Genomic DNA, 144,179 nt, shown 5'->3' with positions numbered 1-144,179 from the left:
GAGCCATTAGCTACATGCGGCTATGGGGCACTGGAAATTCAAATTGAACATGATCTAATTATAAAGTACATACAAGATCTTGAAGATTTAGTACAAAAGTACATAAAATACTCCAATACTTTTTAGTATTGATTACATATTGAAATGAAAATATTTTTAATATGTTAATGAACATTAAAATTGCTTTCATTTGTTTTTTTACTCTCTTAATGTGGCTACCAGAGAATTCAAAATTATAATTATGGTTCACATTATATTTCTAATGGACAGAATTGCTCTAGGGTATATGATGAAAAGAGTTCTTATCTTTAGCTTTACTAGATATTGCCAAATTGCCCTCCCAAGTGGTTGCACCAGTGTATTTCTGCCAAACAGTGTGTTACAAGAGCTTCTGTTTCTCATATCCTCTCCAGTCCTTGTTATCAGACATCGATCTCTGCCAGTTTTATAAGATATGAAATGGTATCTAATCATTGTTTTAATTAGGATTTCCCTGATTACTAGTGAAGTTAAGAATTTCTTATATGTTTATTGATGATTTTCTTAATGATGGTTTTGCCTTAAGATCCATTTTATAGTTTTTTAAAAAAATTTAGGTATAATTGACATAACATTATATTAGTTCCAGATTATTAAAAAGAAACAGTAGTCCCAAAATGGAGTCACTTTTGCTAAGCCCCACCAAGACTTAATACTTAACCTGAATGCAGTTTCACCCTCCCCCAGGAGTAGAATTTTTAAGCCAATCAGTCTAAAATTTCCTGACTAGCACTAGTGAGGTAATCTACGTGATAAGAACCCTGCCTACTTTTAAAGGACGATAACCTTATAAAAATAATTCACTCTTTTAATTTCCTTCTCCCATCCTCCCTCTGCCTATAAAATCTTTCAGTTTTATACAACTCCTTGGAATTTCCTTATACCTGCCAGATGGGATGGCCCCCAATTCTTGAATTGTTGATAAAGCCAGTTAGATCCTCAAATTTACTCAGTTGAATTCTAGTTTGTTGGTTTGGTTTTTTTTTTAAGATTTTATTTAATTATTCATGGAAGACACAGAGGGAGGCAGAGACATAGGCACATTTTCTTTGTCTATTCACTTATTGATGGACATTTAAGTTGTTTCCATGTCTTGGCTATTGTAAATAATGTTTTAATGAACTTGAACTTGATTCATTAAAATATATATATTTTACGCATATATCTTTTTAAATTAGTGTTTTTGTTTTTTTTTTCAGATAAATATCTAGAAGTAGAATTGCTGGATCATATAGTAGTTCTATTTTTAATTTTTGGGGGAACCTCCATACTGTTTTCCAGGGTGGCTACACTAACATTTCTGGACATTTCATTACATTTCTATCAACAGTGCACAAGGCTTCCCTTTTCTCTTCATCCTTGCTAACACTTGTTATTTCTTATGTTTTTTTATAATAGCCATTTTAGCAGGTGTGAGGTGATATCTCATTGTGGCTTTTATTTGCGCTTCCCTGGTGATTGATGATGCTGAGCACCTTTTCAAGTGCCTGTTGGCCAACTATATTCCTTCTCTGGAAAAATGTCTATTCAGATCCTCTGCCCATTCTTAAATTGGTGATTTTTGGTATTGAGTTGTATGAGTTCTTTACATATTTTGTATAGAAATCCCTTATCAGTCATTTGATTCGCAAATATCTTTCCACTTAATTGGTTGCCTTTTCATTTTGTTGATAGTTTCCTTTGCTGCACACAAGCTTTTTAGTTTCGTGTAGTCCCACTTGTTTATTTTTGCTTTTGTTGCCCTTGTTTTTTTTGTGTTAAATCCAAAAAATTATTGCTAAGATAAGTGTCAAGGAACTTATGCCTGTGTTTTATGGTTTCAAGTCTTATATTCGAGACTTTGATCTATTTTGAGTTTTTTTTGTGTGTATGTGTGGATGGTATAAGATAGTGGTCCTTTTAATTCTTATGTATGTAGCTGTCCAGTTTCCCAGCACCACTTATTGAGATTGTCCTTTCACCATATAATCTTTTTTTAAATTAATTAATTTATTTGGGAGAAAGAGAGAGTGAGAGTGCGCGTGCAAATTGGGGGACAGACAGAGGGAGATAATCTTCAAGCAGACTCCTCACTGAGCGTGGACCCAGACACGGGGCTTGATCCCACAACCCTCATGAGATCATGACCTGAGACAAAACCAGGAGTTGCACACCTAACCAACTGAGCCACCCCGGGGCCCCCTTTCCCCATATACTCTTATATATTCATTCTTGTCTTCATGTATGTTCTTGACTCCTTTGTTAGAAATTAATAGTCCATATATGCATGAGTTTATTCCTGGGTTTTCTAGTCTGTTCCATTGATCTATATTTGTTTTTATGCCAATACCATACTGTTTTGAAAATTGTTTTAAAAGATTTTATTTATTTATTCATGAGTGTCATAGAAAGAGGCAGAGACACAGGCAGAGGGAGGAGAAGCAGGCTGCATGCAAGGAGCCAAATGTGGGACTCAATCCCGGGAATCCGGGATCACGCCCTGAGCCAAAGGCTCAACCGCTGAGCCACCCAGGCATCCCAAAAATCTTTTTATCTAGTTTTAATATAGCAGTATCTTTTTTGGATTAGTTTGCCAGGTTTACTGTATGCCTTTCCATATCTTTATGTTTTGAGTGTGTATCTTACAAACATTGTGTAGCAAATATTTTTATAACACAATCTTATAATCTGTATTTTAACTCAAAAGTTTAGTCCATTTGTATTTATGTTGACTAGTGAAATGTAAGGATTTAATTTCTGCCACTTCATTTTCACTTACTGCTTATGATGCTTTTCTCTTTGCTTCCTCCCACCTTTTCTTCATTCTACTGAAACAAGCTTTTTATATCTGCCCCCTCTTTACCTTTTTTCTCCTTGATTTAGAAGCTATGCGTTCTGTGTCCAGTATTTACTCATCACTTGTAAAATTTTAGCATGCATAGCTGATTTACTGTCTGATTTAAGCAACATCTCTACTTTACTCCTTGAAGGATACAAGGACTCCCAATACCCCCTGTGGCTTTTAATACTTTATTATCATCATGTTTTAATATCCCTTAAATTAGTCATTCTTATTATGACTATTCTATAAAGTCCACATTTATTTGAGTTAGCTAGATGTTTAACAATTTACTTGCTTAGAATTGCTTCACATTTCACTCTATTCTTTTGGGTTTGACTCACTGCTCTCTAAAACATATATCCTTTAGTAGTTCATCAGAAAGACTCTACAGTGAACTCCTTTAGTTGAAGTTGTCTGAAAATGTCTGAGTTTCCCAATCAACCATGAAAGATACTTGAGTCATATAGAATTCAGAGTATACAGTTATTTTCCTCTCTTTTAAGATACTCTTGGGTCTTCTGGCTTTGAATTAGGGTGACCTAGCAGTCCTCATTATGGCGACTTTCCAATTTCAGAACTAGAAAGTCCTGAGTCCTGGGAGTCCCCTCAGTTCTGGACAGACTGGAATGTTTGATCATTCCACCTTGAATGTCACAGTTGGGAAATCTGATACATGCCTAATTTTTGTTCTGTATTTTTTTTTTTTTTTTTGGTTGTTCTTACTCTTAGGGTTTTCTCTTTGCTTTTGGTGTGTGTATAAACTTGGTTGCCAGCATTCTGGGAACTGGGGTGGGAGGAGGGTACTGAGGGAAGCAGCATCTCACTACTCCCTGTATAAACTTTAATTCTTTTGTTTTCAGTATGTGCCCTCAGCAGGTCTTGTGTCCTCCAGTCCAGAGCTTATTTGGTTTAATTTTCCCTCTTCTACCTGGTTAAAAAAGTGGCTTAAAAAAGTGGTTGCTTGACCACTTGGGTGTCAGAAGAGTGTTTGAAGCATGAAATCCTACCTTTTAAAGCCTTCCAACCAGTCCTCATCCTTTCAGGCCCTTTAGTACCCCTGGTGCCTCAATTCTGAGGCTTCCTGGGGTTCAGTGGCAAGAATTACCACTTTGTAATTTGTAGCTTCTCCTCCCCACATATCTCCCTCTTACCACCACCACCACAGATTTAGATTTATGTTGTCTCCAACCCAATAACCAACCCAGTTACCATTTGTAGATTTGTAGATCTGTGTTCCAGCCTATAAAATTTCTGTTGGCACTTGTTATCTTTTCTCCTATTGTCTTGTCCTTACATGTTTAAGCCTTTTTTATTTCTTCATTTTCATTTTGGTGGAGTTTCAGGATTAGACATAAAGGCTCAAAAGTTAAATGTGCCATGTCTTACCAGTTCTCAAGGACAATAATAGCTTTTTTTCTAAAATTTCTATTTAGTGCTTTATAAAATCTCAAATTTTACTTTTTAACTATCATTTTTTAAAGATTTTATTTGTTTATTCATGAGAGACACAGAGAAAGAGGCAGAGACACAGGCAGAGGGAGAACAGGCTACCTGTGGGGAGCCTGACAGGGACACGATCCCAGGACCCCAGGATCACAACCTGGGCCAAAGGCAGATGTTCAACCATGAGCCATCCAGGCATCCCTAAAATTTCAAATTTTATAGTATGATTTTATTTTCTCAGTATTTTGGTAATACATGATTCTGATCATTTTAAACTTTCTGGTTTCATTGTCTTGTCTTTTTCTGGCTGTTTTTTCATCTCAAGTCTTTGCGTGTGTCTTACTTTTTGTGTCATTTAGCATTCACTAGTGGCAGGTGGTTTCTTATGTTTGATTATTTTGTATTGTGGACTTCTTTGTTTTTTGATCATCACATGTGATGTGTGTTGAGGGAGTGCCCCTCTACAGTGACTGTGTGTACTACACAAACGGAAGCACTTGCATGGGACAGTTTTAATGGTGATTTCTGGACACGGAGGCTCCTTGACCATGATAGTTGAGCAATTTCAGTCCTGCACTTGCACAAGGCACAGAACCAGGGATTTGACTTCTCAGGAACATGTTTTTTTCACCCAGAGAGAATGGTTTCCTTGCCTGCTCCCTGCTTTTCTAGAGTACAGTTTCACTGAGGGGTAGCCCTTTGAGATTCCTGGGTTTTTTATGCAGAAATTTCAGTTCCAACCTCCTCTCACATGGGCCTGAAGAATTCATCTTCTATTGCTTCTTGAGATGTTAAAACAAAGAGGATTATGGAGAGTAGTAAACACTCCCCAGAGTATTGCAGCATCTGCTTATGTAACTACTACTCTAGTTTTCAGTTCCTGCTTCATCTCTGCTCCTGGAATTTATTCTTTTTTTGCAAGCTTAGATACACACTCACTTTTGTTTGTTTTTGTTTTTTTAAATTATAAATATTTTTTATTTTTGTATATTTTTTATTGGAGTTCGATTTGCCAACATATAACACCCAGTGCTCAGCTCATCAAGTGCCCCCCTCAGTGCCCATCCCTAAAAACTACAGAACACTTCTGAAAGAAATTGAAGAAGACACAAAGAGATGGAAAAATATTCCATGCTCATGGATTGGAAGAATTAATATTGTGAAAACGTCTATGCTACCCAGGGCAATTTACACATGCAGTGCAATCCCTATCAGAATACCATGGGCTTTCTTCATAGAGTTGGAACAAATAATCTTAAGATTTGTGTGGAATCAGAGAGGACCCCGAATAGCCAGGGGAATATTGAAGAAAGCCAGAGCCGGGGGCATCACAATGACGGGGTTCAAGTTATACTACAAAGCTGTGATAATCAAGACAGTGTGGCACTGGCACAAAAACAGACACATAGATCAATGGAACAGAATAGGGAACCCAGAAATGGGCCCTCAACTCTATGGTCAACTAATATTCAACAAAGCAAGAAAGACTTATCCACTGGAAAAAGCACAGTCTCTTCAAAAATGGTGCTGGGAACATTGGACAGCCACGTGCAGAAGAATGAAACTAGACCATTCTCTTATACCATACGCAAAGATAAACTTAAAATGCTTTTGTTTTCTAAATGTCTGTAGAGAGAATTCTCCATGTATTCTTGATCTACCCTCTTACCACAATCCTATTTCTTTGTTTCCCTCAAAAATACAAGGATTCTTAGTGTGGATAGATAGAAGTGAAAAAATGCAAACGTAGAGATGAAAAGAATGAGTAGCACTCAACATTGTAACCACCGAAACACAGAAGATGCCTTTTATGCAGGGAAACAAACCATTTTCTAAGAAAGATAGTTAATTTAAAGTGAAGGGTATACTGGAAAATGACAAGAAAGCAGTTAAGAACTAGATTTTTAGATAAGCAGCAGTTTAGGCAACATATTATTAAGTTTCAATTTCATCCAGCTTACTTCAAGACACAGGGAAAATCAATGTTTATACTCTGTGTTACAAATCTATTAGCTAACAAGAAGAATGCTACCATTCTCATAATTGTGTTAAATTAAGTAAAAACAAACAGGCTTGCATAAAATTTTATTAGAGACAGAAAATATGTGAAAGTGTTAGATTTTGAATGTTCTGAAGAAATACTGCCAAGTTTCTGTACTCCTCCTCTTTGAATTTAAGAATTATATGTTCATATTCCTATCTTGAATTTTTAACAATATAAAGATAGTTTATTTTGACATTCTACGAACTTATAGACCTAAAATCTTCTGAGAGAAAAAAATTAATATGATCAATCAAAAGGTTACTCTCCAAAACAAACAAAATACAGAAAGGCAGAGATTTGGGGTAGAGATGATATATTAATTCTCTATTGCTACTGTGACATATTACCATAGACTCAATAGTTTTAAACACAGGAATTTATTATTTTTACAGTTCTGTTGGTTAGAAATCTGACATGAGTCTTCAGATAAAATCAAGATGTCAGCAGGGCTGTATTCCCCTAAGAGAGGATCTAAGAGAGGATCCATTTCTTTGCCTTTTCCATTTTGTACAGGCTTGGCCCACAGTCCTTGGCCCGTGTCTGACTCCCCTTCCTACATCCTGAAAGCCAGTAACACTGCATGTCTCTGCTACTGATCTCCCTGTAACTCCCTTCTTCTACCCCTCTTTTCTACCTTATAAGCCTTTGTGGGGGCACCTGGCTGCCTCAATTGGTAGAGTATATGACTCTTGATCTCAAGGTTGTGAGTTCAAGCCCCATGTTGGGTGTAGGATTATTAAAAAAAGAAAACAATTACTGTGATTACATGGTGTCCACCTGAATAATTCAAGATAATGTCTCTAGTTTAAGTTCAGTTGATTAGCAACCTTAATCCCCTTTTACCATGTAACCTAACATATTCATAGTTTCTGGGGTTTAGGATGTGGACATCTTTGATGGGCCGTTATTCTGCTTTCCACAGATGGCAGATTACACGTTAGACAAGCCAAGTTTGAAGGTCTCCAGTGAAATTCCTTGTATGTAGCTATAAAAAAATACCTGGAGCTCAATAAAAAAAAAGTGGTGATGCAGATTTTATGAGGTATTGATGTATTCGTCGTTGGAGCTGAGGTTATAGAGGAGCTCATGATGTTAGGGTGAATAGACTAAGAAGAGAAGGAAGAAAGAGAAGGAAGAGAAGGGTCAGGGGGGAAAGATCAAGGATAGAAGGTATGGGGAGGGAAATAAATTAAAAAGATGAGCAACATATACACTTTGGGGGTCACGCTGAGACATGCTGAAGGAATTCACTGATGATTTTTATTCGATCACAAAGCGATGGTTCAAGTCATTTGCTACCAAACACAATGGCAAGGATCTTAAGGAGGCTGATGATGTTTGAAGTGGTTACTGAGCACTGAAGGAAGGCGACCTGACTAAAGACTGGTTATAAGACTTGTTGAGTTGTATCTGGGGCTTAGCTGAACTTATTCCAATATTATAAAAGGTTGACGAAAACAAATTCTCCATGCTTGATAATTATAGATCTATCTAATCTAGTCTTGTCATGAAGACAAGAAGGTATATATAGGGTTACTCATGAGTTAGATCACAATTTATGTCCTTATTCCTTATCTCATAGGGAAAAATATTCTGAATTATAAACAGACTAAAAGATAAACCTTGACTCTTGATCCACTGATGATTCATTCATCTGTCTTTTAGCAACCTGGTCCCATTTGTTGTCTAACTTTTTTTTGACTCTACTCCTTATCTCCAGGGTCTAGGTTGCCAATTTTCTCACTGACTCAATACCTTACCTTTTGACCTTTATTTATGACCTTCTTTTTTCATTTGAAATACAGGCTCTCTTTCTAATGCTTCTGTCAATAGCACTTAACCTGAAATGCTGTGTGCATGCTTTACCAAGAGGACTTCAGTCCATATTAATTTCTCTCTTCTTTGAATTCCTGTATGCCCACAGCTGCACCACCATCTAAGGGAGTCATTAGCTGCGCATTAACTTGCATTCTCTCTAGCTTCTCATGTGGTAGTTTTCTCAGAGCTCCTATTACTCATTCAATTTATATATATATATATATTTTTTTTTTATTTTATTTTATTTTATTTTATTTTATTTTATTTTATTTACCTCTTATGTGCCAAGGACCTTTTCAAGAGGCTGGATATAAAGTCATATTCAAAACAGAAGCAGGTATTATTTCTACTTCTGAATCTCCCAAATCATAGTGCAGAGCCTATGATAGGCACCTAATAACACATGCTGTTGATTATCATATGATGCAAGGTATGTGTCAAGGCTACACTTGATGCTGGTATTGAAGTCTGGAATGAGAATCCAGGGCTCCACTCTGCTAAATGTGTGCTTTTTCTTGAAAATCCATTGGCAGGACCCAGATGCTTTCCAGAGAACAAAGAGATGCTGAGGAGAAGACTGATTTTAGGCTTGGAATGTAAATGCTTCAGGTGATAACAGGCATTTGTCAGACTAATGAATGGGCAGGGAAACCAAAATACAGGCTGCAGAGTATTCTGAAATTATAGGTCACCATACTGAGGGAATATAGAAAGGAGCATTCTGGCTTTCCTGGAAACTGAAAGACACCCCAAGTCTGCAGCAATTTACAGTAAATTTGAAGGTGCTTTGTTGAGTTGTCTTTTAAGTAGAAATAATATAATTTATGGAGTTCCTGGGACCCACTCAAGATGAAATTAAGCAAATTCAAAAACTACATGGTTAAAATTTGTTGTATAAGATGAGGGAAGGGTAGAATGGACCAATGGACCAATCGACTCATATTGGCATCTTTGGATCTCCTCTTTCCATGGCCCAAGAGTAGAGAAGATTTGTTCTGAGAGCAATAGCTCTTTTTTTCTACAGACAAGATAACTTCGTTACATGCACATGTAAGTGTATGTGTGGTGCATTTAAGTGTGTGGAGAATGCTGACTTTGTACTGGGGTGAAGGTTAACTGACAACTCTAATTATGAGGTTGATAAGCTAAGATTAGATATAACTATGGGATGAGAATTTTAATAAGGAACGGAAAAAGGAAATGGAAAAGGAGAGAAAAAAACAAACAAAAAAAAAGGAGAGCATGAAGAAGTTAAAAAATAAAAAAATAAAAAGAAGTTAAAAATAATCTTTTGTAGTTTGATAGTTGGTAGAAGCATCTGCATTTGTGTGGTCGTGGAAGCAGTGAATCAGAGGAGGTCCACAGAGAGGGGTTTTGGGGTTGGTCAAGAGAGGTTGGTATAGCAGCCTGTAGAATTTGACCAAGCTTGGAAGTTTTGGAAGAGATGAGTTCAAGTGTTCACTGGTGAAGAAAAGAGAGAATGTGAGCATAGAGATATTTAGGAACAAGCTCAGGGCATTAGGGACCTTCAGGAAGAGAAATTTCATTTCATACTGGAGGATGATCATGTTGAATTTGATAGAAAAGACCAGGACCTTGTCATATTCAGAATTACTCTGTAGGGAAAGTATCAGCACTGTTTTTATTTTCCAGACGAGGAAGCTGATTTCTAGAGTGACATGTTGCTAATAGATGGAAAATTCAGGAGTTGAATCTCACTTTTAAATATACATAAGCCCCAGGGCACCCGGGTGGCTCAGTCAGTTAGGTGTTGACACTTGGTTTCAGTTCAGGCCATGATTTCACTGTTGTGAGATTGAACCCTGAGTCATGCTCCCCACTCAGTAGGGGGTCTGCTTGAGATATTTCTTGCTCTCCCTCTGCTCCTCTGCCTCCATTCTCTCTCACTCTTTCTCTCTAAAATAAATAAATATATCGTTTAAAAATAAATACATAAATAAAGTTGTGCCTGTCTATTGGGATCTCCACCTGGGTGACTTTCCTCTGAATCACTTTTTCCTCATATCTCTGTTTTCCTCACTAATGCTTTTTCAGTACCCAAGTTGAAAGGCTTAGAGTTGCCCTGCCTCCTCCCCATCCCTTATACTTCAGACTCAGTCCTACGAATTATTTCTCTAAAGGTTTTTCAAAACTATCCTTTCTCTTCTGATCCTCCTTCTATCTTCTTCCACCTTACCTATAATTTCTGATTCTTCTTCTCTGGACAATTGTAAAATTCTTCATCTGGTATCCTTAATTATAGCTTCTTCAACTCCCTTTAATTTTTTTTTTTAAGATTTTATTTGTTTATTCATGAAAGACAGAGAGAGAGGCAGAGACACAGGCAGAGGGAGAAGCAGGCTCCATGCAGGGAGCCCGACATGGGACTCAATCCTGGGTCTCCAGGATCAGGCCCTGGGCTGAAGGCGGCGCTAAACCGCTGGGCCACCCGGGCTGCCCCAACTCTCTTTAATTTATCTTAAGTCTCATTGATAGATTTTTTAAAAATTAAATTCAATTAATTAACATACAGCGTATCATTAGTTTTAGAGGTAGAGTTCAGCTATTCATCAGTTGCATATAGTACCCAGTGCTCATTACATCAAGTATCCTCCTTAATACCCATCACCCAGTTACATCTGACCCACCTCGCTCCAGCAACCCTCAGTTTGTTTCCTATAGATAAGAGTCTCTTTTGGTTTGTCTCCCTCTCTACTTCCATCTTATTTTATTTTTCCCTCCCTCCCCTTATGATTTTCTGTTTTGTTTCTTAAATTCCACATATTAAATCTTATTGATAAGTTAATCACTCTAAAGTTTTAGCTTCAGATATACAGCTCTTCTGCTCAGAAACCTTTGATAGTTTTCCACTGCTCAGTAAATCAAGTACAAACTCACTAAAAACAGTAAGTAATAGTTATTGAGCATTTACCATATTCTAGGCACTGATTGCAGCACAAAATTGAAAGAAAGCATTTCTACAAGGTAGGGGCTTCCTTTGCATCATTTTATAGAAAAGGTAGTTGAGGACCAAGTATGCTAAATAACTTGTCCTAAAGTCACACAGCAAACAAGTGATGGGGCCAGCACTTGATCCAGACACTTGATCCCAGAACCTCTACTTTATGCTACAAAAAGTTATGTCCTAACTTTTTGGCAGTGAAGACCAGGATCATAGTAGTCAAATTGAACTCATCTAGTTCATAGACATATTTGGTGTCTCCTAAATGTTGTTTGTGATTTTTTTTTCCCTACTCAAATCTCAAACCAGAAAATTCTACTTATTCTTAAAGATCTGTTCAAATTGCACTTCCTTCATGATGTCATTCAGAATCCCTCCAACCAGATATGATCAAATACCTTTTTTGAATCTTAAGAAGATTCAAATATTATAATCATTTGTTCATTCTATCTATTGTTTCTGGTTAAATCCCATTCTCTTCTGAGGCAAGAGCTTTTTTCTTATACATAATGAAACGCATTAAGTTGGATAGTTTGATACAAAGATCCCAGAAAAATTGCAATGGCTCCAGTGTTATACTCTGTGCCTCATGTCCTTATATATCTTCTTAGCCAATGCACACTCTAGAATTGAGAACCCCTGAATAGAATACATATCCAGACCATAATTTGTTGGGCTTCTGGCCAGTGTAAACATGTGATTATAGGCACATGAATTTAATGTAAAATTGCTTGGCCCCTTCCTAGCTTTGGCTATATGAGTCTAGTTTTAGTGGACTAAAAAGCAGAAAGTGCTTCCCCAAACTAAATAAGTTTCTTTAAACATGAAGGCTAAGCAAATTGTTCTTAAGACTCTTTCTAATCCTCCTAATTAGATATAGGTTCCTCTTCAACTTTCTTCCTAGATTTTGTCATCCCTGGGAGACACATTTAAAGTTTACCTTCAGCCCTGAGCCAAGTTTTACATTTCAGCTTACAATTTACTAAAAACTTAATTGATAAATGATGTTGACTGAAGTGGAAAATTGAGAAGTTATCTTAGTGATTCAGGTCCAAGCTAATTTTTTCACCGGAAATATCCAAATAACCAAAGCAAAATAGAAACAGGATCATTTGGATTCTGATGCACTCCTTGGAGCTCAAACATAAAATTTCAGAGAAATAGAAAGAGGCTCTACGTATTTGTTCATTCAACTAATATGTGGTTGGGACTGAACAAAGAGCCTGAAATATATTAGTGAATATAAAATTTCGGTGAATATATAAAATTCCTTGCTCTCCTCTGTTTACATTATTCATTGGGTATTGTTTGGGAAACTTTGCTCACCCAAAGAGTGAGCCAACTGGACACATGCTTAAAAAAGGATTTAGGTTCATTCCATAGATATGTAAAGGGTCATTAAAGGGGAAATAGAGTTGTTTAGGAACAGATCCATCTCCCTATGAGTACTAGCCTACCCTGTCCTCACCAATGACCACATCCCTCTTGCAAAAAATTCCTTAGTGACATAATGTGAGACTGACTGGACCACTAGTTTATGTTAGTATAGCAATGTTTATGTTCCTTCGTCCCTTTTTCTTGTTAACAGAATGATTCAACCGTTACTTCAATCCTTCACAGAAGTTTGCAACTAAGCTTTCTAACCTTTAAATTTGTGTGGTCATTCATACACTTCCATCAGTTTTCTTTTTCAGTTTAATCAATGCGCATGATAATTACCCCCCTAGAGTTAACAGTCTTGTATATGTTAATTACTGTATTTAAAATAAGATAATATAAACACCTATTCTGAAGTTTTGGGTTAAAGTTTTTTGAAAATTACTTTTTTGTCCTGAGCTACACTTTCATTCAGGTGTCAGTAGGTGGCAGCACATTATTTTTTGTTCACCGAGGTTAGAAAGGGGAAATTGATTTTTCAACAAGTCCTATTTTGTAAAGACAGCCTTGACTAGAACAAAGGCAAATAGTTTCCGTATATAATTTTCATTATCTCATAAAAGTATTCCTTTAATTCTATGCATTATTTTGTATCTGCTGTGTCTTCATTTCAAATTCTATCCACATTAGCTCAATTATATGTGCCAAATTAGTTTTAGTTAGGTTTTGAGAAATTTGCTTTTTGTAATTAAATAGCCAGTTAAGGAATGAATGCCCTGAGTAACGTAAATCTGTTTTGGAAAGCTATCTCTGAGCAGATGTTGGAAGTTAGGGACTAGAGGGCTAGAGAGAAGTGGTCTTCCCTAGGTCAGTTTTCAGGATTGTTGTTGTACTTCCTCAGGGCAAGACAGATGGAAATAAAAAATCACTAATCTATTATTTAGCTATTTTGGACCTTATCTCTTTCCAAGGATTTTGATCCATGCCAGTGTTTTTAGGGAAAGGGAGCATATTTGCTCTTTAGAAAAACTCAAAATAATTTTGAAGGAATATAAACCACTTGGTTTTTAAAGCTAAAGACTTTTAAGCTTCGAACAATGTATAAGGACAAAGTACTCATTTCAATTCAACAAATACTTACTGAGTGCTGTGCTAGGAAAGACTCCATTATCTCTCCTTTACTACTCATACAGAACGCTTCTTTCTGACTCTTCTGGTCACCAAAGGTGTGGGTTCTTCCCCACATACCACGCAATTCTCTGTGACACCAGCTGGAAGTCCTACAATTTAACTCAAATCCAACACTGTCTACCTGGAAAGAATGTCAGGTTCCAGAGGGTAAGGGCACAGTCCCACAAAACTTCTTCCATTCTACTGCAGATGCCAGTCACAAGTCATAGCTACTCATAACTTCTGTCTGAGATGGCCACAAATCAGGGGTTCCTACAACCTTCTCTTGGGTTCAATTGATTTGCTAGCATGGCACACAGAACTCAGGGAAACACTTAACTATTTACTACTTTGAGATGAAGAGATACATAGGTGAGGTCTGGGAGGGTCCCAAGCATAGGAGCTCTATCCTCATGAAGTGAGTTGTTTCACCTTCCAGATGTGGATATGTTTGCCAACCTGGAAGCTATCCAAACCTCCTACTGGGTTTTATGGAGGTTTCCTCATGTAGGCATGATCAATTATTAACTCAATTTCCAGCCCTCCTCCTCTCTCTGGAGGTTGGGAGCAGGGCCGAAAATGCTAAGCTTCTAATTATGGTTTAGTCTTTTTGTGACTAGCCCTCATCCAGGAGCCATCCAGGACCTACCAAAAGTCACCTGATTAGAAGAATAGACGCTCCTAGTGCTCTTTCACTTAGGAATTTATAAGGGTTTTAGGAGCTCTGGGCTAGGAACTGGGGGCAGAAATCAATATATGTATTTTTTCTCTTCTCTCACAGTGCTCCTTTATTTAATTATTCAAGAAACATTTTTTGACTTTTATTCTTTAAAGGGTATTACACTGACTGCTGTAGAAGTACCAAATGAGTGTGACATACTTCCTACCCTCTGATAAATATTCTAAGACAAAGGGTAAGACATATAATATAAGCAAATATAAGGCACATGGTTGTGTTCAGTAAACATTTGTTGAATGAATGGATTGTGATAAGTAGTTGTTAAAATGTGCTATGGGGCATCAATGGGGAAAATCGAGTAGACTGATTAGGAAGAGGTAAATGGAAGATGCAGTTTCTGGCCATGGCTTTGAAGGACAAATGCAATCGAAGGGTCACAGAGGCAGAGGCTCTTCCAGGTGCTCAGAATACCAGGAGCAAAAGCATCTTGGGAAACAACAGATAGTCTAGTTTGGCAGGAAGGTAGCTCAAGGCATCAAGTCTTCCACTTGAAGAATCAGCAAGGCACACAGTGGGACATAATAGCTCCTTGCCAACTCATTTAGTAAATTAAGAGTTAGGGCCTAGACTAAGGCCCTCCTGGCTGGCCTTTGGCATTCAGAACCCAGTCTCTTATGAGGTGCGGACAAACCCCTTGTTCTTCCTTGTCAACTAAGGTAACAATTGGTGACAGTTTTTCTTTATTTATTTAGAACAATGACATTTTTAAAAAATGATATATACTTAATTAAAAATTCAAGAAATTCTAAAAAATATGAGTAAGAAAAAGAATACCCCAAATTTCATCTCTCAAGAAATAATCATTGTTAACATTAGATATCATTCAGATCTTTTCCTTTGCTTATATGCAGATGAAGGGCTGTCTGGTGAGGAATAGTTTTGCAAAAATGGAACCATAGTACATCCTAATTTTACATAAATTATTAAATGTAATTCTACTTGAATTTAAAAAGAAAAACTGATAAAAATGAAGGTATTATGGAAACTTATGTAAATGTTTCATTAATATTAGTTGCTTTAAAAGAAATAGACAATATATTTGTGTGGTACACATTTGAAAAGCTACACATTAGTGAAAAGCCATGAAAATTCTCCCTCCCACCTGATCTCTCATCTATTCAGTGTTCCCCAGAGGTATCCATGTTACCAAATTGTCCACCTTTTCAGAGTTCAGTGTTTTTAAAATTCTTTACCACAGTGATATTATGGTTCCTAAAATTAAGGAAAAAATTATTGTAAAATATAATTAAAAGCCATACGATTTTGGAGATGTTATGTTGAAATAATTGTGTTTTGATTTTTTTTATAATGGTATCTAATACTGGGCACTAAACTAAGAAATTTACAGAGATTATTTCATTTGCTACCCACAACATTATCATCTTCATCTTACTGGCAAGGGAACTGAGATAATTAAATACTCTGTTTGAGGCCAAAGGTAAGAATTGACAGAGCCAATTTTTAAACTCAGGTGGGTCTAATTCCTGACATACCCACTGCATGTACATGTCCTTCTAACAGTGAATAGAATTCCAGTGCTTTCCCCCTGGCACCTCCATTCGTTTCTTGTATAGCTTGATTTCATCTCTGGTAGTTTTTCCCAAGAAGAGCTGTATCTGCTAAGGCCTCTCAGAATGTATACCTACTACCTTAATTCTCAAACGACAAAACCATCTGGTTATTCCTAAGTCACACTTTCTTTCCTTCAGAATTTTGTAGACAGAGCTCCATTATCCTCATTGATTGTTGTGGAGAAGTCTAGCCAGTCTAACTTTGCTCTCTTGTAGGTGACATGTTTTTTGTCTACCTGGACTTATAACTCTTCATTTGAATCCCCAAAGGTAATTAGCCTAACTAGGCTGTGTGTCTGTTTTAATAATTCTATATCAGTTCTCCCTGGAATATGGACTGCCTATTTCACATGCAAAACTACTTCTTCATTAATTTGAGAAAAATCCTCTTTTAAAAATACTGGTTTTCTGTTCCATTTTTCTGGTATCTATTCATAGACACCAATTATCCTTGTATAGGATCATCACTACTATCTCTCTTTCACATGTTACTTCCTCTCTGTCAAAATCCTTTGTCCTTTTTTTCTGAATGTGCAGTGACAGCACTAAGCCTTCCTCTCAGTCAGCATTGCAATTCTGTCTTCAGTCTATCTGATCTTTGTCTTTCACATGTATTAGTTCTCTCATGGTGTCATTTTGGTCCTCAAGTTGCAGTCTTAGCTCTGGTCCTTTACCATTTTTGTCTTTGAAGTTTTATTATGTTTTCATATAATACAAAAACACTGGCAGTGATGTTTTTTAAATTTTTGAGTCACATTTTCTTTCAGATTGGGTCCCTCACCTTTTGTTCTTATCTGTCTTTTCTCCTTTTTAATTGTTATTATTTTGTGCTATAGTATATTTACATCATCGTGACATCAGTTATTTTTCTCTTGCTCATGCTTAACAGAAAAAAACATTTTCCAAGATCTCTTACTTGTGTCAAGATATTATGGGTAAATTCATCTTGATTTCCTTCTCATACTACCTAGGGCATGTTGTTGTCTCCTCCATGCAGGTGAGGACCATTCTCCTGATGCCTGAGGTGTGCACAGGGGTGCAGGGGATAGGAATAGACATTAGCTGGGGCTGTGTGCAGCCTTTCATGGAAAATCAATGCATACATGTTGAATCACACACATGCACACACACACACACACACACACACACACACACATTGCAAGGATATACTTTAATTCCCAGAGAGGGTAAAATCTACATTTATATTTAATTTTCCTTTTAAATATAAAAGGAAAACATTGTCATAACTGCAGCATACCTGTACAGCTGCTGCTGGGAACATAATGATGTTTCTTTCGATATTATTCAGGAGACGGTATAATGTGATGGTTGAGAGCACATCCCCGTAGGTTCAAATCCTAGGTCTGCCACCTAACTAGCTGTGTAACTATGAACAAGATATTTCTGCTTCAAAGCCCAGGCTTCCAAATTGGGGATGATGATTGAACCTATCCACACAGCTATTGTGTCATAAGTGGATTTGTACATAGGAAGGCTTTAGCACAGTCAGGCATACAGGTAAGGACATAATAAATGCCAGCTATTATTATCATCCAAAAGAGTAGCAATTTCTTTTTATTTTTCCTCCTGCTTTTGGAATTTGATCCAGAACCTTCATGAGTGAGAGCCATTAACAAGCCATCCACTTTCTAATAGCACATCTTGGTTAAACAGGACTAAAGATCTGAAAGTAAGAACATGGTTTATACATACATTGATGGTGGAAATGTAAATGATACAATCACTCTGGAAAGCATTACCATTCAACCCAGCAATTGTACTCTTGGGCATTTGCCCCAGAAAAATGAAAATTTATGTTCATACCATAAGTTGATTACCATTCAACCCAGCAATTGTACTCTTGGGCATTTGCCCCAGAAAAATGAAAATTTATGTTCATACAAAAACCTATACACAAATGTTCATAGAAGTTTTATTTGTAATAGCTAAAAACTGGAACCAACCCAGATGTTTTTCAGCAGGTGATGGTTAAACAAACTGTGGTATATACATACCATGGAATATTACTAAGCAATAAAAAGGACTGAGCTATTGATATCTGCAATAATTTGGAGGAATCTCCAGGGAAATATTCTGAGAAAAAAAAAAGCCATTCCCCAAATTACATGTTGTATGATTTGTTTATGTAGCATTTATAAGAAGCAAAACCTTACAAATGTAGAACAGATGAACAATTGCTGGACCTTAGGGATAGGGGATGGGGGAAAGGGAGGTGGTTTTAGTTGTAAAAGGACAATAAGAGGGATCCTTGTGGTGTTGGAACTGTTCTTATCTTGACTGTGATGGTGGATATTTCAACCCACACAGGTGACAAAATTCTGTGGACCTCGATACATACACGCTCAAATGAGTACAAGTAAAACTGAGGAAATCTAATCTGAATAAGATAGGTAGATAGTATCAATGTCAATATACTGATTGGATATACATTTTTCTAGAGTTTTATACAATGTTACCATTGGTGGAAACTGTACAAGGGATTTCTCTCTCAACTATTACTTACAACTGCATGGGAATCTACAATTTTCTCAGCAAAAATTTCAATTCAAAAATGAAGGGGGAAAATTGCCTCAACTCCCCCCCTCTCTGAAGAAAAAGAAGGAAAAGGGAAAGAGGAGGAAGAGTGGGAGGAGGAGGAGAAGAAGAACGAGGGGGAAGAGACGGAGGGGAAAAAAGAAATCTTTCTCTACTTTTTGGAGCCTCAGTAGATTTTCAGGCAGAAAATTATTCTGTAATGTCTGAATAGGAAGGGAAGAAGTGTGAGAATATATTATATCCTTTGGTGCTGACAACTCCCCTCCACAGTGGTATAGATGGGGGCGGGGGGCACTGGCAGGGAATATTCTACCAGCTGAAGGAGGGTAGGATGGGAGAAGGAGAAGAACCTTTAAATGAATTTGAGCCAAGGGGTGATCCAGTGTGTCACAAAAAGAATAACCCTGGTGGAAATGTGATGTGAGATAAAGTAGGAGCTTAGGATACTACTTCATGGTGCAAATTTGAGTGCTAAACAGTTCTAGCGGTTTACTGACAGGCTCTTTCTGGCCTCAGTGTTCAAAATTTGCATGTGAGGCAACCCTCCTATTAGGGTTGGGAAATATCCCATTTGCAGTGCTCTTATGTTATCTGGGATGCTGATATATCTCATTTGATGCCTCAAATGAGACCTCAAATAGTTACCTAGTTTATGTCTGTTCACCTAGATTAAGATTGTGGAGGAAAGGGATTGAAGAAACTATAAAGTTTGGTAGTAGAGGAAAGGCTCAGGAAGTGCCAAAATATATTGAGTTGCCCATATGCCCATGCCATGTGCCCATATGCCATGTGGCCATGAAGGTCATATGGTGGGATGCACTAGTAGGGTTCTAAACTGTCTAGGAAACCACTTGAGGGCACTAGAGGACCATGGAGAATTTGGAAACGGATGCCCCAAGTCCTACATATGCTTTGCATGTATTATGTCATTAAATCTCACAATAACTTCCTGTGAGCTAAGTGTTGTTACCACTATTTTAAAGAGGAAAAAAAAAAAAAAAAGCTGAGACTCAGATAATTTAATTTGTCCAAGAGCACATCATTAGAAAGTCGTAAAGGCAGGATGTCATTGGAGAGCTTCTGAACACCAGTCTAGGGCTCTCTCACTTTCCCACACCACCTTCTGCTGGGAGTTTGACTTTGCCTGTCTTTTATTTAACTAAAAATTCATCTCATGTAGGCATCAGTGTGGATCCTACACATTTTATAAATGCTAAAGGTGAAAAACCAAACCCGCCTCTCGTTCTCATTCAGTATCTCTGGTCTCCTTCTTACCCAAGTTTCTGGAAAGAACGACCTGCATACTTGGTCACCCTTCCTCACTTTCATTCACTCCTCACTCCCTTCCATTAGACTTTATCCTCGCCACCCACTGAAGGTGCTGGTGTTTGGGCCACCAAGGGCCTTACACCTTACTTGAACTTTCAACAGCTTTCAACAAGGTAGGCCAATGCTTTTTAACAATGGCTGTATTTTAGAATCACCTAGAGAGCATTTTTTTAAAAAAAAACTATCCAGGCCACAGATATTTTCCCTAAGAAAAATATCCCCTGAGATGGTGACTTAATTGGTCTAGGGTGGAGCTTCGTTATTAACACAATGGGTAGTGCTCGGGGGCTTTAGGGAGGATAGTAACGTAATTTGATTATGATGACTGGAACTAGGGTTGCAGCCTTGGAGATGGAGAGAAATAGAAGCTTTTGGGAATGGGTTCAACAGGATTCAGTGATTGGATGGGGGAGAGGCAAGTGTCAAAAATGATTGGTAGATTTCTGTCATATGTGATTGGTGGTTGGTGGGACCATTTACAAGCACACAGAACTTTGGAGAGGGAGCATATAGGAGAGAGTGGCAGATGGGAACTGAGAGCTCAGTGTTGCCATGTTAAGTCAGGCATGTTTTTGCTAATGCTCAAGTAGAGATTGAAGTATGTAGTTGAATGTTTGGATCTGGAGGTTGGAAAGGAGTCTGAAGTTGTAACCATTGTTAAAAACAAGACAAAAGGCTCAAAATGGAGCTGTTGATGCTAAGCCCCACACCACCAAATGAAGATTTAACTTAATCATAGTTTCAGCTCTCCCAGAAATGGAATTTTAAGCCAGTCAATCAGGAATTGCCTGAACTGTGCTAATTAGCTAATCTGCCTCATGGACCCCTGCCACCCCAAAAGGAAAAGGAACAAACTGATTTTCATCTAGTATAACTTCCTTGTCTCTTCTCTCTAAAATAAAAAGTCTTTCATTTTATACAGCTCCTTATAGCTCCCCTCTGTCTTCTAGATTGGACGGTGATCAACTCATGAATCACTGAATAAAGCCAATAAGGTCTTTTCATTTTATTTGAATATTCTTAACAGCATATAGATTGTATATAAGGCCATGGATGGATGAAATCATACATGGAGAGACTAGAAAGAAGAGAGAACAGGGGCAAATCCTGTAGAGTTCTATCATGTATAGATCAGTAGAGAAGGTATAACCAGCGAAAGAAATCATGAAAAGAAGTGGCAGTGAAGTACAAGGAAAAGAGTGTAGCCGCCTAGAGTCCAAGAGAAGAAGAAGTCAAGGAGGAGGAAATTATCCCTGTAGCCGTTCTCAGCCTGCCTGAACATTAGAATTCACCAGGGAGGCTCTTCCTTCTGCCTCCCTACACCTCAGCTACCTCCTGATGAATGCTTTCAGTCCTTAGAGTCTTGGCTTAAAAGTCCTGCTCTCTGAGCCCTAATATAAAAATAGTCCTCCTGTCTATCCTCTCGTACTGTCTGTACCTCTTCTCAGCACTTAATAGGATTTGTAATAATAAATTTACTTCTGTGGTATTTGTTTAAAGATGGTTTCTCCACCAGACTGCAAACTCTGTATGAAGGAGCAGAGACTGTGTTATTTTGCTCACCTCTCTAGTGTTAGGGCTTTCATGTATCTGGCATGTAGGAGGTGCTTAAAAATTCTTGTTGAGTAAACGCTTAGGGAAAGAATTTTTTTTTTTTTTTTTACTTTTACCAGACCATCTATGTTATTATAAAATTTTCATGATGCTAGATAGAATTTTAGTCCAGAAATCTTCAACTTCAATAATTTAGAAGTTTTTAAACTGATGCTTCAGGATCTTCCTTCCTCTTTCCTTTGCTTTCCTTTGCTTTGCTTTGCTTTGCTTTCCTTTCCTTTCCTTTCCTTTCCTTTCCTTTCCTTACCTTTCCATTTCCTTTCCTTTCCTTTCTTTCCCCTCCCTCTCTCCCTATATTCCTTCCCTCCCTTGAAAAGCCAGCTGACTTCTTTATTCCTTTGGAGGTTGGAGCAATAGTCTCAGGGGCTCCTGGTGGGTGGGACTGCTTCCATTTCAACATCACTGCCTTCTGGTTGCACAGGTGATGCCCATTCTGCAGATGGCTGTGGTTCATTGATGAGGAGTAGTACTTATTCTGTGGATCATGTCCCAGATGCTGCGGAGGGTGGCCTGGGAGTGATACCCAAGTAGGAAGTGGCCAGCTTTCAATGGCCAGATCTTCACTTAATGACCACCAGGGACATCTTTGCCCTGGGCTGCTAGCTCCTTGCCCACAGTCTTGCGGTGAATCACACCCATTCATAGCAGGGGTTGAGAGACTTCAGATTGCTGTGTTTGATGCTCTATATCTGCTTGTTCCTCCTGACTGGAAAATGAGAGCAGTGCCCCATGAACAGCTATTGCAGATACCTGGCCATGGAAGCAGCTGCTCTTGCTGAGGCAGCAAGAACTGGAAAGAGCAGGGTTCCTTCTTTAGAGAAGAAAAGAAGTATGTTTACAGTTGACACTCCATTGAGTTTGTGCATAATTTGGGGGATAGGGAATATAAAGAGAAAAAATGACATATTCTATTTGCATAACTGACACACTTTTCTCTTTCATCAGATACTTTATTAAAAAGTTAATTATAAAGAAACATTCTATTGTTTTCATTTACATTGAACACAGTACTCCCTGAATACTTCTGATTCAAACACCCCAAACGTGTCTGGGGTTTCCTTTACACCAAGCATACTGCAACACCAGCTGGGTGTCCTGCGATTTAACTCAATCCTGACTCTACCTATCTGCAAATATCATCAGATTTCACAGAGTAAGGGCTGTCTCACAAGACTGCCTCCTCCACCCCTCACCCCCACTGCCCACACCCACCTTAGGTGTCAATTGTAAGTCCAAGTTGTCACCTGTGGTTCTGACCAACCAAGTATAATTTGACACCTTCGTCAGATCCAATTAATTTGCTAGCACAGCTCACAGAACTCAGGAAAACAGTTTATTTATTAGATTACTGGTTTATTACAAAGGATATCAAAGGACACCAATGAACACTCAGATGAAAAGACACACAAGACAAGTTCTGTAAGGATCCTGAACACAAGAACCTCTGTCTGCAGGGAGTTTGGGGTACATCACCCTCCCAGCACACGGATGCATTCTACTCCACCAACCCAGAATCTCTTCAAACTCCATTTAATTGTGCGTGTGTTTTTGCTTTTGTTTTTTTTCTGGGGGCTTCAAAATAGAAGCATGACTTATTAAATAAAATAATTGGCCATTGGTGATTGAACTAAATTTCAAGTCCCCGTAAGTCTCTGGAGGTCAGAAGTCAGAGCTGAAAGTTTCAACCCTCTAATCACATGGTTGGTTCCACTAGCAACCTTCTGTAAAGGTTGAAGTAGTTGGGTTTCATTTCTGTCCTCCCAACACATCTCATTTAATTTTATGGTCGCCTTAATTGGCACCACACCTGTTGTATGATAGTATACATTATCCTTTATCTACGTAAAATAAAATACCTTATATATTATTGAAGAGTAAGTGCAACAATATGAAATAGCCTGTACTTTTTAAAAATGTTGTCGCCAAGCTATGTTAATCCACATCTCTGTTAACAACCTTTTTTAAGTAATCCAAAAAAAAAATAAATAAACACTCTGATTACTAAAAAAAAGTGGGCAGCTTTCCAAAGGTTGTGGTTGAAAGGGGCTTGTAAAAAGGATAACAAAAACACCCATTTCACCTTTATCCCTGTGAAGCTATTTCAGGAACTGAAGACGGAAAGACTAATGTTATAACAAGAGATGTTCCCATCACTCTTATTGCTTAGGAAATTCCAAGGTTTTGGGAGCTGTGAGCCAGGAATCATGGATAAATACCAAAATATACAAGTCCCAAACTTATTTAAAATTTTGAACTTTGATCTTTTTCCAGGTTAACAATATGTGGTACGATTCCCTTTCATGACGCTGGGCAGTGACAGCAAGCATATAATCACAAGTAAACAACCGATACACTAAAGGCCACTCTGCACCCATAGACAACCATTCTGTTTTTCACTTTCAGTACAATATATAATAAATTACATTAAATATCCAATACTTTATTATAAGACAGGCATAGTGTTAGGTGACGTTGCCCAACTGTAGGCTAATGTAAGTGTTCTGAGCACATTTAGGATACTAAACTAGACTGTTTGGTACCTTAGGGGTATTAAATGCATTTTAGACTTAATGGTACTTTCAGCTTAACAATGGTTTTATTGGGACATGATCTCATCATAAGCCAAGGAAGAGCCATATTTATTTTTTATTCTATGTCACAATATCACAGAATGAGTTTTGGAGATTTAACACCTACACCCAAGAACATCATTTATTTCATTAGTGGAGAGTCCAGAGGATTTAAGGGACATTTATTGTACTTATTGTATTGACTTTAGATGTCAGATTTGATTTACTCTTTTCAATATTTATGGAATATAAATATCATTATCCCGTTTTACAGATCAGAAAACTGAGGATTAAAGGATTAACTAAGTTGCTAAGGTTGTGAAACAGCACAAAGGATCAGATAATCAAATCAGACTCACGGGACCACATATCTCACACAGCAGCAAACTTTACTAATAGTTTCAAGGATACAAATAACTTCAAGGCACTGATGAAGCAGGAAGAGTTCTAGGACCCACTGACACAGCTCCCCGGTCACTTCTTGTTGCCCAGGGACTAGTTTGGGTCCTAATTAACAAACAGGATCTCTATGTGATGTGCGCAATCACACCACTTACACAGAAGAGAGCTGTATCTTTCATGAAACATCTCCATTTTGTACTCTAATAGTTAAATAGGTTACATGACCTTTTTTAGGGAGGAAAATTACATAAACCCATAAATTGCAGATTTGATTACCTTAGTAATCAATCCTGGACAGATGAGGTTCATCTTGCCCAAAGCAGTCCATAAATAAGGGTGCTTATCTACTAATACTACAAACAGTATTAGTGTATTTGTCTGGATGTCTGTGGTCACATGCTTACAAGGAAATTTGACCAGATTATCTTCCTTCTTTCTTTCCCAGGGGCATTTCCTCAGTAATGGGAGAGCATGTCACAGGCCTGCTGCTAATCACCTTGCCAAGGTGGCAGCACCAGTAAACATCAGAGCTGGCATTCAGATCCAGCTCTGTCACTTGCAAGTGACATTCTTCCCAATACCCTATCCTCTCTTTAGACTTCAGGAGGACCTAGCTAGGGGACTTCACAAGTATTAATACTTCTTAATGTGTCTCAGCTTTTGATTTTCATGAATGTTACCATTTGCATCTCTCAAACTGCCATGAATAGTTTTTCATAGGGTTGTTTCTGCTGCTACTACTGACAGCCAAACAATCTGATTTGTGAAAGAAAGAAAGAAAGAAAGAAAGAAGATAGAAAGAGAGAAAGAAAGAAAGAAAGAAAGAAGAAAGAAAGAAAGAAAGAAAGAAAGGAAGGAAGGAAGAAAGAATTTTTAAAAATGTAGAGAAGAAGGGAAAGATGATTCAACTAATAACATTTTATTTGAAATGGATGTTGAAGTCGATCCTTCTCTAACGGCTAGCTGGATTATAAGTATTGTAGTCACCTTATTAGTTTCAATAGATGATAAAGTGGTTGTTTAAAAGTAGGCTGATAATCCTCGTTATTTACATTTCAGGATATAACAGAAACGCAGCATGCTTCATAGATCGTGGTAGATTATAGCCAGTTAGTACTGGTTTGTGAGAGCTCATTGTGAGCCGTGATGTCACTCACTTTGGTAGCTTGATATGGGCCATGGTAGAGATATTCACACCACAGAAATAATCAAGTACTATAGACCAGGACTTTTTTCCCCCAGAAAGTTGGTTGTTGAAGGTTTACCAGCACATCAATATTCATAGAAAGATATTCATACACTTTCCCATTCTTACATTCAGCATTAATCTGGTGTCAGAATTAGAAAGTCAAATGGAGAATCAAAATATTAACTATAAGAGGCAATTGGAGTTTAAATGTATTGGATTTTCTGGGAGGCGCAGTAAATAATGTCCATTTCTTTCTCTCCTGAGTTTGGAACCGACAGAAAGATAAAGATAAGATAAAAATCAGTATCTCAATCTCAACGGCATAGCTCTGTGCCCAAGTGGGCTTCCTCATTCCTTGCCCTGCAACTGAATTCACCCATTCTGTTAGTGGCAGGGCCAGATCATCACAGACTATGGGGCCCCTTCCACTTCCTGAATGTTTGAGCTGAAAATGTGTTTGTCCCGAGGTCAGGGGATTCAGAGGCACACAGAGACTGAGAGGAAGAGATAGATTCTGGGCCTGCACACTCGGGTCCTGCTTCCCAGGTGTTCCAGTCACACTCATTGGGTGAGTCACTTCTCTTCCTTTGGGCGGGGACAAGGAGAGGAATGGAAGAGAGGGAAGAAGCTCGTACTGTATAATCCAAAAGTTGTGGAAGAGAATGTTTGCCCTATATTATATTTTAATCCCCTTTCTTATCACTTAGTAAAATCAGATGTTGATCATACATCAAACATTTTGCTCTGTAATGCTGTTGAATTGAACAATTGAGGTGAAAGGGTGATAAAGTTTTCACATCTTTTTGTGGGAAGTGGTGGTTATGGTGGTGTATTTTACCCACAGAGGCACATAAAATATATGCTAGGCAGTTTTGATTTCTCTTTCTCCTTTTAAAAAAACTGTGAACAAAAGAGTTCCTGGCTGGTTCAGTTGGTGAAGGATATGACTCTTGATCTTGCGGTTAGGAGTTCCAACCCCACATTGGGTGTAATTAATTAAAAACAATTTTTTTAAAGATTTTATTTATTTATTCATGCAGAGACACAGGCAGAGGGAAAAGCAGGCTCCATGCAGAGACCCCGATGTGGACATCAACCCTGGGGCTCCAGGATCACGCCCTGAGCCAAAGGCAGACTCTCAACCCCTGAGCCACCCAGCCATCCCTTAAAAATAAAATCTTAAAAAAAAAAGTTGTTAACAAAGATTCTCACGTTTGTCTACCGATACTAAAATATCAGATCCCTTTGAGCATTTTCATCAAGCAACCAGTTAATTCATTGAAAAAGAGATAATCAGGCGAAGCATTTATTTAAATGACTTATTGTTTAGCTGAATTGCCTAGCTGCTTAAAAGAATTGACCTCAGTTCTTTTGGGGTTGTTAATCCAGTGGCCCTGTGGATACAGACAGCCTCTTTTTCTCTGTCAAATCACAACATAGTAAAGTTTTGTCTACATTTCCAGTTTTGTGTGGAAATGTTTAAAAGAATGCACAATCCAATTTTTTTTTAATTTTAAGTATGATACATTATCCTTTGTGCTGAGCATTGTATTTTCTTTTGGGGGGCCAAAGATAATTTCAGACTTTTGTGTGGCTCTTGTCTTTTCCTTATGGTCCAATGAGGTCAAATTACCCAACGAGGATCTTTATGTTAGACTTGTCTAATAAACATGTCCTTCGAAGGATGGCTGTGAGTCTAAGGAGCATATGCTGATTAAAAGGCTGAAATGGGGAATCTCTAGATTATGTTAAAATCCAACCTAGGTTGATGATGACTTGACTGCAGACATCTGCAGACTATTTTCTCATCCACGGGAAATGAGGTGGTCCTGTCTCAGTGCCACAGGGCCTCAGAGCTGGTACTAAGTGGCACCATTGTTGACAGGCCCAGCAAGAGGCCAGGGACAGGGTAGTCATCACTGGGCTCCATCTCTATGCCCGGGTGAGGAAACACTGGTGCACCATTGTAAGGAGGCTTGTTGTCCTGCGCATGTGGCCCCCAAGTGAACAGTACCAGGGCACCTCAGCTCTGGTGTGAACTGCCTGCCCTGTTCACAAACTCACGCCCACACATCACTTAAGAGAATCAATGCGTTTTGTCTTTCATTTGTTTGATGGGCTTCGTTTTAGGGAATCTTGTTTCCCAAGTACCCACTGAAAAATCAGTATCCACATATTGATTATAATTTTGGCAGAGATTATTATTAGTAATGTTATTTTCTACAATAGTCCTATTACCTTTCTAGGATATTTATTGGAAATAATAGACTCTGGTTTGCATATAACTTGCATTAAATTTATATGTCATCCATTTATAGTCAAAAATCATAGATGCCTCTTTATATCCTAATGCTCCTTCCCATCCAGAGACCTTGAGTACCATTTTTCTTAAACCCAATCCTCTTCAGACTCTGTCTTCTTCACTTCGAAGGAAAACAAAATCATTTGTAGGAAGGGCTCTGACTCTATGTATGAAACAATGACATTTCACAGATGATAAGAGATGAATAGACTATTAAACCCCACATTTTGGTGAGGCTGTGCTTAAAATTCCAGCTGATATTGTTGTCATCTTTTATTACGTGCTTATGAAATAAGACATTGTCATTGTATGAAGAAATTCTTAAATGGTTATTATTGAAGATAGAATTTAACAGTTATTTAAATGCTTGTAATTTTGAGGACCTATGCGCATCATTTTGAATTCTCCTTTGTCCCTTATTCAACAAATATTTTATAGACACCTGCCATATGCCAGGATCACACAAAGTATCAGGAATATAAGAGGGTACTTGTGGCCCAAGAGACCTGGCTTTGTCTCCTCCCTTATGGTAGCTCACAGTCTAGATATGAAGATAAACAAGTAAAGGAGTTACATTAAATTGTAAGGGTAATAACAGGAGCAAAGTAGCCATCCTAGTTGGTTGAAATTGAGGCTTGGCTATATTTAAAGTATGAAATAAACAAACATTTCTTTCCTTAAGAATCTACTCTATCCACACGAATGAGTGGAGAACAACTTGGAAATGTGTTTAAAATTGAAGGTAAGTATATTCAAACATATTTGGTACAGGTGTGTATTTGTGAGCTGCATTTGAAGTGTGTGAGATGACATGATCATATTGCGGGAACGTTGACTTTGGTATGATGACCCAAATTTAGCAACAGGACTGACTGAGGAATGGAGGGAAATTTTTATTTCATATATGGTGTGGCAATGGGCTTTGTACTCATTCAACCTTTTCCAGCATTCCTAAATCTCTGTATTTGAATTAAAATTCCTCTTGTTTTGAAGTTCAAGCAACTCTCCACAGTGGTACCCTCCAAATAATCTACAACAGGGAATAAAGTGCATCTCCTTCACTTTGTGAGAGACGGCGGAGATATTGGAGCGCGGTGAAGATGTCTAGCGTCAGTAGTCAAGGCAATGAGCAGTAATCTGAATCTCAGTAGGGACCATGCAGAGCACAGCATGGCTGAGGCCAGTGGCACTGAATATGGCTTGGATTGCCAGGGCTAGCAGAGGCATCGCAGGCCGTAACTTACCTTCTCCGTGGTATCTCTCTATCTAGTTTCACCTTTAGACACTGTCAAAGGTCTCTCACGAATATGCATGAAATGGTGTCATAGAGACCAATGCAAATGGTGGCCCAGATTGGTTCTTTTTTTTTTTCTTTTTAATTCATTTTTTTTCCAGATTGATTCTTAAGTGTATTGCAAGACCCTCCTTGGGAGCCTCCCAGAGGACCTCATGACATAGTTCCTTTACGAACTGGTGGGGGCTTAGCACAACCAAGATTCAGTATGAATAATAATGGATCCTCTATTCCCCAACTGGAAAGAACTCTTAATTTAAACCTAAATCAAATTCTTGTTTTTGTTACCTTTCCTTCCCAGGCTCATTCCAATTCTGCCTAGACGCCCATCACATTGGATCCACTAGTTGCTTAGTTATCTCAATTCTCTTTCAAACTGGAATCCTAAACAGATAAAGCCGGGACTCATTGTCTTGAAGTACACATATCATTGTCTGTAGAAAGCAGGGGAGGGATACTGTCGGTGGCATTGTTAAAGAGGGCCATCCTCAGCCCCACCTCTGGTACAAAGACATGTTTTCTTTTTGGTGGGTGAAATAAGACACTTCTCTCTTGTAGGTTGCCTAACTTGTACAACATCTGACATTGTCAACCATGAAAGCAATTCCCCAGTCCAGGAACAGTACTTTGGAATTCATTCCCGTGATAAACAGAAGACATAAATCACTTAACAGGGTGCAAAAGAGGAAAAGACTACGATTTCATGTTTTAAGATGTTTTCTGCACAATTATATGGTATGTATCTTCATTTTCAGGGTGATAAAAGGGCACCAGTGAGAAAGAAAATACCAATATGCACACATAAGAACCCAACTTGTGTTTGGCAAATATAAAGAAAATTTGGACTGCAAAATAGTAATTCAGTTGTATTCCCTAATCACTCCGTATTTGAAAAGTAGGTAAAATTATTTTCAAATTGTCAGAGGAACTGAAAGGAACATACCACTGTGTATTTAGATGTATACGTGATTTTAAAATAAAAAAGATCTGAGGCCAAGCTTTCCTTTAATGTGTTTTACCAACCATTGGCACATATGAACTAATAGATACTAGGAAAGTTTAGAAATCCTCTGCCTCGTTAGGGTAACTGCTCTTTCTCCTACAATCAGACAATCAGACATTTATAGAGGCCTCTTTCAGTTTAAGAGCTATAATACATAAAATGAAGCAAGCTTTTGCAATTTGGTGTAAGTGCCTCTATCCTCCAATGGATTCCATCCCTTTGGTAGTTTTAAGAAGAAGGCCTCTTGGGATGCCTGGGTGGCTCAGTCAGTTAAGCGTCTGCCTTCACCTTAGGTCATGACTGGGATCAAGCCCCACATCCAACCCCACATCGGGGTCCCTGCCCAGCAGGAGCCTGCTTCTCCCTCTCCCTCTGATGCTTCCCCTGCTCTTTCTCTGTCAAATGAATAAATAAAACCTGAAAAAAAAAAAAAAAACCCACAAGGCCTCAAAGTTTTTGATCCACCTTCCATTAAGAGGTAACATCTATGTTCCATTTCCTGAATCTGAGATTTGTGACTCCTCAATTAATAGATGGAAATGTGTGTAAATGGTGCTGTGACAGGAGCAGGAGACTGTAGCTTCTGCTTTGCCTCTGGGAGACCTGAGCTGCTAGGTAGGAAGTCTCACTACCCTGGAACGGTAACATGTAGGTGCTCTGGTGGACAGTCTCCGCTGAGTCCAGCCTTCCAGACATCCCTGCCAAGGCACCAGTCATGCAAATGAGCCATCTTGGTTGGATCCCCAAACCTTCAGTCTTCCGGCTGACTACCGAGTGGTCAACACCATGACAAACAGACAAATCACCCAAGATCACTTAAAAATGTTGCCTTTCCACCGCATCTCAGTTATTACGGTTCATATCATTTAAAAATCCCATTTCAATTAAAAGCTGTCAAGTAGGAACTATGTAAGTGGAGACATTTCTCCTTCAATTCTGTTCAAACCCATAAAATTGTGATATAACTAAATATTGTTTTGAGCCACCATGTTCTAGAGGGCCCCAGCGATAGATAAGTGGAACAATCTCCCTTGGGAGATTGGGCAAGCCTCTTCTGCCCTGAAATTATATGTCCTTATTTTGAAATTGCATTTTTTAAAATATTTTATTTATTTATTCATGAGAGACAGAGAGAGAGGCAGAGACATAGGCAGAGGGAGAAGCAGGCTGCTCACAGGGAGCCCGATGCAGGACTCCATCCCGGGCCCCAGGATCACACCCTGAGCTGAAGGCAGACGCTCAACCCCTGAGCCACCCAGGGGTCCCCTGAAATTGCATTTTGTATCATGACTGAATGGATGGAGTTAACTGATGTCAAAACAGCCTTGCCAGGATTCTCAGTTACTTTACGGTCTCAATTAATTGGCTTTTATTGGCTGGTTTGGGGACCTCATCACCATTAGGAATCACATGTGGCTTCTGAGTACCCAACACCTAACTAATCAATGAGTTTCTGGGTTTAACTATTGGCTGATTGGGAACTGTTTCCACTGAAAGCAGCTGTTGCTCTGGGAAGAAAGGCAGCTGCACAGGTTGCTGCTGTCTGCAAACTGAGTGGATAGAGCTGCAGCAGGGCTCCAGGGCAAGCTCCGGCACCTCTGCGGCTTTCACCTCCACGCTCTGCTACATGGTGGCTGGAGGCCTCGAGTGCTCAGTAACATTTTGGGCAGCCCTGATGGCTCAGCAGTTTAGTGCCGCCTGCAGCTGAGGGTGTGATCCTGGAGACCCAGGATCGAGTCCCACATTGGGCTCCCTGCATGGAGCCTGCTTCGCCCTCTGCCTGTGTTTCTGCCTTTCCCTGTGTGTCTCTCATAAATTAAAAAAAAAAAAAAAAAAAGACATTTTGTTTGTATCTCTTCCACGGTGCCTGCCATGCTCTGCCTTGATTTTCACTTATTCCTACATACTTATTTTCCTCTCCTCTGCTAAATTGTCAGCTCCCAAGAGGGGGGTGCGATGCTGCGTTAATTCTCTATCATTGGACAGTGCATGCTGCCTTATGAGACAGATAAACATTTGTTGACTAAATGGATGTTTCTCCACTGAAGTGACTGCAGTGGCCAATGGAGAAGGTTCTAGCTCTAAATTGCGAACGTGTGTAAATTCTCCTCTCCTTTTTCTTCATGATTTAGCATCACAGAATATCAGAGCTGGCTGGGAATTTAGAGAGACAGCTGGAGGAACTGAGAACAGGGCCTGCTGAGTGAGTGTAAGAGCTGGGCCTGGAGCCCAGGTCCTCTGACTCCGCGCCAGAGCTGCTTCCACCAGACTAAGCAGCCTCTTCATCTCATTGATTTACCTGGTAACTCCAGCCTGGCAGTGGTGACAATATGCCATCAATTAGGTGCTCAACAGAGTCTCTGGCCAGTTCTACATCTTTGATCGTTGTCCAAAGTCTTGTAGCTTTGCTTTTCCAGCTCATCTCAATTATTGGGGTTACATTTGAACAGCTCATTTTCAAGCAGGAACTTGATGCAGGAGGGTCTCCTTCAAATGAGTTGTTTTCTTAATGCTCAGACCCATGTTGTATGCATTCATCGATCCAGTGGGTATTCCTTGCATATTTATCATCAGTTTTGCAACAGATGGTTCTGTGAGGGTTTTTCTATTTATCATGTTATCATTCATTTTTAAAATGTACTCAACAGTATCATTTGCTTTCATTTCTTTCCCAAAATATTTACTGTTGTGTTAGATGTGCTTTTCATTCATTCATTCATTCATTCATTCATTCAGCAAATACTTGTGTAGGCCTCTGTATGCACCATCCTTGGAAATGGGGACAGAGTGCTGAATGAGACAGATGTGGCCCTTATCTTCACAGAGATTACAGTGAAGCTTTGTCCTGGCTATCTTAGTTCTGTCCTTCTTTAACTCATCCTGCAATTCCCTGGGGGAGGGGGAAAGGAAGTACATTTTCCATCCCATCACATTCTTTCTTGCATTTCAGGACTCAGCCCTGACTTCTGCTCAAAGCCAGTCTTTTCTCTCCTCCCCAACCCCCTCCTTCGCCCCTAGGGCTCTGCTGCTTGTATGCAGTGCTTATTCATATCTCTGTGTTTCCATGCAAGGCTATTCCCAAACTCTGGAATGTCCTCACCACTCTCCTCTGTCAGAAAGACACCTATTTATCCTTCAAAGTCTAGACCACATGTTCCCTTCTCACAAAACTTTCTAGTCCTCAGCCACGGCAACCTCTTTTCAAGTGTGCAGGCACCTAGATTCTTATGTAAAGGCACAAAACCCATCTAGAATATATATGAATGCAACTGAAATTAAAATACCAAAATCAGAATACTAATATAAAAAAGAACAACTCAGAAGAGATTTTTATTTTTTTAAATAATATATGTACATGTTAAAAATTCAGTTGTGTGAAGTCCCAACTTACTCCTTTCCACAGAGGAAACTATGGTTATAAGTCTGTTGTACTGTTTTCCAAGTGCATATTCTATGCATATATGAATAAGAATCCTAAAAATTTTGTGAGGGGACTGGACAATTATTTTAAGCTCATTTGGAAAAATAAAAATCAATGAAGACCCAAGAAAACTATGTATAAGGGTAGTGAAAAATGAGGTAGGGGAAGAAAAAAGTTTCCTCGACCCTCTTAGGGTCCCTGGCTGGGCCTGAAAATTAAATTGGCAAAGCCAGATTTACAGGAGAAGAGCAAGCAAATTTATTTAATATCCATTTCATGTGACACAAGAGCCTTCATAAGAAAATGAAGACCGGAAAAAAAAAAAAAAAAGAAAGAAAAGAAAAGAAAAGAAAATGAAGACTGGAAGAAACAGACCTGAGTATTTTTATGCTAGTAGATTTGCTGAAGATTGGACAGGTGTGAAGAAATATGCTAGGTCGAAGAGTATGAGATAAGTATGATAAACTGGGGGAAACAGCAACACCGGTTTGTCAGGATTCTTTTCAGGATCCCTTTGTCTTCAGAGATAAGGATGCTTCTTTCCTTCAAGTGTAGGGAGAGGACCTCTCACTTGAGAGTTTTATGACCTATTTCATGGGAAAAGGACACAGGAAACATCAAAGTGACCTTGTTTCTGCTGTTTTCTCAAACCTCTTCAACTCAAAATATTTAATATGCCAAGGTGCCAATTTGGGGGGTAATGTGTCCTGAACCCCATCCATGCCAATGACCAATTACAATTATCCCAGCAATACTCACCATTTATCCTGCATCAGGCACTGTTCTGAACACTCATTAATCGTCACAACAACTCCATGAGTTAGATACTATTATTATCCCCCTTTTACGGAGAGAGATATTGAAGTAACTTGCCAAAGATCACGAAGTTGTTAGAATCTGATCTAAATCTAGGCCTTTCATTTCAGGAGCCCACATCCTTAACCACGATGCCATCCTGTTCAAGATTATGAAGCTGGTCATAAAAAGTACAGCAATAAAAAGTACAATATTGACATAGGAATAGATAAATAGATCACTGGAATAGAACAGAGTCCAGAAATAGATTCATGGTAAAAACGATGTTCCAATTTAGTGGGAAAGGGTGGGATATTTAATAAATGGTGCCAGCATAGTGTGCTATTCCTTTAGATATATCTTTAATATCTATTGAGATTTAAGTCCATGTAGTCTTTGACTTGGTAAATACATATTCAGAAATCCATCCCTTACAAATATAAACCACAAAAATTAGGACACACAAAAGGGTGGTGTTCATAAAAGCGTTGTTTGTATTGCGAGGGGGGGAAAAAGAATGAAGTGGAAAGCTGAATGCTGAACAAACAGGGAAATGACTGAATACATTCCACACTATACAAAAGTATGCAGGTATCTAACACGTCAGATATATATTCATTGACCAGGAGACATATCCTTGGGTAGATTGTTAGATAATTTTTTTTTAGGTTGAACAATATGGGGCGCCTGACTGGCTCAGTCAGTAGAGCATATGACTTGGTGTCAGGGTTGTGAGCTCAAGCCCCACAGTGGGCATGAAGCCTCCTTAAAAAAAAAAAAAGTAAAGTTGAATAATAACGTGTGTAGCATGATTCCACATTTGCCAAAAGTAAGCATGTGGCTTGTGTTTGGTGGAGAAACTGTGGAAGGAATCATTCAAGCTGTTAACTCTATTACCTCAGGAAGTGAGAATGGAGGAATGGGAATAGGAAAGGTAATGAATGCTTTGAACTTTTTATTTAAATACTTTTGATTGTTTAATTTGTTATAAGAACATACTTCTTCTGTAAGCTAAAACAACCTGTTATTTGAGCACCCCAACCCCGGTGTATCTTTCATCTTTTTTTCATTACACCTTGGAATGCTGCTAATATGGTCATTATTTCCTCTTCCCCACTGAAGACAAATACTGTGATTGCTATAGCCCCAGCTCAAGAGTTACACCATCATGGAGCTTTTTTCACTGGTTTCCCAGGTAGACTTTCTTTGCATTCCTATACTTGTTACTGTTACTTTAGCATTTAGCAGAGTTAACTGTATTATTTATTTCCTTGTGGGCCTGCCCTTTGCTAGAAAGTAAACCTTTTAAGAGTAAAGACTGTTTACTTACTTAGTATCCTCTGTGCCTGGCACCGAGTCAGGGCTTAATAAGTGTTTGTTTAGTGAAGAGGCTAAACCTTTGAAGGAAAGATCTTGTCTGGTGTAGTTCAGGAGCCTATTTATGGTGCTGTTTAAAAATATCATTGTTCCAGTCAGCAACCTCTAAAAAATTTGATGATTAAGGAAATTATAAACCCTCTTCTGCTGAACCTTAGTGGAAAAAAATCCCTAGGATGTTTATATTTAAATTAGCCTTGAGAGGTTAAGCCCACATATCAAGTATTTACATTTGTAATAAAAATAGATTTTCCCCCTAGTTCTGCTTTCACTCTTCTGTCTACCAAATGCATGGAAACATCATGGAGAGAACTAAAAGGCAGTGATAAGAAGGGTGGTACGTTACACTCACCTTTCAAGGTTTGCTTCTGGCTTCCCCAATTAAAAATCTTATTTTAAAAATTGCCATGAAAGTAATGCCTCATCATCATTAAAAAGAATACATCCGGGGCACCTGGGTGGCTCAGTGGTTGAGTTCAGGTCGTGATCCTGAGTCAAAGGATCGAGTCCCACATTGGGCTCCCTGCAAGGAGCCTGCTTCTTCCTCTACCTACGTCTCTGCCTTTCTCTCTGTGTCTCTCATGAAAAAATAAATAAAATCTTAAAAAAAAAAAAAAAAAGGAAAAAGAATACACACTAAGGTGCCAGGGTAGCTCAGTTGGTTAAGCATCTGACTCTTGATCTCAGCTCAGGTCTTGATGTCTGGGTCATGAATTCAGGCTCTGCATTGGGCTCCTTGCTCAGCATGGAGCCTACTTAAATATATTTATATATATAAATATTTATGTGTATAATATATATAAATACTTTAATATTATGCATAGAATATATGTTATATTAAATAGAATACAGACATTTATGGGGCATCTGGGTGGCTCAGTAGTTGAGCATCTGCCTTTGGCTCAGGTCCTGATCCTGGGGTCCTGGAATCGAGTTCTGCATCAGGCTCCCCAGAGAGAACCTGCATCTCCCTCTGCCCATGTCTCTGCCTCTCTCTGTGTGTCTCTCATGAATAAATAAATAAATAAAATATTTTTTAAAAAAAGAATACAGACATATATAAAGAAGAAAGTGAAACAACTGGAATTTTATTATGTGGCAATTAATATAGAAAGCATTTTAAAAAAATAATAAAAAAAAATAAAAAAAATAAAAAATAATAATAAAAAAATTTAAAAAAATTAAAAAAAAATAAAAATAAATAAAAATAAATAAAAAAAAATAATAAAAAAAAAGAAAGCATTTTAACAACATGTACCATTTCATGCTGTATGTGTGTGCATGCATGTGTGCACCCATACCCACAAATATTTTTACAAAAAACGATTGTATTTTTAAAAGATTTTTTATTTTTATTTTTCCAAGTAATTTCTACATCCAATGTGGGGCTCTGAACTCACAACCCCAAGATCAAGAGTCACATGCTCTACTGATTGAGCCAGCCAGGTGCCCCAAAAAAGGATTGTATTAATCATACTATTTTGCAACCTGATTTTTTCACTTAAAATAAATCTGGTCATTTTCCATATTAATAAATATAGATCTGAGTTATCTTTTTTAGTATTATTTCTTATCTGGATATATCATAAATTATTGAACTGGGGATCCTTGGGTGGCTCAGCGGTTTAGTGTCTGCCTTTGGCCCAGGGCGCGATCCTGGAGTCCCGGGATCGAGTCCCACGTCGGGCTCCCTGCATGGAGCCTGCTTCTCCCTCCTCCTGTGTCTCTGCCTCTCCCTCTCTCTCTGTCTATCATAAATAATAAATATATAAATATTTTAAAAAATTATTGAACTGATTTCCTATTAATGGACATTTTAAGTTGCGTCTAATTTTTCACTGATATAAAAACATGTCTTGGGATTGCTATCTTGAATTTTGCACATACTTGATTATTTTCCTACAATAAATTACTAATCATGCAATTGCTAGGCCAAAAGCCACATGTATTTTAAAGTTTTGGAAACAATGACAAATTTTTCTCCAGAAAATTCTCCAGTTTCTACTACACTCAACATTATAGAGAAGTGAGACAAGTGCCTATTTTGCTGCATTTACCTGCAGCTTTGAGTTTTGTCATTCTTGTTAATTTGTATCTCTTTGATTACTAGAGGGGTCAAATATTTTCTCATTGCTTTTCTTTGAACTTCCATTATGGCATTTTGTATGTGTGTTTAAAAAGTTTTTCGTTTTTATGTATTATTATGTTCAATCTATCATCTTTTTCAAGGTATTGGCTTTTGAGATCACGTGTAGAAAGGTGTCTTTCATGACTATGATGCATTATGCACTTATGTTTTCTATTATACCTTTATTATTTGGCTTTTTAATATTTAAATCTTTGATCCACCTGCCAATTATTTTTGGGGAAGGTATAAAATAGAGTTCTAACTTAATTTCATTTTAGTTGGTTATCATACTCCCTTGAAAAAAAATAATTACCGGGGATCCCTGGATGGCTCAGCAGTTTGGTGCCTGCCTTTGGCCCAGGGCATGATCCTGGAGTCCTGGGATCGAGTCCCACATCGGGGTCCCTGCATGGAACCTGCTTCTCCCTCTGCCTGTGTCTGCCTCTCTCTCTGTGTATCTCTCATGAATAAATAAATAAAACCTTTAAAAAAATAAATAAAAAAATAATTACCCTTCCCCTGTTCAATTACAACCATTACAGCAAATACTTAAACAGTGATTTGTGTGCCACACACTGTTCTTCATGCTTTATGTTTACGAACTCATTTAAACCTTGCCACCACACGATGAAATAGGTACTATTATTACCCTCAGTTTATTAACAAGAAAACTGAGGATAGAGAATCTAAGTAACATGCCCAAGATCACATGGCAAATCACTGCTAAAGCCAGATTGGAATCCAGGGAGCTCAGGTCCGGAATCCACTCACCCAAACCCTATGCTGCCTCAGGAAAACACCTCAAGATCCAGTTCTAACACTGCTTCCCCCTACACCTTCTCTGCTCACCCTAGTGAAACATGCTTTCCCTCCTTTTACTTGAAATCTTCCTACTCACTGCACTTAAATTCCTGCTTGGCAGTAAAACTGCATGTGCACATGGCTCCTCTTCCATAACAAATGTCAATTTCCTTGGTGGCAGGGACAGGCATTAACTATCTTTGCTCCAAATGCAGTGCTCTGCTCATAGAAGCATAAATTATTCCTTTCTACAGAAAGTCATTAGTCTATTCCTACAACCTCCCTCCGAAGACATTTACTAGACATTTTCTATTTAAATATAGTTATATGTGTATTTTTTGTTTCATGTAAATAGGAATATTCTAAGTATCTCTTCTCTACCTTTTCTTCAATTCATATATCTTTAACCTAGTTCCATATGAATACATAAAACTTTGGCTCATTATTTTTAATGATATTATAGCATCCCATTACAAGGAAAGGTCATAATTTATTTAACCAATCCCCTATGGGTGGGCATTTAGATAACTTCTAATCTTTTGCTTTTACAGCGATAAAATGACCATTCTTGTACATTTGTCTTTAAGGACACATGGGAGGTTTTACATATATATGAAAATTATAGCAGTAGAACAGCTAATTCAAAGTATATGTGCATCATAATTTTTGATAGATAATGCCAAACTGAACCATAGATTTTTTTTAAAGTTAGGTAATATTTTAGGAATTATATAGTTGGCTTTCAATAGTTTTTGAATACTGAAAGACTTGAAAAAAGAGAAGTTTAAACCTGTGGACAAAAGCAAATATTATGTATGGAAAAAAGCCTTAAAAATTGATTTGATATTTACTGCAAAATAAGATAAGCCTGGATAAAAATTGATAAAATATAAAGAGGCAACCAAAATCAAAGGCAACCAATAACCCTGCCATCATATACCAGTTAAGAAGCAGCATTAGAATGGTTTAAATTAGGGCATTAGAAATGAGGCTTCCTTTGTTGAAATCCATGGTGTGCCTCTTCTCAGTTGTGTGACCTAGGGCAAATTTGCTTAACTTCACTGGGCCTCAGCTTCTTCATCTTTAAATGTGGGGGAGGAATAGATATAGAAGCATGTTTATCCATAGTGTTCATCTGACCCTGCTGGAGAATCTTCGCCTTTGTTTTTCAGGAAACAGTTGTTTCAGTTGTTCTTGGCTCCACTTTAGAGGATGCACATGGCTCAGTGCAGGATGAGACTGATTTTGGCAACTGAATGGAACACTGGAGTGTTCAGTTTCAAGGCTGATTTATGAAAAACAATGGCAATAAAGCCATTGATTAAAACATCCTAATCCAACAATACAAGAAAATAATTGTTTAGATTGTTGGATGTGATTTTTGACTCTTGAATGAATTGCTTTGTTCCATTCATGAGAATAGTAGGGATTTTAACAAACATTATATAGTGTTTTCCATTTTTGAAGAACTTATAGTTTGCGTAGTTTTATAAGCTGTTTAGTAAAACTATTAGAACTATATTTGATCCACATGTATATACTTAGATATACCACACCATTAATGGTCCCATTATATAATAATGATAATAATTCTGTGCATTTATATAGTGCTTAAAATTCTTTTACAGCCTTTTTAAATGTTTGAGAGCTGGTTCAATTGTTTTTCTTCATGTGCATAGATTAATCTCTACTTTTGAAAAAAAATTGGAACAACAAATTTATTTAACATGAGATTAAAGAAAAAAATATATTTTTCTAATGTGAAGAAAATGCAGTCGATAGGTGGTGGGGGGAGAGGGAGAAAATGCAGTCAGGAGGACATATGAACTTAATCCCTGTTGAAATGTTAATTTTGTAATAACATTAGCTATGAAAGAAACCATGTGAGAGTGTGATACCAATTAAATCTGTGGATTTCTGTAAGGACACAAACTACATGAATCCCTGGTGGTGTTGCGGGGAGGGAAGAACATAGTTATTTCTTACTTGATAACAAAATGCTATTTCTGCATCATTTCTATCTGTAAAATCTCTTAGGAAGAGACAAGTTACTTTTCTACCAGCTAACACAAAGTACAAGGAAACCTTGTAATTTATTGCACAAGCTGTAAAATTCCAGATGGTGGTGCTGTTTTCATGAAGGAAAATATTTTATAAATCTTTTATTTTTCTTAAGAGGTAAATTATTATAATTGCTCTTTTATTTGCAAATTAAGCTGTTAAAACAACAATACAATATAGATACAATTTCTTTTAACCTTTGAAAAATTACTGTTTTCAATATAGGATTATTTTAATCTGTAGTGATTTTTTTTTAATCTGTAGTGATTAATCAGTAATGTACTTAGCAAAAAGATAGTGGTATATTTATTTATAGTGAGTAGTAATGTAAAAATGTGCATCACCATTCTTTGTATTTGAAAAGTAAAATGTCCAGAAAATGCCCTTATCTTTGCAAAACACAGTGCTGCATTTATGAAGATATAAAAACCTGTAGAAAAGATGCAAAATTCAAGACAAAAGCATTACTTAGGTGGTTAAAATGGCAGCACTATTCAAATTCAAACAAGGAAGCAGACTGTTAAAGCCAAGCAATATATAACTGCCAATAGCACTGCTTTTAATTTGGATAACCTTTTATTGTTATTGTTTGTTGTTTTGTTTTGTTTTGTTTTCAGTTTGGCCTCCTTGGTGTGAAAGAAAGAGAAAAAAGTAAAGCTTGCATGTCTTTATTTTCACAAGTCCCTTCCTAAGAGGCGAGAATATCTTTCTATAAAATTTCCTATATGAAATAATGCCCAAATATCTGGATGTGGCTTTCTGAATACCTGTGGATGCTTAAGGGAAAAATATCACCATATATTTACTTAAATTAGATAAAACCCAAATGTTTCTTGGAAAGGATCTTCAGCAGTTCTGTGAATCTGGCAGGGCCTAGTCTCCTGTGTGGAAATTGTTACCCTGGCAGAGGCCCGTATAAAAATGATGGAACGAAACTCACTGTAGGAAAATCAGCCACTCCCTATCAGGACAGTAGACACCTGTGCCCCTTCCCTCAGCCAAAATGTCCTGAAAATTTTGGAACTATTTTCTGTTTTTGGTGGAGTAGACAACACACTGGATCAGAAAGGAATTCAAAGACTTGGATTCTAGAATCTCATCAACTATTAACTTTTGGCCTTGGGCAAGGTGCCTCACTCGTCTAAGCTGTACTTATAAATAAATGAAAGGATTGGACTAGAGTATAGATGACCTGTATGGCCACTTTCAAATCTGTATCTATAATTATAAGTCAAAAACATTAATAGAGATGTAACATTAAATATATTAATTAATATATGTACTTAGGCATATTAAAACGTATATACTTGGGAGTGCCTGGGTGGCTCGGCAATTGAGCATCTGCCTTTGGCTCAGGGCATGATCCTGGAGTTCGGGGATCGAGTCCCACATTGGGCTCCCCGCAGGGAGCTTGCTTCTCCCTCAGCCTATGTCTCTGCCTCTTTCTCTCTGTGTCTCTCATGAATAAATAAATAAAATCTTTAAAAATAAATAAATAAAACGCATATGCTTAAACAAGCAAAATCAATCATAGGCAAGGGGATAGGGTGGTTATAGGGTTACTTAATTTAGCAGTCAGTGATATTATCAAGAATGTAGATTTTTGGGATGCCTGGCTGGCTCAGTGATTTAGCGTCTGCCTTTGGCTCAGGTCATGATCCTGGAGTCCAGGGATGGAGTCTCACATCAGGCCCCTGGTGGGAAGCCCGCTTCTCTCTCTGCCTATATCTGTGCCTCTCTCTGTGTGTCTCTCATGAATAAATAAATAAAATCTTTAAAAAAAAGGAATATAGATTTTTTTCTATCTTTCTGCTCTATTATCTTCACTATTTTGTCTTTTCTCCTATGTTCCCCACATAGTTCCAAAGTGACTGTTATAGTTCTAGGTGTTATATGTAGCCATAACCCCATCAAACAGAAGAAGAGCTATCTCATTCTGTGACCTCTTATTATTAACAAGGAAAATCTTTCCTTAAGGCACCCCTACTACCACTCCAGCAGACTTGCTTTCATGTATCATATATCATTAACCCAAATTATATTTCACATGCCCATGCCTAAACTACGACTATCTTAGACCAAAAACAAATTCACTTTATGGGAGAAGAAAGGATCAGATGTCCTATCTCAATGAAATTAGGGTTCTATTAACGAGAGAGCACTAAAGGAAGGAATGACAAGTAGGCAACCAACAGGGCCAGCCACACTTCTAAATAGGGATTGTTGGATGTTACTATTCCCATAGGCTAAGATCAGAAATATATTGCATGAACAGAAACATTCTTTCCCATAATAGATTTCATTGATCAATAATCAATAATTGATCAACAACTCTTGAGTCACATATTCAACATAAGATATTAATTGGTGGGGGGGGGCAAGGACAATAACTCCTGCTCACCATTTGGTCTTAAACTGCCAACATCATGCCCCATTACTCACAAATACTTAATTGTTTAATTTTTTTTTATTTTTATTTACTTATGATAGTCACAGAGAGAGAGGCAGAGACACAGGCAGAGGGAGAAGCAGGCTCCATGCACCGGGAGCCCGATGTGGGATTCGATCCCTGGTCTCCAGGATCGCGCCCTGGGCCAAAGGCAGGCACCAAACCGCTATGCCACCCAGGGATCCCCACAAATACTTAAACGTATAATTCCTACAAACATAGACATTCTCCTATATAATTACAATACATCCAACAAAATCAGGAAATAAACACTGACACATTACTATTATCTAATTCTTAGAAACTGTCCAAGTCAAATAACATTGAAATTTAGGATAGAGCATGATGAAAAACATTTGGTGAGCATCAAATCAAAAGACACAGGAATAGAAAAGTTGCTATGACAGAGACCAAGGAATTACTGGCCAGATGGAAGGAATAGATGATGTTTTCCTACTGCAGATTATAAAACCAAAACTAAGGCATGATATTATAGATATGAGGAAGAGAATAGGATACACTTTTTTAGCTTCTCTTGCTAAAGACAAGTTTTGTCTCTTGGAATGCTCCAAAGACCACCTTGGCCTGAATTCTGACCAGCTTAAAGGAGCTTATGCACTAAGGGAATGAGACAGGAACCTTGTGACCATGTGAGAAAGCAAGTGCATCATCTCAAAGCTTTGATTATTAAATAAGGGGATGCTCAGCATGGTTGGAATGCACATGAGCTTGAGGAAAGCAGATTTCAAAGGTTTTGAAAAAAAATCACAGTATGAGACATGTCAAAAATAAACTAGAACTCTGACAAAGTGAAATCGTATGTTTTATAGAAGAATATCAAACTGGTTGTGTTTAGGAACATCAAGTCCAAGTGACTGGGGTGAGTTACTAGGGAGAGCATAAATGAAATTATGGAATCTAGTAGAAGAGCCCACAAAGGGCCAGGTTCCTGGTTAACAACACAATTCTCCAGGGAAAGAAGAGGAAAAATACCATACTTACCTATCAGAATTCAAATAAAGTTTTGTTTTGGAACAGAACGATTTATTCATAGAATGAATTGTATATACAGAAGGAAAAATAATTTTTGTTGAAGAGGAATACATTACAGAAGAAATTCTAATCAGTTAGAAAACCGACTGATCATCAGCAAAGAATCAGTAAAACTTGGATTATGGAGTTATAATGGAGCTTGTCCCCCAAATCCTAAGATACTCTGACTTTTGTAATTGAGACCCAACATTAAAAAATCATGACAACAAGGTTTATGCCATGGGCCACTACCTTTCTTTCATAGCTTTCTAATCTTTTCAACCAGAAGTGAGAGAAAGCAAAGGGATCGGCTGAACAGCATCACATTACCCACCCAAACCCAATAGGCTCCTTTCCCAACTCCTAGACTGTTGTGACAACACTTAGAACATAAATTTTAGTGGACCATATATCTAAATATAAAAGCTAAAGCTATAAAGCCATTAGAGGAAAACAAGAATAAATCTTCATGATTTTAGGTTAGGCGATGACTTTTCTGATACAACACGAAAAGCACAAGTCTTAGAAGATTGATAAGTTGATAAGTTGGGCTTCATAAACATTAAAAATGTTCATGCTTCAAAGGACACTATCAAAACGGAAGGACAACCCACAATGGGAGAAAATACTTGAAAGTCGTACATCTAAGAAGACCCTTGTATCTAGAATATATAAAGAACCCTTACAACTCAACAACAACAATAACAGCAAATTAAAGATGGGCAAAGGACTAGAATAGACATTTCCCCAAAGAATATACGTGAATGGCTAATAAGCACATGAAAAGCAGTCACTATCATTAGTCACAAGGGAAATACAAATCAAAACCACAATGAGATACCAATCCAGATGTACTAGAATGTCTATAAAAAAAAGACAGGCATAACAGATATTGGTGAGGATATGAAGAAATTAGAGTCCTCCTACACTGCTGATAGGAATGCAAAAATGATTTGGATGCCTGAGTGGCTCAGCGGTTGAGCATCTGCCTTTGGCTCAGGGTGTGATCCTGGAGTCCTGGGATCAAGTCCCACATCAGGCTCCCTGCATTGAGACTGCTTCTCCCTCTGCCTCTCTCTTTCTGTTTCTCATAAATAAATAAATAAAATCTAAAAATAAATATAATAAAATAATAAAAACTTAAAAAAAAAAAAGGAATGCAAAATGGTACAACCACTTTGGAGGATGAGGCAACAGAGGGTAGGAATTGATTTTTAATGGATGAAAGATTTCTTTTGGAGGTGATGAAATGTTTTAAAACTAGTTTATAGTGATGATTGCATAACTCTGAAAGTATACTAAAGCCATTGAACTGTACCCTCTAAATGAATGAACTTTGTAGTACATAAATTATAAAACTTAAAAACATATACATTTATTTATTTATTTATTTATTTATTTATTTATTTATTTATCTATTTATGTAAACTCTAAAGTAGCGTGGAGTTCCTGTGATAATTCCTTGGCACTACAGCAGGCAGCCAATCTTGGAGCTGTTACATGTGTAACATGTTATAGGAAGGTATGATTCCCATGAGAAGGAAATGTATAAATATATGAAACAGCAATCTGATCTGGCTTTTCAAGTGTCTGGTTTTGAGGCAGATGCTTTGGACAGGCCTGGGTTCCATATTATCCTTTCCTGGAACGAGAGTTACAAGATCAAGGAGTCCCTCCTTCTAGGATGCCTTATTCTAAAATGAGACCTCCCTCTAAGGCCTGTTTTCATTGTTCTTAATGCCTCAGGTAAATTTATAAAAAATATATAATGCTTGCTTCACAAACACAACTTCTTTTTATTTATCAGACCTGCTTTTTAACCATGGTTCAAATCCTATGCGATTTACTTTTGGCCTACCTGATTTATCCATCTCTAAGAGGGGCATGCTAGAGATTTCCACTATAATTGGGAGTTTTTGGTATCTCTTTGCATGCCCACCAGTCTTTCCCTTATTTACTAATTCTGTAATGTTAGAGACATAATGGATTTATAATTGCTCTACCCTCTTAGTGAATTGTTCTATCAATATGAAACATTCCTTGTTTTTCTTCTTGGTACATTGCGTCTTGAATTCTATTTTGCTTAATATGAATGTTGCTATACTTGCTTTCCATTTCTTAGCATTTGCCTAGAAAATGTCTTTTTTTCCCCTTTTTTGTTCCAGCTGTGTCTCTTACAAATAACATATAGTTGAGGTCTCTTTCTTTATTTTATTTTGCTTTGTTTTAGACCAGCCTGAGAATCTTTGCTTTTTAAATAAAGGAATTCAATCCATTCATCTTATCATAAATACTGATTATTATACTTATGTGTGCCATGTTAGTTTAATATTTTTTTTGTAATAGTCTCATACTTACAGAATTCTTGTAAAAATAATCCAAAGGACTTCAATATGCTTTTCACTCAGATTCACCATCTGTTAATATTTTGCCACATTCTTGAGTATTTTCTCTCTTGATATATATACACACACCTATGTCATGTATGTGTATTATATATTACAAAGTTATACATATAGTTATTTTTCATTTCTGAACCATTTGAGAGTACATTGCAAAGATCATATCCCTGCATTCCTGTATACTTCAGTGTGAATATTCTAAAAGAAAGAAAATTACGCTACAGGCCATTATTATTACAGACCATTACCATTATTAAAATAAGGACATTTAACATTGTTATGTTACATTATTCGACCGAGAGAATTCATCTTCAAATTTTTCCTAGTAATATGCCTTATGGCAATTCTTTTTCCATCCCTGCTTCCAGTCCAGGATTGTGCATTGCATTTAGTTGCCATGTTTCTCTAGTATCCTTTAATCTGGAACATTTCTGTAGTCTTTATTTTATTTTCATGATTTTGACATTTTAAAGAATATAGGTCAGTTCTTTCCTAGAATGTACCTCCATTTGGGTTTCCTATCATCTTGTTTTGTGGGTTTTGTATTTTTCATTGCTTATTTTTCTTCTTTCTAGTCTTTTATCCAGTTGCTGAAGTTCTTTGTTTATTTTTGTTTGATTTTAGTTACATTTATTTGCTCTAGTGCCTTGGAAGTTACACAATCTATTTCTACTTTTCAAATGGTTATTTTTATATGTTTAATATGCCTGTTCAACATATTTTTACCTAGAATTATGCAGCATTTGACTTCACCCAAGACAAAAATGAACTTTTGCTCACTTTCATTTACCAGCTCCCTCTACTCCGGCTGCCATTTCCTACACCAAGATCATCTGGGATTTTAATTTCTGATTGTTTTTTTTATCATCCCTCCAATAATCATTAAGGGTTAATTATAATTTATTCTGGTTTCTTAACACCCTTCTTTCTTGTTTTATCTGTCCTATGTCTTCTACTTGGGTTTATTTTTCATTATTTGCAAGTACATTCTTTACTATTTTTTTCAGAAATGATTTATGATTGAGACTTTACATTTACAAAAATGTTTTTTCTTTCATACTTTCATGCTTTGACTAGGTTAAAATTGGAGGGTCAGGTTTTTTTCCTCAGAATTTTGAAGATGTTCTAACTTCTTGATTTCAGTATTATTGATGAGGTCTGATGTTAATCTTTGTTCTCATGTAGATTATCTGTTTTTTTTTTTTTTTACTCTCTAGAGCTTTTATTTATTTTATTTTATTTTTTAAGTAAGCTCTATGCCCAGCATGAGGCTTGAACTCATGACCTTGAGATCAAGAGTTGCATGCTCTGCTGACTGAGTCAGCCAGGTGCCCCAACTCTACAGCCTTTAGAATGCCCTCTTTATTCTTTTTGTTCTGAAATTTCACAAGAATGGATCTAGATATAAATTATTTTTTCATTTATCCTGCTTATAACCTATTAGATATCATATGAAAATTTTTTTCCTCAGAGAAATTTTATTTTACTAATTTTTCAATTATTTCCTCTCATATTCTCTTTGTTCTCTCTTTCTGGAACTGCTATTAAATGGCCATGGAAATCTGTAAATCCTTATGTCCGTTAACTTTTCTTTCATATTCTTCTTGTCTTTTCCCACTATGTTTTGAGACTATTCCTCAACTTGGTATTTCAAAATGCTGCTTATATGTGTCTATTCTATTAACTCTCAAATTGATCTTTTTAATTATCAAATTTTTTTATTTCTACAATATTCAGTTAATGTTTCAGCTACAGTATCCTACACTTTTCCAGAGATATTTTTACACTTATTCTGAAACCTTACAAGCTTTTTAAAATCTTATTCTTCAAAATTGTTTATTGAATTTTGGCCTTTCTTCCAAGGTGTTAATTTTCCTCAAATGTTTGCATAGTCTTGGTTGTTTGTTCATTTTCTGAGAATCAGTAAATGTTTCTGTTCTGTTCAAACACTGTGCCAGACAGGCAAGATGTGCTGGGGGTTCAGGTTGGCTCTGGTAGTCTGTTTTCTCCTGGTGTCGTGTCCTCAACCCTTAGAGGGAACTCTTGGTTTCTTTGCCCCATTCCCCAGCTCCAGACACAGATTTCTGATTTAGCTTGTGAGTTAATACTACTACTTTTGTCCTGCCTTTGTATATTCCCCTGTGTCTTTCAGGGCCTTTCTTGGCTTACTACTGCCTCTTTCCTGCTATTGGCTAAAATTTCCTGAGAGAAGAGGAGAATTGGATGACGAGGTCCTGGCTACTCAGATTTGCTGTTGTTCTTTTACCTCGTCTTAGGAACTCAGAGAGTTACAAAGCCCTAGAGATTTAAGAAAAAAAGTAAGTATGTTTAACCAACAAAGTTGGGATCCCTACTCAGACCAGGTAATCCTGACTACTGTGGCCTCAAATGTTACTTAAAACTTGGCATAAAAAATTTAGAAAAGCTGATAGAAGTTCCACTTCTACCCCCTTTTCTAGGTGTTGTGACCCATCTCTGTATCTCAATTTCTTCATCTAGATGCTGAGGATAGTAAAATTATCTGCTGCATGTCTTCCATGATGATGAAATATGGCAGAAAAGTGAACATACTTGGTGAATGTCAAAGAGCTACTCAAAAACCATTATTTATTACACTAAATAATGCCTCCTCAGACCTTGTGATGGGGAGGAGTAGGAAGTACTACATGAAGGAAGGAGAAGAACATGAGAAAGTAGGAGAACATGAGAAAAGATTGAAATGACCAAGATGGGGCAGGAGGAGATGGTTACAAGCTCTCACCCCAGACTTCTGCTTTATAATCAATTCCTTAGACTTCTTAAAACCAAGGTTTTCAGTGTGTCAAATCCAGAAACTCTGCTTTCCTTACTGTATAAAATCTAGCCAAAAGAATCACTGTGAAGACTATCATTTAACCAGAGCAGATAATTGATTGTGGGGGAGAGGGAGGAAGGGATGGCTCTTGAAACTCAGTAGGTAGGATTATAAAATCATATTAACTTTTCCCTAGAACTTATCCAATTTTATATGTATCTTGTTCTCTGTGTAAAAGAACCTGGGGAGAAAATAAATGAAAATAAAAATAAAGAACCTGGGAGTTATCTAAAATCTGAATCTGAAAATATCTTCTGTGAAGTAAGGATTTTGTAATGGGTTTTTTTCCCCTCAGTGATGAAAAATTGGGTAGAAACAAAAACATTACAAACAATCCGAACTCTACATGGGCTGAACTCATAACCAGAGTCCCCACTAGGATCCTTACCTCAAAGGATTCTCATGTTCTTCCTTTCTTTAGGGAATGCAATTTCTCAGCCAATTCAGCCCAAGCTGTGCTGCTGTTACAGTATTCACTTCGGGGCTTAACATTAAGAGGGCCAATGAGCATCAGTAATACTACAATGTAATAGATAGAGAGATTTCCTTCCGATGTGCTTTCATGTGGGTTATAACAGATGGCCTTAGCTAAGATTGGAATTTTGTATTTTACTTCTTGGCTAAAATAGTTTTTTGCCAAAATGTTTTCTTCACTAGTGTGAAAATGTCTAGCTGAATCAAAATGGTGCTGCCTGCGTACAGATTTCTTGTGTTGGCTGATCATCATCACTTTTTTTTTTTTTTTTTTTTTTAGGGAGGAGAGAATATTTGAATATTTGTTTCCCTCCATTTTCATTCAGGGATTATTTTGTCATTTAGGATTCAGCGTGGTTTACCCGGCACTCATTCTTCTTGGAATCGAATGAAAGATGAGCTTGATCCAAGGTTTCCTATATTTCAAAATGAAGGTATCTACTGATGGTCAGGGTTCCAGGAGGGGGTGGATTTAATAAACCAAGAGAAGGGCAAAAGACTGGACACCATCTGGGGATATTTTCAGCTAGCTCAGCCAGATTGTTATTGACCTGAAGCTGGCAGCTTTTCTGTGGCCGGCACAATATGAATATAGTGAGCTCAGCCAATTCTTAACTGACAGGCTCTCATATTTCTAGACATTCCAGCAGTGGTTCCCAGAATGTAGATTTCATGGACAAGTACAATTAAAAATAAAAGAAGTATGGAGATAAACGAAGATCAAAGATCCTGCAATTAAGGTCAGCCCTTTAAATAGAATAATTTCAAATACATAAAAAAGTTTTGCTCTAATGTCCTTCATTTTCTCATTTTTTTCCAGATCAATGAAAATCAGATCTTGGGTCAGTCCTGGGGCACACAAATTGATGTTTGAAAACCACTATCCCTAGTCCATGGGGTAGCTTGTGACTTTTTAATCTGCAAATCCACTTCAGGCGCTTAAATAGCGCCTACTATGTGGGAATATAAAAGTGAAAAAAAAAAACCCTCTCTATTGTGAATACACTTGCACAACTGATTATTCAGAACACTTCACCAATAATGTCTTATTGGAGTTCGCTATTCTTCCAAAAATATTTGTGCAGTCACAATCACTCAAATAGGTGTTTTGGGCTATTATTTCAATCACAAATCGGAATGACCCTGAAGCAAGTAAAAGGCTAATGTTTAAAGATTAAGAATGTTTTTGTATTTGAGCAAATGATTTTAAATCTCTGCTTGCTGAAAAAGCAAGGAAAGTGAAGTATGAATAAGTATGAATATGAAGATGAGTACGTACATCCATGCAAGCTCATTTTTTTTTTGGTAGTAAATGTGTGTACCTAAGAAACGAGAATTAAGATAAATGAGTTGTGATCCTCATAGCATGCTCCTGGAAAATCAAAACTGCATTTCTCTTTTGTCAGGAGTGGAAATATGCATTGTTGCCCAATTAAGGAAAGGTTGACTGAAGGTGAGGAAGGTTCCACTTTCCTGCCCTTATTGCTCAACAGGCTTGTTTAACAGGCTAAATGGAAGGGAGGGTAGTGCTTCACTCCAAGTATTATTGGGCAGTTGCCAAAGACAGTTTAAAAAAATAAACTAAAATAAAACTGCTCAGGCATCTAATGCCATGGAGCACAAAACTGACATGTTGGGGCTCGCAGTTTTACTTACAGCAAACTAATTACCACACACGTAATTTCTAGTTATGGATAAGGGGCCATTTGCGCAGCATCTAGTGCTTTTCATATTATCTCACCCTGGAATCTTGCAAATTAATAGAGGTAATATATTATTATGGGAAAAGATTGAATCTGACAATGATCTCAGGCACTAAAGAAACTGGCTGTCCTGCAGCACATGTGAATTTTTCATGCTTCTTGGAGACTGGCGTTCTTAACCTTCCACTGGCATTCATTTTTACTAGTAAGCTTTTGCCCTTCTGGCCCTGCTTATATGGCTCAGCAGACCACAAATCTGATGTTACAACGTAATGCCCTCTGTCCTTTGCCAGGAGTCTCTGCTGTGGGCACACTTTCCTGAGGAGACTCTATTCTGCTTTCAGTCTCCATCAATTACCCTTGTGAAAAGAATTCCTCTAAAGCATGGGGTGTATTTGGCTTTTGTACAATGGTCTAGTCCCAAACTCTGTGACAGCTCTACCTTGAGTAGCCTATTTGCGAATTCAGAAGAGCTAGGGTTGCATTTGGGCTCTCTTTAACCACAGCATTCTTTTGGCTTTTACACTGGCCTCCAACGTGGTATAAACAGTGATTTCATTATTGCTGGGTAGAGTTTTCTCACTGGTTTCTGCTGAAACAAGGAACACAGGCCCGCAGATAAAAGCATCGTAATGATAAGAGGTAACCTTTGTTGCAGGCTTACTACGTGACTGGTACTGCGATTTACGACCCCCTGTCCCCTTTATTCCTCACAACCATTCTGTGGGGTATGATTCTTCCCATTTTATGATTGAGGAAATTGAGCCTGAGAAAAACTGAGGAAACTTGCCCAAAGTCACGTAGCTTGTATGTGGTAGAGGCCAGATTCCAGTGAAGGTCAGTCTGAGTTCAAAGCCATGTTCCTACTTTCTTACCTTTTTTCCTAGGCAAGCCATTTGTTCTTGGGCTGTGTGGGGACTTTTGGAATAGAAGATTGGGCATTAAACACACAAACACACTCACACGCACACACACACACACACACACAAGTCTAGGTTTGCTCCCAATCAAACATGGACTTAGTACTTGTAGGGTTGACTGAGAGGGAGTCACCACTCTGCTTAGGCACCAACTCCCTCCAAAAGACAATCCTTTCTTGAAGCATCAACAGGCGGTGGGTGGCCCTGATATACCATCTTGCTCAGGCCAGTTCTCTATCCCAAGGATAAAGCTTTTCCCCTACCCCAGGCCCCTAAGGATCACTTTCCAAATGGGAGGCCCAAGCCAGTTCCCTAAAAAGCAGAGTATGAAGGATGCCTCTTTGACAAGATGGAAACCATATCACCTATGTTATTCTCATTTTATGTGGAGGTTTGCTCTAAGGCTTCACTTGGAGGCAGTGCTGTAGGACTGGTGTATAGGTGACACTGCCTTATGAGGACAGCCTTCTCTGTCAGTTAACACTACCCTTTACCAACCTGCCATATAAGATGGACCTCCCTGCTTATCAATTCCTCTCTTTAGTAAATAGCATTATGCAATTCTAGCTTAGATTTAATAAATTTACAAGACATTCAACCACCTGCCCCAAAGATAGGAAAATTGGAAAAGGAGCCAATTTTATAGTACTATTTTGAGAACTGAAAACTAAAAGATAATACAGACTAGGGGTGTCTGGCTGTCTCAATCGGTAGAACATGTGACTCTTGATCTTGAAGTCATGAGTTGAAGCCCTATGTTGGACGTGGAGCCTACTTTACGAAATAGGTAAAAAAATAATACTGAATAAATAGGAATTCCAAAATGACAAACATTTCAGCATACCCCTCTAAAATGGTGATAAACAGAACTCTTCTTTCTCAAGGCAACTAGGTTCTAAAGAAACAGGGTATATTGAGAGTTTCCTATTCTCTGATTTTGGAATTCCGCTTGATTGCCAGAGGTAGTTGGGGTATTATTTGGAGAGAGCTAACTCAACATCAAAATGGATCTGTTTGGAATGATCCCAGTGTCCGCTAAATTCTCTTAAGCCTCAAAGATAAGAGATGAACTGGGCAAAAAGAACTTCCTCTGAAGCCCCATTTGATGAAAGCTGACTTGTTTTATTTTAGAGAAAAGCTGGAATGATAGGAATTTTATTACTGAAATCTCTTCTGTTGAACTTCTCTTTAAGAAATATTCTGGAAGATCTTAAGATTACCCGATTATTTGCTAAAATAAAATTGAATGATAACTTTTGGAGGAACTTTCTTAGCTATGATCTTATGTCTGTGTGCTGCTCAGTCAGTGGGTTGGTCTGTAAGGGAAACATAGCCAAGGACTGCAGTTCGTGAATGAATTGTTCTAAATAATGGATGACGTACAGATGATAGTCTGCCTAGAATAATTTGGTCTTGAATTAACTGATATTTGGAATCATATTTTAGCTTGTTTCTTCTGTGTTCTTATATTTGATGTGAAACTGTCCACTTTGGCCAAGAGGCAGTCCTTAAATTTGAAGGAATTAGTAGTCTGGAGTTGGGGGCAAGGTAATTTAAAAGTTCATCACAGGTGCAACCAGAAGAAAAGAGCAATTTGTATGCCTGGTTTGTATATGGGTTGGTGCCTCTTTTCCTCTATCTAACAATAAGTGGAGCAGAATAAAATGGGTCACAGGAATTATTGAATCAAGCCAATTTCATCTATAACTTCCTAACTAATCCCAAACATGGGTTATTTTCAGAATACAGTGTTCCTTTTATATTTTTAAAAGTGAAACAGAGAGGACGAGACACAGAATAAAAGATGAAACAGTATAGACACATTAATCTAGGGCAAAACAATTCTTTTCATTTATAGCACTGGTTCTCAGACTTTAGTATGAATCAAAATTGTCTAGGGAGCTTATTGAGTATGCACATTCTTGGCCCTACCACATGATTTAATAAGTTTGCGAGGGACTCAGGAATTTACATTTTTAAGAGACATCCAACTGTTCTTATTCAGGTAACCCACAGATCATACTCTGAAGGATATTGAAACCATCTGAGGGGAGATTAATGTCTGTAGATGCTAATACAGCATTTCCTCAGGGAGTGAAACTTGAGGTAGAGGATCCTGAACAGAGAATCTTGGGAATCCATCTTTGGTCTGGAGCTTACATATGGTTTCATTTCCTTTGGATTAGATAAATGACATCCAGGAAAATGTGGGAGCAACAACACACGTGTGTGCGCGCGCACACACACACACATCTATAATTTCTAGGCTTGTTAATATTTCTACAAATATATTCTGAGATGCTTATTTTATCATTAGCAAAAACTTTCTTCACTTTGCATAAACCTTTGACCTCTCTTACTTTCTTCACATCTGGACCATGTAGAACTCTCCAAACTCCAACCAGCAGTGACAAGGGACCTCTCAGCTAAGGCTTACACTGCTCCAAGATTTGGGGGAGCTTCTGGCCCTTTCTCCCCCTCCTTTCCCTACATCTACCTCTGCATTAACTAGACTCTCCTGTCCAGATCCATTGAGCTAGACTGCATCTATAAGCTCTGACCTGGCCTGGTGGCTGATCCCATTTTGTCTGAGATAAGCAGGATGTTAACAGATTTGAATTCCTACACTAAGCCAGCAAGATTTAGTATTTAATTTATCTCCTATTCATTCAACAACATGTGAGTGCCTACTCAATATTTGAGTGCCTACTATGTGACAGGTGCTGTTCTAAACATTTGGGATACGTTAGTGAATCCAACAGAAAGATTCCTGACCTTATAGAGCTTATATTCCAGTACTGGAGAGAGACAACAAACAACATGATTAAGGCGTAAGTGCTATGAGAAAATGAGAAAGTAGATCAGGGGGTGTGCACATGCATATGTGTGTGTGTATTTGTGTGTTGTGGTATTACATGAAACAGTCAGGGTAAGCCTTATTAAGAAAATGAGAATTGGGCAAAGTTAAAAGATGGGAGGAAGTTAGAGGATATTTGGAGGGAAAGCACGGTAGCCAGAGGATAAGCTAGGGCAATGACCCTATGGCAGGGATGTGCCTTCCATGCTCAAAGAATAATCAGGAAGCCAGTGTAGCTGGAACAGATTGAACAAGAGGCTTAGAGAAGGAGACAAAATAAGAGGTAATGGTAGGGAAAGTCAAGAAAAACTTCATCTTTTTTCTGCAAGCTGCTAGAATATTGGAGTGGATATCATCTGAGAAAGGAAGGACTATGGATGAGGGGGTGTTGACATGGAGCAAGTTTAGGGAATAGGGAGAAATAAAGAGATTTGTCTTGAAACTGGGCAGCCTGGTGGTTCATGGTTTAGCACCACCTTCATCCCAGGGCATGATCCTGGAGTCCTGGGATCGAGTCCCACATCAGGCTCCCTGCATGGAGCCTGCTTCTCCCTCTGCCTGTGTCTCTGCCTCTCTCTGTGTGTCTCTCATGAATAAATAAATAAAATCTTAAAAAAAAAAGAGAGAGAGAGAGATAGAGAGAGATTTGTCTTGAAACTATCAGACACCAAGTCAAAATTTTGAGTAGGCACTTGGGTTCTTGAGCTTGGAGTTCAAGAGCAGTGTAAATATGGGAATGATCAGCATATAGATTTTATTTAAAGACATGGAACTGATTTAAGTTATCAAGATGAGGATAGATAAGAGGTTTGATTCTGAGCTCTGAGGAACTTGAACAGTAAGAGGATGAACTAAGAGAAGTAAACAGCAACAGAACTTGGGAAGAAGCAACCAGAGAGGTAGGATGAAAAGCAAGAGAATGTGGTGTGCTGGGAGAATAGTAAGAAAGAGGGATAGCATCGTAAGCTGGTGGCAGGCCAAGGTCTGAGGTTTACCCATTGTAATGAGCCACATGAAGGTCATTGGTGACCCCGCCAAAAGCAATTTCAGGGGAGTCATTGGGAGTGAAACCTGATTGGAGAGGACTCAAGAAGAATAAAAGGAAAGTAAGTGGAGACAGTTAGTATATACAATTCTTTCTAGGAATCCTGCTACAAATGGAAAGGAAAAGAAATGGGCAGGAACTAATAAGAGAGGTGCTGTTGTCACTGTTATTTTTATTTTTTTATTTTTATTTTTTAGAGATTTTATTTATTCTTGTGAGAGAGAGAGAGAGAGAGAGAGAGAGAGAGAGAGAGCACAAGCAGGGGGAGGGAGAGAGGGAGAAGGAGAAACAGACTCCCTGCTGAGCTTGAGCCCAGGACCCTGGGATCATGACCTGAACCAAAGGCAGATGTTTAACTGACTGAGCCACCCAGGGGCCCCTCACTGTTGTTTTTAAATGGGAGAAATATGACTTATAAGGAGAGAATAGAGAGAAATAGAAATAGAAGTAGAGTGAAAAAATTGAAGTGCAAGAGAGACAAAGTAAAATTGCTAGAGCAATGTTCTTGATTAGATGAAAAGGGTCAGAGTCCACATGTACAGGATTGGCTTTGTACAGAGTTTGGGTAGTTCATTTATGGCCATAGACAGGAAAGCTGAGCATGTGGGAGACGATGCCATTTGGTAAGTACATGAGATGGTGTGAGTCTGGGGGAGTTCTCTTCTGATATTTCCATTTTCCCAGTGATTTAGGAAACAAAACCTATTAAAATGAAGATGAGGATGAGGTTTGGGGGTTTAAGAAAAGGGGAGAAGGTGTGAAAGACTATCTGAGAGAGTGGGAGAATAAGGGATCTTGAGATATACGGTATGATTGCCTGTAGACATTAGGGGCCCAGCTGTGGTTTCTGTTTATAAATTTAAAAGTTCAACTTGTCTAGAGTTTGTGGTTTTTCTCTGGTCATATTTAGCTACACAGGTGCAGACACAGAATGGGCTAAGAATTGGATTTAAACCAGGAAGAAAAGGGAAGGTACTCCCAAGAGGAATTACGTGAAGAAAATGTAAAGGAAGACCAATTTTCAAAGGTACAAGCAACGTCAAGGGGACCAGCAAGGATGGTGCAGCACCTGAGGGCTGGCAGCAGTAGGGAGCCATTATCACACCCAGGCTGAAAGGGCAGGAGATGGGCAGTTATCAGAACTCCTTGAGAGGTGCAGCTGCAGGAGGAGGACCCGTCAGTCCAGGCTCTGGCCTTAGGGAAACTCAGCCGCTGCTGAACTGCAGCCTGACATGGAGGGAGCAGGGGATTAATACCCCTACTCTTCTTTCCTCCCCTTTCCTGCCTGCACCTCTTGTTGGTTGAATGTAGCTGGCAGCTAAAGGGTAAAAGGGTCCTGTGCAACCATCTGTAAAGGGCAGCACCTACCAGACAGAGCAGAGTAGAGAAGGATGGAGAGTGGATGTGGAGGAGCAAACACAGAAGAATCTCCAGCTGGACCAGAGTTGTGCTTTTGCCCCACGAGTACACTGAAGTGAGTCAGGGGCAAGTGAGTCAAGCCAACACGCAAGGGAGTGATTATAATGGCTGCCTGTGGAATTCAAGTGGGTAAAGAGGGAAGAGAGAAGGACATCAAGGGTGTGAGGGACAGTGAGAGTGCAGAGGAAATGCCATCTGCTGAGGATGAAGGATAGTTGGCCTTCAGGTAGCAGAAGGAGTGAAGACAGGAGGTACAGGTAGGAGGTGGTCCAAAAGGTCAAAGCTGAGATTGTGGAGGAGTTTCAGGTATTGACATTGACAAGGGCTAGATATTAATTATGATGTGAGTGAGTGGGTGGGATGGGGTGGGTGGAATCTCCACAAAGTCGTTGAGAGTGGAGACGTCAAGGAACTAAGGGGTCAGACCTGGGATCTGGTGCTATACTGGCAGCCACTGGGTTCAAGAGCTACTCCCAAACCACTGCTTAGTGTTATCAGATATGACAGCTGGATCCTTCTCTTGCTCTCCTGCTTGCTTCCTTGACTGGTAGCCCTGATTTTTGGCCTAAGTCCTGGTTGCCAAGTTCCAACCAGTACTTTGTTTGGTACAAACCACAGTTGACTGTGGTTCTGTTGTCTTTGGTTAAGTTTCCTGGCCAATGTTTAGGATTATCCTGACCTGGGAATCACTTCTGATTTGCTGTTGCAGAGTTTCACCGCTAGGAGGAACCTGGACACTTTCTCCTTGGACCCTGTAGTTTTGACAGATGGCTGATCATGACTGATACTGTATGACAGTCCCTCTGGGCCTCCTTCACTTCGCTAAACCTTCAAAGTCAGTTTTGGCAGCTGGGTGGATTCCCATAAGAGCTTATCCTTATGCAAAATCTCTTAACGTCCCTACTTGTTCATATTGCTATGAGGCCATTTTACCTTGAGTCAGAGGACTAAGTTATAAAATACTACTCAAGGGAGGATCTATAAATGGACACAGAAGTGGCAGGTACTAGACACATAATCTTTTCCAGAGAAACTTAGGTTCAATTCAAATCCTCCATGCTTAGAGTTCCTTCTCATAAATATTCACGTAGCATACCTTTTGGTTCATAGCTAAAAACTAAGCACTATGTTAAACCTTTCTGGTAAAGGAAAATCTATGAGTTATATATAAAGCACATGATATAAAGCAGAAATAGCTTTCCAAATGCACTATAAATTTTTAGAGCTAGAACGATGATGAATGTTAAAAGAAAAAAGAATATCTGTGATAATTTGATAATGCTGGGAATGAGATGCTTCTTCTACCTGACATAATAAAACAAAGAATCTAGAGTCTGCTAATAATCAATTAGAAATGGAAGTGGAGGGACGCCTGGGTGGCTCAGCGGTTGAGCATCTGCCTGGGCTCAGGGCTCATGGAGCCTGCTTCTCCCTCTGCCTGTGTCTCTGCCTCTCTGTCTCTTATGAATAAATAAATAAAATAAAGAAAGAAAGAGAAAGAAAGAGAAAGAAAGAGAAAGACAGAAAGAAAAAAAGAAAGAAAGAAAGAAAGAAGAAAGAAAGAAAGAAGAAAGAAAGAAAGAAAGAAAGAAAGAAAGAAAGAAAGAAAGAAAGAAAGAAAGAAAGAAAGAAAAGTGGAGAGGTGAGCACCTGGGTGGCTCAGTTGGTTAAGTGCCTGCCCTCAGCTCAGGTCATGATTCCAGGGTCCTGGGATTGAGCCCAGAGTTGGGCTCCCTGCTCAGTGGGGAGTCTACTTCTCCCTCTCCCTCTGCCTTTCCCCCTCCCCTGCTTGTGTGTGCTCTCTCTCTCTCTCTCTTTCTTGCTTTGCTCACTGGCTTTCAAATAAATAAATAAATAAATAAAATCTTTGAATAAGGAACACCTGGATGGCTCAATGGTTGGGCATCTGCCCTCAGCTTAGGGCGTGATCACTGGATCCCAGATCAAGTCCCACATTGGGCTCCCTGCATGGAGCCTGCTTCTCCCTCTGCCTGTGTCTCTGCCTCTCTCTGTGTGTCTCTCATGAATAAATAAACATCTTTTTAAAAAAAATCTTTAAAGGTGGAGAAAAAGATTCAGTTTATAATAGTGACAAAAACTATACAATTCTTAGGAATAACTTTTAAAAGGAAGGTATAGGACCTATATGAAGCAGACTGGAAAATCTTTCTGAATAATATAAGATGCACGTAACTTGAGAGACATTTTTGTTTTGGATGAGAGGAAGACTCACTCCAAGAAAAATGTCTATTCTTTCCAGATAAATGAGATTCATGTATTGGCACTCTAACTTGTATCCCAATAAGCTTAAAAAAAAAAAAAAACCTGGGCAAAATACTTCAGAGTGAAGATAGAAGGTTAAATATCTAAATGTGACCAATAGTTTTTTAGAAGGACTGAGACGGACACATCTCACCAATTATTAAGACAATATATGAAACAACTGTGACTGTAGTTAATACCATCTTGTGTAATTACAATTTGCTGAGAGAGTGGAAGTAAAATGTTCTCACGCACACACACACAAAAGGTCCATATGTGAGGTGATGGATGTATTAATTAACTAGATGACAGAAATCCTTTCACAATGTACACACATATCAAATCATCATGCTGTACATTTTAAATATCTTCAATCTTGGGGTGCCTGGGTGGCTCAGTTGGTTAAGTGCCTGACTCTTGGTTTCAGCTCAGGTCATAAACTCCAGGCTATGGGTCTGAGCCCCACATTGAGCTGTGCTTCAGACTCTCTCTCTCCCCCTCTCTCTCCCCATTCTCCCCATGATGCTCTGTCTCTCTAAAATAAATAAATAAATCTTTTAATAAATAAATCTTTTAATAATATTTAAATAAATCTTTAAAATAAATAAATATTTTACAATTTTTTCAGTTGTAGCACAATAAAGCTGAAAAACAAGAAAAAAAGAATTAAGTAAATTTAAAATATTTTGAAAACCAAAAAATAAAAATGAAAAAAAAAAAGACTCCAATTCATACAGTTTTAGTGCAGGACTGCAAATATTGATAGAATAAAATTAAAAAAAGAAAGAATAGAATAGAAAGTCCAGAAACAGATCAACATATAGGAACTTAATAAAACAAGGACAAATGATGGTTTATATAATAAATGGTGCTGACCTAACTACCTACCTATCTATAAGAAAAGTTCTAGTCTCCTTTCACATACACAAATATCTTACAAGTGGATTGAATATTACTAAATAATAAATAATAAATGAAAAATAAATAAATGAATAAAATAATATATAAAATGAAAAAAATATAAATAAAAAGTATTTTATTTATATTGTAAATAATAAAATAAAATAAATATAATAATAAATTAGATTAAATGAAATAATATAATATTATTATAAATAATAAATATATTAAATGAAATTAGAGTGATATTTTTACTACTTGGCACTAAGAGAGAATTTCTTTATAAAAACTATAGACTCAGGAAAGCCAAAATCCACAAAGTAACAGTAGCTTTATTTGACCATATGAAAGCAGAAAATAAAAAAGATGCATCACAAAATCCAGAAACAAATAGAATAGAAAAAAATTAATATTTTACAATATATGTAGTAAACAAAGCATTCCTTTGTTCCTTTTACAAGTCAGTGAGTAAAAGATAAACAATCCTACTGAATAATGGATAAAGAATGTGAATAGGCATTTATAAGAAAGGAAATGAAAATGGCAATAACTATTTGAAAAAAATGATCAATTTCATTAATAGTTTGGAAATTTAAAATAAATAAAAACAAGATCCCATTTTTTGGTCATCACTTGACAAAAACTTTAAAAGTGTCACAGCTTCCATTTCTGGTGAGGATGCAGAAAAAGGGACAGATATATATTATTTGTGGGTGTGTGGATTATTACTAGTAGCTTAGAAAGTAATTAGGCAACTTCTGTTAAAATTAAATAAGACAGATCTTTTGGTCCAGTAGTCTCACTCTGGGGAATTTTATCCTAGAGAAATAATACACCAATGTATAGGTCTTGCAGTCATGAGTATTTAATTTAGCACATATACCACAAAAATCTGTATGTCTCTCATGGAAAAAGATTGAAAAAATATATATCCCTGGCTCATGCATACCAGGGAATGTTAATGCATCTAGTCACAGAATGAGTTTAATCTGTAGGTACTGTGATTGGCATGAACTCCAAGATCCATTGTTAAGTGGGAAAAAAATTAGATAATTTGCTTAGTGTTTACAGTATGATATATACTATTCTGAGTTTTTGTTCATGTTTTAATGAAGTCATTTAATCCTCACAGCGATTCTATGGGAAGGTTCTGCTATTACTTCCGTTGTACAAAAGCAAAATCAGGCATCAAGATATTGAAGTAACATGTCTGAGCTTGCAGATCCAATAAACTTGAATCCAGACAGTCTGATTTTAGAATCCATGTGTGTAGCCACTGTGTCAGAAGTTATATTTTGGATGTTTAGTATCAATCTAGTGTTCCAAAAACAGATTCTTAACCATTTTTTAATACATCTCTGTAATGTTTGATTTATTGCAAGGAGGGGCTTATAATTATTAAAACACCTATTAAGAAAAATATTTAAGAATTAAATTTCAAAATAAAAAAGAGTTTGGGGACACCTGGGCGGCCCATCGGTTGAGCATCTGGCTTCGGCTCAGGGCAAGATCCTGGAGTTCCAGCATCGAGTCCCACGTCGGGCTCCCTGCATGGAGCCTGCTTCTCCCTCTATGTCTTTGCCTTCTCTGTGTCTCTCATGAATAAATAAATAAAATCTTAAAAATAAAAAAATAACTAAAAATTAAAAAGTGCTTTAATTACTACATTGTGCACTTGAAACTAATACAACACTCTATGTTAACTAACTGGAATTAAAACAAAAACTTAAAAAGAAAATTAAAAGGGAGAAGAAAAACAAATCTGGGAGTAGGATGTTGAATCCTGCATCTAATTATCCCACTTACAGAGGGAGAGGAACATAGACTTAATGTAACCTCTTTAATTTATTCATTCACTCATTCAACAAGTATTTATTGAATACCTACCTACCCTGTTCTAGGTGCTAGGGATATGGCAGTGAAGAAAATAGACATAAACCCTGCTCTCGTAGCGTTACATTCCAGCTAGAAAGAGACAGGCAAACAAGCTAATTAAAGCATTTCAGATGGAAATAAGAGTTCTAGCAACAAAAATGAAACAAGATAAGGGATACAGGAACTAAGGTATGAGTGTTACAGGTAGGTGAGTTGCTATTTTTCATGGAATGGTCAGAGAAGGTCTTAGGGATAAGGTGACATTTGGGAAGAGAACTGAAGGCAGTGAGGTAACTGCCACATGGGTAACTGTACGAAGAGTGTGATGGCAGGAGGAAGAGCAAGTGCAAAGGCTCTGAGATCAGAGTATGCTTGGTAGGTTCAGGGAACAAGGTCAGAGTGGGGTCGGGGTGGTCAGGAGGAGAAGGTCATGGGCTGACTATGTAAATAAAGGATCTAATTTTTTCTACGAGTGATATGGGAAACCACTGGAGGATGTTGAACAGACCGTGACATGATTTGACTTACTAACCGATGATGAATATTAGTCGGTCATTTCAGATTTGAAAGTGTTTGCTGTTCACTCCACACAGTCCACATAAACACTCCACTGAGAGTCTCTTGAAAGCATTATCAGAAAAGAGAATTTTCAAATGGCCTGGGAATGTTGTCGGGAAAGTCTGAGAGGGCAACTGAGTGAGATTCCAGAGACTGATTGGGAATCCCATCCTCGTTTGAATGGACACGGCTGACAAAATGTGTCATCCATGTGGTTTGCTTTGTGGCTGTCCCATTCAGAGAAAGAACCTTAGAAAACTGAGAAAGACATTTTATTCCAGAAGGAATATTGTTTGTTTGTTTGTTTGATTGATTGATTGATTTTCAGCAAAGGGAAGGTGGTTCATAGGATTTACCTAAGGCCTGACTTCCTTCCCCCAACAAACAAAACTAAACAAATAAAACCCCCAGGATTTTGGTTTGTCAAGAGAGCTCAGAACAACGTGGAGGAAATTATTATTTCAAAAACATTTTATACGTTATGGGCCCAGGCAAACTTAGGGTATTAGGTTGGGTTTCCCAGAAGCAAATTTTAAGACTGATTTATTAGGGAGTGTTCCTAAGAAGAACCTACAGAGGTCAGAGAGTGGGGCTGGGAAGAGAAGGAACCAAGCAAGGAAGCATGTGGTATCAAGAAAGCCTGAAGGGAAACTGGCTCCATGGCACAGGGGAGTTCTGCAGACAGTAGGTACGCCTCCATGTTGGCCCCATGAGGACCATGAGGCTGCTGTGCTATTTATGCCACAACTTAACATCAATGACACCTTACATCACTTACTGATCAAGTGCTGTGGGAAGAGAAGAAATGCTAGATCCTCAGGCATACACATCCCCCAGTGGACTCCACTGAAAATCTCTAAGAGAAAAGATCCAGGATAAGGACATCATTTGACTACTATTAATAGAAAGTATATCTCACTCTTTCCTTCATGTTCTGAAAACCATCATGCTTCCACAGAAAAATAAACCTTTAGGTCAAACATCAGCTTGGATGTTTGAAAAGTGAAAACAAGATGCTTTCCCAGGCAGAAAAGACAGTTTCTTAACTACTTAGAAGAGCTGTCTTGTCTTTTTTTTTTTTTTTTTTTTTTTAAGATTTATTTATTTGAGACAGCACAAGCGAGGGTGGGGGGGCCAGAGGGAGAGGGAGAAGCAGAGTTCCCACTGAGCAGGGAGCCCGATGTGGGGCTTGATCCCAGGACTCTGGGATTGTGACCCTAGCTGTGGGCAATGAACCGACTGAGCCACCCAGGTGCCCCAGAAGAGCTATCTTTTCAAAAGGTATAGAGAGCAAGTACATAGTACTTTCTCTGATGCCCAACTCCCAAGTGCTGAGAGTTCATGCAGACTTGGTTGCCAGGTGCCCGATTGAGGAAAAAGGTGCTCACTAGTGGTCAGGCACCTCTCCTGCTCTTAGACACGCTTCCTTTAGCTACATATGTTTAAAAATTGGAATTGCAATATTTGTCTGCATATAAGATATATTTTGCCCACAAAGAATGTATTAAAATTTTATTCTATGTTTAGAATGTTTGTATTATGAATAAAAGGTTGAGAATCCAAGATATAAAATAACGTATGCTAGGAGGACAGTGAGTATGGCAACATAAAATATCACAACAGAGAGAGAAATTTCACATCCTATGGATAGTTTCCTTAATGCAAATAATAAGCCAAAGATAACACACATCCAACCTGAAGTAAAATGAAGTAAAAAACCAATTTAAAGGGATTTGGAGGGGTGGTACAATTGGTTAATCATCCGACTCTTGATCTCAGGGTGTGAGTTCAAGCCCCACATTGCTGGGTGTGGAGCCTACTTTAAAAAATGAATAAATAGGGCTGCCCAGGTGGCTCAGTCTATTAAACATCTGCTTTATCTCAAGTCATGATCCTGGGGTCCTGAGATCAAACCCCATGTTGGGATCCCTGCTGAGCAGTGATTCTGCTTCTGCTTCTGTTTCTCCTCTTCCCCCTTCCCTCCCCTAGTTCTCTCTCTCTCTTAAATAAATAAATAAAATCTGTAACAAAAATAAATAAAATAAAAATAAAGGGCATTTTGAGGAACTGGTTATTTATAGGCGTTTAAAAAGGAATGATAGAATAAGATTGCTAAATTAAATACAGATTTTTTTGAGGTTATATTTCACCTAGACAGAATCACATATGTAAATATGTAATTATCTATTACATTTAAATATTACAATATATAATTTTACAACATATTTAGGTTTATTGCAAAATCTAGCCCTTTAGTCAATAGTAAATAGCACATCAAACAAAAGCAGATTCCTCTAGATGATTAAATAATACATAAGTGAGATTGGTAAATGACATCCTGGCCCAATATTATGTCCTCTCTTTGTCTTATTTCTAAATTTTGGATAATTTCTTAAATATCTTGGATGTACCACTAGAGATTATAATTTAATGGGTCTGAAGAAGGTCCCTGGCATAACTATGTTTTAAAGTTGTCCTAAATTCATAAAATACGTAAAACTTACCCATCATCGTTTTGAAACCAGCTATGAAGAGTCAAACTATGGTGGACCAGGGATCTACCAATGGAGATTTTCTGATGCAAAAGACCAAGAGTTGTCTCTAGTTTCTATCTGTGATATGGATGGAGCTAGACTAACTGGGAGCCTGAAGATAGAAAACAAGGAGTGGGCCTGGGTTTAGTTGCAGGGAGTGTCAATTAACATGCAGACTGTTCAAGAGGTTATTGAGGAAAGAGAAGAGATGAAGAAATAGCGTAAAGGACAACAGAAAACAGTAGAAGAAGAGAGACCCGAGTATGAAATGAGTTAAAGACATAGGAAGAGAATCTGAGAGCATATTGTTCTTAGGAGTTACAAAACCTCATCATAGAATTGACGGGGCAAAAGTTAAGAGCATTTCCAATATTAATAGATATTGTTAAATTTCTCTCCAAAAAAAGTCATGACAGTTTACACTGTCATCAGCCACATATGAAAATGAATGTTTCGTACATCTTTACCTGAACTATAATAGCAATTGTTTTGATTTTGCCAGTATGAAAGGAGTCGTTTTAAAAGGTATACACAGATGTTCCAATTTTCATTTATTTACCTACGACTTAGTTAGATCGAACATCTTTTCAAGGCTTATTTCTTTTTCTGTTCGTTTTTTATATTTGTGTAGCCCATTTTTCTATTGGGCTTTATATATATTTGTTTTTCTTAGTGATTTTTTTAAAGATTTATTTATTTATTTATTTATTTATTTATTTATTTATTTATTCATGATATATATATATATAGAGAAATAGAGGCAGAGACCCAGGCAGAGGGAGAAGCAGGCTCCATGCCAGGAGCCCGACACGGGACTTGATCCCGGGACTCCAGGATCGCACACTGGGCCAAAGGCAGGCGCCAAACCGCTGAGCCACCCAGGGATCCCCTTCTTAGTGATTTTTAAAACTAGATTTGTTAAGGAGATTTGCTCTATGTCAAGGACTATGTAGGCAGAACTGTAGGAAGTTTCTAGGTGCTTCTTTTTGAAGATAGTTTAGTCACTGTTAAACAAGGAAAAGTCAATTGAATGGCGCCTCTTAAGTTCCAAATAGGAGCCAAACTGGCAGGCATCACCCCTAGGGAAAGATGTAACTGGAACATTTTTGTGGTTTATCTATGATTGTCCAAAGCCAAATATTCCTTGGTATGTTGAAACAGTAACTGTTGAAAGGGTCAAACAAATTTGCCGAGGCACCAGGAAGCCTCCCAGGAAGATAATATTATGTCTTCTACCCAATTCCTTTCCTTTTGAGTTTTGTTTTCGAACCTCTCTTGTAGATTGAGATGATCTCAGAGGGGACAGGAAACAGTCCTGAGAGTCCCAAAGGGAAACTCACCATGAGGGACACCTGGAGTTGAGACCTGAGATCAATATCAGGTTTAAATGCCCATGGATGGGGAAGGGGGCCAGGGTGGCTCTGATACAGTGTGCAAGTATAATTGGAGCCCCTTCTGAGCCCCTTCTGGAGGCCATGAGCTGGGAATGAACTTCTGGCAAACTGAGGCACTCTTCATTGCTTGGGCTCTCAAGGTGATGTCTATCATAGCACTGCATGGATTAAGGTCATCATTCCTCTATGACTTCAGCCCTCATAGAACTGTGAGCCGGTGACAGCATTATTGCCATAGTAGGCACACATAAGAAATTGTGCAGAGCTGGTGTTCAACAGTGACCACATGTGGCAGCAACAGAAGCTGCACTGCAGTGAGAAAGAGGCCAGATGTAAATGGGTTAAATTCTCCAGTTCTCTTTTACCTGGAATTTGGAAGCAGGCACCTCTGCTTGGACAATTTGAAGGCAGGAGTATCAAGAAAGACATGTTGGGCATCCTGATAATTCGACCAAGAGAATATTTTGAATAATTCTGACCTCAAATTTGAGAGTCAGATTATACCAGTTGAAACATGTGTTATGGCAAATGTGTTTCATCTTCCAATTGGAATTTTTGGATTTTTTTTCTGTTTGGCACTTTTATAAATCATAGAGAGTTTTAAAGATTTATTTATCTAATTTGGGAGAGAGCATGAGCAAGAGGGGCAGGGGGAGGGGGAGAATCCAAAGCAGACACTGTACTGAGCATAGAGACAGATGGATAGGGGGCTCGAGGTCATGACCTGAGCTGAAACCAGTGGTCGGACCCTTAGCTATGCTACCCAGGTGCACCATACATAGAGAGTTTTAAAATTATTATTAGTCAGTTATTTCCTGTGTGACTCCTGTGTTTTGTACCAAGAAAGGCCTTCCTTTCTCCCAAGATATTATATATATGAGATATAGATAGGTAGTGCCAGAAAAACTTTGAAAGACTCTAAAGTGGGGGAAAAAAAAAGATGGCCAGATGATCTTTCAGTGGCACACTATACAGCTTTTCAAGGTGATGTGGAAAAACACTGATGATAGGATGGATATCCATTCATGGCTACAGTCTGTTAGCAACAGTTTTCCAGTCTCATTATCAACTAGACTTCTGCTTCCTGAAACTTGCCTGAGGCTCTACAACAAACTTCAGGCCAAAAATCTGGTTCTTTAGCAAAGACAAACTGCCCGGATTCTCAGGGAGTTGGACTGTGCCAAGTACATTGAACTATTGACACTTCAAAGAATAGATGTTTGGGTACAAGCTTGAGCTGACATAGTTTGGATGGCTTTCAGGCTGTACCTGTGCAGTGTGGGTGGACGTCCAGGACTCGGTTCCAGAAGCAGACATCTTTATAAAAGCAGAATGCTACATCAAGATCCCACAGAATAGAATTTCACAGGATGAAACGAGCTGATAGAAATTTGACTGTGGTTGTTGAGGCTGTCTTAAATGCTCTATTTTCTGAATCCATAAGGAGGCCATTTTTCTTCTTAAGTGACCTTTAATCTACAACAATCCAGTAGACCCTGCTCTTGTAAAGTGAAGTTAAACTTTTTTTTTCCCCTGCTTCTCACTGACCTTTCAACCACCACCAAAGTAAAAAGCTGAGTTCCCATACTGTTTCACAGCAATATACTTATTTGCGTAGGTTCAACAAGAATCTTTTCCTTTCTACCAGTACATAATTGGAAAAAATTGATCGTGTAACGATGGCCTTTCCTGGAATGTCATATTCGAGAATGATGCTCAGTTATGTCAAACAACTCTAAGGAACAAAGGTTGATTTTACTTATGGAGCCAATGCCTACAAAACCATCCCAGCAAAACTGGCCGAGTACAATCTTTAAAGGTGGTGAAAATGGGGCCGGTCAGAGGGTAGGGAGGGGGACGGGACTCAAGTAGAGAGGAATTCACTCAAATTTATAGACAGTGCAAGCAAAATATGGTAGTTTCTTGGGGTTCCTTTCCCAGCCTTGAGCTAGTAAATAATAGAGACATTTAAACATACAATTCTGTGGCTCCAGTAGCTGTTCAGTACTACATGGCTATGAGATTTAAATGCAAATTCAAAGAACTCTATATGATTAATACTTGCCTCACTTAAGAAAATAATCAGGCTAAACCTAATGAGTCCAGCCCTTTTTTATTATCAAAAACAATCTTTGAGATTTTTATAGTCACAAAAAAAGGAAGCCGTTAGGGAAATAGGAAAGACTTTGGAAGCAGCAAAAAAGGCTACTGGGAATACTTTTGATATCTCTTCTGGGTTAGCTGAGTCTGTACATATTTTGCCTTTTTGGGGAGATGGGGGTTTTGAATTATGTTATAGCCTTATAAATTATGCCAAACTGATGTAGTAAAGATTACTGCCCAGAGAAGGAAAAGAATTCTGCTGGTGGAGATGCAACTGATTTCCCTGTGGGTTAGTCCAGTTTTGTGTCTATTAGCAAATTCATTTCAGCTCCTCCGATTGCTTATATATGTGCCTGTTCTTTGAGTTATCCTCTGAACCATTTTTAAAATATCTTACTTGTTCCTTCATTAATAGTGAGCTAAATAAAATTTTTGATGCATGACAGCCTTATGAGAGTCATGGGTTTACAATTGTGAAAAAAACATACTTGCCCACGTGTTGTGTATTCGAGCCGTCTTTAGATATAATGGGGCAATAGAGGATCTTAGCTTTATTTTCTTTAAAAAGCTAATCATTTTTTTCATAGTTATTGAATAACCCTTATTTCCCCTATTAATTTAAAGGCCACCGTTCTGGTGTTAGTTGGACCATTTATGTGTTCTCTATTATGATCTATTTATTTATTTTCACATCAGTAAAAATCTGTTGTAGGTGCTACAGCTTTATAATACACTGATAATCTGACAGGTTATTTTGATGTTACACTGAGCCCAGAGAGGAAGAACAGATTGTCCTGCCAATTTGGATTAGTCTAAAATTTAAACTAACTAATGATAAAACATTGGTATGCAAAAAAATTGCCCTGTTATTTGGGTCTCATCAACCTCTTCCAGATTATCCAACCAGACAAAATACAATTATGAGTCTAGAAGGTAAGTAAACAGGTCTTTTGAGTTGCAAAGTCAGTGAGCCCGAAGTTTATCCCATAGGGGAGGTAGAGAGAGGATAACCCTCACCCAGAATGTAATATGTAAAACAGGGCACAACAGAACAGTATTGGCAGACATTCACGGAGTAATAGTGGAAGAAGTCAGAACTGTCAAAAGCACTGGAGGATCGAATCTTTTGATTTAGAACAAAACCAGCTCATATATTCAATGGCCTTTTGGATGTTTGCATTTTAACAACTACTTGGGTTTGAAAGTAATGATTACTTATACTCTTTGCCTCGGGGGTTTTGATTGGCTAAGGAATAGACAAGGAATACATGTATAAAAATATCAGCTTTCTTGCCAATGAAGCTGATTTGGAATAACAGCTCCTGTGCCCCGAATTTCCACCTTGAGATCCACACATGCACCTGTGCTCTGCAGAATGGGCTGTCATCCAGGCAGCTCAGGGAGAGGCAAGAAGGGCTGCATACCCAGTCATACCATCAAGGTCCAGGTTGTTTTTGCACTAACCCCGTCTACAAAAGGAATCTGGATATCAGAATCTGGCCATCTTGCTGGTCTGATAAACCTTTCCTAAGATCATGGAGGAGGAGCCAGGAATAGACAAAGAAAAGGTCAAGGTGCAGAAGAAGCTTTCCCCGTAATAGTTCAGAGAAATGGAGGTGTTGATAGAATTTTCTGTTACGGATGGCTACAATATGAGGAGAGGAAGACTAGAGTCCCTATTACAATATAGCATAGAAATTGATCCATAAAGATGAACCTGAGTTTAAAAAGGAAATATTATGTTTAGTTTACCCTGATTGCAAAGAATGGAGAAATATGTAATATGTTTCAGATCATATTTCTATCAGAGGTTTTTTTTTCAAGTTTGGATATGTAAATATAAGTTTTCATGAACATACAACGTTCCAGAACACTGACAAATGTGTGCAAATCTGTCTCCAACAATCAAATGCCCCCCATTTTAGTACTGCATCCCAAAAGAATGAAGGCAAAACTCAAAAATGCTTTTAGTTCACATTTTTTAATGTTTAAAAACTATGTTAACAGAGCAATTATAGAACAGAACTTCTTAATATTTCTTTATTTACACCACATCCTGGGGGGAAAAGAAACTGTTTGATTAACCATGAATAGCAAGGTTTTGTGACTTGTGACTTACTTCTATCACCCATCTGAAAGTCATTTACAAGTTTTTATATTAATAAAACAGTGGTGTGCTACACATACTGGACTTATATGAAGTCTAAAATACAACTGGACCCTGGAGCGTGGACTACGTACCAACGATCAAGATTCAAGTGTTTTGGGAAAAAAATGACTTTAGACAATCTATGTTGGCGTCAACGCTGAAAATGAAAGGCAAACATGCAAGACTTTCAAAAGCTTGATAAAATAAAGGTCTTTTTTCCCCCCCGTCAAATTTGTGCTCATAGTTAATGTTCAGGTTTTTTTCCCCCTTTCAAAGATCCCAAGGTTTGGGAAATGCAGCAATTCAATTTAATTTTGAAAAGAAAAATTCTCCCCAACTTCTGTTTTCATAAATACTGTGTAGTGGTATCAGTGTTAACGGCGAAAGAGCATTATGAAGAAACAATTTGTCTTTTTGGGTATACCTATGTCTATATGACAGTAATTTGGGTCTAAATATTCCTTATTTGTAGCTCAGAGGATTATCTCTTAAATAATTGATCTTAATACAAGAAATCAATGCAACTATTTCTCAGACATTTTGCTTTCTAAACAATTAAGTAAGATTTTTAGAATCCAAGTTTACACTGAGAGGATGATGTTACCTGGGCAAGAATGTAAATTTTCCTAATTCCCAAACAAAACCACTAATATCTATGACAACATTTATTCTCGTTATGCAGATACTAGATTCTTGATATGCAGACTTCTATTTCAGTGTGAATCAACAACTGCAAAAATATACAGCCTCCTATTTATTTACAACGTATTTACATACAAATGAAATATTTCCTACAATAAACCTCAGCTGCATAGATTCTTCCTTTTAAAAACACAAAGTCAAGCCTGTAGACAGATGGGCCCAGTTCACAGCCCTTCCTCTGAGAAAACCCTAAAGAAGGAGAAGGACTGAGCCTTGTGAATTTTACAATTTTCAAGCACTTTCCCTTTGAGATTTAGGGAGGTTTTTCCGTTGTTAGCCACCCCATTCCCAATTTGTACCTAAAGCCCTATGTCATCATCAATAATTCACTGCGTGTATTTTAGAGGAAGTATGTTCTGTTGCTGAAGGATCCTCAGATCTGCCATCCGTAGGGAGAACCATTCATTGGCCCTGCTCAATGATGTAGTCTGGGTCTTCTTTGTTTTGAGAGTGGCTACAAGTTTACAGGGAAGTGGAATGGAGGCATTCTACTCTCAAAGCTTCCGCCCTTTCCAAGCCTCAAGCCATTTCCATTGATAAACTGAGGGAAGCCAGTGGCTTTGCTCTGAGGCATGAGATCAAATACCTGATGGTGTCCTCAACCTCCTCCCCACCCCATAAGTGGGCGGCCAACATTGTGACCTACTGAAACCCAGCCTTCTCCGAGCAGATGCTGGTCGATGCTTATGCGGTGCATACCTTTCTAGAGAATTCACTTTAAAAGGAGGGCAGGATGGATCATTACACAACGCACACGAACATTGTGGAGAACTTAACTCCTGGCACGAATTCAGGATCTCCTCTATGGAAGGCCGCATTTACCAAGGGGGTTTTCTTTGCGTTCTCCACAAAAACAGAGACACTTCACTTTCATGTCTTCACAGCTTCAAAAGAAAGGTAATCCCAGTGCACCTCAGCCCGGTAGACCCGAGTGCGGGGAGCCTTCCTTTACGACTGTGCGTCAGCACCAGCATTTCCTAGGCACCACACTCTGAGGTAGGACGACTGGGGAGAAGCAAAGAGAGACAAGTTGGCCTGTGGTGGTTCTCTGACTTGACGTGCATCAAGGTCACATGGGGGGCTTGTTCAAACCCAGACTGCCGAGGGTTTCCGCCCCACAGTTTCTGATTCCATTAGTTCTGGGGTGGGCCCCAAACCCTGCATTCCCACGAGTCCTCGGGTGCTGCTGCTGCTGTGGCCCATCCGGGGAGCACTCTGAGAACCACGGCCCTAGAGGCTGCGTCCAACTCCAGAAGGAAGTCAGTTGTGGGGGCCATTTCTGCGGTGTCCCCTCAAACACAGGGATCCCACCACAGTCCCCTGTCCACCCCCAGCCCCGTGGCCGTCACCCACGTGTGCCTTTCTCAACAGGGTCCGCAAACACAGAGAAGGAAAGTCAGTAGAGAGCCTCTTTGACACCGATCTGCTGACTAGGAGGCTAAACCGTGGTTCACTAGCCCGAAACCCATTCGAAGTGCTGTGGGCTGGCACTCGGGGGAAGCTCTGGCCAGCGTCCTGTTCTGTAACTGGGGTGGGGTGGGGGTGGGGGACAAACCACGGAGCAACAGGTCCTACAAAACAGAAAAGTCAGGCCAAGCCTGAGACCTCTAGGCAAAAGAAAGGACACCAGCCGAGGAATGAACGTCCCTGGCTGTTTACAACCCACAAGAGGCCCCATCCTCCTCCTCCTCTTCCTCCTCCTCCCACCAGGTTCTCTGGTGGCCCTGGACTCACTCTTCCCCTCCTTTGCCGGAGACCTTGCTTCAGGCCACACGGTCTCCACTAACTGGTGGTCACCCTCCCCCCACCGTCCAGCAGCTGGTGTGTGGCTAGCGTGGGCCGTCCAGATTCCATGAACAGGAGTGACGTCTTCTTGGCAACTCTGAACAAATACTCCTTAGAAACAGTATTCTCTCTGGTGGCTAGGCTTTTTAGCAATCACGCTTTATTATCCTTATTCTGCTAAATGATGGGTTTGATCATCCTTCCTAGCTGCTCTGGGGCCTAACCACCACGTATAACCTGGTTTTTAGAGGAAAATACATTCCAGGTTGCAAACGACCAACTAACAGGGTTTTGCAACATGATCTACTTATAAATCGGGGACAGCCTGTGTTTAATGAGATTCGATTTCTCTCCCGTACACACTTTACTACCCCACTCCCAACACTACGTTAAATTAGGGATTTACTAGTATATTGTGTGATAATAACTAGAGAACAGGTCTAAATCCAAAGTATGAAACTGGCACTGTTCACTAGTGTTAAGGTTCTAGCTACCAAAGGAAAACGTGCTGCTCCCAATGGCCAAGGTATAATATTCTTTAGTCTACTAATTTAGCAGAAAAACTTCTATAGCACTTGACTGTTGTTTAAATTCTACCTAACATCTGTGATACATGTATTTTTGGCTACCAGTTCACTATTCTGAACAAGAAGAATTATTGCAGTACACTTTACAGCTAATCCCACACAAATGATGTGATTAATCTGTGGTATTTGACAAATTACAGTAGGGTCTATTATATTCAGTCAAAAATCAACTTAGATAAACATACAAAGAAGATTTTAAAAACCTGCAGTATCACAGGCATCAACAACAATGTGCCTCCTCTAAATAAATATCTTAAATAATAATAAAAGTTCCCTGTACTGACACATAAAATCCAGAGATCCAAAAATATCACTACACATCCCAAGAGTTACAATTTTCTAAGTTGACTTTGTGTCAAATGAGCTGTTATAAATTAATGAGGAAAATAGAAAGTAGCATAATATTGCTTGCAAACTAAACTCAGTACTTTTTTTAACGGAGGGTCAGGCCACTACCTGGCTATTTAATTACTCGGTGCCCTAGACGAGCCTCTGAGGGCCAACTGACTTGTGTTGCTCAGTTTCTCTCCCTGTTCATCCAGTATGGAAGACACTGCTGAAAAGGCCAGAGGTGGCTGTGGATTTTACTAGGCTACGTATTCATGTATGAGTAGGTATTCCTCTCTAAATACCTGAACTCTGACCTAACGTGGATAGAACTCAGGAGCATTACATTAAAAGCTATGATGATCCTACCAAGAAATGCAGGAAATAACCTTTCCATCACAAGGTGCTTCGAGGCCTGCCCTTTCTATGGGACATCAGTCTGTAAATGGGGAGGGACAGTTCCTTGTTACTCCTGGGGAATGATGAGTGAAGATCTTTGGGGATTTGAGTAAAGGAGGAACAGAACGCAGAGCTAAGTGCTTGGAAATCCCGCCAAGGTTCTACGTTTTAGATCCTACTTATCTCTGGATAAGAAATCTGTGCTCAGTGAACGTACAAGTTTGAGAAATTCAACCAGAATATGAATAAAGCACAAGTCCTATTTCAAGAGCACAAACATTTCTTACTGTGTGATAAGGCCTGTCCAATCACAGGTGGTGGCCCAGCTTCGGGGGGATGCGATTCTGGGTTTCCTTGCTGTCCTCCAACTTTCCAAGCTATGCCTTGTCCCCAACTCTCTTCTTTTTCAGTCTCTGTGTAATTTCCTTCCACCCCCTTTAGGAGGCAGTGGGGCTGGGGTAAGGGTGTGAGGCAACGCTGTCCTTCTGTGTGAGTGACGCTGGGCAGGCGGTAATGGCCCACCCCTTGGTTAGGGACGAGAAGAGGAGACAGCACAGGCACCAAAGTCCCCGCCGGAGGGAAGGAAGGTACACTGATTTTGTCACAAGTTCTTCTCAAAAGCTATCTCTGAAGGTTCTTTTTCTTTTTTTTTTTTTCCCCAAGACTCTGAGTGGATTGTTGATGGAGAAGAAATAGGAATGAGGCTTATTTAAGGTACAAAAATCTTATATTTGTAATAACCTAAATTTATAGATATAAAACAAGTCTTTTAAAGACCCCCTAAAGTACCCAATATAAAACAGGAATTACTTATCCTAGATCATCCTTGGTTAGATACACATTATTCTCTGTGCAAAAAGCTGGTGGACATGAGTAAAAGCTGCTGGGTTTATAATTTAAGAAAATGTCTTCTCTCCCTTCAACAATACAGGCGTAGGGTTGAAGGCTATTTGCATCAGAGGAATATTTTCTTAGGCATTTTGGATGCTCTTTTTGCAATACTCTAGCTTCTCAATTTATTACAAAGGTGTCACGGGTCTCCCTCAGTGGAAGGTGACTTGGATTGGAATTTGACACAGTTGGCCAAGAGGGAAACAAAACTCCATTTGCTAGATAACCCAAATGTGTAATTTAAAATATTTACCAAGGTAAGAAATCATTCTCACCCCCTCCCCAGCTGAGAACACTCATTGGAGAATGTCTCTGCATGAAGCAGGATGTAGTACCAGTGAGGCCACTGGCCCGCCGGAACCTGGCTGCCAGCTGATCAGAGCCACCTCAAATATTGGGCAGGTTCTGATCCAGCAATGGCACACACCCTGTCACTCTCTTATGATTATCCCTGTGTGCTATGTTAACCAAAGTAGGCAAAATATTTATGAAACCATTTTTTTTTTCTGTAAAGCAAAATAACTATATACAATTCAAGATTCGTTTTCTCTTCTAAAAAGGTACAGATGGTGTGAGTGGAACATCGGCAGGAAAACTATTTTAGAATCCAGATGCATAATAAATAAACATGATTGATCATTATGTTTTCAAAGTTCTAAAGGACCATGAAGTCACAAAAAATAGAGTTAGGAGGGTGAAGAATAACTGATTGTGAAGAATACTAAGAAATACAATTGCATGAAACTTTAAAAAAAAAAACAAAAAACACCACAATCCTGAAATCGATCCCAAATCTTAGAGGAACAGGAACCATTATACAAACAGGTTTTTTGTTTTGCTACCGAAGTGTTATTCCATTTTAGGTGTCTTGTGAATTTCTGTTTGCTTCTGTAAACTTGCGAAAGAAGTGATGAGAGATTGCTGATGTGTGGTGACATGACGGGGCAGCGGGCTGGAACGATTCCTGTCCTCAGCTGGTCTCAGTGGCCTTCGTCACTACTTGATGAGCAGGCCCAGTCGTAGATGACCAAGGGAATGCTGACCAGGGAAAACAACACCCCCAAGCCCAAGAAAAGGGCAGCCTGGAGCAACACAAAGGCATGGGTTATTTTCAGTGAGGCCAACATTTCCCACATACACCTGGGGAAAAAAAATAGAAATACTTTCCCTCTTCTTTGTGTGTCCCCAGAATTTGGAGTTTGTTACAACCATTGCTGAACTGTAAGAATCATCCCAAGATTGTGTGGATCTGATTCTTCAAGGATGGGAAAACAAGAACTAGCTATGCAGGGCCATCCTCCACATTCTGATCTTTGACTTCATGTCACCTCAGAACAAATATCCATTCTATAACTCTCTGGGTATCCTTATAGTTTCTTTCAAACTAAGCTCCTAACTAAAAAAAAAAAAAAAAAAAAAAAAAAAAAAGCCTCTGAAAATATACAGGTCATTTTGTTATTTTTTAATGAACCAACCAAGGTTGGTTATCATTGGCAGGCTAACATTTCTGTTTGGAAAAGTGGGAAAAAAGTTATATAAAAGCAAAGTCAATCTGAGCAAGTGAAATAGGAAATGGGTGTCCACAACTAAGTTATTTTAAGAGTTCAGGAAGGCAGAAGAGGGGACCAAAATCTGGAGAACATGAGATTAGAAATTGCTTGGCCTTAAAAGTATCCAATGAGGGATGCCTGGGTGGCTCAGCGGTTGAGCGTCTGCCTTTGGCTCAGGGCGTGATCCGAGAGTCTCGGGATCGAGTCCCACATGGGGCTCCCCGCAGGGAGCCTGCTTCTTCCTCTGCCTATGTCTCTCTCTGTGTGTGTCTCTTATGAATAAATATATAAAATCTTAAAAAAAAAAAAAGTATCCAATGAGAGCTTTGCAGGAAGAAGGATGAAGTAACAGGAGAGCCAAGGGGGCTGGACTGGAACCTGGGGGATAGAGCTAAGGGAAGGAGAAGAGGCAAATGGTAGGCAGGGCTGTACACCGCTTACCATCACAGGTCTGGTCTAACTCCCAGTGGGGCCCCACATGGACAGGAGCCCTTGTCTAATGCTACCTGCTAGATCCTACTACCAGTTTTAACATGGGAGCGGGGTTAAGGAGGCCCAGAGAATTCACGAGCAACAGGCCTCTACCATGTTCAGATTTAATCTGAGTGTATTTGACGGGCTCCTTCTCTGTCCTTGTGAAGCCCCTACTGGTATGGTATAGTAAGATTTGGGACTTCTGGCTTCAGGGATAATCCTGTTGGGGAAGTAGATGTTGTACCAGCATCAGTGCTGCTTTTCCTAAATGCACAAGGATGATCCCTTCTGCCTACATCTCTCACCCGGGTCTGTTGACTCGGGTGATACGTGCAGTTGGAGCGCTTACACTATCTGGGAGGGCAGCTGAGAAGCCTTCTCCGAGGCCAAACAAAATGGTGCTCCAGAGGTACTCATGTAGCAGCCACTTCACCCCTGCTTCCCTTACTGTCTCCAAGTGCACCACCTTCAAGATGCCTTTGAACTTCATCAGACCTGGAAACAAGAATCCCAATGTAGAAAGGTAGTTTCTGAATCCAGGTCTGTTGTTCCAAAGTATTTCTGTCAAACCATAAAAAGGCTCTTTAAGCTAACTCAGCCATCTTAAGTTAAGGCGTACCACACTCCCTGGGCTGTTGGAAGGAGTTACATGACCACGAATTGTACAGAAGCAGTGGGCTGCCCTTAATCTTTGAGGCCCTCTCCCTTTCCTAGCTTGCTGAAGACAAGGCATCGCCTTACAGAGACGATGACAACATCCAGTTTCCCAGGTGGCCCAACCCTCGCTCAGGGAAAAGTTAAAACATGGTAAGAGTAACATTTTGAGAGAATAGATCAGATTCTGATAAGATATTTTAAATCCCCCAAAGGGGAAAACTATAGGACTGCTGCTCCCCTTTTGAGGTTGCTACCAGTAGGGTCAGGTAAGGGAGAGATGGGCTATTTATTTGGTAAATTTACATGAAAAACTAATCAGAAAAATTAGAGTGGCAGGCATGAGACATACCCAAATTCTCTGAGTTCCTTTATCTCCATCCTGGCTTGTGATTTTTAAATAAAGAGATGAAGGAAGAATGAAAATGAGCATATTAGCAGACGTAACTCCTGTAAAATAAGAAAAAAAAATTGATGTTGTTATGCTGAAATTTTAGCTTTCTAAACAGCTGTTGTAGAGTCCTGATAAGTGTAAAGTCATCAAGCCGTACCTACGACCCCAAAAATATCCTTCATGGAGGGTATGAAGATCACCAACAAGTTGATAATCACCAAGAGTATGAAGGTAACCAAGATATGGCGACACAAATTAAACTTCGTTTTCTTAGCCAGTTCAAATAAAGATGATCGAACCTACAGGAAAAGAAAACAAAGACTCCGTGACGGCCTCCGGCCTGCCAACCTCCACATTTTCAGCAGAAACTCATGTACTGGTGCACAGGAATCTGTGAAATGTTTTGCAAGGCCTTGCACAGTATTACAAGCAAAGGTCTTGATTTAAGGAAAGTATTTTTATTTACAAATAGGTAGTTTGCTTTGGTGAGGGGTAATTTCTGTTTCTATCTATGACTAAGTGTTCTCTTCCGGTCCCTTTCTGTTTTCTCATCGTGTACGAGGAAGATTCAAACACTCCGTCTTCGACGCCTGGGTGGCTTAGTCTGTTAAGCGTCTGCCTTCTGCTCAGGTCGTGATCCCAGGGTCCTGGGATCGAGCCCTGCATCGGGCTCCCAGCTCAGTGGGGGGTCTGCTTCTCCCTCTGCCCCTCCCCCTGCTCATGCTCACTCTCTCTCTCTCTCTCTCTCTCTCAAGTAAATAAATAAAATCTTTAAAAACAATCATTCTGTCTACATTTCTTTGTGAAGAAGGAAGAGATTATGAGAATTAAGATTTATTCCATCAGAGCCTGCCCTATCTCACTGACCCTACTTTCTCTCTGAAGGGCCCTAACCGAGTCTCAGGGTCCTTCCCTACTATATATGGTTCCAGTGACACTGGGAAGTCACCCTCAGCAGGCTTCCTCTGGAGCGGGCTCCTGAACACAGGAGAAGAGGGGAGGCCTCGGCTTTTTGTATGTCGACAGCTCGGAGGCCTCTTACTCACCGTGAAGAATAACACAGGCACTGTGAGGATGACAGCCACGATGACAGCCAGCCGCACTGTCAGGATGAGAATGTCATCTTTACTCTGGTACTTGTGGAGGAGGTCTGACTGTACGTTTTCTAAAGCAGGGAGAGTATTAGAAAGAAACAAACACATTGCTGAATGACAGTTTTTCCTAACAACACAGAATCTGGAAACAAAAGGGCAAGGAAAGCAACGTTCTAGGTGTTGAGGTAACTATTACAACAATTTATGAAGTTGAAAAGAAAAAAATGCCCTGTGTGAGACAGGCTCCACTTGTCCGTATGTAACTTTAAAAGGAATTTACAGTAATTTCTAGAAGCAGTTACACAGACAGTGTGGGGATGCTCAGCTTATACTAAATTCAACCTGGGAGTAAATCGGAATTAAAAATAACAGAGTTGGGATCCCTGGGTGGCGCAGCGGTTTGGCGCCTGCCTTTGGCCCAGGGCGCGATCCTGGAGACCCGGGATCGAATCCCACGTCGGGCTCCCGGTGCATGGAGCCTGCTTCTCCCTCTGCCTGTGTCTCTGCCTCTCTCTCTATCTCTCTGTGACTATCATAAATAAATAAAAATTAAAAAAAAAAAAAACAGAGTTGAAGCACAAAAACCTTCCTCATCTAGACTTTTCCCCACTTGGTGCCACTCATCAAACGACGCTACACCTCTGCAGTCTTGCCAGGTGGACTGCACGCCACGCAGAGCCTCATTCAGACCCTCCTCTTATCATTCCACTTCCAGGGGCCAAGAGAAGGAGGTGCTAACTTCACCACCAGCAGGAAAGAATTCTCTTCCATACATGTTTTTCTTATTAAAAAAGAAAAAGTATTTAGCTTATGTAGCATTTTGAACTTTTCTTAACTCCGAACTTCAGGACGTGATTTCAAAGACAACCAAAGCTAGAATGGCAGTCCCTGCAAATGCTCACTCCTTCGACCAGAGCACCTTCCCCTCCTGCATGTCTCCCGTAAGGTCTAGCACCTTCCCCTCCTGCATGTCTCCCGTAAGGTCTAGCACCTTCCCCTCCTGCATGTCTCGCATAAGGTCTAGCACCTTCCCCTCCTGCATGTCTCCCGTAAGGTCTTCTCACTATACCGGTCTCAAGGTTCTGGGGGTGGAATTCCAATTCTATTCTGTGCCATAGATTGGTCTCAGTTTTGGAAAAGGGACCCTAGGTTATAATGAGAGTCTCATTAGTTCTAATTTTCTTGATTCAGAATTTATAACCATCTAAAAATAGCTGAGCCTCTTTCTTTAACCAAAGAGTATAAAAGGGTTTGATATTCTATTTTTTGTGGGGGAAAAATGGATTTGCAAAGAAAATTCATGCATGAAAGGGTAACAGTGAGACTGTTCAATTAACAGGGAAGCTCTCCCTCCCTCCCTTTACCTACCCCCAGCCCTGCAACTCTGCAGGAAAGCTAGAAACACTATTTTTATGCAGAAATTCAACATGGTATTTATGGATTTATCAGACAGTGCTGTTTGCCATTGCTTACAAAAACAGTAACAATACAACTGTATATTCAGGGTAGCCAATCTTCTCCAGGCTGAATTAATCGTCTCCAAACCTATTTAAGTTTGGAGACATTAGGGTTTATGGAAAAAAAATGCCCCAAAGAAATATGATTTAATAAAGAACAATGTGAAATATATGTATTTAAATTTAAATTAAGTCCCAAATCATAATGGTAATGAAAGATGTTAAATACAGCTTGAGGATAATCTGAATAGGAGAGGATGAAGACCTAGTAAAAGAAGGAAAACTCTTCCCACAGGGCCAATAAGTTACAAATGAAACCTAGTTGTTCTCTTTTTCAGATCTCATGCCTTTGAACCTTCTCTGCCATTCCTTCACATCTTTGCAGGGCTCCCACTTCCAGTGAACAATTAGGCATTTTATTTTTAATTAACACAAGTGTCATGAGTGTAGCACTCTGCTCTTTCTCACTTTCAACATCTGTCTCTGTCTCTCTATTAATGGAATCTGACCCAATTCGCAACAGCAATTAGGAGAGCCTTCTCCGGTATAGTTCTAAACTTTCCTCAGTAAAGGTGGCATGCTTATAAAATGCAGTTTCTTTTAAGGACAGTATTAGGAGAAAAAAAATTACAGTATCTTGTTTCAGTAATTATTCTATTGTGCAGTCTGCACAAAATACAAAGGAATCATCACCACTTGCTTTATGCAGAAGAAAAGACCTGCACAATCAATGGGTAGATTTTTTTTTTTTTTTTGCTTTTTTGGGCTATCATGTTAAAAAGTTATTTAGATATTGGGGTGCCTGGGTGGCTCAGTTGATTAAGCGGCTGACTCTTGATTTCAGCTCAGGTCGTGATCTCAGGGTCCTGGGACTGAGCTGTGCTTTGGGCTCTGGGCTGAGCAAGGAGTCTACTTCAGGATTCTTTTCAGGATTCTTTCCCCCATCTTGCCCCTCCCACTGCACTCAGACTTTCTCTCTCTCTCTCTCTCAAATAAATAAATAAATCTTTTAAAAAATGTTAAAAGTTATTTGGATATTGCTTTTCACTAATTTATTTACAAATACCTGTATTTACATGCTAACAGAAGTCACTTACCATAGAACGTCAGGTAGCCAAAAATGGCAGTGAGGAAGTACATAACAAACATGGCGAAGAAGGAGATATTGGAAACCATCTGCATCTTTTTCTGTGATCGACTAAGAACAAAGATAAGGGAATTGTAAAACTTACAAACCATGTTACTGAGCTTAACTACCAGTGCTAACACAGAAGAATACTAACAACCTTCTATCAGGCTAGGGAAGATCTGACCAGCTGAGATCACCCCTCTTCTACACTCACTGCCCCCAGCAATTACTCCAGTTTAAAATAACTTCTTTTATACCAAACGGATATTGTGAGAGAGATCCATGGAACTACCGATCCCTTGAATGTCCTTCCCCATTCTTTCAAAAGAATATCAGGTTCTCATCAAAAGGCGGAGAATGTTTTTTAATATTTGTTTTTGATATTATCTCCACACTCAGCATGTAAGGGGAAAAGAGCAGAATAAATTCAAATGGGCGGCCCCAGAGATGAACGGCACAGCTAGAACTTGACCTCAGGTATTCTGCTGCTACAGCTGCTACTTAGGTTCCTTTTTCCCCTCACTGTGCGGCCCCAGGATACACCTGCCACTCCTTGGTCTGTGTTTCCAGACCAATAAGTACCCAAGTGATCACAGCTGTGATGGTGAAGGGCTCTTTCTCTCTCAGGTCAGGTTTACTCTGGGAGTTCTGGGTGAACTTTAAGTTTCTTTAATGGCCCAAACAATTAATCTATCAGGCCTGTAGTCAATAACAGATCATGACAGTCATAACATTTGTTTGCGTCATAATAGGAAAAACTGAGAGAAGTATACACATCAGAAAAAATACAAACTAAAAGCTGGACTATTAGGTTTAAAAGAGGTCAAAGACATATTTAAATATTTATGATCCTGAGTATAGGATCATAAAGTAGGACTGATGTACATATAGGTAGATGTAGGTATTTCCAAATATACCCACATATCAATTACATATGAAAGAGGAAGAGTCATGAGTGAATCAATGCTAACAGACATCTATTTCATTTTTCAAAATGGAAATAGATAGCTACATGGTATATCTTTTCTGAGCTTAAGACTATGCCATGATGACTATTTTAATCTATAAAGTCTGCTAAGAGTCGGCTAAAAAGAGAATCCAGGAGGAAATTTATAAGCAGGATTTTAGTTTTCTCTAAAACAGCAATCAAAAAACAAATCCACAGAATCATCTTCATGGTTTAAAATGAACAATAGGGGATCCCTGGGTGGCGCAGCGGTTTGGCGCCTGCCTTTGGCCCAGGGCGCGATCCTGGAGACCCGGGATCGAATCCCATGTCAGGCTCCGGTGCATGGAGCCTGCTTCTCCCTCTGCCTGTGTCTCTGCCTCTCTCTCTCTCTCTCTGTATGACTATCATAAATAAATTTAAAAAAAAAATAAAATAAAAAAATAAAATGAACAATAGTATTCTTTTATCCAGTTTGTGGCCCTTAACATTGATTTCTTTCTCCCTGATTTCACAGCCTTTTCCATCTAAACCAGTAAGAGGCAAATCAGACATGAAGCATTTTGTAGTTTATAGATGCTGATTATTATTATACACTTGTAAAATAAGCATAAGTAACATAAAGTAACACGAATACTTGAACTCTCCTAAGAAACATAGTATGTGAAAAACTAATTTAACAAAAGAGTCCACATAGTTGGCCACTTTATATGTTTTTTTTTTTTTAATTTTTTATTTATTTATGATAGTCACAGAGAGAGAGAGAGAGGCAGAGACACAGGCGGAGGGAGAAGCAGGCTCCATGCACCGGGAGCCTGATGTGGGATTCGATCCCGGGTCTCCAGGATCGCGCCCTGGGCCAAAGGCAGGCGCCAAACCGCTGCGCCACCCAGGGATCCCCGACTTTATATGTTTATGGCCAAAATATACTACAGTTTTCTGATTTTTTTTGGTTCTTTTTTTCTTTTCTCCTTTATTATAGTACTTGCTCAAGAATGGCAGAAAGTAAATGTCGAAGCTGGGTGATGAGTCCATGGAGGTTTATTATACAAGTCTATTTATTTTAATACAATATCTGCCTATTAATGAGGGGATGCAAAAAATGATTAAGATAAAAAAACAAATCTCTTACTCTTTAAGCTCACTGTAGATTGGCAGGACTGACGGGTGACATACAAAAGCAAATGCGATGGTTGGTAAAGCGTACACGGTCTAGTTGAAAGAGAAAAATAAACATTAAGAAGAAACATTTTTACTCGAAAAATTATTCTGCTCCAGTATCTCTGAGCTGATTTTTGTCTGACAGCTCTTCAGAATCCCCGGATTATTTGGTTATTAGGAGGGCTTTGATATCTAAAATAGAAGCAGCTTTTCTAAGAGAGCTTATCTAGCATGAGACGTGAGGCACTTGGCACAGAGGGGTTTTAGGTTCACCTCACCCACAGTGTATTGCACCTACTTCAGGCATAGCATCATCCCATATTTACATGGTGCTGGGCGGTCACACAGCGCTTTCCCTACGTCATTTCACTGAGTCTCTACAACAACCCTGAGCAGTAGACAGACCACCGATACTCTTCTGACTCCCTCCAAAAATTTAGGTGACACACCCAGGACTTCCACCTCTATTCCATGGCTCTTTGCTCCATAGGGTACCTCAAATCAGACTTAAAAGATGACATCTAAAAAGACAACAAGACAACTACTTCCACATTCGTTACTTTGGCTGTGTCCTTAGAGTTGCCGGAGAGAGAGAGATCTGTATCTATTTCGTTTTCTCAGATAAGGCTTTTTAAAGCTCTCAATCTCAATATAACTTCTGATACAAAAAGAAGGAAGAAAAACTGACATTCCTCGTGCTCTAATTCTGCAAAAGCTCTATACCAGGCCCATTCTATAAAACCCTAGAAGATACAGAATTCTAGTTTTTTACATGGAATTTGGTAACTTGCCAAAGGATTTGAATCCAAGCCTGACTGGTTCTGTAGTCTACTGTTCCCCATACTACTAACAACATCCCAACCGTATGAAAGTTTTCTAAGTGCCAATGTGTGGCGGTATCCGTATTTGACAACTGTGCGAGCTGGTGTGCTTTACCGTCACTACGAGGGAAGAGCAGTGGGCTAAGGATGTTATTAATCTGTTTTTTCAAAATCTACAAGGAAAAGAGGAGCTGAGCTAATGATCCAGAAAGAGATTTTCACAGAGAATGCTTAAGGTTGTCCTATACATAAACTGGATAAAAGGAAGCATGAAATACAATCTTTTTCTATTTCTCAAAGGTCTCTAAATTTATGGAATTTGGGAAGCAGTGGTATGGTGTCCTATCGAGAATGAATACTTTCAAAGCAGTTTAATTACAACAAATATGAGAACTACAATGCCCTTAATAAAATGCTCTTTTTTATATTTAAAAGATGAGGAAACTTACCTTTGAATTGAAGGTAACATATTTTGGTGTACACATGTCAGGATTTGTTAAATTAGCACTTATTGTTGAATTTAGCTCTGCAACATCGCAGCGAATTTGAAATTTCTTGTAGATAACCTGGTATTAAGAAATATAGGAGAGACAAAATGGACTTGATCAAATTAAAGCCAAACAATGAATAACTGGCACTGTACTATGGCAAAACTAAACCAACCCTTTTCATCAGCACTTACCACTATAAGGAAAAATACCATACAGCTCAAAGAAAATCCACTAGTATAGCCAAGATACCCTAAAAGAAAAGGTGAAAAAATTATTGTTATTATTTCACGTATCATCTTGTTTTTTTCAATGCATTATTTCAAGCATAGTTCCAATAATATGCAAATATGCCTGTGTGAACATAAGATTTATTATTTGAGAGTGCTACTTTATTTGGTAAAAAAAAAAAAATGGTGACTTTAAATAAAAACATTATATTACTGTTTTGATTAGTTTTCCCCGATACACTAGACAATGAAGATTCCCAGATCCAGGGAAAAAATTGGCCCCAAATTTGGCCATAGCTCTCGGTTGCTATACTCTCTGACGGAGACCTATGGCCAGATGCATTTGTTCCTTGATCTACTCATAGTTCTTTATTATGTACCTATTGTGTACATAGTGAATATCAGCTATAATACTTCTCTTCCCACATGAGGGGCACACACAGGGGAGATGAAGTGATTTCTAGGAATAAATTGAGCATCTGGGGCTCTTCACCTTGCTACCCTTGGAATCCCCCAACCACCATAATTTCCACAAAAGCAGGGTTAACTTGTATGTGGGAGGCTGCAGAGAAGCAACTTTCTGTCCTGATACTAGATTTGAAAATATACTTATCTAAATAATCCAGATATTTAAGATATTGTATAAAGAGAATTCCATTTTCTGTACTTTTCTCAGAGGAGACTGTAAGTTGTGCTATTGGATATATCACCGTGTCTGCCGCTGGCCCCAGAACTTCACTTCTCCGCTCCATATCTCAGTAGAAGGATTGCTTAGGAGGGTCACATACTGACCAGTGTCTTCATCCCATATTAAAGTTAAGCCTGATTAATACTTGTAGATTTATCATTCACTTAAATCTTTACCCCATGAGTGAAAGTAGAGTTGGCAAAGTTGTTCATTTTTATCCGGGTTCTGATTCATCTGGGCACTGTAGAGACTATGATCAAAGCAAGCTCTTTCCTTACCTAAGTTCTTCAAGAGACACAGAGGAAGGATTATGCCAAAGGTAACCACCACCACCAGAACGCGGCCATCCACATACCAGGCTCTGAAAGAGGCATTTAAATGGTTGGGTCACATTTTTGTAGAAAGTTGTATTTTTTTTCCTCAAATGTAAAATTTCACCATGTATTTTAATGAATTTTTACTGTTATTAATTTTTACCATTAATTTCTATCATTATTCAGGTTTATCCAAACCCTTGAACCCAGCCACTCCTCATTTACTATCGTCTAGCTCCCAAGTGGTAGAAGGGATTTTTCCCCTCCCCCATCAGCTAAATGTGGCGTTCCTTTGAATTATTTACATGGTTTCAAAGCTGAATGCACACACTGCATTCTGTTGGATTACAACATGTCTTATCAATTATTTAAAGATAAGTTCCTTTTTGTTTTGCTTGGCTAATACCATTGACAAACAAGTCAGCACAGGTAGGCATTGCTTTCTCCCTAACCTCTTATATTTGACCTTGAGTCCTGATGATAGAACACAAGGAACTCTGGCTTCTATGATTCTCCCTTGAAAGAAAACAGAAAAACTAGACTGACAAGAACTGTTAAACAAGAGGGAGTCAAAACAACCGATGTGCCAGGTGTACCTCCAACATTTTCCAAGCTTAGCTGTATCTTTAATAAAGTTGGCTCATGTAAATTTTGCTCCCTTCTTTAAGAAAGAGACAACGGTCTTAATGCGTGTTCCACTTCTGTGTTAAATATACGTCTGTGTTAAAAGTACTCCGTATCTGTTCTATTTTGTAGAAACTAGATATAGATCTCAGGCTCTCTGGGAGGTGCAGCATCTACTGTTTGCAGCCTGACAAATAAATCTACCTTTTAAATGCTCATATTCAAATGGCTTTCATTTATATAGCCCTAGAGAAATTTGTTGGAGCAACAAAGAAGGAAAAAAAAAAAAACCTAGTGAAAACTCAAAAACTTCGGTTAGCCCACACTTAAATTAAACACATTTTAGTTATTTCACAAAAAACATGGTCTATAACTTACGAAAATGCCTCTTCCTTTCCCATGAGAAACTTTATGGCAGAGGGTAGTTCATTTTTTACTATGAAGAGGTAGCTCAGCATTGCTAGAGGAAAATGAGAACATTTTTAGAAAGAAGATACTAAGGCTCACGTTGCAAGCTATATAAAAGGCTAGCAGCCTGTTCTTAGACTGACCTTCAGTAAGACACAAAGACAGTTTTAGCTACTCCGTATACTTGGTTTTAAATAAGTGACTGCTCTCTCCGCTTTGCTTTCCATGTGCCATTTTAGCAATGAGAACGATCCTGCTTCCATTTTTTTAAAATTCATCCGGCCACCCAACCACCAGAATTAGAAAAGATAATAATATTCACATACTTTTAAAGTTATGTATAGAAAAGCGTGTTCTTTTTACCTCCAGTGTTCTGTAGAGAGGTGGCTCCAAAGATTACGAGCTTCCCTGTGGTGCCAAAGACCTGTTCTCCCAGCTTTTCATAAACCATGCAGCCTATTTAAAAACCATAGTTGAGAACACAAGAAATGACAGGGTTCTAAAAGTTAAAGAAAGCCAAGATTTCCTCATTCCATGGACTATTCCCCAAGTTATTCTGTCTTTCTCAAAATCACACAAATAGCCTTTGGGGCTTTGCAAGGGGTAAGGCGTTGCAACCTCGTGACATTTTAAAATGTCAGACATGACCACCATTTCTCCTTTTTCAGGTTGGCTACAAAAGCATTACAATTAAATTATTAGGTCATAAGGCTTATTTTAAACTATCTCGAAAAGTCTTTGTCTTCTTACTTTACTGGGGGGAAATTCCTATTCTGATCTCCCTCTCAGGTCTGATGATATCATTAAAATAAAGATTTGATTTAAAAATACAAATCCTATGGCTGGGATGAAAGTTCCCTTCTGAATTAATTATGTGAACCGATGAGGCTAACAAGGAATTATCTTAATCACATTCCACGAATGCCTCATGTGTCTTAAACACAGGAACAAACATGTAAGAGTGAACACCAGAACTTTGATCATTTGTAAAATTTAGTTCAAAGATACGCAACTCAGAAAAGAGACCAATAGGTAAATCTGTCAAAAGAATAATTTGGCTACAGCAAAATCCTAACATGTTCAATGGTCTCATCTCAATAAATACTAAGCTGCTAAGCCATTCATTTAAAAAAAAAGTGTTTATATTTCTTTATGACAGTTTGGCTCACATTTTTAAAACGTTCACAGAAAGCAATATAGGTCAGACTATAATTAAAGCTTTGTTTAATCTCTCCTAAGACTGGTGTTTACACAAGACAATGGTAGATCCTCAATTTATTACAAAATGTCCCAGCTAAATGGAGTCATCTATGTACAGTAATAGTTGGCCAATGTGGTTTTAGCTAAAGTCAAAGTCAAAGTATTACAAACAGAATCCATTTGTCCCAGGAATAGAAAATAAACACTTCAGGTATTACACTGCCCAGAACCTGGAGCCTTTCCACAGCACCCTCACTCCCACGTTGCCTCAGGCGTAACATTTTCTCCTCGGAATATACACAAAAAAGAGTGAGAGCTCTGTTTACTTTTAAAATCTTGAAGGCTATAATATCAAAACATGGAATCCTTGTTCTGAATTTATTAAGACCTAAGGAAAAACTGAAGCCTTTCAAACAGAGTCATCTCAAACTCGAAAAACAGGTATAATTGGGGGTTTGCTTTACATGACAACGCTATCCTCTCAGTGTCCAAGACAATGCAATGTCCATGGTGCTGTGTCTATTTCTCTGGGTCAATACCACTGTAGGTTTTTGAGGGACTGTAGGTCAAAGTACTCTTCAATAATCAGTTGCTGAATCGGGAGGGTATCACTTGTTTACAGTATCACCATGCAAATCAGTCACCCTGGCTTTAACAAAACTAGACATTTATTATCAGCTTACCTGTTTCCTTGGAACAGATCAAAAGAAGGTTTATTGAATATATAGATAGCAGTGTCACAGAAGTCAGAAGTATCCTAAAGCAAAGAAAAGAAGTCTTGTAATAACAATGAAAGAACATAACTCGGACCTTACATTTTCGAAGGGCAAAGGCTTATTTATATGGTTAACCCTATATGTTGGGAACATCCAAATTTTGGAAACTATTAGTCACACCCTCTTTAAAATCCTCCATAAAAATGCTCTACCAAATAAAGAACTGTTCATTAGAATCTGAGTAACCCTAACAGTGCAAATCCTCTACATAATTCAGAGCCTAAATAGCTCTCTGAGGTCATTTCAGTTGAGATGACTTTCAGACAGTATTATGAAAGAAAGCTTTTATTGTCTATGATGCACTTTCTGTTACATCTGAGTGAGAAAGTGTGAAAAGGGTGTGGGGACTGGGGGTGGTGGCGGGGGTAGAGGGAAAAGCTTGAGGTGACTCTTAGGTCAATGACCACGTGCCTTTAGGCAACCTGCTCAGTTCTCTCATCCCTTAGAGGCCTCACCTATAGCACAGACGCAAGCTAAATGATGTCTGAGGTTCTTTTCATCTAATTACTCGGTGGCTATTTTTGAATCGATACACTGGACCACTGAGATAATTCATTTTTTTTTTTTTTTGCACCTGGTTCCTCTTAAAGACTAAGCACTTCTTTTAACGGATGGGAAAATCTTGACAAGCAAACTGAAAAGACTTTTTTGACAAACTCATGTTTTTGTTTTAGTACATATGGCTCATTATCAAACCCTCCTCGAGAAAAAACACAGCTAAAATGGTGTGGGAGATTGCATAGATTATTTCTGAATCATTTGGTTAAGACACACTTAGTAATTGAAAATATAGCCTATTTACTAAAAAGAAAAAAAATACCAGTCCCCCAAATGAAACCACTTACTCCCTGATGTAGGGAAATATAGTCCTAGAACAATATATTATGGCAGTTGATTCCACATTTGAGTAATTAAGGCAATGATTTTTCTAGCAAGTGCAGTTGGGAGGCACTTGGCACATCACACAATTCTCTCTGTGTGAGCTCTCTCTTCCCAACCCCTTCCCCCACCCCGCACACCTGCTGAACCACTGTCCTTGGGCCCAGCTCAGATGTCACCTTCTTAGGTGCCTTCCCTTGCCCCAGGCAGAAAGACAGCTCCACGGCTCTCTCAGGCTCTCTCATGTCTTATGGCGTTTTGCTGCTCCTGTGTGCAGTGCAGCCACAAGGAGATAAGGGAGGGACTACAGAATGGTCAACTGCAGAGAAGATGGAATGTCATAGATTGGTCACAAAACGTAAAAGGGGGACAGAGCTCAGCAGAGGTAAAAACAAACACTGGGGGAAAGAACAGAAAACCTAACACTCTGGGTGAAGACCAAACTGACCAGCTAATAAGAAGGGGAATTTGGGTTAAGGTATGACTGTAAGGAAGAGCACTCAGACATATATGGACTTATCTAAGGTCCTTGAGTAGGAGGGTGAATAAGGGGTAAGTCCCTTATTATCTATTCTGGCTTAGGGAAAGGAGAAACTGAGAGCAGGCATTTATGAACCATCCCCAGTAGTGTTGAGATACGTAATGGACCACAACTGGATATGCTCTGCCAGAGAGGAAGATAACAGGACAAAACTGTGGTATGATTTTTCTTTCATCTCATAAGAGAGAAGCCATATTTATTTTGAAGTTCACTCATGTTTTTTAGGGACACTGAACACTAGCTGGCAACTCCTACATGTAACAAGCCATAGAGGACTTCTCTGACCAGCATGGGCTTCAATCTTGGGATAGGATAGATGGAATTTTCGGATTAGCCATGGGCTGTTCTAGAGTGATCACATGCCCTGTTGAGTCTATTCTCCCGGGACTGACCTAGTGGGGAGAGGGGATCTTGCCACTGGGCCCCAGGCTAATGAGTAAAGAGTATGACCTTGGAGGAGCTATGTGCCTAGCGGGAGGGATAATTACTAACGTCTACATAATGATTAACCAAAGGCCCTAAGCTGAGGAGAACTGGGTCTTTATTAGCAAAAGAAACATAAGGAAACATCTGTTCACTCAGCTAGTAGCCCCTGGGATCACATGGTTCTTGCACATGGTTGCCTCTTAACACATTCTACTGGGTTGATGCTCAGCTGGCCTGTGGCCGTTGACAAGAAATGAAGGATTTCTTCACTCCTAAAACGTCTTTTTCTCTTTCTGGGAAAAAAGTGTTGGTCAGGGAGGACATTAGCAGGGAGTTTCACCTATCTTCTCCCCCACACTTAACAGCACAGTGAGGTTCTCCCACAGTCATGAAAATGACCCTTGCGCTCCCCTGTTTAAGGACATAAACATTGTACCCTAGATGTAAAGACCTGTAGCAAGAAGTCTGACAGCCTCTGCCTTTAATCATCCCATCGCTGAAGATGGTCTTTCCATCCCTCCCAAAATATAGAGCTTCCTTCCACAAACTGAAAACTCATATGCAGCAAACCCTCTTTCTAGCAGGTCATAAGAGGTAAAATCCGGATATAAAATTTTAAGATGGCTTTAGGCTATGAAAAAGACCTAGTAATATCAATGGAATTAAAATTTAGGGAAGTACATCTCCTTGTTTAGATTCTTAGAATGAAGCGCTAAGTTGTCTAACTGGCTACAATGACCCTAGAGTAGTTTAAGGGGATCCAGGGATGTCAAAGACATAAAGCATAACATCAAAGAGAAGGAGCAGGAGGGATGATTTGCCAGAATGTGATGACTTATTTGAACATTTCTCCAGTCTTGAGCATGATTGTACCTCTCTTTGTCCAGTTAGATATTTGTACATATTATTGTGGTTTGCTGGAAGAGAAATATACGCAGGTATTCCTGTGCTAAGAGGAAGATGAGTGATTCAGGTTTTCATCTCATCCAGACATCATGGTTGCTTGCACACCTCTAATCACTGACTACAAGTTCTACCGTGGTTAGAGCAAAAGCTGCCTGCTGAAAAAGGTGTTGTGGTGGCAACTGAACCTCTGCAATAGAATCTGAGCTCTCAAAGTGTTGCTATTTCAGACTTAGGTTTTCCCTGGAAGAGATGGGAATCCAGAACATGTATCTGGACACGGGCACTGGGGAAGCAGCAGCAGGAGAGTTTTCTAGTGAAGAACGTGGTCAGGAACTTCTGAGAACCCTTGCATGTCAGCAACATCTTGAAAGAGGTGGTCCGGGGACAATCCGTGGAGAGCTTGTGTCCCCTGAGGAGAAAGAGTCCTCAATTCTAGACTCTAGGATCAGAGAGGGGCCTTTAAACATTGCCCTGCCCAGCTTTCCACCCAGCACAGGAATGCTCCATGCTCCTCCATCCAACACACAGGCATCCATCCAGGTCTGTGAAGTGTGTCACAGGGGACACATTGTGGCACTCACCCCATCCTGTTTCTGGAAAGAGTCACACATAGGGAACAGAGGCTGAGCTGAAACTACTGCTGCTCTTCTATCCTCGGGGTCCTCATTTCACCCTTTGGACCTACTCGAATCTACTTGAAATGGAAACCGTCTTCCACCAAATAGTCCATCTGATGGTGCTCATTTTAACATTGTGCCCTTTGACCTAAATCTCTCCAAATCTCCCAGCTATCATCCTGTGATGGAGGTTTCAGGCTCTTTACATCTTAGTCATGGTCCAGTTCCTCAACCATCCTTCTTCATAGCTGTGTGCCCCCAAATGCAAATGCCATCACTTAAGATTATTAACTTGAGCTGGACATCATGCTTCCTTGAAGGCAACCTGAACCTGTCGTTCATTTTTACAGCAGCCAAGCCACACCTGATTCTTACTGAGCTTCTGTTGGAAACGGCTATTAGGCTACTCTTCCTGGCTCTGTCTCATGTACTTTTTTTGAAAAGATTCTGCACTTTTCCATTACATCTTATCTTTCCAGTCTCATGATATCTTTTAAAATTGTTGATCTTTTTACTTATGTATCAACTGTCTCATCTAGCTTTGTATCTTGAACTCGCCTTCATCCAAGTCACTGGTACAAACTTTGAATACAACAAGACCCTCATCTAAAAAATAGCCCCCAGTCCAGTCAACTGCTCCAGCCAGAAACCTGGAAGTCACCCTTGATCTTTTATCCACTCTCTCATCCCTCATATCTAATTGCTGACAAGTGTCCTATTACTTCTCCCTCCAAAATAGATCCTAAATCCATATGCATTTTTTTTTCCCATCTCCACCGCCACTACTCTAATCCATCACTTCTAATTTCTGGGCAACTGTAGTAATCACTATCTATTTCTTGTTTCCTGCCCCCGCCCCCTCCGCCCAGTCCTTCCTCCACTTGACAGCCAAAGAAATCTTTTTATTTCATTGCTTTATTATGTTCCTCCATTACTAGACTGTAGGACAGGCCATGACAGTTTAATTCAGAGTCACGGCCCATCCTATTTGCCTATTTACATACAATACCAAGCAAAGCACATAGCAGACTCTTGGCTAAAAATAAGTGAATTTACAGAATATTAGCATCTCATTTGTAAATCATATAAGATTATGCCAAATATCTTGCTAAAATCAAAATACATTCTGCCTAAGACAGTTCTGTGACCTACTAGTTCACTCTTATCTCAAAAAATGAAGTTAGTTTAGCAAAACCATTTAGGAAAACCCTATTGACCACTATGAAGCAATATTTTCTACAGTATTTGCATATAAACAAGCTATTTAAGAATTTGCCCTTGAATATTGCTTGGGATCTATGTTTTACCACTTATGAAAGCTGGGATGAAATCTGCCCATTTCTAGTCCGCTGGTGATACTCCTGCTCTTCATGATTTCTTAAATATTTCTGACCGTGGTCCCAGATATATTTAGTGTATTTGGTGCAAGAAAATTTTGGTTCCTACCTTAAAGCAATAACATGTAAACATCTGTTTTAAAAACATTTATTTGCTATTATTTTGAATCACATCGGTAAGACTGTAATTCTTTGTTCTCCCATAACTTACCCGAAGATTACATGGAGAACATTATAATAAATTTCATTTCTTAAAGTACTATATGCTAATCAAATGGAAAACTGTGACAATAAATGGAACCAAACATTTAAGACAATTGAAATGTTTTATTTTGTTTTTAAAGTAGGCTCCACACTGGGCTATAGGGGCTTAAACTCACGACCCTGAGATCAAGAGTCAGATACTTAATGGACCGAGTGAGTCACCCAGCACCCCAGTAATTGAAATGTTCTATGCCATGATTGTGATGGTGATTTCACAACTGTATCTGGGCAAACTTATCAAATCCTATCCTTTAAACTGGAGAATTTTATTGTATATAAATTATGCCTCAAAAAAAAAAAAAAAAAAGACCAACTCCACATTGCTTCAAGGATGATGAGACTATCTTTTAAGTCTCGCTAAATAACAAGAAATCATATGACATACTCCCCACCCAGCATCCATCGGAGCCCTTGAAAGAGGTGGAGATGAAGCAGCAGTCACCGCTGTGGATCCAGAAATAGATCCCATGGGGGTGTTCGGATGGGGGTGTTTGGGGCTGCCATGCAGGTGAGTGCTTTCAACTCCTCCTGGACCCATTCCTCTTAAAAAAAAAATAAGAGAACCCTTCCAACCTTCCCTGCATGACTCTCCCTGTGCTCTCCCTTGCCAAAGTTTAAAGCAGCTGTCCTCAAAGTTTAATGATATATCCGAATCTCCTTAGGATCTTGTTAAATTGGAGATTCTAATTCAGTAGATCTGGGGTGGGACCCGAGACGCCGCATTTCTCACAAGTCCCCAGGTATCGTGGATGCTGTTGCTCCACGGGCCACACCTGGAGCAGCGAGGACTTAAAGCCGCAAGCATGGGCACTGCGACACATACGTCTCGGTGTTTCTCTTTCTCACGACCGCTGTGCCACGCCAACGTCACAGTGTGACTACCTATGACATGCACCCCACGCTGTCCAGGTGGGACTGCAGTGAAGGGAAGCATTTACAGCTGGAGCATTATCATTCCTGTGGGATGCTGACCGGCTCTCAGTGTGAATGCGAGGTCCAGTCGAATTCCTTTGGTCAACTTCCTGAGGGTATTAGGGCATTATATACCTCACCAACATATATATTCTAAAATTAGGGGTGCCTTGGTTGGGGGGGCTCAGTTGGTGAAGCATCTGCCTTCAGCTCAGGTCATGGTCCTGAGGTCCTCTGATTCCCACACCCTGGCTTATGTGTGTGCTCTCTCTCCCTCTCTTGCTCTCTCTCCCTCTCTCCCAAATAAATAAAATTATTTCCAATGCTACATCCCTCCCCCATCCCAGCCATGTCTCTTTCCTTCCAAAAGGGATCTGAGGCTCACCACACTATATACTTCTTCTTCTTTTAAATGCAGTTAAAAGTATAAAACTTTTAACACCCTCATGATTAGAATAGTCCATAGAAAAACTCCCTGCACTAGAGGAAAAGTAATCTTTATTACTAGTCTTGCTTTTATCTACCATCATCTCCCACCAATCTACAGCCCCTCCCTCCACAACTCAGACACATACAAGCTGGTCAAGGCAAAATATGTATAAGAAATCTAAAAACTCCAGGACAAGGGAATTGGACAAACTGTAAGGAACATATTGTTTTCTGGCCAACCATCTTCCTCCAATCCTTCTCTGTTACTGGCCTCTCTCTTACTCTCCACTACCTCTTCCCTTTTTCCTACCTTTCCAAGCTGTGTCCACCTTCCTGTCTTTCCCCCTCCACTTTTTTACACTAACTCTCTCCGCTTTTCCATCCCCTCCCCACCAACTCCTCCAAAGGGAAATATCTATGTGAAGTGAGTAAAGATTTAAAAACACTGCTGCAGAGAGCAGAGCGCTAGCTGGGGATGAAGGGAGGGCTGGGCAGGGTGGAGGACTTTGAAAGAGTTACCCATTGTGTGGGTTAAAGAGCTCAGATTCGGGGGTGGTTTCCAGCCAGTGTGACAGAGAACCAGTGGAGAAGGGAATTTTAGGGTGTGGGAAAGAGAGGGGGTTTTCAAGTGAAGGGCAGTGACATCTAAGCTGGACAGGGAAGGAAGTGTGCTTCTCTGTGAGGTTCTCCGAGACAATGGTTCTCCATGACATTGGAGGAGAGACCCAGTGGGAGTACCTGAGGAAGGAGCCTGGGAGTGGAGGGCATTGTGGTCAGAAGTAGGATATCTGGAGGGTAACTGCAGAGGCAGGATGGTGCAGCATGGTTCCTGGCCCAGGGGAGTCATACCACTAGGAGGCTTAAGGGGAGAAGAATGGCAACCAGAGAAAGAATCATCTATTTAATGAGAGCTCAAATGGAAGGAGATGTGCCTGAAAGTGAGGAGAGAGGGACCAGGTGTTCTGAATCCCCAACCCATACGAAAATTTTAAATATTTTGGAAAATGTAAAATTCTCTTTTACATACAAATCCATTTCCTAGGGGCAGCCCCGGTGGCGCAGCAGCGGTTTAGCGCCGCCTGCAGCCCAGGGCGTGATCCTGAAGCCCCGGGATCGAGTCCCACGTCAGGCTCTCTGTGTGGAGCCTGCTTCTCCCTCTGCCTCTCTCTCTCTCTCTCTCTCTCTCTGCATCTCTATGAATAAAAAAATAAAATATTAAAAAAAAAACAAATCCATTTCCTAGAACTTTAATTGACTTTAATGAGAACTCAATATAATTAACAAAACACAAGTTGATCATTACTACTAATAAATTTAGGGCATTTTCACTATATCAGGCCCACACTAAGCACTTTTTAAAATATTTCACTTATAAGTAGTACTATTACTATTTTACAGATAAGGAAATTTGAAGTTCAGAGAGATTAAGTACTTTGTCTAAGGTCACACAGTTAGCATGAGAACCCTCAAACCCGGGATGCCTGGGCAGCTCAGTGGCTGAGTGTCTATCTTCAGCTCAGGACGTGATCCCGGGGTCCTGGGATCCAGTCCCACATTGGACTCGGAGGAGACCTACTTCTCCCTCTGCCTATGTCTCTGCCTCTCTGTATATCTCTCATGAATAAATAAATCTTTTTTTTTTAAAGATTTTATTTATTTATTCATGAGACACAGAGAGAGAGAGAGAGAGATGCAGAGACACAGGCAGAGGGAGAAGCAGGCTCCATGCAGGGAGCCTGACATGGGACTCAATCCTGGGTCTCCAGGATCATGCCCTGGGCTGAAGGCGGCGCTAAACCACTGAGCCACTTGGGCTGCCCTGAATAAATAAATCTTAAAAAAAAAGAAAGAGCCCTCAAACCCTCATAGTCTGACTCCAAAGACCTTACCCACCCATGCTCTATTGTCTGCCAAAGTCAAATGTCCACAGAGGAATGACAGTGTAAAAAGGAAAACCTTGCAGAAGACAAACAACTTAGAATGAAATACATCATAATGTTAACAGAGCCTGTTGTAACAGTGAGCTTTTGGGTGATTTACTTATACTTCATTTATTTTTTGCATTTTCAAAATGGTCTTTAATGATTATCTTACTTTTACAATAATATTATTAAAATGAAAATGAAAAGAACCTTTCAAATGATGGTAGTATTGTTTCAAATCTTCCTTTCACGGGGGGGAGCAGTTAAGAGTTGCATCTGTTTAAACCTCAAAATCATTAATGTAGTCCCTATTTCCTTGAAGGATCTCACCAAATACTTAAAGAAAGGAGCAGAAACATATAATTATTCAGTTCCAAAGTACACTTCCTAGTCACTAGATCATGATTAGATTTCAACATTCTGGGGGTCAGAAGACCAGCACACCAGGACCTAGTAGCATGCAGTTATTTGTAATATTTACACATTAAACTAGAGAGTGAAAGGGATGGTTTTAAAATGCTGAGCTGGGAAGAGGCAGGGATCAGCTATTTGTACGATTCCTTCCATTTCTTTCCTTGTAGGTCAATCTAAGTTTTCTAGTATGAAGCTGCTCTTAAACCGCCCTCACTGCTGGTTACGTATTTCAATTTGTCTAATGAAAGAAATATGCCTCACTGATGACCAAGCCAAATAATATCTGGTATAATCTTAAAAAGAAAGAAGTACTTACAAGAGGTATGCAGACAGAACTAGAATTTATCAATTTAGTTGATACTTTGTGAGGTTAGGAGGAGACTTGACTATAAATGAGGAAGTTGTACTGGTAAGAAAGAAAGCCATGCGCCACCACCACTTCCTGTTTTTGCCTATAGTCGTTGGCAGAGGGCTGTGGGTTTTGCGGGCATTCCATTTATAACTCTTGACATGTCCTCCTTCCTCTTCTTCTACTCCACAAGAGTAACTGGCTTCCTTTCCCCTCAAACCTAGATCCTTACCTTTGAAAATGATGCCCCCTTTATCACGCTCTTAAGATGTTAACTCCCGAGTGACAGAAAAATTCCATGTAACCATTAAATAAGGGAGTATGCTGTTCTTGGTGGGTATTTCGGACTTTCACTCCAGCAGGAATGATGGAGCTGGGGCTTCATTCATATTTTCCTGCTCTGTTTCCATGGTAACAACGCACATTTAAAAAGAGATGGAAGAGTTTAGGAGGACTACACCATGGGCTTGTTGCCTTCCCTTCCCTCATCCCACCACCAATCACAGTGTCGTCCTCGCAAGTCCCTTAGCCCCTGTGAATCTTAGTTTCCTTACCTATAAGTTAGGGATGTTACATAGGGTTGTTATAAAGATCCCATGAAACATGTACACTTTATAAGATCTTTTTTTCTAACTCTTTAAAAAAATAAAAGCTTTTCCCAGCTAACAAACCATACCAAAAGAGGTTACAGGTGGTTTCGGTCGGTACGCTGTAGTTTGCGAACCCCTGATATAGATGTAGATCACTGATACCATGTACCCAAAGTGAAATGAAGCCTGTGGCTATAGAACAAGGCACAACTAATTGGCCCACACGAGGGCAGTTTCCCACTCTACTAAACCAGCTACCACTCTGTGAGCAATAAAAATTCAAGTCAACCCTGAAAATCCAAATTTCTGTATTAAACTGACCTACTGTGCTGATATGCACCTGGCCTACTGCAACCCAGTAGAGTGGACGAAAAGGAGGCCTCCATGCATCATCATGGAGGCTGAATGATGGCAAAACCTTAGACAGTATAGTTAAGTTGGTTCTTGCTGGCTAAGAAAGACACAATGCTCCAAAACGGAGGCCATGCTGTTGTCCTTGGGTAGCACGACGGCACCGGATGCAATTCGGTATAGAAAGGACTGAGCATATACTCCCTGCACATGCTCTTGTGCATGCACTCGGTGCACACACTCGCCCGCCTTTCTGGGGCCACGAGAACTGCCTTCTTGGAACCCCTTATCAGACACATCTTAGATGACTCACCCAACTAAGCATAACTGCTCAACTTTTAAAAACAATGGGTGGGACTCATCTCCTACGCTTGCCAACCCTCTTCGTTTACAAAATAGGCACTCATTTTTAGCACAACACGAACCATTTTCCTATTTCCCTATTTCTGAAAAGCTTCTTAATCCAGTGAATTTCAATAGAGTTCAATGGCACTGCCACTGTCCTTTTTACATGTATCTCAAATGTTGGCAAGCCTGAATGTGCCATTTCTCCCCTTCCAGTATTATTATTATTCCCAAACAAGAGACTCTGATGCCAATGATTTTTGCTGCCAGCTAAAGGACAACAATTTTCTCTTCAGATCATTTCTAAGGAACAGTGATGATGACTCAAAGAATTTTAAAAACAACTAACTGATTGACAAGAAAGAGAAGATGAATGTGTCTATACTCCTGGACCTCCTAGGATCACCGGAAGCGTCGGGTTTCCCTACTGACTTCCTCTTTAATAGCATGGTTTTTTAGATCACAAGATCCAGTTTGGTCTTTCCTCAGGAAGCAAAGAACTGCCTGCTTAGGAGCTCACAGAGAAAGACAACTTAACATTTATGAGGAATAACTTGATAAATATCACACAGACCATCTTTGTTACTGCTAAGAGCAAAATTATCATCTTGGTGGGCGTGATTCAAACTTTTCAGAATATATATGAAGTAATGAAGCAAGGAGAGTTCAAGAACATGCAGAGTACATACTGGCGAAGGTACACTGCAATCTCACTCCAATCTAGTAGAATCTGCTGAAAAAATGTTAAGGACTTTAGAGCTATACTGAGGTGATTATTTAAGAATACAAACCTCTTGATATCATAAGAAGCCCATTTTGGGGGACAGGATAATAATGATCAAATACCTACAAGATACAAACAGAACTTAGGGCAATGTGTTGATGGACCTGTGGTCCTAATTCCATTTCTATCTTCCCCTTTTGTAGGCTCAACTGTAAAACACTGAATTTAAAGAGAGAAGGCCCCTGCTAGTCTCGTCTTGCTTTACAGAGATCTTTATATTCTAGGTTGACCCTCACTGACATGGCTATTTACTGGTTTGTTTGTAAACAGTGTCATTATAGGTAATACAGTGTTGCATCTTTTTGGTGGTAGGATAATGATAAATGGTCCACTGAGATAAATATTAAGAAAAAGGGAGACAGAATTCACCTACAATTGAAGCAAACAATTCACCACAAAGTGAAAGTAATTGCTCTAAACTGAAAATGACAATTACTGTCCTTTTTGCAAGTAGCAATTTAACAACAAATGCCCATTTAGCAATGTAATACTAACCTCTTACAGGATTTAATAGGCTCTGAACTATTTAGACTTTTCAAATGAAGGAGGCATTCCCAGGGAAGTAACCAAGTAACCACTTGGTAGTGAGTCCTCTACTAACCTGGTTATTATCATTACAGCTCCCATAGCCCACTTAAACTTTGAGAGTGAGCCAAACCTTTCTATTGGTATTTGCCCTATGAGAAGGTTACAACATTATGAAAGCCATCGCTTTGCCCTTAAGCCCTGTTTTGGTGTTTGCTAAATCTAATTAATTCACTCATTTCAATGCATATTCATTCACTCATTTCAATGAAACTTTATTGAGAATCGCCTAGATGCAAGCAACCGTTCTAGATCTTATTGGGGCAGGGGGGATGACTCGAAAAAGGAAGAATTAGACATTAATCTTGCTCCTCGTAGGGCTCAGAGTTCAATAGGGAAGGCAAAATTAATGCATAATTAATGGACATAATACTTGCTATTGGAAAGGTTAAGAAAGGAGAAAGGAGAGAGAGAGAGAGAGCCTCTCTTGTACCTGGGAGGATGGGGAAACATTTCTGGAGATGGCATCCGATTCAGAAGCCCAGAGGCCTGTGGGAATAAGGAGGGGGAAAGGCCAGGGTGACAAGGACGGGGCAGGAGGCCTTTACAAAAGAGAAAGAGGTTGCCTGGCTCAAGCAGAGGCTATCAGAAGGGAGATGGGGTTGAAAATATAGTTTGGAACAGGTGGCACAGCACCAACTGCTTATTTTCACTCTTATGGTCTTAAATATCAATACTGAAAATCTGTTCTTCCTCAAGTTTTCTGTAAGAGGGGGAAAGTCTTACTGCATAGGTTTTAAATTCCCTAAAAAGTTTTTTTTTAAATTAGTTTCCTCCCCTAAAAACACATGGTAGCAAAGATAATACAGAGAGTGTAAACTTTGCACCCCAGCCCCTGTGTCACTCTCCAAAAGTAACCACTGTCAACAGCTTACTTGTGTAGGGTATATGCATTTACACACAACCTCCCTCCTTGCTCATTTCCACTTAACATTCAGGTTTTTCCACATAATATTATTCCTGGGAAGTTTTTCCATACCAGTACATAGAAATCCAGTTTGCTTTTTTATTTTTAAAGATTTTTATTTATTTGAGAGAGAATAAGAACATGAGTGGGGTGAGGGGCAGAGGGAGAAGCAGACTCCCCGCTGAGCAGGGACAGCACCGGATGCAATTCGGTATTGCATCTGGTCCCTGATGTGGGACTCGATCCCAGGACCCTGAGATCATGACCTGAGCTGAAGGCAGATGTTTAACCAATCAAGCCACCCAGGTACCCCCCAGCTTGCTCTTCTAAATAGTCATGTAATATTCTACTTTATGGAACTACTATGATTATTTAACCAATTCTCTCATAATGGACTTGGTATTATCTGACTTTGCTAGTACTTGGTTTTTAATTCTTAATAACAATAATTTAGTTAAATCTTTGGAAGGAATTAAATCCAAGAGTAAGACAGAGTAAGGAGTCTTAAGAACACACAAGGCCAAGTCAGGTGTAGATATGACACGTACAAAGAAGTTCAGAATGTTTATTAATTTTATGACATATTTTAGGCATATATTTCATTGGCTGTGACCAGAAACTTGGTTACCCCTGAGCTACAATTTAATGCACTTGATATTCTAAAACTATTTCCTTTACAATAAGGGTGGTAAAAAGTAGTAAAATAGCCCAGGAATACTGATGATTATACAAGGCGATTTTTAAAGCTAAAATATTAACTTGCAAGTATCTATTGATAAGAATAAAATTTCTCTCATGATGTATATTAATTATGCAAATTTGGTTCCTGAAAAGCAGTACAGTGTTTTAGATTATACAGGTTCTAGGGTCAAAAAAAGCCTGAATGGAACTCTGGCTCTCCAACTTGCTAAGTTGTTATTAAGCCTCAGTTAACTTCATCTGTAAAATGGAGATAATACTTCATAGTGCTGATGGAGATTATTATTTTTTTTAAAGATTTTATTTATTTATTCATGAGAGACATGAGAGAGAGAGAGAGAGGCAGAGACACAGGCCAAGGGAGAAGCAGGCTCCATGCAGGGAGCCAGACATGGGACTCGATCCCAGGTCTCCAGGATCACGCCCTGGGCTGAAGGCGGCGCTAAACCACTGAGCCACCTGGGCTGCCCTATTGATGGAGATTAAATGAGATATACGGCATGTATAATTACTGTTCAATAAACATTAACAATTATTTAGTGACTACCTAATTAATACTTCAGCAACACGTACTATATAGTGCTATTATATGCCAGGCACTACTTGTGTTCCCTTCATCTCTCTCTTTCTCACATGCACACACTCTTTCTCTGTCATACACACACACACACACACACACACACACACACACACACTCTCTCACGGCAGCCCTATGGGATTGATACTAATTAATAAATGTCTTCTTGCATACCACTTTTCAAAGTGTATCTTTAGCTATATTATCTTTTTATCCTCACAACCAAGTGACATAAAAAATGCCAAACGAGACAAAAAATTCAAAAACTCAAAAAATGAGAGACTCTGGAATGGTCATCAACCAAACTAAAATTTAAACCAAACTAAAATTTAAACAATCTATATAGATTGTTATGTTATTTCACAATTATCATTTCAAACAGATGGTTTATAAACTCAGTGTTTACGATAAATGATCATATCTTTTGAACTCTCAGAAGTATCAATTACTTTCTCCTTTTTCATGGTTTTACACTTAAGGACTATATTATTAAAGTAATAATAAACAATGATAACTGCTAATAAGTTATGGAAAAATATAAAGCATTTATTGCTTTTCAGATTTGACATTGTTTAATAAGCCTCTCATTTACTTGTTACTACGAAGAAATTGTACATTCTAAAGACATTCATTTTCTATAAAATGCATACCTTTTTAATAGATACCTTTAGAAATGTAACTTCCCTGTTTCAGGCCAGCTTGTGGCAGATGGTAAGGTGAAATAAAAAAAAAAAAAACAAAACCCACCATTCTTCCATGCCAATATTTACTTTTCTCTTCTTTTCTTTTTTTGGGAGGGAGGGGCTGAGGAAGAGGGAGAGAGACAATCTTAAGCAGGCTCCACATCTAGTACACAGCCCTAGTCCGGGTTCAATCACTGAGACCCTGAGATCGCAACCTGAGCTGAAATCAGACGTTTGACACTTAACCCACTGAGACATCCAGACACCCTGCCGATATTTACTGTTAATGCCACTATGGCCAAGCTGGAGTTACAGAGAAGCTATGTAAAAAAATCACTGATAGAAGAGAGAGCTAGTAGAAGAGTTTTTAGCACCCACTGCCTTTTCCTTGGATCCCATATCTTAGGGTGCATTTTACCCTGAGAAACTTGTACCTCAGCACATCCCCAAACTGCTGCCTCAGGGTATAGCCCTATTTTGTTTCTAACAGAGAACACATACTGTCAGAACAGCTGTAAGCTGAGATTCCCATTCCCATACTTCCTCTTCCTAAGATGGAATTATAGGGCTTCAGAATTCAGGAAAATACAAAACCTAACTGCATTTTTCCAATGGGGCAGAGTTCACTGAATCCAACTGAATCAGATGTGTGTTAAACAGGGATGACAGCCATTATGGTTAGGTCAAAAAAATGAACCCCACATTCATCCAAGAAAAAGAAATCACTCCCGCAAGTTTTCAGATGACCCGAGTGAAGAGCTCCGCACCCAGCCTCAGGGAGACTCAGAGGAGCCTTCCCAGCTGCTTTTCTAAAGAAGCCTGGACAAGCTTGGACTCTTTTTTGGGTTGGCTAATATGAGTCTGGAACAGGGCCCTGTACCAGATGAAATATCTTGATCCTGCCAACTGCTTCTTGGCTTTGAGCAGCTGTAGGAGCAGCTGGTTTTACAACACACAGAGTGAGTCCTTGTTCTAAGGTAGGAGATTTCAACATTTTGTGAAAAGCTTATAAGTTTGGGTCTTTATACAACTACCTTATGAGCTTTTCACCTGATGATTTGGTGTGTTGTGCTTGCTACTCATGCATCTCGCAAATAACCAAATAATTTATGAGAGTTTTATACAGGGAAGTCTTCCTGCAACCAGAGTCAAGTTTAGCCAATTCTTTGCTTCAGTCAGAACCTGAAGAGTCATGAGATAAGAGATCAATTATCCCTGAATCACTATAATTAAAAATCAACTGAATCCTAGGAATGGTAGATTGAATATAAGAACTTGCTCCTGCTCCCTCCTAAGAACACAAGAAGAGCCAAGAATCACAAAATTTCAGAACTAGAAAGCAGACAAAGCTGAACCTTAAATTGGCAGTGGAGAAAGCCAAGACCACAGAATTCCCAAAAGGCCCTGGTGGCATTACTGGAAGTAGGGAACAATGGAAGGGATGAGCTAAAATAAAGAGGATCTTCAAGAAAGAGCTAGATTCCTCAGACCAGGCACCTATTCCGTAAAGTTGAGTCATTGCTCATCCCCCACCTAGCAAAAGATATCTATCTGAGGATACATTCTCTGGAAAGTGCCAAATATAGGTCTCTAGGTGAGGGACTCAGCACAACTTATGGGGGGGTAGGTACTGTCAAGAAAACTGGGATTTGGTGAACACATACAACTGAGATATTCACCCCAAACCTTTCCAACTTGGTTCCCAGAAAGACGGCAGCAATGCTCAGCCCCTCTGGACAGGTGACTGGAAGACCCTGGGTGCTCCAAACAGCCAAAGAGTAACTGACACTGGTAGTTCCCCAAGAAAAGGGCTGCTGACAACACCTTAAATGAAGTTATTGCCAACAAGCCCCACCCACCTGTAGCAGGCCTAAATTAATCTTGTTTTCCTCATCCCTTACTTTTGAATACAACAAAGAAGGACCACCTGACATCTGAGGAAAGATTCTACAAAATGAAAGATAATGTCCAAAGCAAACAAAAAATCAACTTGCACCAGAGAGATACTGAATTCAGCAGAATTCAGGCTGTGGGAAACTCTAGAGGACAAATGGCCCAGTTTCTTTAACAACTAAACTGTATACAAAAAAAGGAGAAAGAGAAGTGGGGAAGTCTTTAGTCTATAGACTAAAAGAGATTAAAACACACATCAACCAATTGTACTGTATGGACCTTATTTGAGTACTGATTTGGAAAACCCAGTTGTTCTTTTTAATGAGATAGATAGGCAATCCAAATATTATTCAGATATTTGATGACATTAAGGAACTGATTTTTTAGCTGTGACATATTATGGTTCTGTTTTAGTAAACCTTATATTTTAAATGAGACATATACAGAGATATTTATGGATGAAATAATATTAGAGCTGGGATTTGCTTCAAGACAAACCAGGTGAGGGGGATGATTAAACAAGAAAGGCCATGGGATGAAGGGAACATGGGAATCTTTTATGCTCTTCTTTCCACATTATGCTTGAAATTCACTAGAAGCCTTAGAGAAAACACTGACATCAAAAAACAAAATAATATAATATAAAAAGGAATATTCCAAGAATCTTTAAAAGCTCCTATAAATAAAACAATAATAACAGAAATAAAGCATTCAGTAAAGAGCTGGGGGAAATTGAGGACAATCCCAGAAGCTATAGTGAAAAATCACAGAAATGAAAATAAAGAATAAAAATTAGAGGACTAGTCCAGAAGGTCCAGAATCTGGGGAGCAGTTCCAGAAACAGATAAAAGGAAAAGAGGAAGAAGGAATTCATTAACACAATAATGTGTAAGAGAATGTCCCCAAACTACTTTTTTTTTTTTTTAAGATTTTACTTATTTATTCAGGAGAGGCAGAGACATAGGCAGAGGGAGAAGCAGTCCCCGAACTTCTAAAAGAAAAGGAGGCACACATGCCTGACACAATAGATGATAAAGACCCACATTAAGACACATCACTGTAGGGGTGCCTGGGTGGCTCAGTGGTTGAGTGTCTGCCTTCAGCTCAGGGCATGATCCTGGGGTTCTGGGATTGAGTCCTGCATCAAGCTCCTTGCAGGGAGCCTGCTTCTCCCTCTGCCTATGCCTCTGCCTCTCTCTCTGTCTCTCATGAATAAATAAATAAAATCTTAAAAAAAAAAAAAAAGACACATCACTGTAACACTGCAGAACATGGGGGACAAATTTCTAGAAACAAATTTCCAGAAACAAAATGGAACAAAACAAAACCACTGGCTGTATAGGAAAGAGCAGGAATCAGAAGGATACAGGACTTCAAAACAGAAGAAACCAGAAAATATTAGAGTAATACCTTCAAATTCTGGAGGAAAATTATTGCCAATATAGAGTTCCATATCCAGCCGAACTACCAATCAAAGGTGAAGGTAGAATAAAAACATTGTGCAGACATGAAGGTCTTGAAAAAAAAAAACCTTATTTCTATTTATCCCTTCTCAGCAATAAAAACAAGGAAGTAAATCCAGAAAAAGGAAGAAGTGAAATACAGGGAATAGGGGTCTAGCCGAGAAGAGAGGTGAAGGGGATTCCCAGAATGTGACAAGGAGAGACTCCACAATGAAAGTCTGTTCCCTCTACCTCAGTTCTCTTATCTGTAAAGTGGGGAGCTAACACTAGTACCTATCTCAGAGATTTGCAAGGATTCAGCATAAAACACTTCGAGTAGTACCTGGTACAAAGTAAGAGCTACAAGAGTTACTGTCGTTACCATCCTCAAAGAATTGACTCTTATTATGTTAACATAGAACTAACTACTTGATATAATGCAATAACTGAAAAAAAATAATGGAAAACACATTTCTGAACTGAACATATTTCCAACTTTAGAAAAACTGAAAACAGTCACAGAACCATAGGGTTTCAAAGGTTGGCGGGGTTCTGAGATTTTTCTAGTGCAATTTTCTTGTTTTACAGAGTAGACAACTGCAGCTCAGAGTGGAAAAGTAACTTGCTTAAGACTACACAGCCATTTAGAAGAGCTGGGACTGGCAGTTAGGTGTCCCTGGCCACTGCTCTGAAAATCACAAGTGCAGCAAACCCTCAGGTATCCTCAGAGATCCACACATACCAAAAAAGTCACCATAGAAATATTTTGTCCAACTCCATGATTTTACCCTAAAACCTAGCACTTGGCTCAAGATACACATAAACAGAAAGACCATATAGAATGATCCACCCAGCACAATAAAGAGAAGAGGCTACAATTGGGTTTACTGAGTTGGGCGGACAATGAGGAGGAAAATGTATTGAATTCACTGTCCTATCACAGAGTTTTAATTCCAGAAAGGAGGTAACTAGTGGGTTTACACATAAGAGGAAGAATTTTAATCCCTAGCACTACTGACCAATACGGCACATCATGGATGGACATCACTGATCCCTGAGTAATGGAATGGATACCAATGTACTTTCATAACAGTTTTCTAAGTCTTCTAAAGGAACATACACAATTTGTAGGAGTACTAGCCATTTCAGTCACTGCTTCCAAGGAAATGATGCTCTCATCTAAACAATCCAGCAATGAAGACTAGTGAGTGAGGCCAATGAAGAACGTGAGCGTAGTCATGCGGGAAAAGGCTGGAGGAGAGAATTTCCTCCTTGCCTTATCAGGCAAAACACCACTAATACTCCATGAGGTTTGAGAGGGGAATCAGGCTGGGTGAGCATTTTCCTGGCATCAATTCTAGGATCTGTTTTCACCTTGGTCCAAATGAAAATAAGCCCTCTGTACATCTGCAGAAAGTCCCATTCAACACTGCGAGAAAAAGTTATATAAAACAAAATTGCCTATTTTCTTTTAACTAACTCTCAGAGGAAAAGTACATGCTAATTTCTCGTCTGTGCTTCTTGGCTATTTATTATAAACAAATTTGCAATTACCCTTGGATATGGTACATGTTCCATTGCAATCCAAATACCAAAGTGGTGAGTGTCTGGATTAAACACCTCTAAATATTATGACCTTTTAGCTGAGATTTAAAGTGACAGGTAAGGAATCCAAAAATACCAAAAGTGCTATTATGAAATCTTTTAATCCTTTTTATAAAGGCTTATTTTGGTATTTTTGATAAATAAAAAGATTTCCTCTTTTCCACTTTCTTATAAACATTAGACGCAACTTGGAAAATCATTCCAACAAATAATATAAACGTATGTACTCATGACTTCACCAAATTACTAAAAACATAAAAAGAAATATTCGGAAATACTTCCAATTTCTTCCATATATGATCAGAAACATACAGAAAATACAGTTTTAAAATGGAAAGTACTGTAGTGTCAAAACTCACAGAAAAAGTAGGATTCCGGTGTTTGCCAGGGCAAAGGCGAGTCCCAAAATCCCACTGCCCATAATGGCGTTGCTTAGGTTAAAAACAGACATTCCTAAGGACGTTGTTCCTGGAATCTAAACAAAGAGACACACATAAGCACAACAGTCCCCAAGAAAGTACCTCATGCCAAAGTCTTTAAAGCACTATTAGGAACCAGTGGAGAAATAAAATTCAAGAAATACTTCCTTAGCGGTCTAGTTATTTATTTTCTAAAATGGGTTTTGGGAGAAAATACACAGGATCAGAGGAATACCCTGGTGAATATAAATAGCTGTACTTTGGATATTATGCTACACGAATTAAAAACATCTGTTCCAATTTATGTGATTAAAACAAATAAGCATACTTTATTATGATGACACTTACATATTCATCACATTTCTTTTTTTCCAAATGGCTGTTGGTGAGACTTCTTCTACTTTCGCGATCAGAAATAAACTTGCTGTAAAGACATGTATAATAATTTAACATCACAATGATGATTGAAGCTTAACATTATAACTTATCAAGATATCACACATAAGTTATGAGAGGGTGACTTAAGAGTTTACTGCCCTATTCAACCACTTTTCTGTTTTGTTTTGCTTTGTTCTTTGCCCGTAATAGTCGTCTACGCTCTTGTTTTACCAAATAAACGGAGTCTCCAAGGGCAGATCGTTGCTTCATTTGTTTCTATACCCCTCGCTCTACTTAGTAGAAAACACTGCTAGTAGCAGGTGTCCATCTTTAGATGAAATGAAAGACAACCACCTTCATCAAAAACAATAATCTCAAATCATTTCAATACTAATAAATTAAAACACTATATGCACTATAAGTTAACTTTCACATAGATTTTTCTCTAACTGAAAATTAGATGATGTCAAGGATACTATAAAGCTGGCATTTTAAAAGAATACTGGAAACAGATCTCCTTCGGAGCTCACATCCCTGGCACACAAACTTAAATAAGCATTCCCTCTCTGCTGCAAAAAAAGAAAATAACTCTTTCCCCAACAAACATTCCTTCAGCAACTGCTATATGCAAGTCAGCAGGCCAGATGGTAAGGGAGACATGGGGCTATGTAATAAATGATGCAGACACTAGGCTATATGAGTTCAGGCTAAGAGATCATGGTGAGGAGGAAGGCAGGGCATATGGTCCATGGTGAGGGGCAGTTAGGGCTTTAAGAAAGCATGGCATTTAGAACTTGAGCTCGAATCCTCACTAGCTCTGAGGGACAGAGATATGAGCCATGCTACCTCAGTTTTCTCATCTGTGAAGTGGGAGTAACTCTATTCCATTATCTCATAGCATTACTAGGAGAATTAAGTAAGAGAGCATGAGTAAAACATCAGTACAGCTCCAGGCACGGAGTAACAGCAATAGATGCTAATCACTACTCTCCACTGAGGAGGTGGGACTTAAGTTGGGATGGAAAGATTCAGACAGGCTGCCTAGAGTCAAGTATATACAAACGTATAGAAACAGAAATTCAGAAAGCTCTAAGAACTATCAAATATATTCATGATTAATATGAGAACTTTATGGCCTAAATTCGTAATTAAAAAAAAAAATTCCCATGGTGCCTGGGTGGCTCAGTTGGTTGAGCAGCTAACTCTTGATCTCAACTCAGGCCTTGCTTGATCTCAGAGTCCTGAGTTCAAGCCCCACATTTGAGCCTAGTCAGAAAAAAAATCCTGGGGGCACCTGGGTGGCTCAATCAGTTAAGTGTCTGCCTTCAGCTCAAGTCATGATCCCAGAGTCCTGGGATTGAGCCACGGGTGGGGCTCCATACTCAGCAGGGAGTCTGCTTCTCAGTTTCCCTCTGCCCCTCCCCTGCCCTGCTCTAGTGCACTCTCTCTCTCTCTCAAATAAAATCTTTTTAAAAATATCTCCATTAACAAAACAAGTATTATTGTCAAAGAAAAGTCCATTCATGGGTAAACTGCTACATGGATTAGCAGGACACTTAAGGGATGCTTTTTAGCTCTTCTGAAAATTTGATTGCCCAGTTTTAGCAAGAACTAGTCACAGTGAATTTTTCACCAATGAATGCAAAGCCACTTGAATTGGGCTTTTTAAAGACTCAGATATCTTTAAATTGTGCACTACATTTCCATATATGTTTTGATTGATGCTATATTTCACAATAAAACATTTTTTAAATGAAAGATACATATCATCAATGTTGGTTTAATTTAGCTACCCTTTTTTTTAAATTTTTTATTTATTTATGATAGTCACAGAGAGAGAGAGAGAGAAAGAGAGAGAGAGAGAGACATAGGCAGAGGGAGAAGCAGGCTCCATGCACCGGGAGCCCGACGTGGGGATTTGATCCCCGGGTCTCCAGGTTCGCGCCCTGGGCCAAAGGCAGGCGCTAAACCGCTGCACCACCCGGGGATCCCTAGCTACCTTTTTTCATCTTTGATCCAAGGGGTCTGGCTTCCCTTACTTCCCAAGTTCGCCTTATTTTGCCAAATTAACCTCAAGAGAGGTGACACACAGACTACGAACTTCCCCGGAGGGCCACCACCTCACATAAGCTGCACAATCTGCAGTTTATCCCTTTGGCATCTAGGCAGATGTGTCTGCAACCTGTCCTATTAGGGTGAGAGAGCGAAAGGAAGTAGAAGGGAATCTCCGTCTCCTGAAACGTAGGAGAGACTGTCCCAGATAAACCCAGAATAGGGAGGTCTGGCTGTGCAAAAGGCAGATGAGATAAGGAATCCAGAGAAGGAAAAGCTGCTTCTATCGGTAGAATTAGCCAGACAAAACTTAAAGGCAGAGGCCTAAGAAAGAGTATTACAGGTTCTTAGCAAGAGAATGGCATCAGGAAACCAGTATCTTTGGAGACCAATCTGGCAGTTGTATAGCATTGTTATTAATGATTGGTGTGGCCCTCCTTTTGCCCTCAACATTTTTTAAAAAAAGATTTTATTTAATTTATCTGAGAGACAGAGGGAGGGAGAGAGACATTGCAAGCATGAGTGGGGGGAGAGGTAGAAGGACAGGGAGAGGGACAAGCAGACTCTCCACCATGCACAGAGCCTGCCAAGGGGCTCAATCCCAGAACACAGGGGTTGGGCACTTAACCAACTGAGCTGCCCAGGTGCCCCTGCCCTTAACATTTTAAATCTTTATACAGAATTGAGGCTAACAGATCTGGCTGAAAAGAGGCAAAGGAAGGCTGTCTTCCATTTCACACAGGCAGACCCAAAAAACATGGGTGCTGGACTTGCCAAGATGAAAGGGACTCCTATTTAGTGTTGCTATTACACAAAAGATTATTTAATCAGACTGACTTTGACAACCAACTCAAGTCTAACCAAATCTTTATCCAGAAGGTCCCCCATTTGCCTTCCTTGTAGAGGGACTTGATTTCCAAAAAGCATTTCCACTATTTTTAAATCAAGAGGAAAGCCTCCAATGTTTTCAAAGAAGACACCCAAAACACCAGTAAATGGTGACCCAACTTATGGCAGACCCAAGTTCCCAGCCCGGCAGCTCTCCTCAGAATTGGTGGCAGAGGACTGGTGGGCAGAGAAGAATGGGACACAGGCACCGTGACACCGGGGGCGTCCACCAGGGTCAAACACCGTGCAATGGAATGGGATAAAGAATAAGGTCCCTGCGTGATTGCCAGGTCTTCCCTGCAGGACTTCTGCAGGATGAGAATAACCAAACTAACTTTCAGAGCTGCGGTAGTGAGTTACCATTACAAAGCACATTAAAAAAATGTGTGTTAGGCGCCTCCCTGGTTCTGCCTCTCCCAGTCTACTTTCTGCCACGTGGCTTAATCGGTTTTCCCCCAAAATCTTCACTGGCTCCCCCACTGAGAAAGTTTCAAGGACAGATTCCCTACCCTGCAATTCTAGGTATTGCTTAATTTAATTTTGTCTCAATGCTCCAATCTCAGCTCCCCCTGACCCTCAAAATGATCTTCCAAAGAGAAGTGAGAACTGAGACAAGCAAGGCCAGTAGTGCATTCTGCAGCATACCCCAAAACTTAACTCTAATAGCCTACTGTTGACCAGAAGCCTTACCAAGCACATGAACAGTTGATTAACACACATTTTGTATACGTGTTACATACTGTTTTCTTACAAGAAAGCAAGCTAGAGAAAAGAAAACATTATGAAGAAAATCGTGAGGAAGAGAAATTACATTTACAGGACTGTACTGTATTTACTAAAAAAAAAATTTTTTTAAATTGGACGCATGCAGTCCAAGCCCATGTTGTTCAAGGATCAACTCTAGTAGGAATCCACTCTCACCTCAGGAGACCCTCCACCCTCCTCTCAGCCTGCACCATCCTGCCAGTTCAAAGCTCTCACCTTCCATGAGTCTTCTTATACTTTGGTCTAAATGGAGTTTTCTGACTCTGACCTATTTACTATTTTTCTGTGGCACAGACTGAGCCCTGAGGTCATTTTGCATCCTGAGCTGTTATGTGGCACCCTCACTCCCTCTCCTTATACGTACCTGCCCATGCATCTGCAATTCAGAAGACCCTCCATAACCTGCATAGGCATCTTCTTTTAAGGAACTGTAGAGTAGCTTAGGCTGCAGGGAAATCTAACTCACAAGAATGAAGTACTTAAAGAAAGCCTCTTTATTCCCTTTGGTTGTTCCAAATTTTTCTTCCCTGTAGTCTTTATAGCTTTGCTCTGTACTTCTGTAAATGTCTTTAAAACAAATAAAACCAACCCTTTTTGTAATGGAAAAGTCCATTCAAAATAACTAGGTCATGCAGCTTATTACAGGTTCCTGTTATCTCACCATTTAAAAAAAAATGCAATTGCATGTTAAAAACCACTGACCTCTGGCAAAGAAATAGGAATAAAACTTCTTTTTTATTGACTTAAAAATGGGCTATGGGTGAAGGTGCCTTTGACATATGGTCTCAGATGATAGAAGTATTATTAAAAGAAGAATTTCCACTGGGTCGGTCTGTACCTACAAAGCAGAATTCAACAACTCTTAGGGAACCAATTGTTCTGTGTCCAAAACAAAACAAAATAAAACCTACAGTGGCTGTCGTGGTGACCTTCAATACACAAAGCCTTATAAAGGATGTAGGCGTTATACTGAGATAGTGTGAAAGGAGGAGAGAAATACAGAGCAGTTATTTAAAACTAAAAATAAATCAACAACAATCCAATTAAGGATGGGTTGTATGATAGGAAGATAATCTTCCTATTGTAATCTCTACCAATCAGGTTCTTACTAGATGATAGTGTTTCATTTGAGGATTCATAACACAAAAGAGATGAGTGCTTGAACCTAAATGACCTTTGCTAGTTCTTTACCGAAATTGTAACACTCTATTAAAAAGGAAAAGAAAAAAAATAAATAAATAAAAAAAAAAATAAAAAGGAAAAGGAAGACAGAACCGGAGGAAAGATGTAACAAAGAGATTGGAAAACATGAAAGAATGAAAGAAACAGAAGGCATTTAAAGAGAAGACGGATCCAGATGGCCAAGAGACACATGAAAAGATGCTCGATATCACTCATCATCAGGGAAATGCAAATCAAAACCACAGATATCACCTCACACCTGTCAGAATAGCTAAAATAAAAAACACAAGAAACAATAAGTATCGGTGAAGATGTGGAGAAAAAGGAACCCTCGCACACTATTGATGGGAATGGAAACTGGTGTGGCCACTCTGGGAAAGAGTATGGAGGTTCCTCAAAAAATTAAATAAAATAAATCAAAAATAGAATTACCGCTGAGTGAAGTAAGTCAATCGGAGAAGGACAAACATTATATGTTCTCATTCATTTGGGGAATATAAGTAATAGTGAAAGGGAATAAAAGGGAAGGGAGAAGAAATGTGTGGGAAATATCAGAAAGGGAGACAGAACTCCTAACTCTGGGAAACGAACTAGGGATGGTGGAAGGGGAGGAGGGCGGGGGGTGGGGGTGAATGGGTGACGGGCACTGGGGGGGGCACTTGACGGGATGAGCACTGGGTGTTATTCTGTATGTTGGTAAATTGAACACCAATAAAAAATAAATTTATTAAAAAAAAAAGAATTACCATATGATCCAGTAATTCCCATACTGGGTATTTACCCAAAGAATACAAAAACTAATTTGAAAGATATATGCACCCCTATGTTTATTGCAGCATTATTTAGGATAGCCAAATTATGGAAGGGACCCAAGCATCCATCCATAGATGGGATGGATAAAGAAGATAAGGTACATACAAAGAGCCACACACAACAAAAAATGAAATCTTGCCATTCACAACAACGTGGATGGACCTAAAGGGTATGGTGCTAAGTACAATGTCAGAGAAAGACTAATACAGTATGATTTTACTCATATGTGGAATTTAAGAAACAAACAAAGAAGAAAGAGACAAAAAACAGATTCTTAACTATAGAAAACAAACCAAAGGTCATCAGAGGGGAGGGGCTTGGGGGGGATGGGGGAAATAGGTGAAGGGGATTAAGAGGACAGTGATAGTGATAAGCACTGAATAATGTATAGAATTGCTGAAGAATTGCTGAATCACTATACTGCACACTCAAAACTAATATGTTTGTTAACTATACTTGAATTATTTTAAATGAATAAATAAATAAATAACTTAAAAAAAACTTGAACTTAAATGACCTTTGCTAGTTCTTTACCGAAATTCTAACACTCTATTAAAAAGGAAAAGGAAGGTTAAAAACTTAAAAAAAATAAAGAAAAGACTAGAGGGTAAACAAAGCCTTACTTGACAGTCAAACTCTACTGAAAAGAAAGGGAACAAAAGCCATTAAAGCAAGGAAAGAATTTTCTGACATGAAAACTGAAGACAGAAGTTGTGGAAACTTCATCCTTAACATGTAGAAAAGATATTACATTCTCAAGCGTCCTTCCAAATGATACGAATTTAGTACATAAATTCTTCTGGAAGATACAGAGGGATCAAAACAAACAATGGCTGATGCAGGGTATAGTGACAAGAGTTGTCCCGGATTCTTTTTTTTTTTTTTTTGTCCCTGATTCTTTCAAGAAAAATCTTAAAGACTCTTCTGGGGTCATAACAACACTAACTCTACATAAAGACCAGAACAACAGTAGATAACATACATGAATATTCTCATGGATACAGCTAGGATAATCTATGAATATTTTGACAACTTTAGTATTTCAACAGCTTTAAGGTAACAATAACCAGCAACCCTCCAAAAGCTAAAGCGAAATTGTTATTCCTCGGGGTGGAGAACACAGAAGAGCTTCCCAAAGAAAGAGGGTTGCCCTATTATTGATACAAACTTTTCTCCTACTAAACTAAAAGTCTTACTATTGCCAGACACTCTGCCAAACACTGTACATGGATTTGCTCATCTATTTTCACAATCATTACATGTGATCAGTACTATCATTAGTCCCATTTTAGAGAAATTAAGTAACTTGACCAAAGTGACATCGCTAATAAGTAAAGTGCTGAGCCAGGATTTGAACCTGAGCAGGCTGGATGCAGAGCCTGAATTCTTTTTTTTTTTTTTTTTTTAAGATTTTATTTATTTATTCACGAGACACAGAGAGAGAGAGAGAGGCAGAGACACAGGCAGAGGCGGGACTCGATCCTGGGACTCCGGGATCCCGTCCTGCGCTGAAGGCGGCGCCAAACTGTTGAGCCACCCAGGCTGCCCCAGAGCCTGAATTCTTAACCTATAAACAGTATAACAGTATTGCATTTAATATTCCCCAACGATCCCATGAGGTAAGGTATTATTATTATCTCTGTCTCACAGGGATAGAACTAAGGCTCAAAGCACAAGGTCTACTGATTGAGCCAGGATTCAATTCAAATCCAAATCCAAACCATGCACTAACTGTTCCCCCTGTGTGTGTTTGTGTCTGTCTCTCTCCCATTTAACTAATATTTTGTAACATCCACCCTGTACCAGGCACTATTATTATATCATTACAAGGTATAAGAGATATAAAGATGACTAAGATGGCTCTTTCTGTCAAGAAGCTCACATCCAGAAAAAGAGCCTAGAGCCTGCCTCTCTGAAGTGTGGTCCCTGGATCAACAACATGGGCATAACATACATGAATATGAATCTCAGGCCCTGAAATAGAATCTCAGGCCCCACCGCAGACCTCCCGAACCAGAATCTGCATTTTAACAAGGCTTCCAGGTGTTGAGTATGCACATTAAAATGTCAGCAGTACTGGTCCCATGGACATTTTGAAAGGTTTTGCTGTTTCAGGTAAAGATTCCTATGACTACAACCCCAAAATTAGGGCATGAAATAAAACAACTGAACTGGAATAAGGGCAGGAGTTCTAATACCCGGATGGCTCTACTCTATTTTTAACTAAACTTAAAAAGATGACTCTTACAGTACCCTAGTGGGGGAGTTCTCAGGCAAAGACATCAGTTACATGCCACGCAAGCAGAGATCAATATTTGCTTTCCACATTCTCTCTAGCTTTGTAAAAAGAGGGACCGTGACCCCAAAAGTTCACTGCTTTGGCAGATGGCCCTCTTAGATTCCTATAACTGAGCCTACTTTCCTCACTCCCATGTGAAAACGCCACAAGAAGAGTGAGAGGTATTTAGGTGTAGCTTTTGCAGGAATCATGATGGGGATCTTTTGTTTCTTTCATTGGCCTCTTTTGGCTTCATGTTGCCATATGCTGTTTTTAATTTGAATTGTCCTGGAGCCAGAAAGGAAGCAAGATTCATGAACTATGTCAGTGAAAGAGAGGACATAAAATAAAGAAAGAAATGCATCACACTGCATTTGCAGTAGCAGAACCAGATTCCACAAAGCAAGTGGTCAACACCCGCCAGCTCTCCCGCTGTACCCACTTACTGCTTTAATCACAGTCTGTGAGGAAGTGAGCTCAGGCAAGGTGCCCAAGCCATGGGCGAGAATGGGTACTTCCAGCTATTGCAAGCTGGAATCTCCTCAACAACTTAATATATTTAGTTTACTAAGTACAACTTCTAAAGATCAAGTTCAGATTCTAAACTGAACATTATGACTCATTTTAAGGTCCTTACAGTTTGCACTGCTTGGGCAATCAATGAAGCTTCATTATAAAACTAAACTGTCTTGTGAAATGGTTGGACTCCCATCCACTGTTAAGTGGAGGTCAGTAGTGACTGCAGAACACTCTGGGTGTACGCAGCTTAAAATAGCATTGGTATTTTAATAAAACTGGGAAAGACTACCCTTTTTTCATTAATGCCCCAATAGTCGGAGGCAGCAGCATAGAGCAGAAAGACGGGGATTTCTGACAGAACCTGTGTGCACTATTGGGCAAGTTATTTTATTTCTCTGAGTCTCAGCGTCCTGATTTGTAAAATGCATTTTAAATTTTTCCTTATTTGCAAAAGAATGTTATAAGGAAAAATGGCAATATATGCAAAAAATACTTGGCACTCAAGAAATGGTAGTTATTATTGATAATTACTCAGAAAAATTCCAAGAAGCAAATTTAATTCCAACAGTAAGATATGTCACAACCCAGTGAATGGTACTTGGATGATAATGAGGAAGTGTCTGGGTTGCACACTTAACCTCTGAGAACATTTAGGGAAGAGAAAAGGGAGAAGCAGGGCTGGAACTTTTGAGTTTGTGATGACCACAGCTGAGGACTCAGCAGGCCTTCCAATTGCACACCATATTAAGCATAGAGCAGATTTCCAGAAACAATTTCCACAAAGATGCCTGGTTAGCTGTTGTAGGTTTTCATCTTCTTCCATCCCATTTCCGTCTGATCACCCCCCAAATACGTACATCTCTGGAACGTTCTAGTAAGTGGTCCTGTCTATTCCACTCTCTTCCCCTGACCTTTTAGGAGGCTACATGCTTTAAACAGACCACATCACTGAGTCCCAAGCTAGAGAGCTTCCTGTGAAATGATCCACAGACACTGGCTATAAAATCAGCATGTCAGAGAATGGCCCAGATCACTTAAAAAAGAGGGAAAAAAAGACATCAGTCCTTCTCTTCTAATGTAAGAAACACAAGACCCAAGAGTTACAAGGACCTGCTGAGGTCATGAGTGGGGCTGAGAGCTTTTGGGGCAGACTCTTCCCACCTGCCTCCCATCTACCTCCTCCCACTCATGCTCTCTTCTCTTTCTGTTTCATGTACTAATTCCCTACTACAGTTTCTCAGAGAACTACTGCGGCTCAACTATTATTATTACTATTTAAAATCTGTGATAGACATCATGCTTGTAATGCTGTATTTGCAGTTTTAAAATGGGATCATTGGCAAATGGGATGTTGACTGTTAGTAAAAATGTGGGTGAGGGCAGATGACTTGTAGTACATGCTCAGATATGAGATGCAGCAAAATTCTAGCAGCCTGTCTGATTCACAAGCATAGAGCTTTTGAAAAGTTAGGTCTGGTTGGGGTCCAGTGTATTTATATATTTTTATTAGACTCAATTGAAACATTTGAAAGGATGAATAAATTACTTTCCTATTTGCTTCATTTGCTATTGCAGACTGTGCCCAACAGATGTCACATAAGAAATTCAAATTACGTCTTCAAATGGAGCATAACTTTAGTAATGAATAATTCAGGAGAATAACCTAACACCAGAATAATATTTTAGAGACATTTCTTTCATAGGGTTGAGAGTGTTAGCTGAAAAATACTCACCTATTTATCTGACCATTTTCTACTTCGGTGAAATCATTGGAATCGTTGCTAATGTTATCATCCTCGGGCACTGTCATGTTCTGCAACTCCGTTAATTCGAGTCCACTTTTGAAATGCATCATGTTTAGAAAGTAGTATCGATAGTCAAAAAATTAGTCCAAATTCTGCTCTGAGTGTATTACAAATGGATAGCAGCAAAAATATAAGCTTGACACCCCTAAAATACAACACAATAAAAAATAAACATATGAATATGACTACTGATTAAACTGTGACAAGTAAACAATAGTCAACTTACTGATAACTTATACATTTTGCTCTTCAATGCGTTTGAGCAGTCTTTGTACATCAAGTTATAGAGGCTTATCTCTAAATTTTATGCCTGTCATAACTCTCCCCTCTTTATAACTGCAAGATGAGTCCTGTCCCATAATTTTCCCGTTCACATTTATAGGAATACCAAGTCAGCTGCAGGCATTATAGATGCCTTTTATGAAACTGTTTAAAAGGAAAGGGATGCAGTTATTTTAATGCATCCCATCACAGGGCACACAGATAGTGGGTGCAGACTACACAGACACAAAAGCACCTCCGATCTAGCAATCCTCGTTTAATAAAAATGCGAATCCTCAATAAATGGCATCATGAGGGATCAACTACCCAACCTGGAGGTCAAGCAGCAAAGGACAAACCTGTGTTTTGAAATTTAGCAAACACTTTATCCATCAACTGCAAGAGATTAAATCAATCTCTTCCATGAAATCACTCCATGTCAGGGAATTAGGGAATTAAAAACTCATACTCAGGGGATTTAGGTTAATCTACCTAAAACTGTATTTCCTCTCCAGAAACAAAAGACTTGTAGAGTTCCTAGTCTGCCCTACATGGATGACTGGCATATAAGGGGAAAAAGAGCTTCAGACACATCACAAATTAAGCAGGTGGCAACCAAAAAGAGCTAGATGTGACCTGAAAAGTAAGGCCTATGTATACACAGGAGCCTCACCAGGGTCATCTCGGTGAGGTGATGGACACCAGGGAATGAAGCAGAAAAACAAGAAAGTTTTTTGTTTTGTTTTTTTCTTTTTACCACCAAAGGCAAACCCCTTTGGATGATACTTTGATCCTGAATTCCATAAGCTGACTATAGCCTAGTTAAGAGTCAAAACCCTAATGTGCCCAGGTAAGCATCCCGGTACATCCCAACCAGTATTTTGCTAATTGACAAAATTTTCAGGACCCGTAGAAAATACCTCAAAATGATCATTTTTTAAGACTGTTCACTTTCCTACAACCAAGGCACGCAGTATTCCTTTTTGTTCATACCGACTCCTATCTAGCATGAAATTCCCTTGGTTCCAGGATCCTTTAAAACTTCCAACAGGGAGGCTCACCTCAGTGCTGGTGACCTCTGTTCCCCTTTACACCTGTCCTCTTGAGTCTGGACCCCCAAATGAGGGGATGGGGAAAACCCTAGAAACCAGGCATGGACGAGACTGGAGACAAAGCCAATGAAAATACATTTTAAACCTGCGCACTGGCGTGCTAGACTGCCCCTGCCTTTTGGGGCCAGGATAGGCAGACCTTGCAGTGGGGGCCTAGAGCTTCCTACCATACCCCCAGGGAGAGGGGGCCATTGCTGTCCCCTGCTGGTGAAGACATTCTCACTGCCAACTGGGGAAAATAGGCTTAAAAAAAGAAAAAAAAACACTTCCTAATACTTCAGGTCCTGGGAGCTCCACTTCCCTGCAGGGCAGGGCCTCTCCTGGAGAGCAGGAGGCCAGGGCAGGGAGGGTCAAGCCCCACGTCTCCCTGGGTGGTGTGGGAGATCTCCCTAGGCTGATTCTCTAGCTGGAATGGTAGTACTAGCAACTAGGCCCATCTCTAATTGTTTTTAGTGCCTTCACACAGCAGCAGCATTTACAACCTCTTTATAAACGTCGCAGTGTGTTAACACGCACTCTTGTTGGCCGCCTTAATGAAAGCCACACAGATGGGCTAGACTGGGTGATTTCCAGGAGCCCTGCCACAAGGTCTCTCCTCTGTATCACTTCCCTCGGAGTCTGAAGTGATACTGAAGTGATACTGCGGGGCTCGTAGAAAGTGGATTCAGTGGGTGGTGTTTGCAATTCGGGCTGAGTCCTCTCCTCTGACAGATCAGGAGGAAAGAGGACGCTGGACAAAAATTTTCTGAGGGGGGAAAAAGTTGACTAATAATAGATCTGGAGTCTATTGTTTGAATTTAGACTTTTGTATCAATATACATGTGTATGTGTGTACAAATAACATATATATATATATAGATAGATGGTCAATTAAATAAATGGATTAAAAAAAGGCAAAAGCATCATAAAAAGGAAGTCCTGGCCACTAAGATGATGTCAGTATAAAGCAAATGCCAGTACTAAGTTAATCACAGAGAATAAATGTTTTTTTCTTTGGCTTACACAGAAAAAAATTTTTCACAGTCAAGGAGCCTAGAAGTCCAAGATCAAGGAGTCAGCAAGTTTTGTTTCTTCTGAGGCCTATGGTCCACAGCTTGTGGATAGCGCTGCTTCTGTGTTCTCAATGGTCTTTCTGCTGCCTGTGTGTTGTCTGTCTCCTAATCTTTTTTTTTTTTAATAATTTTTTTTTAATTTTATTTATTTATTCATGAGAGACACAGAAAGAGAGAAAGAGAGGCAGAGACACAGGCAGAAGGAGAAGCAGGCTCCATGCAGGGAGCCCGACGTGGGACTCGATCCCAGGACTCCAGGATCATGCCCTGAGCTGAAGGTGGCGCTAAACCGCTAAGCCACGTGGGCTCCCCAAGAATAAATTTTTATTGTTACGAAATAACCTATCTGAAATCTAACTCGTTCTTGAAAATGAAAACTGCAAAACTGGGTAAATTAACAAAGTTAGTGACACCTCTCACCAAGGCTGAGGCCACACTTAGAAATTCCTCACTGTTCAATTTATCATCTATTTACTGAGGCTCGATGATAAAGGGATTTCAAAGTTTGAGAAAGGTCAAATTCAGGAATCTGAGGCAGCTTCAAAGAAAAGTCACATTTGGACCAGCCCTTGAAAAAGACTTTTTTTTTCTTATTCTAAAACTAATACATACACACCAGGAAGTCTTCAGAACCAGGCCTTGCAAAAGAGATCCCACCACCCAAAACTGGGCCACTATTAGACTCTGGTGTACTTCCTCTCCCCCCTTCTTTTTTCTTCATTTTCCTTTCCTGCTTTTTCTTTCTCCCTCTCTAGTTCCTCCCCCCCCCCTTTTTTTTTTAACATTGGGATTTTAGATTGTTTTTAACCTACTTTTCTTCATGTTGCATTACATTATAAGCATTTTGGAGAACAGGTATCTTTTCTAAAACCACATTAGTTCCTTATTTAAAAAGAATATAGGCTTTGGTAGAAAAATTAGAAGAAACATGCATGCAAAGGAAAAGGGGGGGCAAGTAAACAGAAAAAAGTCACCTGTTATGTCAGCAAACAGAGATGATCACTGTGTATATACTGGAGTATGACCTTCCGGGGCTCTTCTGTGCACATAGATATGGTGCCGAGCACACAGTAGGCACTCAATAAATATCTGTGAAATGAAAAGAGTACAAATAAAAAATAGGTCTACATTTACAAAAATGGAAATCATATCATAGAGTCTCGAAAACATTTCATTTTTTTGCTTAACAAGATACGATCTCCTCTCCTGAGTTAGGATGAGATAGTGAACACGGGGCTACACCATTGCTGCAAATGCTTGCTTATCTGCTGGCCTGTGCTATAAGCTGACATCCAGCCCTTTCCATCTGGACAGCCACACTGCTTGGCAGACAAGTGACTGGGGGGGTGGGGGCGCTGAGCTGAGACTTCTCAATGAAGGAGAACATGGTCAACAGCACAGGCAGGAAATGCAGGCTGAGTTCAAGAAGCAAAGAATGAGAGCTTCACTGAAATTACCGAGGCGATTATCAGACAACAGAATTAATTAAAAGGCCTACCAGGGTTATTGTGTGAAGATCTTGATGTTAGCCCAACCATAATTACAATCTCTCAACATTTATAATAGGTTGCAAATTAAAGTTTTTTCTAAAGATTTATTTATTTATTTATTTATTTATTTATTTATTTATGATAGAGAGAGAGGCAGAGACACAGGGGGAGGGAGAAGCAGGCTCCATGCAGGGAGCCCAACACAGGACTTGACTCCAGGACTCCAGGATCGCGCCCTGGGCCAAAGGCAGGCGCTAAACCGCTGAGCCACCCAGGGAACCCCTGCAAATTAAAGTTTAATCGGCACAGAATATCTTTACTTTTGTCCTTTACCACAATCTCGTGAGGTACTCTTGAGCAAACATTATCTCGGTATGCCCATTGGTATATTTTACATATCAAAGAAGATATACAGAGAAACTCTGTATATCTGGCCTTACATTGCTTAAGCCCTATATAAGCGAGCAGGACTATCCCATATAAGGTGACAGCATACCATAAAATATCTGCTAACTCTATGACAGAGCAAAGAATAAATCCAGAGATTTCAGAGATATGCATGCCTACAGGTGTATGGAAGGAGGGAAGGAGGGAAGGAGGGAAGGAAGGAAGGAAGGAAGGAAGGAAGGAAGGAAGGAAGGAAGGAAGGAGGGAAAAAATAGGGCCTGGAGAAATCAGCAAAGAGTTTACAAAGTTAGGCCTTGAGCTGTATCTAAAAACAAGGAGACTTAGATGGGGGATTGGGAAGGCGTTACTTGTACTGGGAACAGCACATGCCAAATGTACACAGAACAGCCTTACACGACCATTCAGATGAACCTAGCTAGAGCAGAGGGAGCAAGGGACATGTTCTTGAGGAACAGAAGTTTTATAGGTTTGGTAAAAGCTGATTAAAAGACTGTAGGGGGGATGCCTGGGTGGCTCAATCGGTTAAGCATCCAACTCCTGATCTTAACTCAGGTCTTGATCTCAGGGCTGTGAGCTCAAGCTCCACACTGGGCTCCACATTGGGCATGGAGCCTACTTAAAACCAAACAAAATAAAATAAGATAAAATAAAATACTGTATAGGGAAAGCCAAACTATAAAGAATATATTGTAACTCGATGTCAAAAATCACTTCTTGAATGTGGTCTATGTATACAATGGAATATTCCACAGCCATTAGAAATGACAAATACCTACCATCTGCTTTGACGTGGATGGAACTGGAGGGTATTACGCTGAGTGAAATAAGTCAATCGGAAAAGGACAAACATTATATGGTCTCATTCATTTGGGGAATATAAAAATTAGTGAAAGAGAATAAAGGGAAAGGAGTGAAAATATCAGAGAGGGAGACAGAACATGAGAGACTCCTAACTCTGGGAAACGAACAAGGGGTAGTGGAAAGGGAGGGGGGCAGGGGGTTGGGGTGACTGGGTGATGGGCACTGAGGGGGGCACTTGGCGGGATGAGCACTGGGTGTTATGCTATATGTTGGCAAATTGAACTCCAATAAAAAGAAAAAATCACTTCTTGGGAAAAATACAATTTCAATTGCTAATAGACTTTCTAGTGGATTGGCCTGCTCAGTATTTGTTCCTACTTCTTGTAGTCCAGTTCTGTAGATGATGGCAACTTGAGAGCTACATTTCCCACACTCTTTTGCAGCTAGGGTTCTAGGTATGATACAGATTCCACCAATCAGAGAGACCAAGGTGGTGGGGGCAAGGCATCCATTTGGCTGGTACAATTCTAGCAGGTGCAACACATGGCTCTGGAACCAACAACTGCGGCTATGGACTCCTGATCATCAGGTGTGGCTCAAATGATGTATTCCTGGAGCATGTAGCTGAGATAGTGAGAAACTGGCTTCATGGTTTCCTGGCTTCCTGATGGAGACGCAAGTGGCAGTTCCCTTAGCAGACTAGTTTTAAGTGGTGGTATTCCCATAATTATTCCTGGAGACCCAGCCTGCTCTGTCTTCTCTTCCGACAATTTTACAGGCACTTAATTGCCTGTATTAAATCCCTTACACTTACCATACATAGAAAAATCTCTGTTACGTGCAACTAAACCCTGACTGATAGTTGTTAATTTTACTCCCCCCACCCTTTTAAATGTTTTATCATGGGAACTTTTAAACATATACACAAGTAGATAGAATGGAATAATGAACCCCCGTGAATCAACTTCAACAATTATCAATTCAGGCCAGTCTTACTGAAGTTTTACTCCCACCATCACAGAGAATTATTTTAAAGCAGATCTCGGACATCCTATCCCCTGTAAATGTTTCGGCACATATCTCTGAAGGAAAACTTTTATAAAACAATAACCAGCAGATCACTATCAAGCCTAAAAAAATGACAAGAATTCCTTCGTATCAATAATATCCAGTCACATACACTTAATTTTAAAATTGTTATGAATCACTATTGGTTTTTTATTCTGTAAAACTAATTAGATTAAACCTCTCCTAGCTCAACTGCTGAGAATCAATTACGGTAGTTAGGTCAGTAGTTTTGAGAAAGCATGAGGCCTAAGGCCAAAGATGCTCCTATTCTTCCTGCCATCTCTTCCCATAACTGAGCCGGTTTACCCATTTGAGGTCTTTGGATCATCTGACTCTTAGATGGTAAAAATATGAATCTATGAACTGCTTTTCTGTTTCTCAAAAGGCCTCAAAGAGGCCAAAGAGGTTGACTAAAATGTCAAGTATTCTTGCTTTGGGCTAGAGTGCATTAACTTGGTGTGATGAGCCTAAATTCTGACCAGCAATTTTACATTTCTTTGAGTAATAAAACCAGGACATAAACTGATATATTCAAGTTGTAGGCAAAACTCATTAAACAGTATACTTACAATCTGAATATTGCATCGCATATAAATTACACTTCAGTTAAAAGCTTAGTGTATAGAAATACAACGGACTTCTGTGCACTGATTTTATATCCTGTGACTCTGCTGAATTTCTGTATCAGTTCTAGCAATGTTAGGGTGGAGTCTTATGAGTTTTCAATAAAGTATTACATGTCATCTCTAAAGAGTGAAAGTTTGACTACTTCTTTGCCAATTTGGATGACTTTTATTTCTTTTTGCTGTCTGATTGCTGAGGCCAGGACTTCCAGTACTGTGTTGAACAACAGTGGTGACAGTGGACATCCCTGTCGTGTTCCTGATCTTAGGGGAAAGGCTCTCAGTTTTTCCCTGAGGATAATATTTGCTGTGGGTTTTTCCTATATGGCTTTTATGATATTGATGTATATTCCCTCTATCCCTAGACTGCAGAGTTTTCATCAGGAAAGGATCCTGTATTTTGTCAAATCCTTTTTCTGCATCTACTGAGCAGATCATATGGTTCTTATCCTTTCTTTTATTAATGTGGTGTATCACACTGACTGATTTGCCGATGTTGGACCACCCTTGTGGCCAAGGAACAAACCCTACTTGGTCATAGTGAATGATCCTTTTAATGTACTGTTGGGGGATCCCTGGGTGGCTCAGCAGTTTAGCACCTGCCTTTGGCCAGAGGTGTAATCCTGGAGTCCCAGGATCGAGTCCCACATCACATTCCCTGCATGGGGCCTGCTTCTCCCTTTGCCCATGTCTCTGCCTCTCTCTCTCTCTCTCTCTCTGTGTGTGTGTGTCTCTCATGAATAAATAAATAAGATCTTTTTAAAAATGTACTGTTGGACCCAATTAGCTAGTATCTTTTTGAGAGTTCTTGCATCCATGTTCATCAGGGATATTGGTCTGTAATTCTTTTTGGTGGGGTCTTTGGTTTGGGGATCAAGGTAATCCTGGCCTCATAGAATGCATTTGGAAGTTTTCCTTCCATTTCTATTTTTTGAAACAGCTTCAGAAGAATAGGTATTCATTCTTCTTTAAATGTTTGGTAGAAGTTCCCTGGGAAGCCACCTGACTTCTGACTGTTGGGAGATTTTTGATTACTGCTTTGATTTCTTTAGGGCTTATGGGTCTGTTCAGGTTTTCTGTTTCTTCCTGTTTCAGTTTTGGTAGTTTTTTTTTTCTAAAGATTTTATTTATTTATTCATGAGTCACAGAGAGAGAGAGAGCCTGCGTGGAGCTTGACGTGGGACTCGATCCCGGGTCTCCAGGATCATGCCCTGGGCTGAAGGCGGCACTAAACCGCTGAGCCACCGGGGCTGCCCAAGTTTTGGTAGTTTATGTGTTTCTAGGAATGCATCTATTTCTTCCAGATTGCCTAATCTGTTGGCATATAATTACTCATAAGATTCTCTTATAATTGCTTTTATTTCTGCAATGTTGGTTGTGAACTCTCCTCTTTCATTCATGATTTTATTTATTTGGGTCCTTTCTCTTTTCTTTTGGTAACTCTGTCTAGGGGTTCATTGATCTTACTAATTCTTTCAAAGAACCAACTCCTAGTTTCACTGACCTGTTCTACTATTTTTTTTTATTTTTATATCATTGATTTCTGCTTTGATCTTTATTGTTTCTCTTCTGCTGGATTTTGGATTTGCTGTTCTTTTTCCAGCTCCTTTAGGTGTTAGGTTAGGTTGTGTATTTGAGACTTTTCTTGTTTCTTAAGAAAGGCCTATATTGCTATATACTACCCTATGACCCAGCAGTTGCACTACTAGCTATTTATCCAAAGGATATAAACATAGGGATTCAAAGGGGCACATGCACCCCAATGTTTATAGCAGCAATGTCCACAATAGCCAAAATATGGAAAAAGTCCAGATGTCCACTGACAGATGAATGGATAAAGATGTGATACACATATACATATATTTACATATATCACATACATACATGCAATGGAATATTACTCAGCCATCTAAAAGAATGAAATCTTGCCATTTACAACAACGTGGATGGAACTAGAGGGTACTACACTAAGTGAAATAAATCAGTCAGAGAAAGACAAATACCATATGATTTCACTCCTATGTGGAATTTAATAAACAAAACACATGAACATAGGGGAAGAGAAGGAAAAATAAAATAAGACAAAGGCAGAGAGAGGGGCAAACCATAAGAGGCTCTTAACTATATGAAACAAACTAAGGATCACTGGAGGGGAGGGGGGTGGGGTACGGGGTAACTGGGTGACGGGCATTAAGAAGGGCACGTGTTGTAATGAGCATTGGGTGTTACATTCAACTGATGAATCACTAAGTTCTATATCCGAAACTAATAATATACTGTATGTTAATTAAATTGAGTTTAAATTGAAAAATTTTAAAGACCAAATGCTTAAAATTGATACTTATAATCTTTGAAAAAGATCTTTGGGGGATGCCTGGGTGGCTCAGGGGTTGAGTGCCTGCCTTCGGCCCAGGGCGTGATTCCGGAGTCCCAGGATCAAGTCCCACATTGGGCTCCCTGCTTGGGGCCTGCTTCTCTCCCTGCCTATGTCTTTGCCTGTGTGCCTCTCATGAATAAATAAATAAAATCTGAAAGAAAGAAAGAAAGAAAGAAAGAAAGAAAGAAAGAAAGAAAGAAAGAAAGAAAGAAAAAAGAAGGAAAAGATCGATCTTTGGGAAGTGGGAAATAATAAAAGAGGTCTTTGGTAATAAAAAGGCTAGGACCCAAGAAGCAATCTCCAATTAAAGGTGTTTTCTCTCTTCTTACGACTCATGGCTTAACCAAGTACAAGTGCTCTTAGCTCTGCTAGCATTTTTCTATCACCACTTCCTCTCCACGCACGTCCCTGACTTCCACCCATCACTCTCAGCTCCGTATCTGGAAAGTGACCTTGTCTATAACCTTGAAATACCAGCCCCCATCCGCCAGTTACTGCCAACAATCTGAACTTGCTCCTGTCCTCATCGCTCCCCTGAAACCACGCTCAACTGGCAAATTCTGGCTCCACCGTTCAGGAGCTGTGGACCCTGGGCAAGTAGGTCAACTTCTCTTTGCCTCAGTTTCTGAATCTGTAAGCTGGAGATGAAGACCACCCACCTCATACAGTCATTATAAAGATTCCACGCTCGGATCCATGGGCAGCACCTACAACAGTGCCTGGCCTGGTTCTCGAAGGCCACTGTGGCTATACTTGCTACTCCTGCTACCACTTCCTAATCAAGGCAAGTGGCCTCTTCTGGGTTCTCATTCTCTCCAACGCCTTCCAGGCAGGCAGGGAGCACTGCTTCCTGGACTCCAACTTGCTCCTAAGCACTGCCTCTGGGCCTCCTGGGCCGGCCCCCTTGCTTCTCCCGCCCGCAGTGTAGGGGTCACTCCTCCAGCATACACTCCGAATTCTTTCCTTTCTAAGGTTTCAAGCCTGTAGTGTCAGATTTCAGCCCACAAAGGCATCTCCCAGACTTTTTCCCCAGTCTTTTTCATTTGCTAAAACTAGCATTCCCCTGCATTATGAAATAGGCTCTCCCTCATAAATACTACTTGGTAATAATCAAGTCACTTAACATGTCACATGTTTCTTCATCTGTAAAATGAGAAGGCTGGAGGGAGAGAGGATCTCTCGGGTTCCTTCCTGCTCAGAAAAATTTCCACAAATTCTTTTTAGACGCCAGCTGCCCGCTGGACTTCTCCATGTGGATGCTTGCCATTACTTCAAACCCCACATGCTTAGTTGAACATATCACTGACCTCACACGTCGGCTTTGCTATTCCTGTTAAAGATAATGTTCTTTTTCCTCATCACTCAGACCTGGAGCCCGGGTATGGCTTTAATGCCGCTAAATATCTAATCAGTCACCAAGCCCCATCAACATTCTTTCATAGTCCCCTCCTGCCCCTCATTCCCCTCGGCCCACAATCCTAACTCACTTTCCTCCCTGCTACCCTCTCTCCCCTACAGAGGCAGGTTGTTCCTGAAAACCTGTGTCTGGCACATTCCTCTTCTCTTCTTGCCAATCATAACTTCCCAGCGTCTACAGGATGAAGCCTAATCTCTGGAATCTTCCAAAGCAATCCTAGATTGCTCATAACTAGCTCTTTAATTTGCTCTCCCATGACATTCCTCCTGGGCCCTCCATTCCCTCAATGGATCTAGTCTTAGGCAGTTTTCTGCTTTGTTCACACCATTTCTTTGACCCCGAACTGCTCCCCTCCCCCTTCCCATGAAGTCCACTCCTCTGGAAGTATAACATTGCTTTCAAAGCCCAGCTTGTTTGCTTTCGTGCTCTTTTTAAAAAATTCAAATCAGGGCAGCCCCAGTGGCTTAGCGGTTTAGCACTGCCTTCAGCCCAGGGTGTGATCCTGGAGACCCAGGATAGAGTCCCAAGTCGGGCTCCCTGCAGGGAGCCTGCTTCTCCCTCTGCCTGTCTCTCTCTCTCTCTCTAATAAATAAATAAATTTTTTAAAAAATTTTCAAATCAGGGGGATCCCTGAGTGGCGCAGCGGTTTGGCGCCTGCCTTTGGCCCAGGGCACGATCCTGGAGACCCAGGATCGAATCCCACATCAGGCTCCTGGTGCATGGAGCCTGCTTCTCCCTCTGCCTATGTCTCTGCCTCTCTCTCTCTCTCTCTGTGACTATCATAAATAAAAAAAAAATAAAAAAAAAAATTTCAAATCAAACTTCTCTGTGATATCTTTCTCCAATGACCAACCCATGACTATGTACCTGTGATGAATTCTTTCAACATTTTTGTATAGATTACTCATTGGCCTGTACAAGGGTTTTCATATAGGTTAACAATCTTTTTATGTACTTATCTTCCCTAATTACAATCTCAACTTCTTGAGAATAGGGACCATAGACCTGATAGCTCCCTTAGCAAATAGTATTAGCAAATATGTTAACAATAATAGTGATGACTAAATTTAAAGAGCAAGCTATGATCATCTGTCTGCAGACAACATATCAGTGATCCTCATACACTTTCCCAGGAAAATAAAATAGAAGCGGGAAGATAAAGGAAGCAAGATGAATGCCCCTTTCCATGAAGTCTGCCACTTAATTCCTTTCACATTTAATCTGGGTATGTGAGAATTATGTGGAAATACATTTAAAACTGTACGGTACTATATAAACGGAAGGTTATTTATCATTAACCAAGGTTAATGCCATGACATGATATGCAAAGAGAATGCAAGAGCCAGGGGAGGGAGAAGCAGACTCCTCGCTGAGCAGACCTACAAGACTGGCCTCAATCCCAAGATGCCAGGATCGATGCCAGGATCGATGACCTGAGCTAAAGGCAGACTGAGCCACCCAGGTGCTCCCCATATTCAGACGTTTCAGAACTACTCTGATTTCTCTAAGACCGAAAATACTGATAAACTCCAAGAGTTGGCGAAGTCAATCTATAACTTTCTATATAGGACAAACTGTATATCACATTTGTTTAAAAAAAATCCCCTTAAAACTTTATTTAATGAGAACAGTGAGTGTATTTGAGCAGTGTGGATACCACAAAACTAAAAATCTTTCTTATCAACTGAAAATTTGTAGATTTAAATAGTTACAAAGGGCAGAGTTTAAATGTTTAAAAAAAAATAGTTACAAAATGCAGAGTTGAAAACAGCCTGGAATAGTTCAGCTTTTGAGAAAATTATCTTTCTTTGCATATATATGTTTTTGCTCTAATGATATATTTTTTAAGATTTTATTTATTCATTCATGACAGACACAGAGAGAAAGAGAGAGCCATAGACACAGGCAGAGGGAGAAGCAGGCTCCATGCAGGGAGCCTGACATGGGACTCGATCCCAGGTCTCCGGGATCACTCCCTGGGCTGAAGGCGGCGCTAAACCGCTGAGCCACCGGGGCTGTCCTCTAATATTTTTGATCAGAACTGCTGTTCGAGGGGAGCCTGGATAGCTCAGTTGGTTAAGTGGCTGCCTTCAACTCAGGTCACGATCCTGAAGTCCTGGGATGGAGCCCTGCCTCAGGCTCCCTACTAGTGGAAAGCCTGCTTCTCCCTCTCACTCGTTCTCTCTCTCTCTCCCCCAACCCAATCTCAAATAAATAAAATCTTTAAAAAAAAAAAAAAAAGGAACAAAAGGACTGTTGTTGAACTAAAAACACTGGATGGAATTTTCTTTGTTTTTAAGGCTTAGCTAAGTTATGACAGCTAGCGCCCAACAAACTATTCAAGAAAGAACAGAAATAATAAATTTAAAGCATCACAAAGTGGTGCATATAAAGAGGATCATTTATAAAAAAAATTACACATATGCCTTTGCCTGAAAATAGAAAACATAATAAAACACACTATATACCCCAACACCAAATGATGTAATAATCCTTGGACAAGTTTTTCTTCCCTCTAGGCCTGTTTTCTCACCTTAAACTAGGAAGTTCTTTTTTTTTTTTTTTAAGATTTTATTTATTTATTCATAAGAGACACAGAGAGAGAGGCAGAGGGAGAAGGAGCTTCCATGCAGGGACCCCGATGTGGGACTCGATCCCAGGACTCCAGGATCATGCCCTGAGCCAAAGGCAGACGCTCAACCACTGAGCCACCCAGGCGTCCCAAACTAGGAAGTTCTGATTAACCAATGCTCTCTCAAAGATCTCCAGTCTTAAGGCCCTCTGAATTTATAATGCTATCAAGTGTTTCCTAATGGATCACTTTCAGAGACAAGAAACGGGCTTGTGGACAAATCTTCTGAATAGGTGACCTAGGCTAGAAGTCCTCAGTTCCGGATACAGACACAGGAATCACCTCAAGAGTTTAAAAAAAAAAAAAAAATAGCCTAACACACACCAATTTCTGATTTAATTGGTCTATGGTGGGATCGAGCATGGATAGTTTAAATGCTCCCCAGGGGATTCGAATGTGCAGCCAGGACTAAGGTCTACAGATGCAGAGCAAGGGTTGCAAGTGCCACCACAGCCCGGATATGGGAGACAAATGGGCAAGGCAGATGAAGCATAAGGAACTGGAGAACACATATCCCACCTATTTCAGTAGGAATAAGCCAGATCTTACTACTGTTTTTTTTTTTTTTTTCAAGAAATGCCTGAAATCCAGATTTTAAGTGAATATCCGAAGTTTAAATATTGACAACTAATTCCAAACAATTTTTTTAAAAGTCTAGGTCACATAAAATGTACCCACACGCTTTATTTGGCTTTATAGCCAGTCGTGTACAAGCTCAACTAGACGAGTTCCATAAACCGAATACAACTTTTTCTCTGTGCTCTGTCCTTGTCTCTTCTACTCAGAGCTCCCTCCTCCCATACCTGGGTCAGACCCTATCCTTTTCCTTTTCCTTTCCATTGTCTGTTTCTTTTCCAGTCTTCTTCATCACTCCTAAAAGATGGAAACTGAGATCCACACATTAAATCTTTATGTGGCCCTGGCTCTATCAGTGGGCAGGATTGTATACCTGGGAAAATTCAGGCTGTAAATTGTAATCTAAGACTGTGGCTTCCTGATGTCAACAACAGGCTGGTTTAGTCAAAATCAAGGGAAAAGTCACTCAAGGTCACAGCTCTGCATTATTTAGACTGTATCAAACAACATATGGAGCTCTTCATTTAATTTCTGACTTTTTTTTGTTTGCTTTAAAATCTAAGCCACTGTAATTAGAATCACCCTGAGTGTTAAAAAAAAAAAAAAAAAAAAAATCCCAAATCTGGGCTCCACCCCAGGCCAACTAAATCTGAAGGTCTGGAAATGGAGTCTGGGCATTGGTAGCTTTTAAAAGACTCCGAGGGATCCCTGGGTGGCGCAGCGGTTTGGCGCCTGCCTTTGGCCCAGGGCGCGATCCTGGAGACCTGGGATCGAATCCCATATCGGGCTCCCGGTGCATGGAGCCTGCTTCTCCCTCCGCCTGTGTCTCTGCCTCTCTCTCTCTCTGTGACTATCATAAATAAATAAAAAAAATTAAAAAAAAATAAAAATAAAAATAAAAGACTCCGAGTGGGGGGCAACTGGGTGGCTCAGCTGGTTGAGCGTCTGGCTCTTGGTTCCAGTTCAGGTTGTGATCTCATGGATCATGGGATTCAGGCCTGTACCGGGATCTGGGCTTAGCAGGGAGTCTGCCTGGATTCTCTCCCTCTGTCCCTCCCACCTGCTTGCTCACTCTTTTTTTTTTTCTCTCTCTCTCTCTCAAATAAATAAATATTTTAAAAAATAAATGAAAAATAAAAATAAAAGACCCCAAGGAGATCTAATGTGAAGCCAGAGTTGAGAATCACTAATCTGAACTTGTGCCCTAAGGCTGTGGATTAGCAGCACATTTAACTCAAGATGATTATCATCTTGAGTACTTCTTTGAAGTTGTTCAAGGATTTCCTCAGCTCTGTTCTCATTGTATCTGCACAACTCTGTGGGTTAGGCAGCTTGGACACTATTTATTAGCACTGGACGGATGAGAAAATGAGGCATAAAAACGTTAAATGATTTGCCCAAGTGCACCCAGCTAATTAGTGGCAAAGACACACTGTAACTTTACCAGGTAAACTGAGGCAGAGTTCCTTGATCGTAAGCCTGGTTCTTGAAAAGTTTCCCCAAAACATGGTGCCCACCTGATCACTGAATTCCTTTACTGTTATTAAGCAGCCCTACACGTAGGTGGTCACTAGAAAACCAATGACTAATATGATCAGATTTTAGAAGCAAGTGTAACAGCACTTTTAAAAGACACAGTTTAGGGTCAGTGGTCCAAGGTGCCTTTTTGTGAAGTATGTGATGCGATTTTGAAAGTGCTTACTTCTACACACATCCTTTCCCCGCCCCCACACCACCTTTCATAGTTTCCATTAAGATGTTATTTTCAGAAAAGTATTTTAAATGATTAAATATGCACAGAATACCAGAGGTAAGGGGAACTTTACTGATCAACTTTCCCACCACTTCTGATAAATGAGAAACCTGAAGTCCTTTTTTAATACAATATATATGGAGTGCTGACATGGTGCCCAGCACTTCACACACGTTATCTTAATTAAATATTCAGGATACCTCAAGAAGATAGGGACCACTACCACCACCATCACCATTACCTTCACTCCCATTTAACAAATGAAAAAACAAAGCCAGGGGCGCCTGGATGGCTTAGTGGGTTGAGCAGCCGACTCTTGATTTCGGCTCAGGTCATAATCTCAGGGCCATGAGACTGAACCCCACATCCAGCTCCCAGCTCCCAGCTCCACACTCAGTGGGGAGTTTGCTTGAGGATTCTCTCTCCCTCCTCCTCTGCTCCTCCCCCAGCTCTCTCTCTCTCAAATAAATCAATAAAATCTTTTTAAAAGACAAAACAAAAACACTAAGGTTTAGAGATGCTAAACAAGCCCCCATGTCCCTGGGCTGGCTGGTAAGTTGAAATTCAGTATTTACTTTTTTTTTTTTAATAATGTGTTCTGAATTATTATTATTTTTAAAATTGTATTTATTCATTCATGAGAGACACACACAGAGAGAGAGAGAGAGAGAGAGAGAGAGGCAGAGACACAGGCAGAGAGAGAAGCAGGCTCCATGCAGGGAGCCTGACGTGGGACTCGATCCCGGGACTCCAGGATCAAGCCCCGGGCCAAAGGCAGGAGCTAAACCATTGAGCCACCCAGGGATCCCCTCAGTATTTACTTTTAACTCGAAGCCTGTGGCCTTATCTCCTGCCTTCCGTGACCTGGAGTGACAAAAGTGCAAAAAGTAAGAGATACATCCTTATGAAAATGCTAAGAGATGATCAGTGAACACTTTATTTGAAGGGGGAGAAAAGTGACACTCAGGCTAGGCCTTCACAAATACACAGGATTACAGGAGGAATTCCAGTCCAGAATCAACACCGGTGCTGAAGCAGCAAAGTGACAGGGAGAGCACAGGGTAAACTGTGAGAAAGATGGAAAGAGACGAGGCATCAGACCGTGGAGGGTCCTGAGTTGACTGGCTAAGGAATGGAGACTTTAATTTTAGGCGACGAGAACCCCCTGAAGGTTTTTAGAAGCAAAGTCACTAAAAAATGCAAACTGAGTTTAAGAAATACAGATCCATGGAAGCCTGGAGACTGATTAGGGAGCAGGGGCTTGGTACCCGAGCAGAGCAACTAGAAAGTTGTTACAGCTCATTAATTCCCTGCTCCACTCTTAATCACGTGTGTTTGCAGGAAGCACTGGTTTCTTCAGAGCACCCCCATGTCTGTTTCGTGATCCTTGTATCCCAACACACCACTTGCATTGCCATGTCTAAGACTGGTGACAGGGACCTGAACTTGGGGCAGTGGGAATGTAGATGAGAAGACAGTTTTGAGAGGCATTAGCAAGGGCCTGGTAAGTGCTCAGGAGAGGGAGGAGAGTAAGAGGGAAAGAGAAGCAGAAAGAAAGCTCTCACGTTTTCACTTGAGAGAAAGGGAAACAAATTATGTGATATAGAAAGGACGGGATGATGGGGACCCTGGGTGGCTCAGTGGTTGAGCGTCTGCCTTTGGCTCAGGTCATGATCCTGGAAACCTGGGATCGAGTCCCAAATCGGGCTCCCTGCATGGGGCCTGCTTCTCCCTCTGCCTGTGTCTCTGCCTCTCTTGGTGTCTCTCATGAATAACTAAATAAAATCTTAAAAAAATAAAAAAAAAAATAAAGGAAGGGATGGTCAACAGTTGCATAAAGAAGTGAGTGAGATGGCTAAGGTCTCAAGCCAAGAGGCATTTCTTAAGCAGCTACTCCATGCTGGGCATTAGGGGAACAATTATGAGTAAGACTGGTTTTTGCCCTCAAGTGTCATCCAGGGGGAGGAAAATACCCGACAAGAGCAGCCAGATGCCTGGCCTCCTAGTCTCTGGACAAACGTCACCCTCCCACACAGATCCTGCTAGACGGTCATCTATTTCAAGCACCTTCCCCCATCATGTGATCCTGTTTTATTTCTTCATTCTGCTAACACACACCTGAAATTCACTATACGTGCATTTATTGTCGGTTTCCTCTAGGAAAAAGGGAAACAGAAACAGGAACTTTAGTTACGTATAGTAAGTCCTCAAGTAGGAAATATTTATTGAATATTTGGGGGCAGGAGGGGAAGTGAATAAACCGCATCAAGGTTTTAAGATCTCAAACCAGACTAGGCAAGTTTCCTAAATGCCTTAAGGAGACATGCTGAGAACTGATGTGACTGAGAGGGGCAAAGCCATTTTGAGGTTGGGGCCGAAGCAAAATCCAGGATCGGTGGCTCCTCTGGGCTGTTTCACATACATTTCAGGAGTACCCGCCCCGCAGTGAGATGTGTTAACAATGAGGCCAGCCAGCCACCTAGCTCAGGTTTTATTTCCGTGGTCCTGACGTCAGAAACACAAGTTGCTACCCGGTTTTTTCTATCAAGGTGACAAATTACAGCCTGGCTGTACCCTGCAGTCTGCAAACCATTGCTTTATTCTCTCCTCCCCCTGACATTAAAAAAAAAAAAAAAAAAAAAACTCCACTGCAGAGATGTCAAAACCCCTTGGCATACGAATAAATGCCGTTTCTCCGCGCTTGGGGTCCCTTTCACTCCTAGCCACGCGCGGCGCCAGGGATTGGTCTGAGAAAGTGCGCGATCCCGGAGGCGCAGAGGCTTCCACCCGAGACGCGGCGCTCCCAAAAGGGGGTCCGCGCCGCAGAGCGAGGCACAAAGGGGGAGCCCCACCTTCCCAAGCCCGAGACGGCCCGTGGAGGCGCCCCGAAGGGCGCGGACGCGGTGACCGCCAAGTTCCTTTTGCCGCCATCCGCTCCCGTGCATCCTCTGATCTCAGGTCACCCCAAGCCCGGGGGGGGGGGGGGGACTCCGCAGGGCAGCAGCGCCCGGGCAGCCCCGTGACCTGCGGGGTCCCCGCGGGTGCGGAGGAGCCGGGCGCTGGGGGCGCTCGGGGCGCTGGGGGCGCGGGCGGGGGGCGCTGGGGGCGCGCGCCGGGGCGGCGGAGCGCAGGATTTCCTCCCGGCGCTGGCGCGGCGAGTTCAAAGGCCCTTTTGTGGCAACGTTTAGGGACGCGAGCGAGGTGCCGGGGAGGAAGGAGGAAGGGGAAGGGGCGAGGCGAGGGGAGGCGAGGGCGGTCGGCGCCCGGACCCGCGCGGGGCGGCCTTTTGTTCGCCAGCTCCCCGAGCAGCGCCTCTCGTCCTCGCCTCCCTCCCGCGGTAAAGCGCCTCCTGGGGCGGGGAGCGACCGTGAATCACCGCCCGCGTCGCCAGCCCCCTCCCCCGAGCCCCCCGAGCCCCCCGAGCCCCCCGACCGACGCGGCGGCGGCGCCGCCGAGGGAGGGGGCCCAGCCCGAGGAGGGGGCCGCCGGCCCCGCCGCACGCGCCCCGCGCCCCGCGCGCATCACCTGCTCTCCAACGGCCCCGCGGACGCAGGAAATGCCCCCGAGAGCCCAGACCCCGCGTGCGTAACGGCGGAGCGCCCGGCCCCGCGCGGCCCCGACCCCCGCAGCCAGATCGGTGCGGCGCCCGCCGGCGGAGCCGCGGCCCCGCACAGGTGCAGGAGGGGAGCCCGGGCTCGTCCCGACAGCGAGAGCCGCGCTCCCCCCTCCCCTCCCCTCCCCTCCCCTCCCGGCCGCCGCCCGCTCGCCCGCCCCCCAGCCCCCAAAGCGAAATCGCCTAACCTCGGGCACTGGCGGGGAGAGCGGCCCGAGGAGGCCGGGCGTCCGCCCTTCCGGGATGCCCCGCGCCGTGGCCGGCCTTCGCGCTTGGTCGGGCCGCCGGGGCGCGCGGGCGGCGGCGGGGGTCGCGGCGGGCTGCGCGGGGAGGCCCGGCGTGCGCGGCGGATCCCCGCGGAAGGTGAAGGGCGGAGGCTCCCGGCGACCTTCAGGCGGCGCGGCGTGGCCGCCCCAGCCCGCGCTCTCGGGCTCTCCTCCTCCTCCTCCTCCTCCTCCTCCTCCTCCTCCTCCCGGGCCCGATTGCATCAGAATCCCCCCCCACCGCCAACCCCCACCCACAGCCCGCTCGCCAGCCTCGCACTTACACGCGCGCGCTCGGGCTCCGAGGGTCCCGGGCCGCAGTCCTCCTCCTCCTCCTCCCGGCGCGGCGCGGCGCCTCGGCGCATCCATGGCTCGTGACGGCTCCAAGGCGGAGAGTCAGGCCATGCTCCGCGCGCCGCCGCCCCCCTCCCGCGCGCCCGCCCCTGAGCCCGAGCCGCGTGTCCCCGCGCCGAGCCCCGTCACATGGCGCCTCCGCCGGCGGCCGCGCCTCGCGACTCCCCGCCGGCCGCTCGCAGAGGGTGCGGCGACCGCGCGTCGGGGAGGGGGAGAGGGAGGGGGCGGCGGGCGGGGGGCGTGTGCCGGGCGCCCTGGCGGCGGCACCGGGCACGGCGGCGGACCCTGCCCACGCCCCCCTGGGGTCGGGCGGCGGCGGCGGGGCACCGGGAGCCCTCGGGGGCGCGAGTGGGAGCGGCTGGGGGGCGGCTTTCGGGGTACGCCGGGGCGGGGGGCCGCGGGCAGCTCGCAGCGCGTGGGTGCGGGGCGGGCTCCGGGGGCCGGGGAGGCCGCGCGGCGGGCGGGCCGAGCGGGGTGCACGGGCGCCCCTGCAGCCCCTTTGTCCGCGGCCCGCAGCGGGGGCGCCCCCCTCGTCCGATCCGCCGCCCGCCCGAGCCCCGTGCGCGACCCGCCGAGCCGGGAGCGCGCACCTGCCCGCGCGCCGCGGGGCCCGCTCCCCTCGCCTCGGCCTCGGCGCGGACCTCCCCGGGCGCCCCCGGCCCCGAGGTTGGGTTTTCCTGCAAATGGCGCCCGGAGCTCCCACCTGCGCCTCCGCCAGCTGGGCCGCGGTCACAAAGCCCGTTTGCGGGGTGGGGACGCGAGCTCTCCACGGGCAGGGATCGTGCCGTCCCCGTGTTCCATCAAAACAGGAAAGGGAAGGTGAATCATCACCCGAAGATCAGTCTACCTGCGGCGTCCCAGGCGGGCGCGTGGAGCGGCCACCAATCGCTTTATTGGAAAAAAAGTGTTAATCACGTCTGGAAAAGTGAGAGGACACCCCCCCCCATTCAAACCCCTGGTAGTTCAAAGTCTCCCCCCCCCCACTCCATCCCCCCAAATGGCAGCAGATGGCAATAGCCATTCACTGGGCAGTAGCTCCCTGAGAAGGCCTGTGGGTGAACGAGCTTGAGAAATGGGAAATCCAGGGGAGCTCAGCTCAGGCCTGCGTTCAGATTCCGCCTCTGACGTGGTGGCCTCACCTGCTTCGCTTTTGTCCTAGTCCTGTTTTCCCAACTTGCACAACAGAGGGTCAGTTGTACCCGCAGCACGGGAATATTCTACAGGTCTTCAAAGAGTTGGTTCCAACCCCCTGTCCTTTCCTGTAGGAAGCTAATGTGGTATGGAGTTAACTTTTTTTTTTTTTTTTTTTTTAAGTAATTGTAAGTAGTGTGCACCTTTGCCCGACACAGTGATTCTAATGAATAAGGACAGAAATCTGAACGGGCCTCGTAGGTAAACTGTGAGCATAGTTCCAAAGGCTGTTGAAATCTATACCTTATTAGGCAGGATGTATGTTCATCACTATTTTGTTTGGAGAGAATCTGATTTCAAGCTCATCCTTCCATCATTTGCTGGTTTCTAGGCACCCGAAAGGCTGCAGTTTTTACCTAGCGTTTTTTTTTTTTTTTTTAATTGGATTCAGGAGTGATGGAACTGCTACTCCTCTCCAGCTACTGTGCTATGAACTTTACACGTAAATAGTATCTCATTTAATCCCTCCAGCCTGCTCCATTAGGTCCTGTCCTCTCTGTATAAACAAGAAAGTAGGTTCAAAGAGGCGGAATCGGCTCTGTTCGCTCCAGGCAGAACACAGTTGCAAGGGGGGAGCCTGGAAGTGATTCCTGAAAATCTATGCTCAAGTCTTTTAAACCGTGACACTACGGCCTGTTGCGAGCAGACACTGTTGGTCCTCGGGTTGAGAAGGAGCTTCAGCCCTCATCTGGATATGAGTTGACAACCTAGAAGGAGAGTGTAAGTAAGCATGAATGAGGCTGAAAGAAGGGTTGCTCCTACGTGGGGAACTGGGGGTGGGGGGCCGGAGTGGGGGTTGCTCAGATCAACTTCCTGCTCTCTGCAGTGTGTGGTTTGCTTTTTTTAAAAATAAATTTATTTATTTATTTATTTATTTATTTATTTATTTATTTATTAAAAGATGTTATATATTCATGAGAGAGAGAGAGAGAGGCAGAGACACAGGCGGAGAGAGAAGCAGGCTCCATGTGGGGAGCCCGATGTGGGACTCCATCCCAGGACTCCAGGATCAGGCCCTGGCCTAAAGGCAGGCACTCAACCACTAAGCCACCCAGGTGTCCCAATTTTATTTATTTATTCATGAGAGACACAGAGAGAGAGAGAGAGAGAGAGGCAGAGACACAGGCAGAGGGAGAAGCAGGCCCCATCCTGGGACTCCAGGATCACACCCTGAGCCAAAGGCAGATGCTCAACCGCTGGGCCACCCATTTGTCCCTACAGATGGTTTCTTACCTAATCCTTACAACATTCCTAAGAGGTGCCGACCATCCAAACCCCTGATTCAGACACTGAGGAAATTATCCCAAGGTCTAACTGGCCCATCTAGCTCTAGAATCTTGAGCTGATTCCAAAGCTGATTTTCTGTGTCTAGGTCTAAAATGTTGCCCAATGTGAAAACAACCCTCTTTGGAGGGCCGAGGGGTGGGACAGGTCCCAGGCCCCTGTGCCTTCTGGTGGGAAACCACTGGCCTGTTTCCAGAGAATCCAGGGAGTCAGTTTGCTCTATAATGGGTTTGTGAAAAAAAATAATAAAATTTAAAAATATATATATATAATGGGTTTGTGAACTCCAAAGGCATTGTTGTCGATAGTGTCTAATGTTCCCAAAATGGTACAAAGGTAGTCAGGACACTGCTCCAGGAAACCAAGAAAATGAAAATTCTGTGTCTGCTCTGAATGTGATGTTGAGGAAGGAATCTGTACCGTGAAAGGAGAATTGAATCACCTGGGGTCACCTGGGAGTTTTCTGGTAGCCCCATAGGTCCTTTCTGTTTGG

The 144,179-nt window shown here is 40.3% G+C and overlaps 1 protein-coding gene across 4 annotated transcripts; it reads right to left on the bottom strand.

Moving 5' to 3' along the window:
- Window positions 1–71,569: 71,569 nt before the first annotated feature.
- On the bottom strand, window positions 71,570–142,120 carry SLC38A1 (solute carrier family 38 member 1). 4 transcript variants are annotated; one of them, XM_072765478.1, is made up of 17 exons: window positions 141,915–142,120; window positions 124,811–124,925; window positions 121,340–121,556; window positions 111,080–111,155; window positions 110,672–110,787; window positions 90,763–90,836; window positions 89,243–89,335; window positions 88,850–88,931; window positions 87,812–87,894; window positions 86,810–86,868; window positions 86,577–86,693; window positions 85,278–85,357; window positions 83,168–83,268; window positions 80,566–80,684; window positions 79,677–79,818; window positions 79,478–79,575; window positions 71,570–77,529 (listed from the first exon to the last, which is right to left on the bottom strand). In XM_072765478.1, the coding sequence occupies exons 3-17, from the start codon at window positions 121,459–121,461 to the stop codon at window positions 77,428–77,430; spliced, it is 1,464 nt and encodes a 487-aa protein (XP_072621579.1). In that variant the 5' UTR covers window positions 121,462–121,556; window positions 124,811–124,925; window positions 141,915–142,120; the 3' UTR covers window positions 71,570–77,427. The 4 variants fall into 4 exon arrangements, with proteins under 4 accessions (XP_072621579.1, XP_025855953.1, XP_072621577.1 ...); XM_026000168.2 differs by lacking the exon at window positions 141,915–142,120 and adding an exon at window positions 141,142–141,303; XM_072765476.1 differs by lacking the exon at window positions 141,915–142,120 and adding an exon at window positions 140,783–140,911.
- Window positions 142,121–144,179: the final 2,059 nt, after the last annotated feature.

The sequence above is a fragment of the Vulpes vulpes genome, chromosome 8 (genome assembly GCF_048418805.1).
Source record: "Vulpes vulpes isolate BD-2025 chromosome 8, VulVul3, whole genome shotgun sequence".
NCBI classification, from domain to species: Eukaryota; Metazoa; Chordata; class Mammalia; order Carnivora; family Canidae; genus Vulpes; species Vulpes vulpes.
Note: the sequence above shows the minus strand (reverse complement) of the source record. Positions and strands in the feature narration are given on the sequence as shown.

Excerpts from the sequence above, each read along its gene's own strand:
- SLC38A1 (XM_072765478.1), bottom strand. The coding sequence starts at position 121,461 with ATGATGCATTTCAAAAGTGGACTCGAATTAACGGAGTTGCAGAACATG. Across the intron at positions 89,336-90,762 it reads GATCTGTTCCAAGGAAACAG|GCTGCATGGTTTATGAAAAG; the intron begins GTAAGCTGATAA and ends GTTTTTAAATAG. Across the intron at positions 79,576-79,676 it reads GGATATTTTTGGGGTCGTAG|GAGTTACGTCTGCTAATATG; the intron begins GTACGGCTTGAT and ends CTTATTTTACAG.